This window comes from Stegostoma tigrinum, chromosome 10 (assembly GCF_030684315.1).
Source record: "Stegostoma tigrinum isolate sSteTig4 chromosome 10, sSteTig4.hap1, whole genome shotgun sequence".
In the NCBI taxonomy this organism is placed as follows: Eukaryota; Metazoa; Chordata; class Chondrichthyes; order Orectolobiformes; family Stegostomatidae; genus Stegostoma; species Stegostoma tigrinum.
The window spans coordinates 17,812,766-17,948,659 of NC_081363.1; the positions used below are offsets into that span (position 1 = coordinate 17,812,766).

Consider the following 135,894-nt stretch of genomic DNA (forward strand, 5'->3'; position numbering starts at 1 on the left):
CCAGGAAGGTGAGGGATGTGTTGGAGATGGCCCAGCTGAACCTGAGGTTGGGGTGGAAGGAGTTGCTGAATTGGATGAACTGTTCGAGCTCCTCTGGGGAGCAAGAGGTGGTGCCGATACAGTCATCAATGTAACGGAGGAAGAGGTGGGGTTTGGGGCCTGTGTAGGTGCGGAAGAGGGACTGTTCCACGTAACTTACAAAGAGGCAGGCATAGCTGGGACCCATGTGGGTACCCATGGCCACCCCCTTTGTCTGTAGGAAGTGGGAGGAATCGAAAGAGAAGTTGTTGAGGGTGAGGACAAGTTCGGCTAGGCGGATGAGGGTGTCGGTGGAGGGGGACTGGTCGGGCCTGCGGGACAGGAAGAAACGGAGAGCCTTGAGGCCATCTGCATAAGGAATACAGGTGTATAGGGACTGGCTGTCCAGGGTGAAAATGAGGTGTTGGGGGCCAGGGAATTGGAAGCTCTGGAGGAGGTGGAGGGCGTGGGTGGTGTCTCTCTGATGAAGGCTCTAGGCCCGAAACATCAGCTCCTGAGATGCTGCTTGGCCTGCCGTGTTCATCCAGCTTCACACTTTATTATCTTGGATTCTCCAGCATCTGCAGTTCCCATTATCTCTGATCACAAGTAGAATTTTTAATGTCTTAGCAAAAATTTGTAGCTCGGGTTGTGGATGCAATTGTTTGTTAGCTTACGGAGCTGGTTGTTCTGTGGTGTGCGGACATTTCGTTATCCTTATAGGCAACATCATCAGTGTGACCTCTAATCGAAGCATTGGTGTTCCGCTTCCTTCTGGATTTATATGATCCTGTGGTGTGATGGTCTTGTTGCTTCTGGTTCTGTTGTTTCAGCAGCGGTCTGTATATGGGGTCTGTTTCTATGTGCTTGTTAATGGAGTCCCAAATTGAGAACCAGGCTTCCAGAAATTCCCTTGCATGCCTGGAGTTCACTTGTCCCATTCGAACTGATGGCCCTCATTGTCTGTGTGTATTGAGACAAGTAAATTTTGATCATGTCTTTTTACTGCCAGCTGGTGTTCATGTATCCTGGTCATTTGCTTCCTCTCTGGTTGGTGTTGGTGATCTCTCCTGCATGTTTAAGTTTCCTGAGTGTCTGGGTTCCCCCGCTCCCTCACGGTGGTGTGGGGTCTGCCGCCACCTGTTGGTATATGGTTGCATTGCAAGTGCTGCCAGTGCTTTCTCGATGTAATCTGTTCTGTTCGGAACGTTCATCGTTCATCCTTTGTCTGCTGGTAGGATTGTGATTCTTTTTATCCTTCTTCAGTTGTTCTAGGGCCTTTAACTCTGCTGTGCTGAAAGTTCTGATTTGTGTTTACGGTTAACTGCTGAGATGACCGTTTGTCTGATGGCCTGTTGAATTTCGTCAGTGAGTCCATTGGTTTTCAGTGTTGACTCTAATGCTGCTAAGAAATCCATTTTCCTCACCTCCCTGTGGTTGTAGTTAAATCTGTGTACAGAATACAATGCAGCAGGTGCAATAAACATCATATTGGACAAACAGGGAGAAACCTAATGACCACTATACCCAAACGCCAACTGGCAGTAAAATAAAACACAACCAATATTCAAGATAATAAAGTGTGAAGCTGGATGAACACAGCAGGCCAAGCAGCAGCTCAGGGATTCTCCAGCATCTGCAGTTCCCATTATCTCTGACACAACCAACATTCACTTTTCTCAATACACACAGACAATGAGGGCCATCAGTTTGACTGGGAAAAAGTGACCATATTAGGACAAGCGAAGAACAGATGTGAAAGGGAATTTATGGAACCCTGGTTCTCAACTCCGTACTCCACTAAAAAACACATAGAAATCAATCCCGTTAACGGACCATTGCTAAAACAAGAAACAACAAAACAACTAGAAAAAACAAGACAGTCACACCAGAGGGTCAAATAAATACAGATGGGAGCAGAACACTAATGCTTCGATTAGAGGTTGTGCTGATGATTTTGCCTAGAAGGGTAACGAAACGTCTGCACACCACAGAAAGCCGAGTTGGCAAGCTGACAAATGACTGTATAAAGTAGAATGTTTCCTTTATCTGGTTAAATGGTTTATATTTTCAGTTTAAGCAGATGTTATTTCAAATTCATGATACAAACTGCATAAATAATGATAATTATTTAACATGATGTTATGTTTACTTTTCATCAGATCTATGTTGATGATCCGCCAATGGCATATCCATTCCACTACTTAGTCAGTATGATAACTGCAATTGGTCTGGGAGCACTTATTATGTTTTATTTCATTTTTCAACATTATTGGAGTAATTTTGCCATCAGAAGCCCATGCTGGAAGTTTAAAATAGGTACATTACGAAGGAAAGGCTTGTTTAAAAACAAAAAGGTAGAAGGTGGGCTACATTGATCAGCACCCAAAAGCTGCAACGTTCAATTAATCTACAGTCATTGATTACAAAGTAAGAAGCATACCAACTTCTTGTTGCCTGCTCATTTCCATGATCTCTGTATCTGCTATATTTTAGCCAGTACAAGTCCTGTGATTTGTTGACTATATACATCAATAGGGACTAAAATACTTAAGTAGCTACCACAAGAAATATGTCACATATATGTAAAAGACAGCTTTTTTGTGATTGACTTACGTAGCATATATATGTAGATTTCAGTCAATACTTTGGGATTTTTGTTTGACAACTGGCTGTGCTACCTAGTTGAATTAAATTGCACTTGCACCAGATGGGCTAAAAATTAAAGCTGATTGATTCCTATTTCTGTTTGGATGATTTATACTTAACGTTTAAATGGATTTTATTTTAGATTTACATTGCAAATTGTATAACTACCATAGTAATTTGATATGCCTTTCACATCCAGAGGACAGCACAAAGCATTTCATAATTAATAAAGTGCAATCACTGATGTCGGAATTGCAACTGTCAATTTTCATACAACAAGTTCCTATAAACAATACACTGTTTTTCTTCTTTTGTAATGTTTATTGAAGGATAAATACTTGTCAAGTCAAGGGGGAAAATACTTTTTCACTGAAATAATGCCTGGAAATTATGACTTCTACCTGAGAGGACAGATAGAGCATTACTTTGACATCTCGCCTGAAAAGTAGCATCTCTGACAGTGAAGATCCTCTCTGATGAAGAGTCTAGGCCCGAAACGTCAGCTTTTGTGCTCCTGAGATGCTGCTTGGCCTGCTGTGTTCATCCAGCCTCACATTTTATTATCTCTGACAGTGAAGCACACTTTCAGTACTGCCCTGGAGCATCTCTCTGGATTGTTGTATTCAAGTCCTTAAACAGATCTTCAACCCATAGCCTTCTGGCACTTATAAAGCTGCATTAAAATTACCTGAAAAATAATATCCCCACCAAGCCCTCTCCATGCATTAGTTATATTCATTAATAAAAATTCAATCACAAAACTGTCAAAATAAGTAGCAAAATGAGGTCTAATAAAAGTGTTTGGAGCTTCATTTCTAATAAATGGCATGAACAAAGCCTAAATGATATGAGATTGTAAAACATGTGATCCACTAAAAAAGTAGCATGAATTTGGATGTACTAAAGTAAGAAATAATGGAGTACACTGCAAAACATTTTAGCATAGCTGTAACATACCTTTATCAAACTACATAAAACACTTCCAATATTATAAGCAGAATCCATTGTGCTTAAGATTTCCTTCTGTTCAATGTATACATTTCCAGAAATTTCAAATTAAGCTTATTTTTTAATTTTTCAATCAAGTTAAGGCAATTCACATGAATCATAGAAAGATAAAGCTTACTGGCTTTTCTTATTCTCTGGTCCTGAATCTATTTTCTGAACTGGAAGTCATGTTCTAGGATTTGATGCTCATATTCTCCACTGCTCTCTTTCTCAACTTGGCTCCTGCTGATCAAAACACTGCAAAGTAAGACAAATAACATGTGTCCATGTGATAATGGGAACTGCAGATGCTGGAGAATCCAAGATAACAAAGCGTGGAGCTGGATGAACACAGCAGGCCAAGCAGCATCTCAGGAGCACAAAAGCTGATGTTTCGGGCCTAGACCCCATCAGAGAAACTCTCTGATAAAGGATCTAGGCCCGAAACGTCAGCTTTTGTGCTCCTGAGATGCTGCTTGGCCTGCTGTGTTCATCCAGCTCCACACTTTGTTATCTAACATGTGTCCATAACTGGTTTAATTATTCTTTACACAAACAACTAAACTGGTTATCAATCATGTTGCAATGTAAAACTAAGCTATATTCCCTTAATCCCCAAAATGCCTTTCATATGTAGACACGGCAAATCAGCTCTGTAGAAATATGATAGCTTTGTGAAAAAAAAGGCAAAAAGGAGCAACTCCCCTGTAAGTCAAGGGTACTAGTTCAGAGCTGGGATAGGTGGACTACACACAGCCCTTTCAATTTCCTATCAGTAAGGACTGATTGCTGCAAGTTACAAAATGATGAAAGATATTCAAACCAGATTTCAGAATTAGGTGAGGAGCTGTTAGGAAAACAGATAATTAAACTTTATCAGATTTCACAAATATATTACTGAGGGAGAAGTAGAACTTCTGATTTAGCTTTAGATCCATCTCTTCAAGATACAGAGAGAGCTAATTTCTGCTGAAAACTTCTTTAACAGCTCACATCTCAGATTTGTGAAAATACGTAGAAGTTTGATCCAAGAGGCTGTTGCTAGGCAATGTACAGTACAGGCAATAAATAGTACAGATGCAAGGCTTCATCAAATCTGTTTAGACCACAATTAAGCCATTAAATCCATCTCATAGAACATAGAACATTACAGCACAGTACAGGCCCTTCGGCCCTCGATGTTGTGCTGACCTGTCATACCGATCTCAAGCCCATCTAACCTACACTATTCCATGTACGTCCATATGCTTATCCAATGACAACTCAAATGTACCTAAAGTTGGCGAATCTACTACCGTTGCAGGCAAAGCGTTCCATTCCCTTACTACTCTCTTATTGCTTTTAAAAAGCCTAACCCGTTCTCCCAAAATTATTTGCTGTTTACTTGTTTGCTTTCCCTGTAAACAGCAAATAATCACGGATAAGAGATAATAGGAACTGCAGATGCTGGAGATTTCCAAGCTAACAAGGTGTAGAGCTGCTCGAGCACAGCAGGCCAAGCAGCATCAGAGGAGCAGGAAGGCTGACGTTTCAGGCCTAGACCCTTGGATGAAGGGTCTAGGCCCGAAATGTCAGCCCTCCTGCTCCTCTGATGCTGCTTGGCCTGCTGTGTTCATCCAGCTCTACACCTTGCTGACCTTATGACTTAATTTCCAAGAAATCACGTGATAAAGCCTCTTCAAACAGAAATATACAAATGGTTCCATTGTTCAGTTTCTCACTGTCTAAACTTATTTATGTATTCCCAACACACTACATACAAAAAGATAACTTAAAAGTTTTGTGAAATTAAAATACTTAAACCAGCAACTTCGAGCATCAAGGAAGAAAAATAGTTAACTTAAATTGCTTCACTTACAGTTTTTACCCTGTTTTGTTTCAAAGTTAATGTTCATTTAGTTATAGCATGATAAGCCACTAATTAAAGAGAAATTTGTTTTGAGAATGATTTTTAACAATTCTCATTTCTCTTGGGTTTAATTTTATCCATAGTAAATCAGAAAAAGATCAACTGTATTGGGGATAATAGACTGATGAAAATTCAGAGATTTTCCAAGGAAGCTGTGTATATTTAAGGCTGAGATGGACAGATTTTTGAAATTGCTCTGGGGAATAGATGGGATATTGGAGTTGAGGCCAAAAGCTGCCATGATCTTAATTAATGGGAATAGTGTTGAGGGGCAGATTGGTCCACACCTGCTCCTATTTCTTATGTTCTCAAATGCAAACTTTTTCCCTCAGGCCTACTGGTGGTAATTGTATTAATTGTACCATCAGCAAAGTATAGCTTATGCAATGATATTTTAGCAAGATTAACAGCATAAAAGTAGAAACTATCGTCAGTTCATTTCCCATCAATTGCATTCTGGCATTGCCTTGATGATGCATCCTCTGGAGAATTACAGAATCACTGACAATAGCTTCAATGTTTTTTCTGTCCATATGCTAACTTTACATGTTGTCCCTTTTGTATGGAGAAATGATGGTGAGGGCTGACAGTTTTGAAATAGTTTCACGGTAAAACACTATAGCCAGTAGGATATGGTCTGAGTGTTCCCTATATGCTAGCCCTTGTAACATCTACTACAAAGACTGGATTCTTGTTGAGACAGATGTCTTGAGGTTTATTAACAACATAAGCAGTTCACGCTACTATAACATCTCAGAATTAGACATAGTTTGGATAATGTGCTTGGCACTGTTACTGTGATTACTGCTGCAGCATCAATAATAGTCATGATAGTAGTAATAGTAACAGCAATGGCACTGTAGATAAGCCAGAAGTATACTGTTGTATTTCATCTCATATTATGATATGCAATGTTCGAATCAATATATCATATCTACATATCATAATAAGATAATTTTAATGTAGAAGTACAACACAATCAGATCTAGTCGTTATATAGTCATCACAATGTATCTGTGTAGCTTCCCTCTCTGGTGTGCTGCCTGTCATCATGATTTGATATGACCATTTGATGTAGATGTCTGATTGTTGTCTGACACTAACACAGTGCTTTTGGTATCTGGTTCTTTACCCTATTTGATGAATGACTGATTATATGCTGTTCAGAAACATTGCCTATTTCTTCACAGGATTGGATAATTCGTCTTTACAATGTGATATGATGTAGGCTAAACACAGCAGCGCATTTGTGTGTAGGCAAATAATTTTATGATTTGTGAGGACTGCATGTATTTTAATTTGGAAATATAAAATGCAAAACTAAAGTTTGAATTATTAGTTTTTTTTAACAACCCAAAGGAAGAGTAGAACAGTGCAGCATTCAGATAATGGTTAAACAAGGTAACCTTTGTAAAGCGGAGGCTTGGGGACCGCTTTGCAGAACACCTCCGCTCAGTCCGCAACAAACAACTGCACCTCCCAGTCGCAAACCATTTCCACTCCCCCTCCCATTCTCTAGATGACAAGTCCATCATGGGCCTCCTGCAGTACCACAATGATGCCACCCGAAGGTTGCAGGAACAGCAACTCATATTCCGCCTGGGAACCCTGCAGCCATATGGTATCAATGTGGACTTCACCAGTTTCAAAATCTCCCCTTCTCCTACTGCATCCCTAAACCAGCCCAGTTCGTCCCCTCCCCCCACTGCACCACACAACCAGCCCAGCTCTTCCCCCACACCCCTGCATCCCAAAACCAGTCCAACCTGTCTCTGCCTCCCTAACCGGTTCTTCCTCTCACCCATCCCTTCCTCCCACCCCAAGCTGCACCCCCAGCCACCTACTAACCTCATCCCACCTCCTTGACCTGCCCATCTTCCCTGGACTGACCTATCCCCGCCCTACCTCCCCACCTACACTCTCTCCACCTATCTTCTTTACTCTCCATCTTCGGTCCGCCTCCCCCTCTCTCCCTATTTATTCCAGTTGCCTCCCCCCATCCCCCTCTCTGATGAAGGGTCTAGGCCCGAAACGTCAGCTTTTGTGCTCCTGAGATGCTGCTTGGCCTGCTGTGTTCATCCAGCCTCACATTTTATTAACCTTTGTAAAGAAGCTGGATTTGACACTTTTGTGAGACTAGCTGGCCCCAGGTGCTTTGGGTTAACAATAACAAATGCCCAGCAAAAGCTTTCAGATTGGCTTTTAATTGTAGGATGTCCTAGACTTGACAGACAATTGTACTCAAATAGCAAGCAGGATAGATCACTTTCACGTTCTTCCTCAGTGAATGGTAGAAAACCATAACTAAAAGATTTTAAAAAGAAGAATCTGTATCTGAAGCAAAAGCCTACAAGCACTGACTAGCTCCAAATTGAGGGACATTACAGTTGACAGCAAAACCCTAAAAACAACTTTAAAATGTCTCCTTGTAGCTTGTATTTTGGATCTACAACATGTGTTCCTTTTTGCCTTGTGTTTCCACTCATAATATTTCTGCAGAACTGTCTTGCCCATATATTTGTGAATGAGTATATGTGTGTTTGTATTTAAAGAAAGGTATCGATTAAGCTGCATTTTAAGAACTAATAATCTATTTTTGGCACAGCTAAAGGGTATTTTTGTTATAATAAAGTAAGTTTTGTTTTTCCATTTTCATTGGTGAAACCTGGTGTAAATTTCTTAAATCTTAGATCGAGTTCAAAGTCAGGCAAACGATAATCTTAGTGATAAAATTGGTCATTTTCACATCAGTGACGATTTGCGAAATAGTGGGAAATAATATCCAGTGTATTCTTATAAGTTCATGCCAAAAGTTTGGAGGTTTGGTATGGAATCTTTGGACATGTCCAATGTGAAATCGGATGTGGAGTCAGATTAGTAGAACATAAAAGGATGGATACCGGGTTTCTCAGCATAAAATAAATTGGCAATGGAAACAGCTAAAATTATTCTGCAAATGCAGGGTGTGTTCCTGAATATTTTCCAAGGTTTAACTAAAGACTGGGCTAGAACTGGCAAAGGAGTTAAAGGTGGAATTTCCTATAGAAGATTAGAAGGTAAGCTAACTAAAATATTAATACAGCATTTTGGTCTGGCAAAAATACAAGAGGAACTAAATAGGCAAAAAGGTGAATTATTTTGTTTGGTGCAAATTCACGTACAGTTGAAGCAACTTGAAATGGAAAAGGAAATTAAATAATTGAGAAGGAACTGGTTAAAATACTTAAATGTAAGACAAGGAGAAAGATAAAGAGGCAGAATTTACAAGGCTGGAACTTGAGTTGTGGGGAAAGAAATGAGACATGGGAGAAAGAAAGAGATAAAAGGGATACTTCCTTAGAAGGTTGCAATTTTTAAAAAGAGATCCCAGATGTAGAAAAACGTTCTGATGCAGAAAATCATAATATAACCAGTAAGTAGTTGTTTAAGTCTGTACAGCCCCTACAAAGTTTGGCTTCAAATGAAGATTAGCTAACTGACCTGATCAAGTATCAAATTGGACACCTTGCCATCTGTACGGTCAGAACATTTATCAATTTTTGCTGAGGGTGTGTTGCCAGGTGGATATTTATGGCCTCATGTGTTTAAAATACTACTCATTCTTTTCAGATGCTGATTTTATTTTTGCAATATACAGTCCAGATCATTACAAGGTCAAAGTCAGCAAACGATGGTGACATAGTTTAAAATGAACTTAATACAAAAAGGCAAAAGGTAAAACATACCTAATAAACTTTGGTGTAAACCTGGTGATAACTTTGTGTGACGTTGCTTTTCAATTGCATCAAAAGCTCTCTCCTGTCTATGAAATCAATAAAATGTACCTAAGGTAGCATCCTTATTTAGCTTTTGCACAATCTGTCATTGCTCAGAACACTGAGTCAACTGGAGGCTATGTGTTTGACTTCAGTGGAGTCAATGTCATTGTTACCCAGTGTTTTTCTTTAGATATGCTCAATAAAAATTGTTGAAAAAGTGTTACAATCTGCTGATATTGTTCCTAAATTAGTGTACCTTCATTTTTAACTTGAACTCAAACCGAAGGAAATCAATGTTGGAAGGGATCAATACCACTGTGATGAGAATGAAAGGCCTTAGTAAGACATTAACAGGCAAATGGATGAGTTTCCACCTCATCTAACAATATTGGATAGGACATGCTCCACTGGTAAACCCTTGCTAATATCCTAAACTAATTAGTGCACAACAGGACCGTCAAAATCTCGCTCTTCTACCAACTGCCACACACAGTTAGGTCATGACAGGACATATGAGTAACAATATAGTTGCAACATTATATGACGCTGTATGTTTATGCAATGAGAAATTTATACATGCATTTCTCTGCTCAGTGAAAATGTCTCAATAGTATTTGAGCACAGAGGAGATAGCAATGCCTTGACAAAACTGTTCTGTAAGTCAAAGAATTGTAATTTTGCGCTTCTTGATTTAGAAGGCAGTCACTGGTTTCATATATTGAATGCTGTTCAGTTTATTGATTCATCTATTGGCTGCTGAAATGTTCCCATCCAAAACAGGTTTTTCAATTTCTGATTTAAGGAAAAGGCCTTTCTTACAATTAAAAATTGAAAGAACTGTGGATGCTGCTTCCTACTCTCCAGAATTGGAAAAGTTCATCAGTTTCACTTCCAATTTCCACACTGCCCTCACTGTCACCTGGTCGGTCTCTGACTCCTCTCTTCCCTTCCTTGACATCTCTATTTCCATTTCTGGGGATAGACCGGCCAATAATACCCACTATAAACCCATTGAATAACACATCTACCTGGACTATATGCCCTTGCACCTTGGTTCTTGTTAAGATTCCATTCCACTCTCCCAGTTTCTCTGTCTCTATCCCATATGTTCCAATGAGGTCAACATCAAAAAGGGAGCCTCCAAAATGTCTAACTTCTTCCTCAACCAAGGATTCCCCAGCACTGTTGTCAAAGGGCCCTCAACCAAGTCCAACCATCTCCCGCACTTCTGTCCTCACCCCCGTCTTCCCTCCCACAACAGAGATAGGGTTTTCCTTGCCCTTACTTACCATGCCACCAAGCAGCCACATCCAGAAAATCATGACCTGCCATTTCTGCCATCTCCAGCAAGATGCCGTCATCATGTTCCCCTCCCTTCCCTTGTCCGCCTTCCATAGGGACCATTCCCTCCGGGACACACTGGTCCACTCTTCCTTCACTCCCAATGACCCCCCACAGCCCCACCGCAGCTTCCCCTGCAGCCACCAATGCTCTAACACCAGCTCATTTACCTCGTCCCTCCTCAGTATTCAAGGGCCCAAATATACCTTCTAGGTGAAGCAGCACTTTACCCGCACTTCTCAGAATCTGGTCTACTGCATTTGCTGCTCACAATGTGGTCTCCTCTACATTGAGGAAAAGAAGCATAGACTGGGTGACCGCTTCATTGAACATCTACATTTTCCCTGCAAAAAAGACCCTAAGTCACCTGTTACCTGTCACTTTAACACACCACCCTGTTCCCTGGCCAGCATCTCTGTCTCTGGCCTGCTGCAGTTCTCTGGAAAACCTCAGTGCAAGCTGGAAGAACAACACCTCATTTTCTGCTTGGGCACCCTGCAGCCCTCTGGACTCAATATCGAATTCAATCATTTTAGGACCTGAACTCTCCCATGTCCTAGCCCCCTATACCACACAACAGACCTTGTTATCACAGTCTACCATTACATATTATCTATTGTTAGCCACTAATAATCTCCATTCATCCTCCAATCCAGATTATTATTGGCTCCTTTGTCTGTCCAGCTGTTCTTCTTTTTGTCTGGGCTCTATCCTCGCCTATCATTTACTCCTTCCCCCATCCCCACACTATCTTCTGCATCAAAACCAAGATTTTCCTAGCTACCATCAGTTCTGAGGAAGAGTCATTGAATCCGAAGTGTTAACTCTGATTTCGCTTCACAGATGCTGCCAGATCTATTGACCTTTTCCAGCAATTTCTGTTTTTGTTTCTTACAGTTTTTGGATGGAGAAGAACGGAAAGCTGTGTCTCTCTCCATTGCTAAATTTGGACTTCTGATAAGTCATCCTTGGAATAGCATTCAGTGACATTAGAAAATAATCCTTGCATGAATACTGTCTCATTATTGACAATGTAAGGAGTGGGCCATAAGACCATTCAAATCTCACAAACAAATATTAATCGGAGTGAGAGAGAGAGAGATAATGGGAACTGCAGATGCTGGAGATTCCAAGATAATAAAATGTGAGGCTGGATGAACACAGCAGGCAAAGCAGCATCTCAGGAGCACAAAAGCTGACGCTTCGGGCCTAGACCCTTCATCAGAGAGGGGGATGGGGGGAGGGAACTGGAATAAATAGGGAGAGAGGGGGAGGCGGACCGAAGATGGAGAGTAAAGAAGATAGGTGGAGAGAGTGTAGGTGGGGAGGTAGGGAGGGGATAGGTCAGTCCAGGGAAGACGGACAGGTCAAGGAGGTGGGATGAGGTTAGTAGGTAGCGGGGGGTGCGGCTTGGGGTGGGAGGAAGGGATGGGTGAGAGGAAGAACCGGTTAGGGAGGCAGAGACAGGTTGGACTGGTTTTGGGATGCAGTGGGTGGGGGGGAAGAGCTGGGCTGGTTGTGTGGTGCAGTGGGGGGAGGGGACGAACTGGGCTGGTTGAGGGATGCAGTAGGGGAAGGGGAGATTTTGAAACTGGTGAAGTCCACATTGATACCATATGGCTGCAGGGTTCCCAGGCGGAATATGAGTTGCTGTTCCTGCAACCTTCGGGTGGCATCATTGTGGCAGTGCAGGAGGCCCATGATGGACATGTCATCAAGAGAATGGGAGGGGGAGTGGAAATGGTTTGCGACTGGGAGGTGCAGTTGTTTTTTGCGAACTGAGCGGAGGTGTTCTGCAAAGCGGTCCCCAAGCCTCCGCTTGGTTTCCCCAATGTAGAGGAAGCCGCACCGGGTACAGTGGATGCAGTATACCACATTGGTAGATGTGCAGGTGAACCTCTGCTTGATGTGGAATGTCATCTTGGGGCCTGGGATGGGGGTGAGGGAGGAGGTGTGGGGACAAGTGTAGCACTTCCTGCGGTTGCAGGGGAAGGTGCCGGGTGTGGTGCGGTTGGAGGGCAGTGTGGAGCGAACAAGGGAGTCACGGAGAGAGTGGTCTCTCCGGAAAGCAGACAGGGGAGGGGATGGAAAAATGTCTTGGGTAGTGGGGTCGGATTGTAAATGGCGGAAGTGTCGGAGGATAATGCGTTGTATCCGGAGGTTGGTAGGGTGGTGTGTGAGAACGAGGGGGATCCTCTTGGGGCGGTTGTGGCGGGGGCGGGGTGTGAGGGATGTGTCGCGGGAAATGCGGGAGACGCGGTCAAGGGCGTTCTCGATAACCATGGGGGGAAAGTTGCGGTCCTTAAAGAACTTGGACATCTGGGATGTGCGGGAGTGGAATGTCTTGTCGTGGGAGCAGATGCGGCGGAGGCGGAGGAATTGGGAATAGGGGATGGAATTTTTGCAGGAGGGTGGGTGGGAGGAGGAGTGTACTTGTTTCATTACAATTGATCAAGTCTTTGATACACAGAATGCTTCAACATAATAAATACTTTCAATCCTTTTGATCTATACTCTCTGAACACGAGCCTAAAAGCTTTGTAAATCTCTGGTCACACAAACTGACCTTTGATGATTCATTATATCCTGGTAACTATGAAATATAACAAGGCATTTCACAGGAGTGCAATCAGACAGAAAATACCCAGACAAACAAGTGACAGCAATTGTTCTGAGGAAGACTCATGAACCTGAAATTTTAACAGTTTCTCCACTGAGACTGCTAGACCTTTCTGATCTGCTCAACATTTCCTGCTTTTATCCGCTAGGTAGCTCCGCCTAGATTTTCCAACAACCATAGGAGTTGTGCATGGAGACCCTGCAGAATCTGCACTGTAGCATCCTTAAACGGAATTGCCCAGAGAGTTGAGGATTCTGCTGACAATTCCTATATACCTGGAACCTTCTGAAAGCCTCCATTTAGAGTGAAAGAATTCAGATGTACTACTGCAGCTTCTTAAATAGTTATCAGGAATGTTTATACAGTTAAAAGCAAAGCCTAACTTTTGAGTAACTGTTCAATTGACCCCTTCCAACTTACTATGCACAGCCTGAATTATATCTTCTTTCACCCCTTACATCCTCCAGATCCCGACCCAACATCCACTACCCTGGAACCTAACTCCCTTCCCCACTGAACCCACCCCCACAGCTATGCCATTCCACTCCCCCACCTCACCCCCCCCCCCCCGCCCACAGGATCTTACAGACACCAGGATCCAACACATTCTCCTATTCAAAACCCAAAAAATACCCCACTGCATCCCAGTCCTCCAGAAATCAAACACACCGCCCCAGGCCCAAAATCACACGCCCATATCTACTCTGCCCCTGCTAGACCTGCTATCTCATACTCAATTCCAACCTACCCTACACCTCCATGGCTCTCCCCTCCCACCCTGGCATCCTACTCATACTTACCTGAAATAAATTCAAGCGAGTCGGGGGAATAGCTGGGTATGGTGGCCATCACCAAGGAGAAGGCGCTAGTAAAACTGATTGGCCTGAAGATGGATAAATCACCTGGACCAGATGGACTACACCGCAGAGTTGTAAAGGAGATAGCTGAAGAGATAGTGGAAGCGTTAGTGGTGATATTTCAGGAGGTTAGAGTCAAGGATTGTCCCATAGGACTGGAAAGTGGCTAACGTGGCACCCCTGTTTAAAAAGGGAGTAAGGCAAAAGTTGGAAAATTACAGGCCGATTAACCTAAACACAGTCATGGGTAAGATTTTGGAACCCATTGTAAAAGATGAGTTTTCTGAAGTTTTGCAAGTGTATGATAAACTGGGTAACGTCAGCATGGTTTCATCAAGAGGAGGTCATGCCTGACAAATCTGCTAGAATTGTTTGAGAAAATAACAAGCAGGTTAGACCAAGGAGATCCAATGGATGTTATCTACCTGGACTTTAAGAAGGTTTTTCACAAGCTGCTTCACAAGGGGCTGCTGAGTAAAGTAAGGACCCATGGTGTTAGAGGTAAGGTGCTAGCATGGAAGATTGGCTATCTGTCAGAAAGCAGACAGTGGGGATAAAAAGGTCTTTCTTAGGATGGCGGCTGGTGATAGGTGGTGTTCCACAAGGGCCAGTGTTGAGACCACAACTTTTCACTTTATATACGAATGATCTAGATGAAGGAGCTGCGGGCATTCTGGCTAAGTTTGCAGACAATACAAAGGTAGGTGGAAAGACAGGTAGTACTGAGGATTTGGGGAGTCTGCAGAAGTATTTGGACAGGTTAAGGGAGTTGGCAAAGAAGTGGCAGATGGAGTACAAAATGAGAAAGTGTGAGGTCATGCACTTTGGTAAGAAGAATCAAAGCATGGACTATTTTTTAAATGGGGAGAAAATTCAGAATTCTGAAGTTCAAAGAGACTTGAGAGTTTTAGTCCAGGATTCTCTCGAGGTAAACTTGCAGGTTGAGTCAGTAGTCAGGAAGGAAAATGCAATGTCGGCATTCATTTTGTGAGGACTTGAATATAAAAGCAGGGATGTACTACTGAGGCTTTATCAGGCTCTGATCAGGCCTCATTTGGAGTATTGTGTGCAGTTTTGGGCCCCACGTCTCAGGAAAGATGCACTGGCCCTGAAGCGGGTTCAGAGAAGGTTCACAAGAATGGTCCCAGGAATGAAAAGCTTAACATATGAAGAATGTTTGAGTTTAGAAGATGAGGGGGGATCTAATTGAAACATACAGAATACTGAATGGCCTGGACAGAGTGGATGTCGGGAAGATGCTTCCATTGGTAGGAGAGACGAGGACCCGCGGGCACAGCCTTAGAGTAAAGGGAAGACCTTTTAGAACGGAAATAAGGAGAAACTTCTTCAGCCAGAGAGTGGTGAATTTATGGAATTCACTGCCACAGAAGGCTGTGGAGGTCATGTCATTGAGTGCATCTAAGATTGAGATAGATCGTTTCTTGATTATCAAGGGGACCAAGGGTTCTGGGGAGAAAGCAGGAGAATGGGGGTTCAATCAGCCATGATTGAATGGTAGAGCAGACTTGATGGGCTGAATGACCTAATTGCTGCTCCTATGCCTTATGGTCTTTTAGTCTTATAGAACACCACATTCCTGGCTTTCTAAGCCCTACCAGCCTAACACTCTTGGTAACTTAACACCCTGTACCCTCTCAGCACTTTTCCTTCACACTTACCTTATCATGAATTTAATGTTGCACAGGGTCTGTCAAAGTGGCTGCTTGTGATGTTAGACTTTTATATTTCAGAATATGACAATCAACTGGGCGTGAGAAAGGTGGCATTGTTTTCCTTCGAGCTGACAGTTCTGCATTCCAAGAGAATGGTTAGAATGGAAAAGTGGCTCCATATTTCTGTTGGAGACCTGATCACAATTTCCTGTAAGAAATATGGAGCATTTTCTTTCCATTAAAAAGTGGGGCAGAGTGGCAATCTGTGTTAGACGGTCACTCCTACGTCTTGTTTGATGATAGGAGAATCACCTCCTGATTCTCATAAAGCTATTGAACTTCCATTAATTTTGAGTAGTCAGTCATTTTTCCAAAACTTTCCAGTGCTATATCGGTCAGGAAAATCCAATACTCCATGAGATCCAGATGGCTAACCTCATTACAATCGCTGTATCCTTTCCCCCACCCCCCGTCTGAGTCTGAAGATGTAGGCTGGCCCATTTTCCTGCAGAGAGATCTCTGGGGCATTTTAGCATCGGGCCAAGTCCTTCCGACTTGGCGTCTGATCCAGGGGGTGTGTAATGCACAGGAGCTCACCACTTGTGCCAGGAACGCCTCACTTGAAATTCACTCTCTAGATCCCATGGATTTTGGCAGCTTTTCCAACAGTTCCGAGGAGCAGGATATATTTTGCTCACACACTGTTGAGTTTGGGACTTTCTTATGATCCATGTTGTATGTGGGATGGTCCTATCTTAGATAAGAACTGTGACAGCTTGGTATCTAGCATGGCTGCAGACTGTTTCCTCAGGCCTGCCTTCAACTTTTGGACTGCTATTTCTGCCAGGCCATTGGATGACACATGGTATGGAACTGTCCTTCAATGTCAAATCCCATTCAAACTTAAGGAAAAACCCAATTCCCTGCTGATAAACAATCTGTAACCAACACTTCCGGGAGTCTAAGTATGAAAAAGATGTGTTCAGTTTCTCTATTGTTATCTCCACATTTGTTGAATGTCCATGCATGTCCACCCACTTTGAATTGGCATCTACAAGGCTAAAAACATTGAGCTCATGATTGGATCTGCATAGTTAACGTGTAACAATGTCCAAGATTTACCCAGCCATTCCCAAGGATGTGGGGGTGCTGCTAGCCATAGGCTTTGTCCTTGTTGGCGCTCTGGGCACTGCCCGACCCACATGGTCCTATCTGCATCCCAACTTGGCCACCAGACATTACTTCTAACCAGCATTTTCATTCTGGGGACTCCTGGATGAACTTGGTATCTAAGGAGGCAATCTTTACTCGAGACAATTGCTCTTGCTGCCCAGAAATAACATGCCGTCCCCTACTGTGAGCTGTTATCTCTGGGTCCGGAAAGGTTTCAATTGTGGTTTTGATGAAACTGTGGCTCCCCTGAACACCACCAGTTGTTTCAGCTCTGACAGGGCCAAATCTTTATGTGGCCAAAATCTAGTATTGTCAGTTTTGACTGGAAGTGTGTCCAGAACATTTAAAAGCGTTACAGACCACCGGCTGTGTATCTTTCAGTGGGAGGTGGCTCAATGCATCTGCATTTGCAATTTGACCTCCTAGACAGTGTTCTAACTTGTAATTACAGGCACCTAGTTTTAGAGCCCGCCACTGAATTCAGCCTGAAGCTGTGAGTGGCATTGCCTTGTCCTCATTAAGCAGACCTAGCAGGGGTTTGTAGTCTGCTATTATCACAAATTTTAAGGTATTGGTGGAACTTGCTGACTCCAAAGATGACCATCAATCCTTCCTCTTTCGAAGAATATTAACTCTCTGTATTAGCCAACATTCTGAATGCATACTCTACTGGGTGTTTCTTTCCATTGAGCTGCCTATAAGCTAATATTAGCCTGATGCCATACACGGAAGCGTTGTATGCCAATATCACATCTTGCTTGGGATCATAGAGTGCCAATACCGTAGAGGATTGTAGCCGTTTCTTCACTTCCCTGAAAGCTATGGCTTGGCGACACAACTGTTTCCAAGGATGACACTTTTTTTAGGAGTTGAAGAAAAAGTGCTAGGTTACGTATGAAATTTCTAGAATAAATTTACCACCCGAAAAATACATAGAGTTGGGAGCCCGGACACGTTTGATTGCCCTCATTTTATCCTGATAACGATATAATCCGGTCTTGTTGACTCTGTACCCAAGTACATCACTCGGGGGAAGAAAACAAAGTTGCTGGAAAAGCTCAGCAGGTCAGGCAGCATTCTGTGAAGGCAAAAACAGAGTTAATGTTTTGGGTCCAATGACGCTTCCTCAGAACTGATCCATTCTGCTTTTGTGCTCCTAAGATGCTGTTTGGCCTGCTGTGTTCATCCAGCTCCACACTTTGTTATCCCGAAACATTAACTCTGTTTTTTCCCTTCACAGATGCTGCCAGATCTGCAGAGATTTTCCGGCAATTTTGTTTTTGTTCCTGATTTACAGCATCCGCAGTTCTTTTGGTTTTTATTAGGCCACTTTGGGGTCCTGAGACACATATTTTTCCCTTCTTAGGTATACGCCTGCCTCAGAAAACATCTAAGGGCAATGATCAAGTTCTCTACATACTCTTCGTTGGCTTTCCCTGTTATTAGCAGGTCATCTAAATAAATGGTGACCTGGGGTAGACCTTACGAAATGTTCTCCATCTTCCACTGAAAAATCGACCAAGCTGATGATACCCCAAATGACAGTCTTGTATATCAGTACAAACCCTGATGGGTATTAATTGCAGCATACTTCTGGGAATTTTGTCCAAATGCAATTGCAAGTAAAGGTGGCTTTGTCCAGCTTTGCGAAGGACAGCTGCCCTGCCAGCTTTGTATATAAACCCTCTACGTGAGAGATTGTGTACGTACCCAGTTGTGAAAAGTTGTTTACTGTTTGTTTAGAACACAAAGGCAAACAGAACTGTCAGACTTCAAAATCAATATGACCAATGTTGCCCATTCCACAAAGTGTTTGATTGGATGTTTCCTTCACTTTCCAGCCTTCTGATTTCTACATCTACTTTTGTCCGTAAGGTGGTCGTGGCTCCTTCTAATAGTCCCTGTCAGGAGGTTGAAATCCCAACAGTGATTCCCCTGGTTCTCGATTTGCTGAGTAAAATCAATAGTGTCTCAGAATTAAAGGAGTCATGGAGTCATAATATTCCTTAACTAAATCCATCAAACCTTAAAAGTTCCAAATAATAAGAAAAGCTATGGATCCACAGGCTATCAGGAGAATTACGCGTTGCTTGTCAACTGCATCAGTGTTGTTTGCCCAGAATAAATATGCATTCTTTCCACATATTGGCCCAGTCTTCGATGGCAGGGTTGAATGGGTCAATCTTCCCAAGTAATGGCATGATGCAAAAAATGCTTACCCCAAGTCAATGACAACTTTTGCAAGTGTCTTTCTTCAGGAAAATGCTTTACTCTTGCTGCTGCAGAAATAACACCACAGAGGCTGAATCTTTGACACTCCTCTTTTTATCAGTCAGCTAGGGGTCCCTTAGTGGGCCAGATTATCAGTCCCAATCAGGGAGCTAAATTAAAAACCAGAGATATCCAGCTGGTTAACCTCATTACAATCACTATAGACTGACCCACAAGGAGCCTCTCAGGCTGTTCTTGAGCAGCTCTTTGAACAGACAAGTCAGTCAGTTACTTTGTAAATGAATTTCAGCTTTGTCTTTAGGATATTCTGGAAAATCTGAGCCCATTTTTTGAGTAATCCATTGATGAATGCAATAACCCCAGTACATATACTACTGGACGATACATCAATACTCTGGGTTCCTTTGAATGTGTCAGCTGTTCAGCAGGATACAGAGCAATGAATGGAAGATTCCTAAAATACTTGTGTGCCATTAGCACTTCTCAATAATGAATCACAACTCTGATACCCACATCAAGAAAAGGCAGTGAAATTTATAGCTTTTTAAAGTTGTTGTTTATCTTGTGCTTTGAAGATTAATTTAGGTTGATAGCTTTGTGCCAGTATGAGCCTGTATTTGTTATATTACTTTGTAAGAGATTTGAAGTGTGCACCAACACAGAGGCTATGTTACAGCTGAGCATGATATCAGTCAGGGGAAAAAAAGCAAAGGCAAGAAAAAAACCAAAAGCAGAACTCGCAGAAGACCCCAAAAATGGGTCACTGGACACCTAACATTAACTCTACTTTCTCCACAGATGCTGCCAGGCCTGCTGATTTTTTTTCCAGAAATGTCAGTTTCTGTTTCAGATTTCCATCATCTGCAGTTCTTTGTTTTATTTCACAGAATCATAGAATCCCTACCATGTGGAAAGAGGCCATTCAGCTCCTCTGATCCACAATAGCAATAAAACAGCATCCCACCCAGTCCCTCACCCTAGTCCCATAATACGGCATTTACCATGGCTCATCCACGTAACCTGCACATCTTTGGACTGTGGGAGGAAACCGGAGGACCCAGAGGAAACCCACACAGACACAGGAAGAATGTGCAAACTCTAAACCCAAGGATGGAATTGAACCTGGGTCCCTGTGAGGCAGCAGTGCTTCTTATGTTCAATACATGTTGAGCTGTGGAGAATAGTGTGAGAAAACCTCCAAGAGAAACTCTCCGGCAGAAACTCTTACTCAGCCAATTTCTTGAAAACTCAACACTCTTTTAGTTTTAGAAGGAAAAGTTCTACAACTGAGTAAAACCTCCACTGAAAGGTATGCTTTCAGTAAACCGTCAGGAAATAAGATATAAGTAGCGATTTAATCAAATGTGCACTCATAAGGAGAGGGGTTTACTCTTATTTTTTCTAAGCCTTAACATGTTCCAATAACGTTAATTATCCAAATCATCACAATAGATTCGAATGTTGCCATTGAAATCTATTCATCAGCAATAACTAGTTGAAGAATAATCATGACTTTTAAAAAAGATTCAGAATTAAAGAAGGCACATAACTTCAAACCATATGTAATCCTGTTCAATTTAAAGTGGTAAAAAAGGCCTGATCTGCTGTTTATTGTGGTCAGTGACATCCTGGAAACCACAGTGGGGTGGGATTAATTTAGAGGAGTTCAAAAAAAACATTGTGCAGCTGTTACACTTGAAGCCTTTGAGACTGCAGTGTCAAACTAAGAGGCCCTGACGATACTTCAAAGGTAACAGCTGCCACCAATAGCATCCAGCCATTTCTGGAGCGAAACATTCTTCCTCATGTAATCTCTGAAATAGTTAGGAGATTTCTGCTGTCTGCATTTGTGGCAAAATCACAGAACTGCGTATGGAGAACATCTAAACCTCTTTGAATGGAAAAAAAAGACTTGCATTGATGTAGTTCCTATCCTTACCTCTGGATGTTTGAAAGTGCTCTCCAGCCAACTATGCTCTGTTGAAGTATAATCATTGCTGTAATAAGGGAAAGAAAGCAGCCGTTTGCACATAACAATGTGCTAATGAAAATTTGTAGTGATGTTGGTTGGCCAGGGTCGTAAAATAGAATCGTAACATCACAGAAGAAGGCATTTGACCTCTTGTGACTTTCTTGGCCCTGCGATGGAGTGGTTCTCATCCTGTCATTCTTCCACCCTCTCCTGACTTACCTGGTGCTGTGCTGGCTCAAAGTATCCCCTCACTTCTCTGAAATGAAACATAGGAAAGAGCTCAGGGTTTTTTGGATATGCATGAGTTGTGTTGAATTTAGTGAAATGATTGACCCCACAAGGCCAAATGTGTTGTCTTGGGGTTTCTTACTAAACTCACCGCATTGATTGGTGTTTCAGCCCTGTTAGCGAGTATCATATCTGATTATCATCCCATCTTAATACATGTTATTCATAGAGCAACCCACCTCTCATCAGAGATTCCAGAATTGACTGGTGTCATCTTTAAGAGCCCATTGTGCACCCAGAGAATCCCTGTCAACTGTGGTGCTCTGCACCTTTCCTGAAATTTGCCTCAGGCATGTCAGACAGAGCCTGCTTTGGGGACTGTAGTTCAGGAGCTCCTGTTGGATGGAAAGGTTCATAGACAGGACCTCCTCCTTGCCAAGGGTGAGCAGTGGGGGCCATGCTAGCCTGGTATGAGGTTGCCACCCTTTAGGTTAGAGCAGTTGCAGCTGTGTGGAGGGATGATCAGAATTGCAGGATGGAGGTTAATGTCCTTCTTCACTCAGTGCCACCATCTTCTCTCCAATACCTCACACTCACTCTATCTCTGCTACTGCAACCATCACCCTCTTGCTATTGCCTGCAACACAGAGTCATACAGTAAAACTGCATGGGAACAGATCCTTCAGCCCAAACTGGTCCATGCTCACCATGGTGCCCACTCAGCTTTTTCCAATTGCCCACGTTTGGTCCATATCCCTCTAAACCCTTCTCATTCACGTACCTAACCAAATGTTTTTAAAAATATTTTCCTCACCTGGTGCTACCCAGTCCAACCTGCAGCAACACTAACCTGCATGCCCTGTGAGCTGTCTATCCTCTTGCTCAGAGCCTAGATCGACTTTCCTCTTCGGTAGTACCTGTCTCTCGCTTGATCCAGGAGCAAACAGCCTACAATAGAGCAGAAATAGGCAAGACTGGTGGTGTTCTGCCTGTTATTTAGCCCTTCCCCCCTTATCAGCAGAGAACCTTAACATTAACTGCACTGAACAAGGTCTGGAATGGTATTGGAGGCTGCCCTTGACTGTACTTGGATCCACTGAATGAAGGTTATTATCCTTAACTGGACTGATGCCTGCTGATAGCCATGGCAAGCTCCCCGGCTTTGTGTCTGCTCTAAATAGCACAGCAAGTTAGTAATATGAATCTGATTTCTCTGGCTGAGGGACTAATGTGCAAAATGATAAGGCAAGACAAAACATTGGAAGGAATGCTGTGAGCATCCAGTATGTTTCAGAGCATTTGTACATTTTAACAGTGAGCAACGAGCCCAGAGATGCAAGAAAAGCAAAATACCGTGGATGCTGGAAATCTGTAAAAAGCAGAGTATATTTCAGTTCTGTGGGAGAGTTCATCTGCTGAGTTTCTCCAGCATTCACTGTGTTTGTTAGCCCAAGCATGATGCCTGGTCCAATTCATGAGTTTGGCGCATGTCCTTCAGTGCACAGTGTTCTTAATAAAAACAGAAAGAACTGTGTTTGCAGTAAATCAGGAACAAAAACAGAAGTTGCTGAAAAATGTCAGCAGGTCTGGCAGCACCTGTGAAGAAAAATTAGAGTTAACCTTTCGGGTCTGGTGACCCTTCCTCACTATATTTCCGTTCTGAGGAAGAGTCACCGGTCCCAGAACATTGGACTCTGATTTGTCTTCACATATGCTGCCAGATCTACTGAGCTTTTCCAGCAGCTTCTGTTACAAAGGCAGTTGCCTGTGATATGGTATTGAAGTGCCAAAGCATGCTGTATGTGGATCAGAGATGCGCTATGAACGTTCATAGAGACTGACAAGTGTCAGATGCCAATGTCCAGGGTGCATGCGTTTGGTTCCTGTGGATCTGCACTGAGATGTTGGTACCTCGTGGGCAACAAGAAAGTCTTATGTAGCAAGCGGTAAGTTGAACCTGCCCAGAATCTCTTCTTGTTTCCATTTCAGGTTTTCCCAATGACTAGTTCATATGGTCCTTTTGATAAGATTGCAATGAATTGGGCTGTTAACAATGAATTTAACAAGCAATAATGAGCATTAATTGGGAATTCACTGCTGGCTCATGAGAATACCACCACGCCACTATAGTAAAGCATGCAACATATAATGAGATGATCTTAATATTGAGATAATGTTTGTTGAACATCTCACCTGATTCTACCACATATTTCATCATTGAACGTAGAACATAGATCATAGAAAAGTACAGCACAGTACAGGCCCTTTGGCCCACGATGTTGTGCCATGGAATGATCCTAATCCAAAAATAAAATAACCTAACCTACATTCCCCTCAATTCACTGCTGTCCATGTGCATGTCCAGCAGTCGCTTAATTGTCACTAATGACTCCGCTTCCACGACTACCACTGGTAAACTATTCCATGCGCTCACAACTCTCTGGGTGAAGAACCTCCCTCTGATGTCTCCTCTATACTTTCCTCCTAACACCTTAAAACTATGACCCCTCGTGGCAGTCAATCCTGCCCTGGGGAAAAGTCTCTGGCTATCGACTCTATCCATGCCTCTCATTACCTTGTACACCTTGATCAGGACACCTCTCTTCCTCCTTCTCTCCAGAGAGAAAAGTCTAAGCTCAGTCAACCTCTCCTCGTAAGACAAGCCCTCCAGTCCAGGCAGCATCCTGGTAAACCTCCTTTGCACCCTCTCCAAAGCCTCCACATCTTTCCTATAAAGGGCGACCAGAACTGGACACAATATTCCAAGTGTGGTCTCATCAGGGTTTTGTAGAGCTGCAGCATAACCTCGCGGCTCTTAAACTCGATCCCCCTGTTAATGAAAGCCAAAACACCATATGCTTTCTTAACAACCTTATCCACTTGGGTGGCAACTTTGAGGGAGCTATGCACTTGAACACCAAGATCCCGCTGTTCCTCCACACTGCCGAGAATCCTGCCTTTAATCCTATATTCAGCATTTAAGTTTGACCTTCCAAAATGCATCACCTCGCATTTATCCAGGTTGAACTCCATCTGCCATTTCTCAGCCCAGCTCTACATTCTGTCAATGTCTGGCTGAAGCCTGCAATAGCCCTCGATACTATCAACGGCACCTCCAACCTTTATGTCATCAGCAAACATACTAACCCACCCCTCAGCCTCCTCATCCAAGTCATTTATAAAAACTACAAACAGCAGAGGCCCAAGAACAGAGCCCTGCGGGACACCACTCAGCACTGACCTCCAGGCAGAATACTTACCATCTACAACCACTCTCTGCCTCCTGTCAGCCAACCAATTCTGAATCCAGACAGCCAAATCACCCTGTATCCCATACCTCCTGACTTTATGAATGAGCCTGTCATAGGGAACCTTAACATGTTGCTTATAGACTGATAAGATTTCACCCATAATTTTTTATAGCTAGTATGTATGCTGCACATTGACATTTGAGCTTCAAGTTACAGAAAAAAGTCACCTGGTGCATTTTTTAATCCAACTTCCATTTTCCAATTTATAGTCCAAAAAGAAGAAAAAAACTAAATGGTCCCTTACAATATGAATTGCTAGATTTAAATTTGAGATCTGAAATGTAGTAAATTGGATGGTAACTGCCTGATAAAATCTTCCAGCTCTACGTACTTGTAATGGAATCACATTTGCTGTGACCTCCCTGAAATAATTCTACACAGGCGGGTATCCCATCACCAAGTCGCCTTTTATTTACATGTGGAAAGACCTTCACACTGATCTAGTTTCCTTAGAGCCAGCTCTCAGAATGAATAGAACCTCTGACATTCCTGTTTATAGCTGTCAGCCAGGGCTCACTGATTGGACCAGCTCCAATCAGAGAACTCATATTCCATGAGGTCCACCTGGCTGACCTCAGTACAGTTATTATAATCAGTAATCTGCAGAAGTCATGTTTAGAGTGATAAAAAATGTAATAGTCAGTTACTTTTTAAACAAAAATATTCCTGTTGCCTTGTGTTAATTAAATACTGTGCGAAGTTATTGTTTTTCCTGTATGTTGTGGCTTTAGGTTTCATGGAGAGATCGTGATTTTTTGTCACACGGCCACATCCAAGAGTTTGGTTTCAAGACAGATTGGTTGTAGAGGAGTCAAGGTCAAGAATTGTATCAGAGATAATGGGAACTGCAGATGCTGGAGAATCCAAGATAATAAAATGTGAGGCTGGATGAACACAGCAGGCCAAGCAGCATCTCAGGAGCACAAAAGCTGACGTTTCGGGCCTAGACCCTTCATCAGAGAGGGGGATGGGGAGAGGGAACTGGAATAAATAGGGAGAGAGGGGGAGGTGGACTGAAGATGGAGAGAAAAGAAGATAGGTGGAGAGGAGAGTATAGGTGGGGAGGTAGGGAGGGGATAGGTCAGTCCAGGGAAGATGGACAGGTCAAGGGGGCGGGATGAGGTTAGTAGGTAGGAAATGGGGGTGCGGCTTGGGGTGGGAGGAGAGGATAGGTGAGAGGAAGAACAGGTTAGGGAGGCGGGGACAAGCTGGGCTGGTTTTGGGATGCGGTAGGGGAAGGGGAGATTTTGAAGCTGGTGAAGTCCACATTGATACCATTGGGCTACAGGGTTCCCAAGCGGAATATGAGTTGCTGTTCCTGCAACCTATGGGTGACATCATTATGGCACTGCAGGAGGCCCAGGATGGGCATGTCGTCTAAGGAATGGTAGGGGGAGTTGAAATGGTTCATGACTGGGAGGTGCGGTTGTTTACTGTGAACCAAATGGAGATGTTCTGCAAAGTGGTCCCCAAGCCTCCACTTGGTTTCCCCACGATAGAGGAGGCCACACCGTGTACAGCAGATGCAGTATACCACATTGGCAGATGTGCAGGTGAACATCTGCTTGACATTGAAAGTCATTTTGGGGCCTGGGATGGGGGTAAGGGGGAGGTGTGGGGGCAAGTGTAGCACTTCCTGCGGTTGCAGGGGAAAGTGCCGGGTGTGGTGGGGTTGGAGGGGAGTGTGGAGCAGACAAGGGAGTCACGGGGAGAGTGGTCTCTCCGGAAAGCAGACAAGGGTGGAGTTGAAAATTGTCTTTGGTGGTGGGGTCGGATTGTAGATGGTGGAAGTATCGGAGGGTGATGTGTTGTATCCGGAGGTTGGTGGGGTGGTATGTGAGGACTAGGGGGATTCTCTTGGGGCGGTTATTGTGAGGGTAGGGTGTAAGGGATGAGGTGCAGGAAATGCGGGAGACACTGTCGAGGGCGCTTTCGACAACTGGCGGTTGGGGGGGAGGAGTTGCGGACCTTGAAGAGCGAGGACATCTGGGATGTGCGGGAGTGGAATGCCTCATCCTGGGAGCAGATGCGGCGGAGGTGAAGAAATTGGGAATAGGGGATGGAATTTTTGCAGGAAGGTGTGTGGGATGAGGTGTCTTTCAGGTAGCTTGGAAGTCAGTGGGCTTGAAATGGATATCTGTTTGTAGGTGGTCGCCTGAGATGGAGACAGAGAAGTCCAGGAAGGTGAGGGATGTGTTGGAGATGGTCCAGGTGAACTTGAGGTTGGGGTGGAAGGTGTTGCTGAAATTGATGAACTGTTCGAGCTCCTCTGGGGAGCAAGAGGTGGCGCCGATACAGTCATCAATGCAACGGAGGAAGAGGTGGGGTTTGAGGCCTGTGTAGGTGCGGAAGAGGGACTGTTCCATGTAACCTACAAAGAGGCAGGCGTAGCTTGCTCCCTTGCAGGTACCCATGGCCATCCCCTTCGTCTGTAGGAGTGGAAGGAATTGAAGGAGAAGTTGTTGAGGGTGAGGACGAGTTCGGTTAGGTGGATGAGGGTGTTGGTGGAGGGGTACTGGTCGGGTCTGCGGGACAGGAAGAAGCAGAGGGCCTTAAGGCCATCTGTATGGGGAATGCAGGTGTATAGGGACTGGACGTCGATGGTGAAAATGAGGTGTTGGGGGCCAGGGAATTGGAAGTTCTGGAGGAGGTGGAGGGCGTGGGTGGTGTCACAGTATAGGTAGGGAGTTCCTGGACAAAGGGGGAGAAAATGGAGTCCAGACAGGTGGAGGTGAGTTCGGTGGGGCAGGAGCAGGCGGAGACAATGGGTCGACCAGGGTAGGTGGGTTTGTGGGTTTTGGGAAGGAGATAGAAATGGGTGGGGAATGATAGGTTAGAAGCTGTGGGTGGATGGTCACCTGAGGTGATGACGTCATGGACAGTTTGGGAGATGATGATTTGGTGCTCGGGGGTGGGGTCATGATCAAGGGGACGGTAGGAGGAGGTGTTGGAGAGTTGGCGTCTGTCCTCAGCAATGTAAAGTTCAGTGTGCCATACTACAACTGCGCCTCCCCTTGTCTGCAGGTTTGATGGTGAGGTTGGGGTTGGAGCGGAGGGCTGCCCGTTCTGCCGGGGAGAGGTAGGAGTGGGTGAGAGGGGTGGAGAGGTTGAGGCAGTTAATGTCTCGATGGCAGTTGGAGATGAAGAGGTCGAGGGAGGGTAGGAGGCCTGGGGGTGGTGTCCAGGAGGAGGGCTTGTGTTGGAGGCAGGAGAAGGGGTCAGTAGAGGGAGGGTTAGGCTCCCATTTAAAGAAGTAAGCGTGGAGGTGGAGACGGCGTAAAAACTGCTCGATGTCCATATGTGACTGGTTTTCGTTGATGTGTGGGTGGAGGGGGACAAAGGTGAGCCCCTTGCTGAGGACTGACCATTCGTCTTCCATCAGTGAGAAGTCTGGGGGGATGGTGAAGATTCGGCAGGGCTTAGTGTGGCTGTCTCCTCTGGGGTTGCTGGCTGCGGAAGCTGTGGGCGGAGCGATGTCGGTGTCAGCTGTGGGCGGGGTTGCGTCGACAGTGGTGGAGTGTCACACCAACACATTGACCCCATGAGCCATCTCTATTGAAAGCCTGTAATGAAATCCAACTGATTCCAAAAAAATGTCAGCGCATAGGTATCAGATCTTGTGGTGGGAGAGCATTTTGGTAATAGTGACCATAACTGCCTCACATTCTACATAGCTATGGAGAAGGAGAGGATTAGGCAAAATGGGAGGATATTTAATTGGGGAAGAGGAAACTATGATGCGATTAGACATGAGTTAGGAAGCATGGACTGGGAGCAATTGTTCCATGGTAAGGGCACTATAGACATGTGGAGATTGTTTAAGGAACAGTTGTTGTGAGTGATGAGTAAATATGTCCCTCTGAGACAGGCAAGAAGGGGTAAGATAAAGGAACCTTGGATGACGAGAGCGGTGGAGCTTCTTGTGAAAAGGAAGAAGGTAGCTTACATAAGGTGGAGGAAGCTAGGGTCAAGTTCAGCTAGAGAGGATTACACGCAGGCAAGGAAGGAGCTCAAAAATGGTCTGAGGAGAGCCAGGAGGGGGCACAAGAAAGGCTTGGCAGAAGGAATCCGGGAAAACACAAAGGCATTTTACACTTACGTGAGGAATAAGAGAATGATCAAAGAAAGAGTAGGGCCGATCAGGGATAGCATAGGGAACTTGTGTGTGGAGCCTGAGGAGGTAGGGGAAGCCCTAAATGAGTTTTTTGCTTCTGTCTTTACGAAAGAAACGAACTTTGTAGTGAATGAAACCTTTGAAGAGCAGGTGTGCATGCTGGAATGGATAGAGATAGAGGAAGCTGATGTGCTGAAAATTTTGTCAAACATTAAGATTGACAAGTCGCCAGGCCCGGACCAGATTTGTCCTCGGCTGCTTTGGGAAGCGAGAAATGCAATTGCTTCGCCACTTGCGAAGATCTTTGCATCCTCGCTCTCCACTGGAGTCGTACCTGAGGACTGGAGTGAGGCAAATGTAATTCCTCTCTTCAAGAAAGGAAATAGGGAAATCCCCGGCAATTATAGACCAGTAAGTCTCACGTCTGTCGTCTGCAAGGTGTTAGAAAGGATTCTGAGGGATAAGATTTATGACTATCTGGAAGAGCATGGCTTGATCAAATACAGTCAACACGGCTTTGTGAGGGGTAGGTCATGCCTTACAAACCTTATCGAGTTTTTTGAGGATGTGACTAGAAAAGTTGATGAGGGTCGAGCTGTGGATGTGGTGTATATGGACTTCAGTAAGGCATTTGATAAGGTTCCCCATGGTAGGCTCATTCAGAAGGTCAGGAGGAATGGGATACAGGGGAACTTAGCTGCTTGGATACAGAATTGGCTGGCCAACAGAAGACAGCGAGTGGTAGTAGAAGGAAAATATTCTGCCTGGAAGTCAGTGGTGAGTGGGGTTCCACAGGGCTCTGTCCTTGGGCCTCTACTGTTTGTAATTTTTATTAATGACTTGGATGAGGGGATTGAAGGATGGGTCAGCAAGTTTGCAGACGACACAAAGGTCGGAGGTGTCGTTGACAGTGTAGAGGGCTGTTGTAGGCTGCAGCGGGACATTGACAGGATGCAGAGATGGGCTGAGAGGTGGCAGATGGAGTTCAACCTGGATAAATGCGAGGTGATGCATTTTGGAAGGTCGAATTTGAAAGCTGAGTACAGGATTAAAGATAGGATTCTTGGCAGCATGGAGGAATAGAGGGATCTTGGTGCGCAGATACATAGATCCCTTAAAATGGCCACCCAGGTGGACAGGGTTGTTAAGAAAGCATATGGTGTTTTGGCTTTCATTAACAGGGGGATTGAGTTTAAGAGTCGTGAGATCTTGTTGCAGCTCTATAAAACTTTGGTTAGACCGCACTTGGAATACTGCGTCCAGTTCTGGGCGCCCTATTATAGGAAAGATGTGGATGCTTTGGAGAGGGTTCAGAGGAGGTTTACCAGGATGCTGCCTGGACTGGAGGGCTTATCTTATGAAGAGAGGTTGACTGAGCTCGGTCTCTTTTCATTGGAGAAAAGGAGGAGGAGAGGGGACCTAATTGAGGTATACAAGATAATGAGAGGCATAGATAGAGTTGATAGCCAGAGACTATTTCCCAGGGCAGAAATGGCTAGCACGAGGGGTCATAGTTTTAAGCTGGTTGGAGGAAAGTATAGAGGGGAAGTCAGAGGCAGGTTCTTTACGCAGAGAGTTGTGAGAGCATGGAATGCGTTGCCAGCAGCAGTTGTGGAAGCAAGGTCATTGGGGTCATTTAAGAGACTGCTGGACATGTATATGGTCACAGAAATTTGAGGGTGCATACATGAGGATCAATGGTCGGCACAACATTGTGGGCTGAAGGGCCTGTTCTGTGCTGTACTGTTCTATGTTCTATGTTCTATAACTCCATCAGTTTGCATAGAATCACTTCTGTCATGATTGTAACTTTGCTCACTTCCTCTCTTTCTTCAACTTACTGACAGCTATTTGTGGAAAGTTTTTGTATCCTCTATAGTGAAGTCTGAAACAAATTTCAGTCACCACTTCCTTTGTAATATTAAGTATGAAAGCTCTATTCTCACTCTCTAGAGGATTCTCAAGCCTGTTTCTGAAAAATGTTCTAAACTTACTTATCAAACAAGTTAAATTTTTCATTGTGCAAATAGTCGAAAGCTATCAAATGACTGCCAGAAGACTTAACTCTGTTTCACAGTCCAGATTCTAAGGCTTTTTCCAAATCTGCTTTGTCAGTTTCTTTTCGCAGATGCTTGATCTGGATTTGTCCACTTGACAAATAAAGGGTCTTTTCTTTCCCCTTAAAATCTTATTTTCCTTATAATTGACTGTAAGATACTTTTATTCACTTAAAATTGTCTTGATTTTGGTTTTTCTGCAGGAATTTTCTGTTCAGTGTATTTTCCTTCACACCAATTGTGCAGTTTTGTTACTGTTCTAGGTTGTAGCTGATATTAAAGCTGTACTGAAGATCATTTTTGTTAAAAATGATTTTTAATTTCTTTTCTCTGTCTCTTCTCCAAAAGATTTCATGTCTGTTTTTTGACCTTTCACAGTCGCCATCGTGAGAGGTTGCCATCACCGTCATCATTTTTTCTCGTCTGATTTTATGTCAACCTTCAAGGATTGGCATCAAGGCAGACTCATCTGGAAGAAGGCAAGCTCAGGAACTGTCTTCAAACTTAGGCTTCTTTTGAACTCTGCTTATTGCATAGGAACATTAGATATAACTACATATGGTCACCCGAGAGGTACCAGGATCTAATCTTCCTATTAGGTTATTAAGAATGTTCTTAACATACACTTTTCTGTTCAATTCTAACTTTCTATCTCCAAATCTAATTAACTCCACGCACACTATGCTTTTTATTGCTGGGTGCAAGCAGCTTTGTGACATCATCATAGTGTTGATCCAGAGTCCTAAAGCCTTATAGAACAAATATCATTGTGAATATTGAGGCTTTGTAGCAAATATTACCACTGAGTAGCCTGCAAGGCCATTTCGGAGGGCAGTTGAAAATCAACTACATTGCTATGGTCTGGAGTCACATGTAAGCCAGGCGAGTCGAGGATAGCAGATTCCCATGTCTGAAGGACATTAGTGAACCAGATGGATTTTTCCAACAGTCGATAAAGGTTTCATTGTCATCATAAATTCTTAATTGTTCTTAGAAAGGAATTCAAATTCCTCCATCTGCCGTGGCGAGATTCAAAGAAAAGTCTCCAGGACAGCACTGCACCTACCCAGCAATGTGAAAAATTCCCCAGGCTGGTCCCACACACAAAATGTAGGACGAATCCAACCCGGCCACTTACCACTCTATCAGTTCACTCTCGATCATCAGTAAAGTGATGGAAGGTGACATCAACAGTGCTATCAAGCAGCACCTGCTCAGCAATAACCTGCTCAGAGACGCCCAGGTTGTGTTCTGCCAGTGTCACACAGCTCCTGACCTCATTAGACCCTTGGTTTAACCAAGAGTAGAATTGCAGAGGTAAGGCAGAGAGTTGTGAGAGCATGGAATGCGTTGCCAGCAGCAGTTGTGGAAGCAAGGTCATTGGGGTCATTTAAGAGACTGCTGGACATGTATATGGTCACAGAAATTTGAGGGTGCATACATGAGGATCAATGGTCGGCACAACATTGTGGGATGAAGGGCCTGTTCTGTGCTGTACTGTTCTATGTTCTATGTTCTATGTTCTAAGGCGAAAGGGACAGCCCTTGACATCAAGGCTGCTTTTGAGTAAGTGTGGCATCAAGGAGTTCTATCACAACTGGATTTAATGGGTATCGGGGGCAAACTCTTTGCAGTTTGGGGGCATTCCTGGCAAATAGGAAAGTGGTTGTGGTATAAAAGGCCTGTCATCTCAGCTTCTGGATATCTCTGCAGAAGTTACTCAGGGGAGTGTCCTAGGCGCAATCATCTTCAGCTGCTTCATCAATGACCTTCCCTCCATCATAAAGTTAGAGGTGGGGATGTTCACTGATTATTACACAATGTTCAGCCCCATTCACAAATCATCAGAAACTGCAGCAGCTCATGCTCAGATGCAACAAGATCTGGACAACATTCAGGCTTTGACAGACAAGTGGCAAGTGACATTTGTGCCACAGAAATGCCAAACTATGACCAACACCAATAACGACAATATAACTACTTGACATTCTGTGGTGTTGCCATCACCGAGTCACACCCCCAGCAACCCCCCGACATACACTCACACACACACACACACACACACACACACACACACACACAGACAGAACCCTGGGGATTGCTATTGACCAGGAATTCAACTGGACTCACCATGTAAATACAATAGCTACAAAAGAAAGTCAGATGCAAGGACTCTTGCAATGGCTAACTCACCACCTGATTTCCCAAAGCTTGCCTACCAGGCACAAATGAGGAGTGTGATGGAATATTCTCACTTGTCTGGATGGGTGCAGCTCCAGCAACACTCAAAACACTTGGCAACTGCTTGTTTAGCACCAAATCCATAAGCATTCATTCCCTCCACTGCCATTGCTCAGTAGCAGCAGTGTGAACTGTCTACCAGATGCACTGCAGAAATTCACCAGAGATCTTCAGACAGCACCTTCCAAGCCCACAACCACTTCCACCTAGAAGGACAAGGGCAGCTGATACCTGGGAACACTACCACCTTCAAGTTCTCCTCCAAGCCACTCACCTTTCTGACTTGGAAATATATTGTCACTCCTTCACTGTTGCTGGGTCAAAATCCTGGAATTCCTTCCCTAAAGGCATTGTGGGTCAACTTATAGCACATGGACTGCAGCGGTTCAAGAAGACAGCTCAACACCACTTTCTCAAAGGCGACTAGGGAGGGGCAATAAATGGTAGACAAACAGGGGGCTGGAAGAACACAGACAGCCAGGCAACATCTGGAGGAATAGACAAGTCAATGTTTTGAGTATTACCCATCTGCAGGACTGCATGTAGGGGGCGCTGTAGACAAAGGTCAGGAGGAAGTGGGTAGCAGAATGTGGTGATAGGTAGGTACTGGTAGTAAATGTTGGTGCAGACAACGATGTGCATGTTACATAAATGAAGAAAAGGATAAATTCTTTGAACCCTGCTTCTGTGTGAGTCCAATCATTTTCAAGCCAGAAGAGGTACAGCTGTAATGTTATCACATGATTGCATCACCTGATAAAGGAGTTACTGGGAATAAAAAAGGAACACCTGAAAATCAAAACATAGCCCTCAAAAATCAAAAAGAAGTTCTCCAAAAAAATGTAAGAGCCTGCAAAATAAATTCTGGCCCCTGAACACGTTGTTGTTCACGATACCTGCATATGTACAAACAGCATTTCATTGATTGTGGGGCACCTTAATACATCCTGAGTTCATGAAAGGTATGACTTAATGCAAATTCTTATTTATTTCCCTCATTAAAAGTGCTGTAACCAATATCTTTTGACAGCGCAAGCATTTCAGTGAAGCTGTGAATTTCACACACCCACTTAAGCGATGCTGTAAGAAATAAATTCATTTATTCACATTTGTGTACAACAGCCACCAAATAATAAATCATGGTCAATAAACAAAACTGGTTCTGAAAAGTATCAGTTGTCCTGATTCTGTTATTTCTCTTATTCAATGACTTCAGTTTGAAGTCACACCAAGTCGACATGACAATCTTTGATTTATAGCTCTGTTTCTCAAGGCGCCATACTAAGAGCACAGGACTGCTGAGGTATTTCTTCTGTTTCCTCTCTCTCAGGAAGTGTATCTCAAACTCAGATAACAAACATTGGACCGAGGAGAAATTTGTATGGGACTCTTTAAAAATGAAAACATTCTTAATGATTAATGTTCTTCAGTGAAAGTGTCAATACAGTGTGGAGCTAAAGGAACACGGCAGGTCAATTATATCTAGCTCACTTCTAGCACACATTTTTTGTAGTTGGCAAAAGCATGGCAAGATTCAGCAGCAATTCCTAGTGACACTGGGTTAAAACTCAAATTGCAAACTACATAGAAATTCACGCAACATTCATTTTACAGCAAGTGATCAATGGATTGCCTAACACTTGGTTAATAACCAAACGTTGAGGAAGGAAAATCAGTGTGCATTCATCAGAGAAAAGCACAACAGTATAATTGCCAATTACCTTTCCTCATAATAAAATTAAACATGGCAATGAAAGCAAATGAAAGGCTTTGTGCATCCTAGGCATTAGAGACTGTGGTATTAAGCTGCGCAAACAAGAAAATCTCATTGTGCTTCGAAGTACATATCATATTCTAGTTCAGATCCTGTCTAAGTTAGTGTTAGCCACTCTGGCTCCTCTGTCATTGGTTACAGATGATAGATATGCAGTACAACTGAGATACAAACTCAGCTGCTTCTTATGAATGAGGGAGAACCTCATAGAAACTTGTAAAATTCAAAAAGGATGAGATAGGGTAGATGCAGGGAGGATGTTTCTGATGGTGAGTGTGTCTGGAACCAGGGGTCACAGTCCGAGGATTTGGGGTAGACAGTTTACGATGGAGGTGAGGAGACATTTCTTCACCTGAAGAGTGGTGAGCCCTTGGAATTCATTACCTCAGGAAATAGTTGATTCCAAAACGTTGAATGAATTCAAGAGGCGGCAAGGTATAGCACTTAGAGTGAATGGGATCAAAGGTTATTGGGAGAAAGCAGGATTAAGCTATTGAGTTGGACGATCGGCCATGATCGTGAAGAATGGTGGAGCAGGCTCGAAGGGCTGAATGGCCTCCTCCTGCTCTTTTCTTCTATGTTTCTATGTTTATAGATGGCATTTACTTGTTGTTTCATCACGTTAAGAGGCTGAGTATCTTAAGGCATCACAATCTTCCTTTTTTGGGAAGGGATGACTTTAGGAAGATCTATGATACTGCACAAAGCAACCTTTGAATGGAAAGAAATTGTAGGAATTACAGATGCTGGAGAATCTCAGATAACAAGGTGTAGAGCTGGATGAACACAGCAGGCCGAGCTGCATCAGAGGAGCAGGAAAGCTGACGTTTCGGGGTCTAGGCACGAAACGTCAGCTTCCCTGCTCTTCTGATGCTTCTTGGCTTGCTGTGTTCATCCAGCTCTACACATTGTTATCTTTGAATGGAAAGTTCATTTTCAGTCACTAGGTATTCTGCTGTCCCCAAATCAATTGCTGAACAGCTAATGAAAACTGAATTTGTTAACTAATGAAACCACTCCTTCTGGAAAGGGAATCCATATGTTACAGAACTATAATAGAAAATATAACTATAACATGGGTTGTTGATATAGTCACAAACATTACTCTTAGTTGGGCACTTACACAATATATTTGGAAATAGATTTGTGTTTGAGGTTTTTCAGAATCTGCCAACAAGCCAGTTATATCATTTTAACTATTTGCAAACATTCTTAATGATTAGTTTTCTTCAGTAAAACTGTCAGTACAGAGTGGAGCTAAAGGAACACAGCAGGTCAACCAGCATTGGAGGAACAGGAAAATCAACATTTCAGTTAAGAGACCCAACCCTAAACGTTGACTTTCCTGCTCCTCTGATATTGCCTGACATGCTGTGTTCCTCCAGCTCCACACTGTTGTCTCTGACTCCAGCAGCTGCAGTTCCTGGTATCTTCAGTAAAACTGTGCCAGTTTCAAGAGGTTTGCCAATTTAAAGTAATTGTAACACATTACATTTCAGTGTTGACTCTGATCCCAGGGCAGTGACTATGACTTTGGCCTGTTTCAAAAAATTATCTTCACTGAATCCTCTCTATGACCATACAAATGTATATTTTTAGCTATTTCCCCAGGCCTGAATCCACCCAGAGGGAAAAGAAAGCAATGAAAAAAGCAAAGTAATGATTGGAAATGAACATACTGGCCGCACTATATCACCATTCTAAAGTATGCAAGGTCAGTTGGACCAGTATATATCATCGAATCCCTACAGAGTGGAAGCAGGCCATTCAGCCCACCGAGTCTACACCACCCCTCCAAACAGCACCCTACCTAGACCCACACACGCCACCCTATTGCCCTGCATTTCCCATGGCTAGCCCACACATCTATGGATGCAATGAGCAATTTAGCATGGCCACCCCACCTAACTTGCACATCTTTGGGCTGTGCGAGGAAACCAGAGCACCCAGAGAAAATCTCTGCAGTCAGGGGAAGAATGTGCAAACTCCACACAGACAGTCACCTGAGGTTGGAGTCAAACATCCATCTGTTTTATTTTTTCACTTAGTGGCTTCTTTTCATCTTTCTTTCTTCACTTGGCCCATCTCGGGTTCCTTTTATTGCATTTAGTTTCTCCGATGGCAGGGTGGTTGCACTCTCAATCTCTATTCCATCAATATTCCTTGACCTCCTACATTTCTGTCACTCTCTTGGACTTGAATCCCTCCAGAATATGAAGTAACTCCTTTACATTCTCTGAAGATCCATCCCCTGCAGCAGAATTCATGTTGTTTGGTTAAATTGGGAAGACATTGTTTATTATTGAGCAACGAATATCCATAAAAATATTTCATTATTCTGGCTTTTTATTCCTTCTCTCTGTCCCTCAATGAATATTGCTTGGGAATATAGGACTCAGGTATTTCTAAAAAAAAATGACAAACTTGTTGAAACATTTTGTCTTACACATATCAGACTTGGGAACGAATAAATCAATCTCAGAAAGGAAATATCAAATGGTACAGGATGAAAAGAGGGTGCCTGTTGGTTGGGTCATAGGGATGCAGAAGAAATTATTAACTGTCAATCTTAGTTTGCTGATGAAACTCAGACTAGGCAGCACCACCCTATAAAGCACCATTGACTTTGCTTTGGTTTCCTTCCAACTCATTCATCAACATTGTGAAGATTAAATTCTATTTAATGACTTTGTGATGGCATAGTACAATGTGACCCAGTTCATGCATACTTTTATGACACCCACAAAAGCCCACAATCAAATCTATAACTTCGTATGTTCAACAATCTTTGTTGACTTTTCACTATAATTAGTCAGGCTGCTGCATTGCATAACAAGGATGTCAAACTAAAGCTTTCCTTTATCTCAGTAAATACTGCAAAGAATATTGTTTGCAAAGTTATCACAGTTAATTAAAGTGTGGGGTTTGCAGCAAGAGTAGTGAAAGATTGGGAATAGGTGATCAGGCAAATTCGATGACATTGTAAATGACCCCAGAACTGGTGCCTTGTGGAAGATCAATAGTAACTGTTGCTGGGACAGTAAAAATAGTCTCTCAACAGCTTCTCATGGTGGGAGGGGGGGATAAAAAAAGGATTGTTTGAAGTCATTCCCAAATCATTTAAGAATCTAAAAGCCTCCCTCTTGCAGCATGTGCACAGTTACACACTAATCTGCACTGTCCTCCTACTTCTGTACTGTGTCGAAACAATATATTTAAAGTACTTATCTTGGCCTCACTCATGACAAATTCAGCCAGATGTCAGCAATTTAGTGCAATGATGACGAAAATGCCTGAGGACAAATTTAGAGATATCCTTGGGTCCTCTGCTTTCAAGCCCACTTTGGGTACGAACCATTCAGATCCTGCCTGATCTCAGGGACTAATGAATTTGTGCAACTATCCTTTAGGAATCAACTAAAAACTATTTAAATTTGGATTCGTTAGTAATGAATAGTTTACATGTGAGCAATATTTCAAGATTCTTGCCTTTTATTCCTTCCCCCCACCTCCCATAATGTTTGTTTTGCTTTTCTTCCAACTCACTTGGGCAGCATTGAGAAAATGAAATGGTATTAAACTACTTTGTGAGGGTTGTTTATAAAAGATCTTGAGTTCAGGCAATCCTTTATTATATCCATAAAAGCCTATGTTTAATGATTTCTGTTGGATAAACAGAACACTTTCACTGTTTAAGCAGGACATCCTTCAATTCAGTGTTTTTACTGTCAAACATTTTGTCTGCTTCACAGACGAAGTTGGGAATGTTTTATTGCGCAGAACCTTTCTATGCTCCTTGGGACCCCACTGTGAAAAGAACAAATGAAGATCCTGAGCGCCCACACTCGGGAGTACATGCTTTTACTTTCACTTTTAGCAACGAAGCAAATGTTGTAACGTGGCATCAAGGCTCATTCAAAATTTAGCATGTTTTATTTGAAATGAAGAAACTTAATTGAGGGCTCCAAATAAATACTTTGCTTCATGATAAGTATCTCACAACTCGCACTTATATATTGCCCCAAGACGTTTCACAGAAACTTTATGGCATTGGGTCACATTGGGCTGGATTTTACATTCACCCAACAGCTGTTTTGCAGCCAGGGATCGCTTGCAACGCAATGCCTTGGCCTTCCCATGCCCCTAACCTTCCTGTCTCCCATTATACGGGGAGAAATGGAGCTGTTTACCTTTGGGTTGTGTTAAGATTCTTTATCTCATCCTGGTCAAACCACCAGTGAACCCATGGAATGGGGAGACCTATCCCAGACATATCACCTGGAGCTTTTACTAAGTAAGGAGAGGGGACACATCCTTTGAAGGTCCCTTATGCCAATCAGAGGCACACTTCAGCCATTAGCCTTTCAAATCCAGCCACCACTGTCACCTCCTGTGCTAGGGCCTGAAAGCTAAGTTTTACAAATAATTTGGGTTTAACTTCAGTGTGCCCTCTGTAACCTCCTCTTCTTCAGAGACTCATTGTAGTGCCAGCAATAACCACCAACGAAGCCTGACATGGTTGGCATTATAGGTCTGCCAGCTAATGGGGCTGGCAGCAACTTTCTCAGGCAGAGTGCCTTCCCCAGATGGGGGCAGAATTCTCGCCCTGAATTAATTAGCCCTCTGTTATGTTAGTCTGGGGTGGGTCCGTCACACATCATACATTGATTAACTCTGTGGCTAAGTTTGTTTAAAGCAGCAAAACACACGACCTGGATTTTCCAAACAGTGGCAAATTCCTGCAGATTACAACTCCACTCTGTTTTAAACCCCAGGAACAAGCTCTGCATTTTTGACAGGAGATTCTGATCATAGCTCTTTTGGAAATGCAGAGCTGATCTTCTATTTTGACAGTTCCCTGGGAGTGCAGGAGAAGTTAATCCATGCCCCAGATTCTGCAGTAGGATAGCTGACTGCTGCCGTAGCACAGGCAGCCTCTTTGGCAGCTTCTGTCTAATTACACAAGGTGACTATGGGGTTAGCATGTTGGGAGGAAGGTGCATGGAAGGGGTAAGCTATCAGGTGCGTAGTATGCCAATTGGCAGGGGTAAGCGAGCAGGGGATATGGTGTTAGGCCACAAAGTGGCCAAGAGTGTGCTGGTGTTTCAGCTGGGTCATGGTTTGTGCGTGATAAAAGGCCTAGTGAGGAGAAGTCAGGGGCATATGGGGCTCAGGGACAATGCGAGGGCTTGGAGCATGAGACATTGGATCCTTGGGAGGATGTCAAATCCAGATTTGGGCATCATGTGCTGAGTAGGGGAAATAGTTGGAGATATTTCCTATTTAGCCAATGTCAATACGCATCCCTCTAAAGCATTTAGGACTGACTTCTGGCCTCCTGGATCAGAGGCAGGCATGCTGCAACTGTACCACAAAGACTGCTAAGGGCATGTGGTTGGAAGCCTAGCTTAGGGTCAGATATGATGTCCGCTTTTGGAACAGTCCTTTTAGCCTCAGATACTTGCAAGTGACAATGATAGAATCGGTGACTAGAGATCATTGTTTGTGGTGTGGACCAAAGCCCAGCTTTCCCAATATTTTATTGGGAGAAATTTCTATCCATCTAGTACTGGGTGCTGAGAAAGCAGTCTGACAATTAAGAGATGCTGGAGGAGTTGAGAATGGCGACACTGCGGTCAAGCAGTGTAAATGTGACAACTGATGCTGTAGTTTTGGACGATAGCACCCAAGGAGCCACATGTATTTAAGAACTGGAGAAAGGTTGATGGACAGATCCAGCCCCACACCACATTTTTGTTTTATTTAATCAACCAGTTCAGCGATGCCATTACGCACTTCTGAAACAGGTAGGACTTGAACCCTGCTCTCCTGGCCCAGAGGTAGAGTCATTATTGGTAACCTTAACTTTCCATCCTTCTTTTTTCTATTTTGTTTTATTTACTCCTTAATGAAGAATTCAGTCACGGGGATAGCATCGCCAGTAGTGGTGAGTGGGCCAAGCAGCCTGGACTCATGTAGGCCCAACAGCCTGGACTCATGGGGTAGAGTCAAAGGCGAGCTTGGTTTCCTGGCAGCCTCTGTCTCCAGCGCAGACTCATGGAGGCAGTGGTGGAGGTGAGTTTGGGCCCAGTGCAAGACCCAATGGCATCATCAGCAGCTGCATTGGTGAGGTATGCCCAGAGCAGACTCATGGAGGCGGCAGAGCCGAGTTTGGTACCCTGTAGATTGGTAGTGTCTGCGTTGGCAAGGTCTAGCAAGGACTTACAGTGGTGAGGCAGTCAGTGGGGGGGGGGGGGGGGTTGTTGGTTGGTGCTGAAGAGTGGCGAACATTAATGCCATGGCAGGCGTGGCAAAGGGGAATTGTGCCTGGCCACCAGGCCCACGGCTGACAATGGAACACTTAACGAGAAGGCCTGTCAAGTTGGACACTGTCTATATTTATGTTTCATTTTTCTGCCTTCATATTCTATGCCTTTTTTCGTTGTATTTTAAGGTGCTGCTGGACCATTTTGTAGCAAGATATTATGTGATAATAAATTAATCAAATAAATCAAACCTTACCACTGCACCACAAATTCGCCCAGCGCATCAGGTTCCTAAAATTACAAAACACTGCTGTATGTTATTTGGCAGAGTGAATTGCTTCATGAGCCAAGCAGGTCTCATCACAGAATTTAATTAAACCTGTCTTAATGTTTAGTGCAATAAAATGCCGTGGATTGAGTTTCCTCCATTTTACCTCAGCACACAAACAGGTCTATGTTAGTAGAGCAGGAGGATTCCACAGGGTCGCTCACTTAGATCCAGTGTGATCTGAGATTCCTTGTCACACTCTGACATTGCAGGTTTTTCACATCCTTTGCAAATTCCATAGCACGTGTACTAAAGCGTGGCTGTCATTGACACAAATCTCAAGAGTGCAGACCTGCAAGAAGTGAGGCCTAACACTGTTTGTGGTCGAAGATCAGTGCAGTAAAATGCTTCCCATCAGATAAAATGTCACAACATTTTCTCCTTAGATATTAATGCTCAACAAAATTAGTCAATTTTTGGAAGCGTCACACCGTCCCTCCCCCCATCCCCCCAACCCGGAACTCAGTGATTCTCATTATTGTTCAGTTGTGGTCGTAATAGAATAGCAGAACCAAAGTGGCAAAGTGACCATTCGATCAGAATGAGTTGGACAGGCACTGCTTGACTTTAGTAACCAGGCTAGATGAAAGAATGTGGCCTGGTACAGAGAGTGTATCCATTTGGCAGTAAAAGACCACAAGACATGGTGGGGCAGCTCAGTGGTTAGCACTGCTTCCTCACAGCGCCAGGGACCCAAGCTTGATTCCACCCTCGTGCGACTGTCTTCATGGAGTTTGTACATTCTCTCCGTGTCCAGGTGCTCAGGTTTCCTCCCACAGTTCAAAGATGTGCAGGCTAAGTGGAATGGCTATGCTAAATTGCCCATAGTGTTCAAGGATATGTAAATTAGGTGGGTTATAGGGAGATGGTCTGGGTAGGATGCTCTGAGGATCAGTGTGGATTTGTTTGGGCCAAAGGGCCTGCTCCCACACAGTAGGAATTTTATGGTATCACAGCTCTAATGGGTAGTGTGTGCTGACCATGGAGCTCTACTATTCTTCAAGTCATCATAAATATTTAACTCCCCAATTACAAACATTTATAACCTTTATTGTAAGCTTCTAGTTTGACAAATGGCAAAAATGAATGATTAATGATCACTGCGCAATTTAAACTTTGCCGCTTCAAAATCCAAACTTCACAAAGACGCATTCATTCATGAGCATGACAGGCAGAAAAACATATACGGTTTAACACCAACACCGAAATTAGAAAAAACAGTCAGGGAAAAATGTCTCTAGATCAACAATCAATACCACAAGTTGAGGATAAGTTACTTATCATAATTCTTTTGACTTTTAGTGATGGTGGCACAATATTGTCAGCAGAGCAGTAGCATTGTGAGACAACTTGCTTGACCTGCTGTTCAAATGTTGAGACTCCTTCCCTGTCTAAAGTAATCTCAGGAAGACTGAGAGCCATGCAGGGTTACAAGTGCAAGATGTCAGCCATTTCATGTGCTCTTTCAGTATACAACAAGTAATAATTTGATCAGATTGAACTCCCAAGCCAACTCTAGGTGTAAGTGAGCTGGCAAATAGTGAAAGCTTTGTGAGTGCATTCTCATGAAGGTTGAGTGCTTCTTCCTCAGTGGAGAGGGCTGAGCTAAATGTAGATGGTTCTAGCCTCCTTCTCCGTTGCTTGCTTGGTTGCACTAATATCTGCAAAGGAGAGCTATGAAAAAGAATCAGGAACAGAACAAGCTAGCGCTGGTGTTAATGGGACAGCCAAACAGCACAGCACACTACAGAGAAGCTCCTGTGGCATTCTGGAAGAAATAATCCTCAACTTCATCCCATCCAACCAGAACTCCAGATCCCTGTCTGTGAAACAGGTTGCTAACACCCCTTTATCTGTGGGCCGTGTCGCCTGCAATGACATTCAGACATCACTCTGTGGGAGGCAGATTCGGGCTTGCAGCAAATCATAGAATCGGGAAACAGGTCCTTCAACCCAACAAGTGCACATTGGATCACAGACATCCCACCCAGTCCCAACTAATCTACACATCCCTGAACACTACGGGCAATTTAGAACAAAGAACAAAGAAAATTACAGTTCAGGAACGGGCCCTTCGGCCCACCAAGCCTGTGCTGATCCAAATCCTCTATCTAAACCTGTTGCCTATTTTCCAAGGATCTGTATCCCTTTGCTCCCTGCCCATTCATGTATCTGTCCAGATACATCTTAAATGACACTATCATGCCCGCCTCTAACACCTCCGCTGGCAACGCGTTCCAGGCACCCACCACCCTCTGCATAAAAAACTTTCTACGCATATCTCCTTTAAAACTTTCCCCTCTCACCTTGAAATCATGACCCCTCTTAACTGAGTCCCCCACTCTGAGGAAAAGCTTCTTGCTATCCGCCCTGTCTATATCTCTCATGAATTTGTAGACCTCACTCAGGTCCCCCCTCAACCTTTGTCTTTCTAACATAAATAATCCTAATCAACTCAACCTTTCTTCACAGCTAGCACCCTCCATACCAGGCAACGTCCTGGTGAACCTCCTCTGCACCTTCTCCAAAGCATCCACATCCTTTTGGTAATGTGGTGACCAGAACTGTATGCAGTATTCCAAATGTGGTTGAACCTAAGTCCCATACTACTGCAACATGACCTGCCAAATTTTGTACTCCGATGAATGAAAGCATACCATATGCCTTCTTGACCACTCTATCGACATGCACTGCCACCTTCAGAGTCAAATGGACCTTAACACCCAGATCTCTCTGTGCATCAATTTTCCCCAGGGCTTTTCCACATAGTTCGCTCTTGAATTGGATCTTCCAAAACGCATCTCTTCGCATCTGCCTGGATTGAACTCCATCTGCCATTACTCTGCCCAACTCTCCAATCTATCTATATTCTGCTGCATTCTCCAACAGTCCCCTTCACTATCTGCTACTCCAGCAATCTTAGTGTCATCTGCAAACTTGCTAATCAGACCATCTTTACCAACTCCAGATCATTTATGTATATCACAAACAATAGTGGTCCTGACACGGATCCCTGTGGAACACGACTGGTCACAGTTCTCCATTTTGAGAAACTCCCTTTCACTATAACTCTCTGTCTCCTGTTATGCAGCTTGTTCTCCATCCATCTAGGTAGTACATCCTGGGCCCCATGCGACTTCACTTTCTCCATCAGCCTACCATGGGGAACCTTATCAAATACCTTACTGAAGTCCGTGTATATTACATCTACAGCCCTTCCCTCATCTATCAACTTCGTCACTTCCTCCACAAATTCTATCAAGTTGGTAAGGCATGACCTTCCCTGCACAAAACCATGCTGCCTATCACTAATAAGCCCAGTTTCTTCCAAATGTAAATAGATCCTATTCCTCACTAACTTCTCCAGCAGCTTCCCCACCACTAACATCAGGCTCACCGGCCTATAATTATCTGGATTATCCTTGCTACCCTTCTTAAATAAGGGGACAACATTAGCAATTCCCCAGTCCTCCGGGACCTTGCCCGTGGCCAAGGATGCTGCAAAGATATCTGTTAAGGCCCCAGATATTTCCTCTCTCACTTACCTCAATTTAGCAAGGCCAATCCACTTAGCCTGCACATCTTTGGACAGTGAGAGGAAACTGGAGCACCCAGAAGAAACTCACGCAGACATGGGGAGAACGTGCAAACTCCCCACTGACAGTCACCCAAGAGTTGAATTGAACCCAGGTCCCTGGTGCTGTGAGGCAGCAGTGCTAACCTCTGAGCCACCGTGCTGCTGTGGAGCTGGGGTTAATATACAAACATAGAAGATAGGAGCAGGAGTGGGCCATTCAATCAATAGACAATAGACAATAGGTGCTGGAGTAGGCCATTCAGCCCTTCGAGCCAGCACCACCATTCATTATGATCATGGTTGATCATCCACAATCAGTATCCTGTTCCTGCCTTATCCCCATAACCCTTGATTCCACTATCTTTAAGAGTTCTATCCATCTCTTTCTTGAAAGTATCCAGAGACTTGGCCTCCACTGCCTTCTGGGGCAGAGCATTCCACATATCCACCACTCTCTTGGTGAAGAAGTTTCTCCTTAACTCAGTTCTAAATGGCCTACCCCTTATTTTTAAACTGTGCCCTCTGGTTCTGGACTGCCCCATCAACGGAAACATGCTTCCTGCCTCCAGAGTGGTCAATCCTTTAATTATCTTATACATCTCAATCAGATCTCCTCTCGTCCTTCTGCACTCCAATGTATACAAGCCCAGTCGCTCCAATCTTTCAACATATGATAGTCCCACCATTCCGGGAATTGACCTTGTGAATCCTTCAAGTCCTCTCTGCTATTCAATAGGAGTGTGGCTGAACATCAAGCTCAATACAATAGTTTCACCCTCCCCCAAATCCTTTCATCTTTTTAGCCACGAGAGCTATGTCCACCTCCTTCTTGAAAACTCAATGTTTTGACCTCAACCACTTTCTGTGGCAGAGAGTTTCACAGACTCACCACTCTCGAGGTGAAGACATGTCTTCTCATCTCAATCCTAAAAGATCTCCTGCTTTCCTTAAACCAAGAGCCCTGGTTCTGGACTCCTCCACCATCAAGAACATCCTTCCTACATCTAACCTCTGATGAAGGGTCTAGGCCTGAAACATCGGCTTTTGTGCTCCTGAGATGCTGCTTGGCCTGCTGTGTTCATCCAGCTCCACACTTTGTTATCTTGCATCTAACCTGTGTAGTCCTGTTAGAATTTAATAGGCTTCTATAAAACTCCCCTATTATTCTTCTAAATTCTAGTGAATTGAATCACTGATTCAATCTTCCTCATATCAGTTCTGCCATCACAGGAATCAGTTTGGTAAACTTTTGCTGTACTCCCTCCATAGCAAGGACATCCTTCCTCAGGTAAGGAAACCAGAGCTACTCACAATATTCCAACTGTAGCCTCACCATTGCCCTATGTAATCGCAGCAAGACATCCCAAAGATAGCACCAAAGGCATGAACATCACAAAATCCCGGCAGCAGCGAGAGCTTCATTCTAAGCCGATGATTGCATGAGCAGGGCACTATAAAGCGGAATATAGCCAGAGAAACATTGACGCGTGCCACTGTGGACAGGCCACCACGAATCTAACCAAAAAAATGCATTTTGCCAAAATTCCTGAAATTCAGCCGAGAGCTCTAACCCTGATCAGACAAAAAAAATTACATTTAGATGTCTTCTAACCTTGATAGGAACCCCTCCTGCGATAAATCACCAGAGACCCCTGTCAAGAAAATATCACAATGGCACCTCATTGAAATGACATGATGTTTTACAGCAGTGAGTGCCGTATTCTGTAGTTTAAGTGAGAGTGTAGTTTAACCGCTTTGGCAAAATGTAGTGGGTAAGAGCTTAGGTCAGGTTGGGGGTTGGGTTGTAGGCTGGGGTGATGGATGGTCAGATGATGGAGGGGTGGGGTGGCATTGTTGTATTCAGTAGGGTTTCGTGTCCAGTGGGACAGGTGTGTAGATTCTAGTTGGATCGAGGTCAGGAAGAAATCAGGAGGTGTTTTGGGTCTGAGGGAGTCAGATGATCCCGTCCAGGGCTGGATGGGGTTGGGTGGCGGGGGGAATGGTTGGAGAGAGTATTGTAAAGTGAGGGGTGTTGTTGGAGGGATCTGATTTCTCAGGCACTCATTTTAATAGTTATCCTCTAACATTTCCTGGGCAGCAGATCTTCAAAGTCTTTGACTTTAAAGGGATTTTTTTTTTAAAAAAGAGGATTTTAAGTCCAGCATAATTACCAACGTAAATTTTCAATTTCCCGGCCAATTCCCTGGGGATTTCCACATGCCCCCAGTGTGTAATTCCAGACTAAGCTGCTGCTATAACCATCTGACTGTTGAAATTTCTGGTCTAATATTGTTCATTTCTAGGCGTGAGTCTAACTATAATATGGAAGCTTAGATGACAAAATAATATTGTAGCAATAATTATGGTTCGATAGATAAATAGACAGACAATTAAAGTTAATCCTCATTCCTTCTGATGCAAAATTCAAAAGACATTGTCAAGCAATAATGAAATTAGCAGCAGCCACTTTTAGAGAATCAGTTCTCTGCACTTTATTATTATTGCAAATATTAAACAGATTTTCTATATTTTAAAACAAGGTTGTGCAGTAAATATACATTTTTAAATACTATTTTTAACGATAAATTTGAGTTTCTTCACTTTGGGCGTAAATGTGAAACTGAATAATGCTTTAAATTGGTCCTTTATTAGCAAAAGTCAAAGAGACTTTGTTCAGATCTCTCTCTCTCGCTGTCTGTCGCTCTCTCGCGCACACGCATGCAACACAAAATGCACAGTTTGAAATGGCTACAGAAGCTGTTCATTGTTGCAGCTGGGTGTGCATCAAAATGGGTACAGAACATGAATAAACACAATTATAGATTTATCTACCTTTAAATAATTCAACACGGATGTTTTCACGGGGAAAGGTCAATGTAGATTGTTTCCGCACCCACCTGTACTGTTTAAAGTGCTGCAAGTTGGAGTTTTAGAGTTCACATGTCACCCAAAGTCAATCAGCCATAACCCAAATGAAATTCAGCTAAAGTCAAAGCACCATCAGTCAATCTATAATTGTTACCCAGACTAGTAATATAGGTTTCCACTGCTCTCCACATAACCCAAGTGAAATAAACAACTCTCCTACTTGTATGTCAAATGAATTGTGAAACTGATATTACACCGAGACCAGAGTATTATTCTGAGGGAATGTTGCACTGTTAGAAGAGGCAAATTTCAGATGTAAAATTAAAACAGGATCCTTCTGCTTTCTCACAAGGACATAAATGATTGCATGGTGCTACTTTTAAGAGGGGGAGTTTCTCCTCAAACCTTGGCTAATATTAATTCAGCAATCACTGAAAAGTACTCTAAGTTGACGGTCATGTTTCCCACGACAGTGACTGTATTTCAGATGTCCATTGGCTGGAAGTTGCTTTGTGTGGACTGAGGTTCTGGGAAGTACTGTGGGGAAGGCTATACACCTGCATGGGGCTATACACACTGCTCAACACAATATCATGTGTGTTTTCTTCACTGTTTTTCAAACATTAGTATTGATACATGGGAAATAGTAAAGTTTAGTTTTTGAATAAGTTACCATTCCAGCATTAGAGCAGGAGTCCCGAGTTAGCTCAGAAAGCTGGTGACAGCATAGTGAGCACTTTCTAGACAGAGATCACCCATCCTCGACCATACCCAACTCACATCAGTATGTACCCTGTCTAGACACAGCATAATCAAAAATTGGAAACAGTAAGAACTGCCAATGCTGGAGTCAGAAGGTACCAACCCGAAACATCAGTTTTCCTGCTCCTCTGATGTTGCCTGGCCTGCTGTGTTCATTCCGCTCTACACTGTTCCGTCATAATCAAAAATTGGCCTCCTTAGATGGGAAGGTTTAGTGGCACTGTGAGACATGGTGTCGAGACAATAAAGTGAATCAAACAGCAGTGATTCCAGCTACCAACACTTGGAATCACAGAAACACCATGGTGCATTAACACATCTCCATCAATACTCAATCCAAAATGAGGCAACTATTCAAGCTGGAGATCTCATTATATAAAAGATCATGGAGAGGGATGACAGCATCATAAAGTGAAAAGTTTCCCATCATTTTCCATTGAATGAATATAGGCAAAGTTTTATGGGGATGAAATATACTTTGTATTTAATGGAGCTTGCCAAGTTGCCTGGTAACATGACTCTCTAAGGCAACCACATGACCCCCTGGAATATTTACACATAATACTTGGTTCCTTGTTCTTTTCCACTTCTTATTTTCTAATCAACCATCTTCAGTGTTGGTATCATACACCACTAGAGCAGGTGGGATTTGAAGTTGGGACTCCTGATCCAGGGAACAGTGAAAATACCACTGCACCACAAGTGTCCTTAGTTTTTTTTTAATATTTCAGATGCTAATGTTCAGAACCAGAATGCAAATTTTATTTTGCTAACCAAACTTGTCCCCTTAATCAACTCCTTCATAGATATTATTAAACAGCTCTGGAACGGATAGGACTTGAACTTGGTCTCCCAGAACAGGGGAATGGATACTACCACTATGCCTCAAGAACTCTTAGTTTACAAATAATACCGTGTAGCAGCTGCACAAGGTTACAGAACTAAAGGGAACAAATATAACACCATCAATTCCGAACAGCCTCCCCTTCAAAGCCATTATCACCCAAATCCTTTAAAACATTTGGATGACTAAACATTTACAAGGAAAGGGCAGAGTGCAGAAGTGCAAAAATAGTTAAAGAATAAAGTTTTGAAGCATAATTTTTTTGGAGCAAGGACCCCACATACAGCTGAGTAGTGTAGGCCATGCTAGGAATCCAGTATCCTGGAAAAATGCAGGATTAGATTAAATCGTTAACAAAATCTTTTATCTTCGTTAGATAATAAAATGTGAGGCTGGATGAACACAGCAGGCCAAGCAGCATCTCAGGAGCACAAAAGCTGACGTTTCGGGCCTAGACCCTTCATCAGAATCTCCAGCATCTGCAGTTCCCATTATCTCTTTTATCTTCGTGTTTTTTTTTTACTCATTACTAGTCATTATACTCAGAAAAATTGCATTTGTACCAAATGGTACCTGTTTGGTGCAAAGGCCAACTTAATTAGTAAGATACAATAGAACGGTGGCTCACAGTGCCAGGGGCCTGGGTTCAATTCCCCATGGGTGACTGTCTGTGTGGGTTTCCTACTACAGTCCAAAGGTATGCAGGCTAGGTGGATTGGCCACGCTAAATTGCCCCAGTGTTCAGGGATATGTAGATTAGGTAGATTTGGGGAATGAGGTTGGGTGGGATTCTCTGAGGGTAGGTGTGGACTTGTTGGGCCTATGGGCCTGTTTCCACACTGTAGGGATTCTATGAATATGTTTGAAACATTTTTTTAATAAAAACATATTACATTTGAAAATAAAATGAATTTAAGTTATGTACCATATACTGGACACACACACACACACACACACACACACACACACACACACACACAAACTGAAAGTTTACAATTTTCACAAATTTAGATGTAACCTGTCAGTAACTTATGGTGGATTATGAGAAGAATTAAACACAATTGTCACCTTTATTGTACATTCCACACACCACCCAATATCTAATTAGAGAGTAAGGAGCATTCCACTTTAATTTCAGAATGGGACCATTTCTTCTTTCTTACTCATGAAAACACACCCCAGCATTTAATTAACTCTACACATGAACAAGAAGCTCCTTGAGCCTGCTCCATGATTTAATAAGATCACAGGTCCACATTCCAGGCTTCTCTCAATGACCTTTCACCTTCTTGCTTAAAAAGAATCTAACCAATTCCAAATTAAAAATATTCAAGGACTCTACTTCCGCCATCTTTTCTGGATCAGAGTTCCAAAGACTTACAACCCTCAGAGGAAATAATCTTAACTTTATTTTATCTTAACTTTAAATAAGGACTCTTAGTTCTAGATTCTCCCATAAGAAAAAAAACATCCTGTCTACATTTAGCCCCTCCAGGACTCCTTACAATCCCGTACGTTTTGATAAAGTCATCTCTTTTTCAAATTCCAGAGGCTACAAGCATAACCTGCCCAACCCTTCCTATAAGGCATATAGCCCATTCCAGTTAATAGTCTGGTAAACCTTCTCTGACCTACTTCCAACACGTGTACATCTCTCCTCAAATAAAGTGACCAGTACTGCACACTGTAGGTTCATCCTAAAGTGTGCATTTAGGACTGGGCAGGTCTCAGAAACGGAATCTGGTGCACGAATAACAAGAGTAACTTGTAGTTATACTAGGACTTTTAGCTTAACAAAACCTCAGGCAATTCACATGACCATTGTCAAAATGCATTTGACATTGAAACACTCAGGAGATAACGATGGGAAAAGGTAGGAAACTGGAATTGAAGATTATCAGATCGAATATGATCTAATTGAATGCCAGCGCAGACTGAAAAGCTGCCTACTTCTGCTCCTATATCTTACAGTCTTATAATGGGTAAAAGCTTAGTCAAACAGTTAGGTTTTAAGGAAAGCCTTACAAGATGACAAAGCCAAAGGGAGGTGCGAAGGTTTGGGGAGGGAGTACCAATGCTTGACATTGTAGTGGCTGAAGGTAAACCGTTCATGGCAGAGTGACTAAAATTAGGATACAAACACCAGAATTAGAGAAGCATAGATACATCAAGAGTCGTGGGGCTGGAGTAAATTACAGAGATAGTGACGGGTAAAGCAATGGAGAGAGCTGAAAACTAGAATGGAAGTTTTAAAACTGAGGCATGGCTGGACCAGGATCCAAACCCAGTTAGTGAGCACAGTGATGATGGGTGAACAGAACTTTCAGCAGGTTAGGAAATGGGGAGTAGAATACTGTTTCCCCACCATCCCCCCAGCTCCCACCATCACCCACCATATTAGGACACTGCACAAAGATACAGCCAGATTCCAAGAACATACATCTTGCCCAAGTTATACAGGTATACAGGGGGAAAAGCCTATGTGGAAAAGTGCAGACATTTACATCCTCAAGCTGCTTTATCTTGAGTAATACTTAGGCAAGCACAATATCAGTGTGTAGATAGCAGCTTGAACTTAAAAACAAAGAAGATATAAGGCAAAAGGTCCAGTTAAACAATTAAACAAAATTAAAAATAAACATACATCACACATTCACATTGATTCCAGAAATTAACCATCACTTCAGATGGACAAATTCTGACCTGCCAAGTATATTTAATAGGAAAAAACAGCTAGCAGCAAATAAACCCATCTTCCTAACAAGATTATTTGTTTTCAGAGAAAGTGTCTATTTTATAAGAAAGTTCAATCATGTGATGAAGAGCATAGAGCGTTACTCAGATTAAATACTTCATTTTCCATTTGGAGTCTTTATCTAGATACCACTACACACAGATAACAGCACTTCAGTGTGAAATTCATCACCTGTGACTAACTTGGGATTCCTTTAATTCTTTATTAAAAACTTACTTTGAAGTTTTGATCTGTAGACTATCTGGGTCATGCAATTTGCGCCCAAGTTGTACCTAAAGCTGAAGTAACAAATTGAGGGCGTCTAACTTATCTAAATTTCTGTGTTTTTGAAATGGTTATTTATAAAACCAAAAGCCAAAAAAACTCTGGATGCTGTAAATCAGGAACAAAAAGAAAGTTGCTGGAAAAGCTCAGCAGGTCTGGCAGCATCTGTGAAGAGAAAAAACAGAGTTAACGTTTCGGGTCCAGCGACCCTTCCTCAGAATTGAAAAAGGGTGACCGGACCCGAAACATTAACTCTGTTTCTTTTCCTCACAGATACTGCCAGACTTGCTGAGCTTTTCCAGCAACTTTGTTTTTGCTCCTGTCTTTACAATATGTAGGTATATAATACACAATTAGAAGCTATGGAAGTTCCCTATTATATACACTGAAGTGCATCCTACTATTGCTGTGGTCTATTATTATTATTAAAGTGGAGTGATGAATGAAGAAAGATAACATTGACGAAAATTACAATGAAGACAATGCTAAGTACTAGGTTTTGTACAGTACACAGTCTGGCACACATCACAAGGCAGGAAGACTGTTCCACAGGCTATGCTTTCCAAACACCCTGCCCCATAATGCCCTCCAACAAGTTTCAACTTCCAGTAGTGTTCAGTGGCCGATAATGTCCAGAGCTTTACAGTCAAGAATGCAACATTATGCTAATATTCCCAGTGAATCTCTTTATAAAACACATGATATGAAGACACAGTTCATTGTTGAGTCCCACTTTTTTGCAATTTGAGTCTGGTTGGGATGTGCTCAGCTCAGCAAAATGCTGAGACCTCAGGAGAGGTTCAGGTTGTGCCACTTGATAACAAGCTTCTCTGGATTTGCACTCATGTCCTGCCACTGTTCCAAAGCCTCTCCCGTGCTGTCCCATCCAATCACCACCTGAAAGTTAAAGGCATCCAGATCAGTGTCAGATGTGGGTAACACCTCTTTAAAACACCATCAATTTTCCTCTTAAAAAACCACAATATTGTTAGACAGTGAGGAACTTCTTAAGTATAATTGCTGTTGTAAAGCAGGAAATGAGGCAGTCAATTTTATGCACAGCAAGCTCTCAACATCTTAACGAGCTGATGATCTGTTTTAGTGTTATGATGAGAGAGGACGTTTTCAAATGAGGCCATCCGAGTCAAACTCGAATGAAAAGAAAGGGCTGATTATCTTGCTGGGATTATACTACAGGCCTCTCAATGGTCAGAGGGACTTAGAGGAGCAGGTATGTTGGCAAATCACAGAAAGGCGTGAGAGAAACAGGAAAAAAAAATGAGTTGAATCCAAAGCATCTGGTCCATTTTAAAAATTTTTTTGATGCTTTGTTTCTTAAAATATAACTATGTGGCTAGGAAAGTGCAGCTGATAAATGCAGGTTTCAGAGCTGGGTGAAAAGAACTTCATCCACTTGGCCAGTTCCATTTCACAGGATTCTGTCTAGCACTGCCCCATCTCTAGTAACACTATTTATGCACTGGCACAAAAAGCTACCCTGATGCATGTTAAAAATTCCACCCTGTTTAATCCTTACACACTCTCAGGTGTTCCCATTTAATGTTAGCAAAGATGAAGTCGCCTACAACTGTTGCCCTGTTTATCTCACACTTTTCTGTGATTTGCCAAATATCTCCTCCTCCATCTTTCTCCCATTGCAGAGAGGCCTGTAGTTCAATCCCAGCAAGGTAATCACCCTTTTTCTTTATATTTCTGAGCATTACCCAGGGGGCCTCATTTAAAGACCCTTCTAGGACATTCTTCCTCAAAAATACTAAAACAGGTCATCTGCTTATTATGACATTAACGTATTTGGGAGTTGCTTTGCACAAAATTGACTGCCTCATTTCTCGCCTTACAACAGGGATTACATTTCAGAAGTTCCTCATTGTCTGTAAATCACTTTGAGGTATCTGGCAGTTTTGGAAGTGCTATATAAATGGGAATTGTTCCTTTCACTTAACTGGAATTCTATAACTTGGATTTTCTCTCCTTTACTTGTAGGACCAAACATTGTTGGCCATGCCTTCAACTTCCGTGACCCAAGTTCTAGAATGCCTACCTTAAACCTCTCGGTCTCTCTCCTCCCTTATGACACTCTTGAAAACCTATGTCTCTGGCCAAGTGCTTGGTCAAATGACTTAGTGGAGTAGTGAGTGGTGAATGAACCTTTAATAAATCACTTACGTGGGCATGGACTTTTTAATGCAATAGTTGCAGTAATAAGAAATGTCAAACATTGTGAAATCCTCTCTAAGAGATCCGGAACCTGAGGAAACATCCACAATGAGAACATTTAAAAGGCATCTGTGTGGGTAACTGAATAGGAAGAAGGTAGAAGAATATGGGCTAAATTCTGCAATATGGGGCTCGGTCAGATTGGGATGTCTGGTCGCCGTGGACAAGTTGGACTGAAGGGTCTGTTTCTGTTTCCATGCTGTATAACTGTATCTCTCCATCTCCCTTACCGCAGAATCCCTGCTGAACATTGCAGCATCTGAACCAGCAAGTTAGAATATTTGATTTAGTGCATTTGTACCTTAATGCCTAATCATGTGCTACAGAACACAAAGTAAAAGAGGGATTTAAACAGGCGGGTTTACGCAGATAAATTACACTTTTAATTTTTCTATGAAAATCTCAAACAGTAATTAATATCTGCTGTCAGAAATCTACTATACCAAGCGGACAGTCTTTACATCATTTTGCATATTTAAATATTGAGTGTGCGTAATTTTCTGGAACAGTATGTAATGAAACCGACGAGGGAGCAAGCTAACCTAGATCTGGTCCTGTGTAATGAGACAGGAATAATTAATGACCTCATAGTTAGGGATCCTCTTAGAAGGAGTGATCACAGTATGGTTGAATTTAAAATACAGATGGAGAGTGTGAAGATAAAATCCAATACCTGGGTCCTATGCTTGAACAAGGGGGGCTACAATAGAACGAGGGAGGACTTGGCTAAAGTAGACTGGAAGCAAAGACTTTACGGTGGGACAGTTGACAAGCAGAGGAGGACTTTCAAAGCAATTTTTCGAAGCGTTCGGCAAAAGTATATTCCAATGAAAAGGAAGGACTGTAAGAAAAGGGGTAATCTGCCATGGGTGGCTAAGGAAATAAGGGAGTCTATCATATTGAAAGAGAAGGCATACAAAGTGGCCAAAAACAGCATGAAACTAGAAGATTGGGAAAACTTTAAACATCAACAGAAAGCCACAAAAAGAGCTATAAAGAAAAGCAATGTAGAACATGAGAAAAAACTAGCACATAATATAAAGAAAGATAGCAAAAGTTTCCATAAATATATAAAGCAAATAAGAGTGGCTAAAGTAAATGTTGGCCCTTTAGAGAATGACAAAATGAATTTATTTATAGGATATGATGAAATGGCTGAGGCATTAAACAGGTATTTTGTATCAGTCTTCATAATGGAGGATACTAATAACATGCCAGTAACTGACAAAGAGACCAAGACAGGTGAGGACCCAGAAACAATCACTTGGTAGTGTTGGGCAAGCTAATGGAGCTAAGGATTGATAAGTCTCCTGGGCCTGATGGAATGCACCTCAGGGTACTAAAAGAGATGGCAGGAGAAATAGCAGGTGCACTGGCAGTAATTTTCCAAAACTCGCTGGACTCTGGGGCAGTCCCAGCAGATTGGAAAACAGCAAATGTGACGCCTCTGTTTAAAAAGGGAGGTAGACAAAAGACAGGGAATTACAGATCAGTTAGCTTAACCTCTGTAGTGGGAAAGATGCTGGAGTCTATTATCAAGGAAGAAATAGCAAGGCATCTCGATAGAAATTGTCTCATTGGATAGACGCAGCATGGGTTCACGAAGGACAGGTCAAGCTTGACAAATCTTTTGGAATTCTATGAAGACATTACGAGCCAGGCAGACAATGGGGACCCAGTGGATGTGGTGTACCTAGATTTCCAAAAGGCCTTTGACAAGGTGCCGCACAAGAGGTTGCTGCATAAGATAAGGATGCATGGCATTAGGGGTAAAGTATTAGTATGGATAGAGGATTGGTTGATGAACAGGAAGCAAACAGTGGGGATAAATGAGTGCTATTCTGGCTGGCGAAACAGTGACTAGTGATATGCCTCAGGGATCAGTATTGGGACTGCAATTATTTACAATTTATATAGATGATTTGGAGTTGGGGACCACATGTAGGGTGTCAAAGCTTGCAGGTGACACTAACGTGAGTGGCAGAGCAAAGTGTGCAGAGGACTGTGAAACTTTGCAGAGGAACATAGATACATTGAGTGAGTGGGCAAAGGTCTGGCAGATGGAATACAATGTAAATAAATGTGAAGTCATACATTTTGGTAGGAGTAATAGTAAAAGGGATTATTACTTGAATGGTAAAAAGTTGCAGCATGCTGCTATGCAGAGGGACCTGGGTGTCCTTGCCCATGAATCACAGAAGGTTGGTCTGCAGGTACAACAAGTAATTAGGAAGGCAAATGGAATTTTGTCCTTCATTGCTAAAGGGATTGAGTTTAAAAGCAGAGAGGTTATGTTGCAACTGTATAAGGTGCTGGTGAGGCCACACCTGGAGAACTGTGTGCCGTTTTGGTCTCCTTACTTGAGGAAGGATGTACTGGAACTGGAGGGGGTGCAGAGGAGGCTCACTAGGTTGATTCCAGAGTTGAGGGTGTTGGCTTATGAGGAGAGACTGAGTAAATTGGAATTATATTCATTGGAATTCAGAAGATTGAGGGGGGATCTTATAGAAACATATAAAATTATGAAGGGAATAGATAAGATAGAAGTAGAGAGGATGTTCCCACTGGCAGGTGAAACTAGGGCAAGACAGCACCCCCTCAAGATTAGAGGGAGCAGATTTAGGACTGAATTGAGAAGGAATGTCTTCACCCAGAGGGTTGTTAATCTATGGAATTCCTTGCCCAGTGCAGTAGTTGACGCTACTTCAGCAAATGTTTTTAAAGCTAAGGTATTTTTTTTGAACAATAAAGGAATTAAGGGATACGGAAAGAACTCAGGTAATTGGATCTGAGTCATGAAAAGAACAGCCAATACTTTGTTGAATGGCGGAGCAGGCTCAAAGGGCCGAATGGCCTACTCCTGCTCCTAGTTCTTATGTTCTTATGTGTATGCATGTGTTTGTGTGTGTATATGTGGGACAAAAAAGATGGTGTTTAATTTGTGAGGGATAGATTGAAAGCCTATTAGACTTGTTTAAGTGTGTTCTAATCTGGATTCTTTGATTGCTCATACTAGCTAAGGCTAGACTTTTCAACTATGTTTATTAAGATAGCACATGAGGGCAAGACTACAGAGCAGCAGCACGGAGCTCAACAGGATCCAATCTCTTTGCAGCATACTAACACATGACTACTGAGGTCACAGTGGCATCACAGATGACCTCATAGGCTTATCTACATATTCCATAAACCGCATCCCTACAGCTCTGCTGTTATTTCTGTCACAAGGTTCTTTGCATCTTCTCCTTACACTTGCTGTGAAGCACCTCTGTACATCTTTTAGACATCCAATTGTTGTGAACTGCCGGAGCAGGTTATGATCTAACACTTTTACTGAACAAAGAGAGACAACATAGCTTAGAGATGGATGACACAGCAGGCCAAACAGCATCAGAGGAGCAGAAAAACTGATGTTTCGGGCCTAGGCCCTTCTTCAGAAATGGGGGAGGGGAAGGGGATTCTGAAATAAACAGGGAGAGAGGGGGAGGTGAAAAGAAGATGGATAAAGGAGAAGATATTTGGAGAGGAGACAGACAGGTCAAAGAGGTGGGGGTGGAGCCAGTAAAGGTGAGTGTAGCTGGGGAGTTAGGAAGGGGATAGTTCAGTCCAGGGAGGATGGGCAGGTCAAGGGGGCAGGATGAGGCAAGTAGGTAGGAGATAGAGGTGTGGCTTGAGGTGGGATGAGGGGATAGGTGGGCGGAAGGACAGGTTAGGGAGGCGGGGCCGAGCTGGGATGGTTTTGGGTTGCGGTTGGGGCAGGGGTGATTTTGAAGCTTGTGAAGTCTACATTGATACCATAGGGCTGCAGGGTTCCCAAGCAAAATATGAGGTGCTGTTCCTGTAGCCTTCGGGTGGCATCATTGTGGCACTGCAGGAGGCCCATGATGAACAGGTCGGTTAAGGAATGGGAGGGGGAGTTAAAATGGTTCGCGACTGGCAGGCGCAGTTGTTTGTTGCAAACTGAGCGTAGGTGTTCTGCAAAGCGATCCCCAAGCCTCTGCTTCATTTCCTCGATGTAGAAGAGGCCACAAAGGGTACAGTGGATACAGTATACCACATTGGCAGATGTGCAGGTGAACATCTGCTTGACGTGGAAGGTCTTCTTGGGGCCTGGAATGGGGGTGAGGGGTGAGGTGTAGGGGCAGGTGTAGCACCTCCTGCGGTTGCAGGAAGAAGTGCCGGGGGCGGGTGGGGCTGGAGGGGAGCGTGGAGTGGACAAGGGAGTCAAACAGAGAGTGGTCTCTCCGGAAGGCAGATAAGGGTGGGGAAGGAAAAATGTCTTTGGTGATGGGGTTGGATTGCAGATGGCAGAAGTGTTGGAGGATGATGTGTTGGATCCGGAGGTTGGTGGAGTGGTACGTGAGGACGAGGGGGTTCTGTTTTGGTTGTTATTGCAGGGACAGGGTGTGAGGGATGAGTCGTGGAAAATGCGGGAGACACGGTCAAGGGGGTTCTCGACCACTGAGCAGGGGGACGTTGCGATCCTTGAAAAAACGAGGACATCTGAGATGTTTGGGAGTGGAATGCTTCTTTTTGGGAGCAGATGTGGCGGAGGCAAAAGGAACTGGGACTACAGAATGGCATTTTTGCAGGAAGGTGGGTGGGAGAAGGTGTATTCTAGGAGGTGTATTCACTTTTACTGGACAGTTTGGGTGGGGGAGTTCATAACCACGGGGCGTATTTTTAAGGTGAGAGGACAAAGTTAAAAATGGATGAGGGACAAATTTTTTTGCACAGTGGTTCATGTGTGGGATGAACACCCAAAGAAAGTGGTGGATGCAGTTTTGGTTACAACGTTTAAAAGATATTTGGATAAGTTTATGAATAGAAAGATCTAGAGGGACATGGGCCAAGCGCAGACTAGTTTAGTTTGGAAGATGGTAGGCATGGACTGGTACCAAAGGGTCTGTTTCCATGCTGTGTGACTCTGAGTATCTGCTCATCAATCTGATTAGATAGCAAACATCAGGCTGCTAATTAATCAGCTCAGGGATAATCACTGCTGGGTGTTTGTTCCTCACAAGTATTGGGTTGTGAACTTCATTTATCCAGAGCATCAGAGTCCCAACTTGAAAGCAACTCTTGAATACAATTTCTTAAAACCTGGGAGCACACACAGAGAGGTTGATGCAATTTTGAGAGCCCCGAATGCATACACTTTCAAGATACAAGTTTATTTGTGCAGTAACCTGCAAAGTGTTAGCCTAAAAACATACACAAGCGGAACACGAGCTTTAGAAACACTAGGCAAAACATGATTAAAGTAAGGCAGTGAAAAATGATATGGTTGACATTTGCCACCATCCACTGAGTGAAGATTCTACCTGCAGGATAGTAACGGATAGTGTGTTAAAGTGAGAGCCACCTACTCAAGTGAAGCTGTAATAATGTTCCCTTTGTTGGTAAACAAAGAACTGGGGAGAAACTTGAAAGATACTGTGTTTCAAACATGACTACAATAGAGCTTAAAAGGGCATCGATCTTGGGTTTACAATGGAAAGCAATCATTCAGGACTCTTATTGAAGTGAATGGAATGGATTCCAGTGTGACAGTGTGATTTAAGAATAATGGGTCTCCCACCCTACAAAATATGTCTTCACACCCTAAACAGTCTTCAGTTGAAGCTGTAAAGAAAGAATTCAATCAGATGCCACCAGGCAAAGAACAGAAACCCTAAATTAAAGGAGCTCCTTTTCTGTTACATAACTATCAAAGGACCTGGTCTGTTTACATACCAGAGGATAGGTTAAAACAAGGGTGAGGTTCAGAGTTACATATACACAGCAAAAGCCAAACCCTGCAGGAAAAAGATCAATGACGTCAGTGAGGGATCAATTTGCCTGCCCTACATAAACGAAGACAGTCAGTCATTAAAATATTTCCTTCTGGAATTAATTATTTGACAGACTGGATTTGCTTCATGAGTTGACACTGGAAGGATTAATGGAGAGTTGTTAGGACAATGTTAGCAGTGAGATTTTCAGTGGTTTAACCTCGAGCACTGCACTAAGGGGAAGCTCCCCATACCGCAAAGAAAATTTTGGGGACAAGCCCATCTCCCCTTGACTTTTTCAGGCAACGGCTGTTTAGTTATGGCAGATGCATCTCGTTGTTGACTGGGAGGAAGTCCACCTTGTGGATTTACCAGTCAATCAGAGGCCAGCTACTCTGCACCACACTGGGATTGATGGCTGCTGCGCACATTGCAGGAGGTCAGGGAGGAAATTTGGGGCCATGGATACTCCCAAACCCAATAAAGTCCGGGATCTTGTTGTGACAACATTGACAAACTCTGGCAAGGAAAGCAGCGGGGACAGGTAGGACAAGATATAGTGGGAGGGTGGATGGGAGGTGTTGGGAGGAGAACCCAATGAGGAAGTACAACCTTTCCACAACAGCTCCCTCTCACTGACCTGCAGACTGCAAGGTCAAACCTGACCAACAAGTTGGTCACAGGCCACCATTTGAATTGGAGCTACAGTGGGATGGGGCTCTTAATTGGGTATTAGTTGCCTATTGAAGGGCCTTCATTGGGCCACGGGTAGGCACCCATTCTGGAGTACAATGCCCGATTCAGAATTTCATCCTGTAAGACTGTGTCAAGGAGTAAGTGGTTGGGGGTGGGGATTGGTCATGGGCACAATGCAGTGCCATCCTCCTGTTTTCTTTTATGTGAGTGGCCAGTAGCTTTCAGCCACTGGCTACCACATAGGAAATGGTAATGTCATTGAATGTCATGGGAGATATAGTTAGCTTTTCTCTTGTTAGCATGCCCAAGTAGGAATGTTATCACTGTCCTGCTGCATTTCAGCATAGATTCTTCCAGCATCTGAGGAGTTGCGACAGCTGCTGAACATTGTGCAATTATCAGTAAACATCCCCATTCCTGACCTTATGATAGCCATTGAAGCAGCAACTGAAAATTATAAGGCTGAGGACACCCTCCCAAGTGATGTCTTGTGGCCGAGATGACTCAGCGCCAGCAACTGTAACTAATTTTCCTCCTGACTCCCATTGGCTCCTATTTAACCTTTGACTCTAGTCCATTTGAGGACAGTGGAAGGCTCTTAATGCTGGAAGGGCAACTGTACGCCCTTAAGCTTAGGAGGAATAGCAGGATGTATTTAGAAGTAGCTAAGGAAGAATGTACCCCAAGAATTTTAGAATAGATTAGATTCCCTACGGTGTGGAAACAGGCCCTTTGGCCCAACAAATCCATACTGCCCCTTGAAGCATCCCACCCAGACCCATTCCCCATTTAACTCACACACCCCTGAACACTACGGGCAATTTAGCATGGCCAATCCACCGAGCCTGCACATCTTTGGACTGTGGGAGGAAACTGGAACACCTGGAGGAAACCCACACAGACACGGGGAGAATGTGCAAACTCCATACAGACAGTCACCCGAGGCTGGAATCGAACCCAGGTCCTTGGCGCTGTGAGGATGCAGTGCTAACCACTGAGCCACCGTGCCACCCCAAAGCTTTTTTAAGCTTGAAAAAAACAACCTAAGCATTGACCTGACCAGTATTGTTGACGTGGGTGGAAGCCCTTAGAGACCAGATTGCAACTGTAGCACCTACAGGTAAGGGACCAGAAATCCATGTTGCAGATTTCCGACTGAACAAAAGATACACTCGCATATATGTAGCACTGTTCACAATTGCCAGATGTCTTAAAGTTAGCCATTGGAGGTGCTTCAGAATTGTAATCAAGACAATAAAGCAGGAAATGAGACACAGTCAACTTTGTGCTCCCATATGCATCAATGTAATAATTGATAGATAATCTATTATAGTGATATGATTATGATGATTGAGGGATAAATAATGAGCAGAATGCTCCTGTTCTTCTTGTAAGTATTGATAAGAAATATTTTCTATCCATCCAGACAAGCAGTAGGGTCTTATCAACATCCTATCCAAGGATAATGAATAGCAGTATACTTATATTTTAGGCAGCACGGTGGCTCAGTGGTTAGCACTGCTCCCTCAGAGTATCAGGGATCTGGGTTCGATTCCACCCTCAGGCGACTGTCTGTGTCAAGTTTATGCTTTCTCCCATGATGCCAAGAGGTGTGGGCAGTCTGGCAGTCATTTCCGAGATGTCTTTGATGTAGGGGAGAGTGGTTATGGTTTCTGACTACACTATCAGAAGAACCAAAGACACATACACCAGACACCACCAACCTCTTCAGCAAGGACAACATCATCAAGCTAGTGGACCTATGCCTTACCACCCACTTCACTTTCAATAACAAAACCTACAGACAAACCAACGGTACACCCATGGGATCTCCGATATCAGGGTTCTTAGCAGAGGCAGTAATGCAGAGACTCGAACAAACAGCTCTGCCAATCATCCAACACAAACTTTGGGTCCACTGCGTGGATGACACCTTTGTCATCACTAAACAAAACAAATTAGAGGAAACCTTCAAGACCATCAATAATACCCTTTACTGGCACAACATTCACAAAAGAGGAGGAAAACAGCAACAAACTGCCATTCCTAGATGTCACAGTAGAGCAAACAGTCAATGGGGAACTTCAAACCAGCGTCTACAGGAAAACAACACATACGGACCAAATACTGAACTACAGGAGCAACCATCCCAACACCCACAAACGAAGCTGCATTAGAACATTATTCCAATGAGCCACCACACACTGCAGCACAAAGGAACTACGCAGAGCAGAGGAAAATCACCTATACAGTGCATTCAAAAAGAACAGGTACCCAATGAACACAGTCCGCCGATTCCTCAGCAACAAACCCAAACAAATAGACAAAACGTGCCCAGAAACCATAACCATTCTCCCCTACATCAAAGACATTTCCGAAATGACTGCCAGACTACTCAGACCTCTTGGCATCAGGGTAGCCCACAAACCCACCAACACACTAAAACAGCAGCTAATGAACTTAAAAGACCCTATACAGACAACAAGCAAAACGAACATCATTTACAAAATACCTTGCAAGAACTGTGACAAACACTACATTGGACAAACTGGCAGAAAGCTAGCCACCAGGATACATGAACATCAACTAGCCACAAAACGACATGACCCACTATCACTAGTATCCTTACATACAGATGAGGAAGGATACCACTTTGATTGGGACAACACATCCATCCTAGGACAAGCCAAACAGAGACACGTACGGGAATTGCTAGAAGCATGGCATTCCAACCGGAACTCCATCAACAAACAGATTGATTTGGAGCCCATCTACCATCCCCTGAGAAAAAGAACAGGAAATGACATCAACACAGGAAATGACAACACTAACCCAAGGAAACCTATACACATAAATAGAAAGCGGAACATAACACCAGAGGCTCACTGATGATGTTACCTAGAATGGTGATGAAACGTCTGAAAACGAACCTTCCAGCTCAGCGAGCAAACACACATCCATTGCCCATGGTGTTCTGGGATGTGTAGATTAGGTGAATTATAGGGGGATGGGTTTGGGTGGGTGCTCTGAGGGTCAGTGTAGACTTGTTGGGCCAAAGGGCCTGTTTCCACACTGTACAGATTCTATGATTTATGATCTTATTAACTGCAGTAGCAGATGTACAGAGAACAATTTCAAGATTGCAGACATTAGACTTGGAAGAGCTGTAAACCAACAGCAGTGTGGAACTCAGAAAGAACATTGACAAGTTGATGCATCTGTGGCAGCTCAGGCTCAATGCAGAGAAGTGTGGCAAGATGCAATGTGGTTCAGAAGAACATTGAAAAATCAATATAAAATAGGGGCGTGCAAGAGAAGAGAGACCTGGGTATATATGTGCATAGGTCAGGACAGATGCTGAGATCAGTTAACAAAACACACAGCGCTCTTGGCTTTATTCATAGCAGCGTTGAGTAAAAGAGCAAGGAGATCATACTGAAATAGTACAAGACTCTGGTTAGACGTCAGCTGGAATGTTGGATACAATTCTGGGTGCCATGCTTCGGAAAGGATGTGAACACTTTGGAAAGGAAAGTGTAGAAGAGATTCACAAACTTTGAAGTGGTCAGGATTTTGGAGAGGAGAAGATGAAATCATTTGATAGCAGTTCCCAAATCATGAGGGGACTGGACAAAGTGGATCCACTCGTAAAAGGATTTTTAAGCAAAAACAGAAGGCACAGATAAAGAGCGATTTTCAAAGGTAGAAGATGTAACGTCAGAAAAATATTTTCACACAGAGAGAAGTTAGGATATGGAATGCACTGCCTAGAAGTGAAATGGAGGCACATTCAGCTAATCCATTCAAGATGGTATTGATGATGATTTGAATAGAAACAATTTGCAGGTACACAGGGAAAAGACAGGAGATTGGCAATAAGTCATAATGCACAGAACGCCAAGTGCCCTTCTTCTGCACTATAAAAATTCTGTGATTCTTTGATATTATCCACTTTTATTTAGAGATATGGATTTGTTGGCTCATTCCGGTATACCTACAAATGGGCTTCCTTTATCTTAGTCAAAAGATCACAAGGATCACTGGAGTGGCCTTAGAAAGGATCTGTCTGTGAATGTTTTCTATCAGCTCTTCCCTCAGCTCCTCAAAGAATAGAACGCGTAAAAATGGAAGAAAAGGCTTAAAGGTCAGTAGGTAAGTTGCAAGCTGGATAATTAAATGTTTTGTTGGAAACTGAGTTTGTCACAATGTCTCAAAATAGACTCACTTCCCACTTATATAATATTACCAATGGGAGCAAATCAGCTGGCATTACCTGCCCCAAGAAGTGTTTTCTTCTTACGGAACTGCGACTGTAAAGCTTCAAGTAGTAAGTGACTCTCTGGAGATGGAGCTCATTCTGAATAACAGGAAATAGGAACGTTTCTCCCCATTTCACATGGCCATTCACAGCTTTCAGAGGCCGAGTCTTCTTCTTATCAAACAGCCCATCTCTGGTTTCCATTATTGCCTTCACAAAGAAGTCTAGATGAGTGGGGCAGGATGGAGAGAGTAGGGGTAGTAATCACATAATTAGAAACATCACAGAATTAATCTGGCCAGTCTGACCTCTTTCAACTTGTCATGATTTCCTGGAAGCATTATATTTGGAATGTCCCCTTAAGTGACTCCATGTTGAGAACATAGTCATTCACCAAGAAAAGTAGGGAATTCAGTGTCTGATTCAGAATTTCATTCCCAGAGGTACACAAATACAATTTTGGCCCCCACTCTGCTTGGATTCCATCCAATATGCTTATGTTTACCATGCTCCAAAGTTTGGGGTTGGAAATGTAAAGATCAAAATATCTACAAACTTAAGGAATGCCAAAAAAAAACACATTTTGTCAAAGCTTTTCTTTTTGTTCTTCTAACTGGCAACATCTTTACCAATCAAAGTCCATTTGCCAACCAATCAACGATCATCTCTCAGATTTTAAATGTCAGTTTCACTTTACTTTGGTATTCTTGCAAATCATCTTGATTGGTGCAAGATGAATAGGCTTCAACAGAAGTATCATTTTCCAATAATACTCAATTTCTGTCCTATTACAGCCATTTGTATACACACAAACATCAAAACAGGGCACTTTCTAGTCAAGTAAGTGGGTTGAAAATTTCACCTTTTGATTAAATCGGTTTCAACTTATTACTGGGCCCTAACTAGATGTAAAGCTCATAGTTATACGACAGTTGCCAATTTGGTTAGGCCATGCTTAAGCTCTACATTCTTTTCTACTCACAATTTTTAAAAATAAGATATAGAGCTATTGTAGAGGAAGCAGAGAAGAGTTTCAAAGCTGAAACCAGAAAACAATGCTATAGGCCTAAGAAGATCTTTAAAACTATGAAAGGTTTTGATTGAGTGGATATAGAAAGAACAGGCTAGAGTTTCATAGTGGAGACAGGTGGACTGTCACCTCCAGAGGTAGGTCTGGGGCAGCAATGAATGTGGGTGGATGATCAAGCCAGCTCAAATGTCCAACTCAGTTTACCAGGATAATCAGCACAGTTTTATTAGTGTCGGAGCAAATCAAGTGCTCTGATGAAGGGTAATCTAGTCTCTCTCTCTCTTTCTCTCTCTCCACAGATGCAGTCTGACCTGCTGTCATCTCCAGCATTTGTTGTTTTCAGTTTCATTAATGAATGTCAGACCCTCAACCTCAATATCCCATGATGTTATTCCTGCCCACTGCCCCATGCATGCCTTAATTCCCCCATTTACCCCATGCTTCCTCATAATGCCCATGTGTCATATCACCTCCGTACTTCTTCCATGGACTCATGTATCCTCCAAATCCATTCACCCACTAGCCACTATGGCCCGACTCTCAGGAGCCATGTCTTTGAAATGGAGATAAAAGAATTATGTATAACTTTTTATTATAGCTCTCACTCATACTCAGAAAAACCCATTTGTAAAACACATTCAAAAAGGGCAAAACCCATCAAGTTGTCACCTGCTATAAAATAAAATCCCTTTAACTACATGATCTTTAATGGCCTCTTAAAACAGTCAGTCAAAACATGCACATAACTCCCTGCTAAGTGGTTCTAGACCTTTTGAAACTCACTCAAGGATTCGTTTTGGGATCAATTATAACAAGCCCTAAGAAAAGAATCTACCAAGACTGAAAAATAGGCTCATTTGCTTTCTAAGCTACACCAAATATCCTGTGAATCATAACAATGCAGCAGTATCCCTGGACTCTCTAATATATACTGGGGGAGAGACACTAAAAAAACTTTTTATAATGCTTTGCAATTCTTCCTGCCAATGGGTCAAGTCTGCTCAATGATTCAAATTCTAGATGGACAGGCAGAGTCCATACCCTAAACAGCACATGGACCTCAATATCTTCTTCAATCTGATCAAGGTCTCTGAAACAGTGGGTTAGCCCTGAGGGCTTTTGGAAGGTACTTGATAAATTTGTTCTGAAGAAGGGTCACTGGGCTCAATATAATAACTCAGCTTTCTCTTCACAGATGCTGCCAGACCTGCTGAGTTTCTCTGGAAATTTCTGTTTTTAAATCATTAAATTTGACTATCCTGAGGTATTCATCATTCTGAATTGATGGTGTAGCAGAGCACGCTCTCATGCTCTAAAGATCAATCATTTTCATGCTTTCTTCCCCATAAGGGTCCAAAGATGAGATGCTCAGGACAAAATGCTAAGTACTGAGGAACTCGCTTGAGCTGGCCTGCCAGACATCCACAGGACATCAGGAAAGCCACAACTGAGTTGGACCAGTCATCCAGCCAGAATGACTCACACTGGCTTATCAAAACCAATCTCAGATGTAGGGTGCACTCTCTCAATGGTCAAAGGAACCTGTACATAGAAAGCCTGAGGACTTCACTTAGATATGGACATCAAGTCCTGGAGAGGCCTATCCAAGATCACTGCTCCTGCATAGACAAGAAATAAAATGTCGTGGCCTCCTCAAAAGTGAGTGCATATCAGAAGCAGAGGGATAATGCAAGGAGAGGGTACCAAGAAGCAGCAAATCATCTAAAAAGCTGTTGCCTGTGACATTCTGTCCTATTTGTAGCAGAAGCATCTGGACACTGATCAGTCTAAACAGGCGCACACGCGCGCACACACACAACCCTATTCACCATCTCAGATGATAAACATAGATGACGATATCTCAAAGGGCAGATAAGGAAAGGAAGAACATGAACATAAATCAACAACACCACACCTCAGAATGAACATCTAATGTGGAATGACCATTTAAGAATAGCCTTTGAGAATATGAAAAAGGAGTTATGTAAGTTATTTTTATTCATTCGGAGTCACTGGCTCCACCAGCAGTTATTGCCCATATCAAGTTGCCCAGAGGGCAGTGAAGAGTCACATACGCATCTCAAGCTACATGTAGACCAGACCAAGTGCTTTCTTTCCCTAAAGGACATTAGTGAACCAGACAGGTTTTTCCAACAATCAACAACAGTTTCCTGATCATTTGTTCCAGAACTTTAAATTCAATTTAATTCAAATTGCACCATCTGCCACGATGGGGTTCAAACATAAGTCCCGACAACATTAACTGGGATTCTGGATTAATAATCTAGCAATAATACTCCATGATATCATCTCCCTCGATCAAGGTAATGTAGGAATACATGGTGCTGAAATTTAAATCTTTAAGACTCCTGTAGATTATAGAAATGTGGAAAATATGAGCAGGAATATGCCATTCAATATGATCACAGCTTATCATCCAACTCAATACCCTGTTCCCACATCCTTTGGCTGTCTTACCTTTTGTTCTGTAAGTAGTTATGTTTAATAAAGACTGTTATAATTTGTACAATTGAGAGTTGGCTTCACCTTGCTACATTCTGCAAATCGCTGAAGATTTCTCCAGCCCCAAATCTTAGAATCTCTACTGTGTGGAAACAAGCCACTGGGCTGAATGTGTCCACACAGACTCTCTGAACAGCACCTCATCCCAACTCCCACTATTCCTGAAATCCTGCATTCCCCATGGCTAATCCATCTAACCTACAAATCCCTGGACACCATGGGCAATTTAACGTGGCCAATCCCCCAAGCCTGCACATCTTTGGGCTACGGGAGGAAACTGGAGCACCTGGAGGAAACCCACACGGAGACAGGGAGAACACGCCAACTCCACATAGACAGTTATCCAAGGCTGGAATCGAACCTGGATCCCTGGTGCTGAGAGGCAGCAGTGCTAACCACTGAGCCACCGCGTCACCCTTTGGGCCACTCGGCTGCTCAAACTCTGGTCCTCTCCAGCTCTCATTCACTTGAGGGCCACTGCAACCCTAGGCAGCAGGGTCAATCCTTACCGACTCTATGAGCCATGCTGGCCTGATATTCATGATGCCTCAGGCTTAACTTCAGGTCCCTAGGGCCTTGCCATTGGGAGTTGTACTCTGTCACTCTAATACAAAGATGACCATGTCCAAAGTTCTAGACCAATTCTGTGATCCCCACCCCAAGCCCCTCCAACCCATGATTTTTAAACTTTATTGCTCCAAAATGCTATAAATATCAACTATTGTCTGTCTCATTACTTGACGAGCGACAAAGTCTGTATTAACACCTACTCAATGTCAGGGGAGTGGAAGAACTTGGCAGATTCTGTGCTTCCAGGATTTGCAGCTGGATCCGATTGCTGATGGCTTGGAAACATGTCCCTACTCGCAGAAGTGCGTGGCAGTTCTGAGTGAAAATAGAAAGAGAAAAAGATTCATACTGAGCAGGGTTTTGGAAAAAATGGAAAAACAAGTGAAATTAGAAAGAAAATAAAAAGTGATGATTCAAGTTCCTCCTTTCTATTGTACACAATAACTTTGAAATGAATTTCTAAGTGGGTTTTTAAAAAATCAGAAACTTTAAAAAAATGTACTGACTTCACCCTGACTGTTCCTAGGACACACAATAATGTCAAAATTGAGTTGATTGACAGTGTTTACCAGCTCTCTCTGGTTGAAATGAGCCCGTGTCCCATGTGAATCTTAAGCAGGACCTGCAATGGACCCAAAACATCAATATTCCTGCTCCTCTGATGCTGCCTGACCTGCTGTGCTCCTCCAGCTCCACACTGTATTGACTATTTTACTTAAATGAGCTTCCTGGGAGTCCAGATAACTTCTAAATATAATTCACAAGTTAACTGCAGAAAAATGCAACAAATGATAACATATTAATCAGGAGCTGGCTCACACATGCCAATTTGAAGACAAATATCAAATACCTTTTAAATTAAGAACAGTTTCTCTCTGGGTCAACCGGTTTTGTAGCTATGTATTAAAACCAATTTACAGGAACACTGAAAATATCAATGTGATGTAATTCAACACCTACAATACCAGGAAGGCCACTTCTGTATTACTAACTTTGATGCTAGTATCACAATTTTACGTTAAACAAAAAACTCAGACATTTGGCTTATTCTCACTGTTCCTCTACTACGTCTCTTTTACTTTAATTACATTACATCTTCTCTAAACTATGATCCTCATTCTTTCTAAATCTCATTTTGTATGGGTGTGTTGTGTTGATACAAGTCTATTGTTTTATTAATGGCAACATAAAAATAAAGAACTGCGGGTGCTGGAAACCTGAAATAGAAACAGATAGTGCTAGAGAAAGCAGTTCTGGCAGTATCAGTGTAGTGAGTCAAAGAGGGATGACGTTGAGTACAGTGATAGCAATTTTTTTTAAACTAAATTTGTTTTTATTTGTGTTTGAAACCAGCAACAACTGGTCTCTAAAAGTAAGGTCAAAAATCACATGACACCAGGTTGTAGTCCAACAAGTTTATTTGAAGTAAGAGGAAAATAAGGTGTAGAGGTGGATAAACACAGCAGGCCAAGTAGCATCAGAGGAGCAGGAAAGCTGACGTTTCGGGCCTAGACCCCTCTTCAGAAAAGAAGGGTCTAGGCCCGAAACATCAGCCCTCCTGCTCCTCTGATGCTGCTTGGCCTGCTGTGTTCATCCAGCTCTACACCTTGTTATCTCAGATTCTCCAGCATCTGCAGTTCCTACTATCTCTGAAACAAAGGTTTATTTGAAGACAAGCTTTTGGAGTCTCAGTCCTTCTTCAGGTGTCAGTGAGAGAGGTGACATCGGGCACAGAATTTATAAGCAAAAGATCAAAGGATCATAGAACTGACATGGTGTTGAACAAACCTAAGTTGGTTGTTAAATCTTTAATCATTTGGAAAGGATTAATATGCAAATTCCCAAATTTCTTTCAAGCAGTCAAGGACATTTGGCCTTTGGGTAAACCTTCTCTAAGGCGGACTTTGGGGTACACAACAATGCAGAGTCACCAAGCAGAGGCTGGTAGCCAAGTTTGGTACTCGTGAGGACAGCCTTAACTGGGGTCTTAGGCTCATGTCACACTACAGGTGATCTCTCACACACACAAATCTATGGGGTGATTTTGCATTTGCAGATTTGTCATTGCAGATACATTCCATATTGTTCAAAAAGCACATAATTTGTAGACAGTTAATATGGCATTTTATAAATTACTACTTTGGAAATTAAACCAGTCTGACTCCAAGTTGATACACAGCCAGATTCTAAACAAGGCCTCACACCTAAAATGCATTGTCTGACCTGAGATGTCATCTCTGGTATACTGATGGAGCTCATAAAACTCTTTAATTATCTCAGGGCAGTGTCTTTAAAGAAATCTGTGAATTTGCATATTAATCCTCTCTAAGTGATTAAAGATTTAACAAACCAACTTAGGTTTGTTCAACATTGTGTCAGTTCTATGACCCTTTGATCTTTGGCTTATAAATTCTGTGTCTGATGTCACCTCTCTCACTGACACCTGAAGGACTGAGACTCCAAAAGCTTGTGTCTTCAAATAAATCTGTTGAACTGTAACTTGGTGTTGTGTGATTTCTGACCTTGTGCATCCCAGTCCAACACCAGCACTTCCACATCTCTGAAAGTAAATTGCAGAAGAGAAGATCGAAGTTGTTAGAAATACTCAGCAGGTCTGGCAGTGACTTTGGACAGAACAGCATTCAGACGCAGGGTCAAGAACTGCTTCATTAATTCTGGTTCTCCCTCTATTGACACTATCATATCTGCTGAATATTTCCATTTCAGTTTCGCTTTCAGCGACTGCTTGTTCCTGGCTTCAAACTTCATTAATAAAATGGTTAGCACACTTCCATGTGTACTCTATGACTTTACAATGATATTCTGTGAAGCACAAAGGTATTAGAGAATGAAGAACAATTACATTTGGAAGATATAAGCACTGAGTACAGACACAGTCTTACACCATTCTGGTGGATACTGCCAAATATTTAATATTTATGCTTTATGCATTTTCTCACTGCACCCTCACACAGAATCTTTTGCCTTCGCTGGTGGTGAGTTTGGAAATGCAAACAGTTAGGTGAAAGAAGATAATGCCAGGTGGCAGCATATCCGATGCCCACTGCTTACCCACCTCCACCAGAATTATGATCTGGGAGGGATTGCCCATCATTAACCTTCCCACACCACTACCCACTGAGGTCCTTATACATAGCCAATTAATCACCACTTATAGCCTAACCCAACACCAATGGGATTAACTGAACGGCAGGCCTATTGCCATGCAGTGCGTAAGGCAGCTAAAGATGTTTTGTCAGCTTGTCACCTAGCTGTGGGAGGGGTGTGGTGGTCCCTCAATATCCATTAAGGGACTGAATATCAGGAAGGGGTTGTCTACAGATAGCCGCTGCCTCTCGCTCTGCTGCTCTTTCTTCCTGCAACATTCAACGGTCCCTGCCACTCAAAAGGAAAACAGCTCCCATTTCATACAAATGTACAAACAAGAGTAAGCCACTCAGCCCTTCAGGCCTGCTCTGTCATTCAATAAAGATCATGGCTAATCTGATTATACCTGTGGCCTAGGTCCCATCATGATCTTGGGTCTCTGGTGGGTCTTCTTCCAGCTGCGGCCACACCACCCTCAGCCCAACAGCAGCCGGCCACTGAATGGCCATCAGCTGTCACTGGGGGAGACCACAACCCCAGGGTCTTGATTCCAGGTGAAAGATCATTGGTGGCCTTGCCATTGCCCAATTGGTGAGTGGGTCAGTGGGTCTTCCCATTAAAAAGAGATTCAGCACGGGTCCCTTAATGGCTCTCCAGTCAGGAGACAATGACCCCCACCCTAATCCTTTGATAAAGGTATCAGCCCAAGATGCAGCAAAACACATCGTGGGCATATTCCTGCTGAAAAACCTTACCCTGCAATAAGCATATGCTGGGAAATAATGGATATGCTTCTCCCACAACTTTCCATACAGTCCTTTAAAGTAGATTGTGGAGGCCATACAAATTATACAGTCGCCTCGCTCCCAGTGGGAAGGTTCTCCAAATATACAGGGTTGGACTAACTCCCAGATGCTCCCATCCCTCCCAGCTCCCCTAAACTGATCCTAAACTTCAATATAAACCATCATTGATAGGAAAAACCCTGTAAAATCTCAACGCAAAACCAACGATCACTAACTAATCGCCAAGAACTCACCGGTGTTCTTGAAGGTGGAGTAATATCAAGCCAGAGGTTTGATTCCACATCGCTTAACTCTCTAAGTGACATTGAGCATTCACCAATAATTCTCTTCCGTGGATTCTGAGTCATAACATTGATAACCAGGCCATGTGTTTTGAGACTAGGCAGTGAAATATTAAACACAAACGTTTCCATAAATAGCAAATCCTGAAAAGAAGGACAGAAAAGACAGAGTGCGTTAATCTTTGAACCAACAGGGCTGTAGAAGCACCCAAGTTTCCTCAATATTAACAATTTCTCTCCCGATGCTGGTATCTTCCAGAACTACCATAGCATGTCTTGCACACCTCAAAGCCCTGATTCCACTCCTCGTCTGCCATGTCGGCCTATCTCTGAACTGATCACACTCCTCTCAACCCCCTCCAAACTCTCTATTCACTCTGAATATCTCATGTTCATGCCCTCATTTCTTACACTCCTGACAGCGGAACCTTATTTCCACTCTTCTGAGTCTTGACCTCTCGCTTGTTCCCTTTTGATAAGGCCTCTGTCCCTCAGAAACTGACATTGTACTTAACTGCCTGTCCCAAGAACCCCTTCTGGTTACAATATCCTGTTTCCAATCGTCCCGTCCAGATGCTGGCTTTTCTATCAATTTGCTCAGGCTACCAGGAAGGTAATAAAAAGGTCCTGCTGGTTCATTCAATAGGTTCTCAATACTGCAAATTATTCCACCAATCCACACAGGGATTCAAGGGTTTGAATTCCTGTACAACTCAAGATTTCAGTTCAGTGAATGAACCCAAATGACTATTATGGTTGTCCCAAAAAAAAAGTACATTACAGTCAAAAACCAGAGCAACAGCAGACATGATTATGACTAGGAATTTGAGAAAAAGTGAACTTTACCTCCTACATTATACATGGATTATGAAGCACTTGGATGCATTGTGAGCAAATGATACAAAGCTATAAAAGTAAATGCCGATATTCAGCAATCTGTGTGGAGAATGTCATATGTTCTTTTACAATCAAAGTACAGCCAATATCTCTGGTCCACTCGTCTTTCCATCCATGAAAATCGACTTTGGTCTGCCACTCACCGTCCTTATGTGCAGCTCTGCACAGAGGCAGGTAATTGTTAAATTTACCTTTGTTAGGTAGTGGCAGTGTGGAGGAACAGAGGGATCTTGGTGTGCAGATACATAGATCCCTTAAAATGGCCACCCAAGTGGACAGGGTTGTTAAGAAAGCATATGGTGTTTTGGCTTCCATTAACAGGGGGATTGAGTTTAAGAGTCGTGAGATCTTGTTGCAGCTCTATAAAACTTTGGTTAGACCGCACTTGGAATACTGCGTCCAGTTCTGGTTGCCCTATTATAGGAAAGATGTGGATGCTTTGGAGAGGGTTCAGAGGAGGTTTACCAGGATGCTGCCTGGACTAGAGGGCTTATCTTATGAAGAGAGGTTGACTGAGCTCGGTCTCTTTTCATTGGAGAAAAGGAGGAGGAGAGGGGACCTAATTGAGGTATACAAGATAATGAGAGGCATAGATAGAGTTGATAGCCAGAGGCTATTTCCCAGGGCAGAAATGGCTAGCACGAGGGGTCATAGTTTTAAGCTGGTTGGAGGAAAGTATAGAGGGGATGTCAGAGGCGGGTTCTTTACACAGAGAGTTGAGAGAGCATGGAATGCGTTGCCAGCAGCAGTTGTGGAAGCAAGGTCATTGGGGTCATTTAAGAGACTGCTGGACATGCATATGGTCACAGAAATTTGAGGGTGCATACGTGAGGATCAATGGTCGGCACAACATTGTGGGCTGAAGGGCCTGTTCTGTGCTGTACTGTTCTATGTTCTATGTTCTATGTTCTATGTTCTATGTTCTATGTTCTATGTTCTATGTTAAATTTACTTCAACTTCTCAGCTCACAAAAATCACCTAAATCAACACTCAACTCATTCATTTGGAAGGAGCTTTTCACTTATTTGAAAGAATTGTCCAAAAAAGGTTGACAAGGAAGTATCACCGAACCCGAAACATTAACTCGGTTTCTTCCCTCACAGATGCTGCCAGGCCAGCTGAGCTTTTACAGCAATTTCAATTTTTGTTTCTGATTTACAGCATCCGCAGTTCTTTCGGTTTTTAATGATATCTCAGTTCGGGTTAATATTTACCATACGTAAAATGCATGGAACATTACAGCAGACTTTGACCCACAGTATCAGTCATTCAGTAACACTCTTCATATCACAATGTTCCAAACTCTGTCAGCATGGAGAGTCAATATTTATACAAATAATGGATAACCCCTCATACAGTCTTACCAGTTTCAGCACTAATTCCCACCACCATGCCCGGGGGAATCAAGGTTACTCAGAAATTTGGCTAAATTCAACCCTGCAGATCCAGGTTCATATTCTCAGTGTTAAAGTCATCACCAAGTGATACCCTGGCTGGGGTAGATCGCTACCATCAGTCCTCCTTTCTCTGTGCTTAGTCTAGGGCCTAATTGTTAGTTAATAGAGGTTATTCCCCTGGTAAGTCTTAGCAGAAGAGGCACTTGTCTTACAAAATAAGATTGTTCATTTCACGGTCATAAGTCACCATAATCCTATCAGGCCACACAGCTGCTCTCTCATTAGAGAGAGCACTGGAAGTGGTTAAACCTAAGGGTCATCACACCTCAGGCAAGGGGCCAGGTTAAAAAAGGCAAGTCTTCATGTTAACCTCAGAAGATGCAGGAATTGAGTCCATGGTGTTGGCATCACTCTGCATCACAAATTAGCTAACCAGCCAACTGAACTACCTTAGATAACAGGGTGTAGAGCTGGATGAACACAGCAGGCCACGCAGCAGAGGAGCAGGAAAGCTGATGTTTCGGGCCTAGACCAACTGAACTACCTCTGCATGATAGCAGTAGGCACCTGTTAGGCATGACAAGTAAGGACTTGAAGAAACTGTATAGGATAAATCTGTTCCTTTTGGATACTGAGATTAACTGTCTGCATCCAAAGGCTGTGAGACTGTGATTTGGTTGATCTTAATGTCAGATGAATGTTACTCCTTCAGAACCTCTGCCACAACCGTAGCACTTTTCCTTAAAGAGCTTGGGTTCTCCACAATGTATGTAAATGTTAAAATCCAAGAGAACTGTGGATGCTGGAAATCAGAAACAAAATCCGAAATTGCTGGAAAAGCTCAGCAGGTCTGGCAGCATCCGTGGAGACAAAGCAGAGTTAATGTTTCAGGTTCTGAAGAAGGGTCACCAGACCTAAAACTTTAACTGGACCCGAAACATGAAGCCTGCTTTTTCTTCACCAATGCCACCAGACCTACTGAGTTTTGCCAGCAATTTCTGTTTTTGTATTTAAATGATAATATTTACACATACTTCAATATTTGTGATGGAGAAATGGTGGATTGGTTTGGAATTTTACTATAATTTTAATTAAACACTACCCCTTTTTAAACTAAGGCAGTCCTTGAAATCTAAAACTTTGAACAATCTTTAAGGTCACCATCCTTGTATCTCACATAGTTCATTGTCTCACTTTGCTTTATGATGCACCCATGAATCACCTTGGAATGCTTAGATAAAAAAGCACTGTATTAATATTAGTTGTCAATTACAATTTTATTTTAAATTAATTCACAGGATGTGGGCATTGGCAGCATTTATTGCCCATCTCTAATTGCTCAGAGGGCAGGTCAGAGTCAGAGTCAGAGTCAATCACATTGCTGTGGGTCTGGAGTTGTGTGTAGACCAGACCAGCTAAAGATGGTAGTTTCCTTCCCTAAAGCCCATTACTGAAGGTCTAGAGATTATATGGTCACTTTTGGTACTGATACAATCACAGTTCTGATTGTTCTAATGCAGGAACAGCATGGAACATGGAAGTAAAAATACACAGTTAGAGCAGATGGTTAGATGGTAACAGCAATAACTTCATGAAGACGTTCAGACTTTGCTGAACAATACTTACACTGGCACCATCTTTCATGGAAGATTTGAAGTGCACAGGCTTTTCTAACGTTATTGTTCCTTTCAGATAAACAATAACCTTTTCTGCAGGTTTACTGCGCAGGTACAAGTCTCTAATCTGTTCAAGGATGAGAATATAATTATTTACAACTCATTAATTCACAGAATGGCACTTTAATAGCACAAATGCATCTTAATTCAAATAATCTAGTAAGAAGGTTTTAACACTTGTTTCATTAATGCTGCTTTCTTTTTAGTGCAAAAGTCAAGTGAGTTATTAGGAGGGGAGTTTATCATTTGTTGCATATTGCATCAAATGGAAAATGATGCACATTAACACTTTTTTCAGAGAAGGAAGGATGTGAAGTCTTCATTCCCTAATCAGGACAGAAGGAGGGAATAGCTTCAAGACCAAAAGAGTACAAAACATATTCCAGCTAATAAATGTTGTTGTTACATAGATGCTGCTGTTGTGACCTATTTCTATTTATATATTTTATCATATAAATACAGCAAACTTTTTATTAACTGGCAGCTACGAGACCAAAAGCGTACCAGTTGATCAAATAATCTGCTTGATCAAAAAGTTCACATGATCAATCACACACTAAGTAACATAAATGTAACGCAGTGGGTATGTACATCACTGCAAAACTTTGCTTACAGCATAAGTCACTTAAATAATAATGCAACTTTGCCTTGAATAAAACTTACCAGTACACAATTTTGTCACTCGCACCCCCAACTGATTACTTGGGCATTGCAGAGATCACAATAATACAGTAAACTTCATGGTATTTGAAGCATATATTTTTGACGGTTTATTAAGTCTGCCGGTTCATTAAAGAGCCAGTTAAAACAAAGTTTGTTATAAAAATTTAATACATGATTTACACTAGAGGTACACAACACCAGCCCATGGCTCAATTCTAGACCAATTCTGATCCAGTCCAACTTCAGAGACACTGTCAAATACCCTGTTTTCTAGACTATGCGTTGGGTTTTATGGGAAGGCAGATTCTCACTTCTCCCATTCCTGGAAGGAAGAAAACTGGGCATTAACAAAAACGGCCTTAACTAACCGTGGGTCAAACTACAAGCAGATCTGCAAAGCAGTGTCATGGTTGCCAGAGACAAGTATGTCCTGGGTTTTGGGCCGGGGTGGGGCGGGGGGGAAATCAGGTACCCAAAACAAGAGAGCGGGTGTGTCCAAGTGTGACCGTGGGTGTCAGTGGCCAGGCACAGAGACAAGCACAGCTCCATACCATCCTGGGGAGCTGTATGTCCCCAATCTGCACTGGGCATATGCCACATGTTGTACCCTCCCCTCTTTTTGCTTGTCACCACATTTGGTGATAAATGGCCTTTTTTATCTCATCCCACCTTCATCTGCCCACTGTATTATCGCAGTGGAGGTAGATTGAGGGCCTTAAGGGAGTGATAATTTGGCCACTTGGGCCTCAGTGGGCTATCAAACAGGCATGAGTAGACACCATACCCTCCCTCTCCCCCTCTCCCTCCCCCGTTAACCTCACCTTCCCGACTCCACCCCGTATTGTATTACGGACACAATATTTGGGGTAGTTGTAACAATGTTGGTTGAGTCACCAAACACACTCAGTTCAAGGGAGCGGAGTTTGGGACATAAAACTCTTCAGTTTCTTGCAGGTTCCTCAAGTTGAGAAATATAGAATACTTACATAAAGTTGAAAGAGCAGCTAGCAGAGGAATAGGCTTACAGATTATTTGTTGCAACAGCAATAGAAACACCAGCAAATTTGATACCAAGGTTTAGGTGGTGGATTGCAAAGTGAATGGAAAATAAAACAATAGTAACACTACATCACAGCTTCCCCAGTGCATAAACAACGTAAGGAACTGATAATGCTGGAAAACTGAAATAAAAACAGAACTTGCTGGAGAACCTCAGCAGAGTTAATGTTTCAACTCCAGTAACCTTTCTTCAGACCCGAGAAATGGTTACTGGACTCAAAACATTCACACTGCTTTCTCTCCAAAGATGCGTTTTTCCAGCCAATTCTGTTTTTGTAATCTTGTACATAGTTAGGCCTCACCTGTACTATGTTGATCCAGATTTGTTCCACGTTTGGTCTGTAACTCAGTTTCAGATTGAGTTTTCCAAAGTCATCTGCAAGTGTGTCTGGAAAACATCATACACTTGTAAATACTTATACATTTGGTCACTCCACGTGCCATGTTTCCTGCTCCATAACATTCCCCAGGTACTTCTGATATCCACATAATTCCCATTATAAAAGGAGGCCAGGCTGAGAGATTTTCATTTGTAATAATCCTTTGATCAACCTGGTCACTACCATTTGGTTAAAACAAATATTCTTGTGCACAATGGGTAGATGGATGGAATTACGGAACAGATCAGCCACGATACAACCAAATGGAGTAACATTGAGGAGCTGAATGGCCTACTACTGCTGTCATAAAAGTAAGTGGTCAGGTAACTATTGGAGAAAATTCTGAACAAGTAAATTAATCTCCACTCAGAGTCAAATTTTGATCAGGGCTAGTCAACTTGGTTTTGTCAAAAGGGGATCTTGTCGAACAAATTTGGTGACGAGAAGATGGCCAGATGAGTATATGAAGGTAGTTCAATTGATGTAGTAAATAGATTTCAGCAAGACCCACAAAGGAGCTTGATAACTAAGGTAAAAGCACAAAGGATGCAGAATAATGGTTGGCTTGTCGAGCTGGTTTGTTGTTCCGCAAACATTTCGTTACCATGCTGGGTAACATCATCAGTGCAGCCTCTGATGAAGCATCAGTGTGTCTTCTCACCTGGTTTTTAAACTCTGGGGTTCATTGAGCTAGACTACCTCACTTCCAGTTTTCCTTCGTAGTGGAATGTATATGGGGTCGAGTTCTGTGTGTTTATTAATTACTTTCTTCGTGGAGTGCCAGGCTTCTAGGAATTCCCATGCCAGTCTCTGCTGAGCTTGTCCCAGGATTTTGGTGTTATCCCAGCCAAATTGGTGGTTCTCCTTATCCATGTGGATTGAGATGAGTGAGTATTGGCCACGTCCTTTTGTAGCCAGTTGCTGTTTGGGTACCCTTGTTGTTAGTTCCCTTCCTGTTTGTCCGACGTAGTGTTTCTCACAGTCTCTGCAGGGGATCTTGTAGATGACATTGGTTCTGTCCATGGCGGGGAGTGGGTCTTTAGTTCGGGTGAGCACTTGTCGTAGTGTTGATGTGGGTTTGTGTGCCATGCTGATACCCAGCGGTCATAGGAGTCTTGTGGTTAGCTCCGATGTGTTCCCGATGTAAGGGACTGTGAGAAGAGCGTCAGGACGTGTATAATCTTGCTGATGTTGTTCATGTAGGCATGTTCTGACCCAGTTTTTTGGATATCCATTATCCTCGAAAACCTGGAAGAGGTATTCTTCTTCCTCTTGGTGTAGTTCCATGTTGCTGCAGTGTATTGTTGCTCTTTTAAATAGCGTTCGCACACAGCTTCGTTTGTGTGTGTTGGAATGGTTACTCTAGAAGTTCAGTACCTAGCCTGCGTGTGTGGCTTTTCTGTGTACTTTTGTTTGGAGTTCCCCATTTATCTTGCACTCTAAGGTGGCATATGGAACACTTGCCTTTATAGTCGTGGCAAAAACAATAAGGGCAGTGAGGTTACATTGAAGCTGCATAGAACTTTGGTTAAGCCACAGCTGTGTGCAGTTCTGGTCACTGCACTATAGGATGTGATTGCACTGCAGGAGATACAGAAGAGATTCATCCGGGGCGTTACCTGGGACGGAGAAATTTTGATCTGAAGAGAGACTGGATCAGCTTGGGTTGCCTTCTTAAGAACAGAGAAGGCCAAGAGAGGATTTGATCGAGGTGTCTAAGTTTATAGAATCCCTACAGTGTGGAAACAGGCCCTTTGGCCCAACAAGTCCACACCGAACCTCAGAGCATCTCACCCAGATCTATCCCTCTATAACCCAGCTAATCTACACATCCCTGAACACTCCAGGCAATTTAGCATGTTTATAAGAGAGTTTATAAGAGAAACCTTGACAGACTGGTAGAAAGCAATTGATCCCTTTGGTTGAAGGGTCAATAACAAGGGGCATCATTTTAAAGTGAAAGACCTTAAGGTTTGGAGGGGATAGGAAGCAAAATATTTTTACTCAGAGTGACAGAAATTTGGAATGCACTGCATAGGAAGGTGAAAAACCTTAGATCCTTTAAAAAGTACTTGGATGAATGCTTGAAATGTCATCACTTTCAAGGCTTTTGGCCAAGAGCTGGAAATTGGAACTAGTGTGGATTTGGACTGGCATTTTTTATTGATGCAGATTTGATGGGCTGAAGGGCCTCTTCTGTACTATAAGATTGTATGAAAAAAAGACCAAGAACTAGCTAGCTAAAAGAATCTTGTTAGAACCAATATTCTTCACAGGAGGTCAAGTAAGCTTTATTCTTGTTGTTGCATGAATAAATCACAAAAGGAATGGGGGGGCAGGAGAGAAAAATTGAACAATAGGAACCATCTGAAATAAGTGATCACTGCAATATCTTTAGTTCATGGTTGCTAAGCAGAAAATAGCTCTTCTATGCATTATCATTGCTTGTGCACCTTTTATTGGAAGGTTGCAGTTTTATAACCTCTTCACCAGCAAATGCTCCCTGCAGCCAACAGAATAAGTAAGATACAAGCTCCAACTTTAACGCTGCCCAGCCAACGGTAATGGCTGGGCTGGAACAGAGTTGAGCACTACTGTCGCTAGTCCAATAATGGTGATCTTGTCATATTAAAGAGTAACCACAACATGTTCTTCCCCAGTTTTCATCTACAAGCAAATAACAGTGTGTCATTGATTATATGCTTGTCATAGCTCCGCAGTCTCAGGAAAATTAAAATCTTCCAGTAACTCAAGTTCAGCCTATGGGCGCAGGGTACAAAACAGCCTCCTGCAGGGCTCTATTTTGTAAAATTAGTGTTTTTGCTAGAGCCGGTTGTTTGGTGTTTACGGATAATGGATATTGTGTCTCTGGGAGTGTCTCTGAGTGTGTGCGGAGCTGCAAGAGAAGCCTGCAATGCACTGCAAAGTATTGCAGAGGGAGCTGCAGGGAGAGAGAGAAAGAGGGAGGGAGAGAAAAAGAGAGGGGGGGGGTGGTCGGAGAGAGAGGCTGAGACAGATGGAGAAAAATATTAACTAGTTCAAGGTCAGGCATGCCAGCAAACCTTTTGTGCAGAAAATGAAGGAACTGCATTCCTCAAAACAAGCTGCCCTGCTGAACAGTTAGAGTCTATTAAAAACACACTGTGAAGTAGACTGAGGTGACATTGAGTTTTAAAACTCACCTACGCTTCGAGAGCTTCCCTGGGAATCCATCAAAGAAGATATTGTGCTGTTTATACTGGACGTTGAACTAAACCTCTGCAGTTGTAAAGAGAAAAAAAAGTTTTAATTCTTGAATAGGAAAACACCATTCTGCCCCTTGAGCATGGAACAGAGGAACATGGAATTCAACCTCAAACCATTCTTCACAGAATCACATAACTGTTACCGCACTGAAAGAGGCCATTCAGTTCCTGCACTGTTCTATTCCCTTGTGCCAATCTCATGCCTTATTCCCACATCCCTGCACTCTGTCTATCCAAATAGTCATGCAATGCCTCAGTTGAACTTGCCCCCATTTCATTTCCAGGTGCGTCTTCATATTGTGAATTAATATTTTACTTTCTATTAAACTTCAGTCAACTGCTTTAAAGATGACTGCTGAGTTCCAGTTCCTCTTTGTGTACGGGACGGTAAAGTTAGGAGGCATCTAAGAGAACAAAACTAGTTAAAGAAATACTGGAAAGGGGTATACAAATATGCAGTAACTGATCCAAGTTGTGAACTGAACTGTTGTGGTATCATTAGTTTTGACATTCTAATTTACCTGAAACTCTTCATTAGCCTCACTGATACGCTGGAGATTTTCTTCTCATATTGCTGGCTACGATTGCACAGGAAATTAATCTTATTTTAATCTTATTTTTGAGTGACTTCAGGATAATTCTGGAGTGTTGGCAACTCGAATTCGGTGTGTGAGGATAGAGTGTGGATGGGTATCTCATTATTGCTAACTTGGCTAAGTTTCTCTTGGGGCTGAAGAAGAATCTACTACGCAAACAGAGCTCGGAGAAACCGTGGCTCTACTATTCTGAACAGCGGTTGCTCTTTTTGTGGAGAAGTGGTTTCTGAACCACAAATGACAGCTTGCTGTATCATCACACTGTACAAAGGAAAGGACACCTCCCTTCCCTTGAAGGGATCTTTCCAAAGAGTATTGCTGTCCATTGAAATCTCATTAAGGTTTGGCATTTAAAAATATGTTAATATATACCTGCAGAAAGTTAATTAAAGCTACAGTGAATGAACAGTGACACTGATTTATTTCGAGAAACTGAGGTAGCATTGTTGAAAGGCAAAGATAGTTAGATTTTTGAACAATAGAGGTATTAAGGGTTATGGTGAGTGGGTGAGTAGGTGGAGCTGAGTCCACAAAAAGATCAGCCATGATCTTATTGAATTGTGGATAAGCTTGAGGGGTCAGATGGCCTACTCCTGCTCCTACTTCTTATGTTCTTATGTAACCCTCTTTTAAGAAAAGCCCTCATGCAGAAAATGTTAACCAAGTATGCAAGATGCACAAGTTTCTGCTGAATGTCATGGTTCAGTTACAAACCCTGACGTCAATACTCCGAGGCAAGATGCAAAGCACAATTTTTGTAAAACGCAATCTGGTAAATGAGAGTTATAAAAATAACCAGTGAGGTCTTCCAGCTTGTTGCAACGTCTCTGGTTTTCAGTGCATATGTAGTCCAATGAGGTAGTCTAGCAAGTTATTCCACTGCAAGAGAAATATCCACTCAACCCAACACCATTATGGGAGGTCCCTCACCACAAAAACAGTGGTGTTTTACAAAGAAGACCAACACTGCTGTCAGAGAAACTGTTTTTGGAATCAGCGTTGCTTGAAACAGCTAACATAACATTCTTAGCTGAAAGGGACCTCAGCAGCTAATATTCAATGAATTCCCACTTGGACTTTAGAGTAATGCCACTCAGGATTTACACTGTAGCACTGGATTTCAATGCTTTGAACAGGGAGGCCATGAATTTTCAGAGGCTTATGGAATGATTAAAGCACCAAAGGAGGCAATTTGTTCCACCATTCCATTTTACATCTCTGCAAAAGAAACTGAGTTCACACACCACTACTCCAGTCTTTCATTGCTAGCCTTGCCAATGCTGTGACTTCTGGCACTTTTCCAATTCCCTGTTGAGAGTTATGATTGAATCTGCAAGGGCGCATAAGGTCTTTGGAGGCAGCGGAGGGTGGTGTCAAAGTGTGTGGTTGTGGAGTTGGGGGAGAGGTGCGGAGAAAGAAGGAAAAAAAAACAGTCTGATCGGGGAGGGGTTGGGCAGTTGGTAGGGTCAGGAGTCTGGGGCTGTAATTGGTGCAGGAATGGGGGAGGTGGGTGAGCCAGGCATTCAGTTTCATTGTTTCATTGGAATTACAGGAGGCTTTTAATCCTTTTAAGTTTCCTGATTAAATTCCTGCTGCATCTGGAAATCCTCATGATCCTTATACACACAGTGTGTTTTGCTCCAACAATTCCCTAGCCATTGGCATAACCAGATCACTAATTCTCCAGCGGTTCAGTCAGTCAATCATTTGCCTGCTCCATGTATAGTTCAAGTGAGGGGAGGGTAGAATCCTATTAGCTTGGGAGAGTAGTTTTTTTAAAAAATTCATTCACAGGACAAAAGCATCACCCACTTATCACCCACCCTTAATTTCCCAGAGGGCACTTAAGAGTCAGCCACATTGCTGTGGGTTTGGAGTCACTTGCAGGCCAGTGTAAACGCATGCAAGCTCCAAAAGCATTTGGGAACCAAAGCCCCTCTGGCATTTTCCCCCGTAACGTCTGACTTCATCCCTTCTTTTAATCACACCTCTTGCAATATATTCACCACACCCTTTGAAGCTTCCTTCTCTTTCAATATCTGTTCCACTTTTTCATCTTCCCTCTCTGTCAAAGCATAAAATAACACAATTTTTCAGTCCATTTCAGTTCTGAACAGTCACATGAGAATCAAAATGGTGACTGTCTCAGTGACAATGGGAACTGCAGATGCTGGAGAATCCAAGATAACAAAGTGTGAGGCTGGATGAACACAGCAGGCCCAGCAGCATCTCAGGAGGACAAAGGCTGATGTTTCGGGCCTAGACACTTCATCAGAGAGGGGGATGGGGTGAGGGTTCTGGAATAAGTAGGGAAAGGGGGGAGGCGGACCAAAGATGGAGAGAAAAGAAGATAGGCGGAGAGGAGAGTATAGGTGGGGAGGTAGGGAGGGGAAAGGTCAGTCCAGGGAAGACGGACAGGTCAAGGAGGTGGGATGAGGTTAGTAGGTAGGAGATGGAGGTGTGGCCTGGGGTGGGAGGAAGGGATGGGTGAGAGGAAGAACAGGTTAGGGAGGCAGAGACGGGCTGGACTGGTTTTGGGATGCAGTGGATGGAGGGGAAGAGCTGGGCTCATTGTGTGGTGCAGTGGGGTGAGGGGACGAACTGGGCTGGTTTTGGGATGTGGTGGGGGAAGGGGAGATTTTGAAGCTGGTGAAGTCCACATTGATACCATTGGGCTGCAGGGTTCCCAAGCGGAATATGAGTTGCTGTTCCTGCAACCTTCGGGTGGCATCATTGTGGCACTGCAGGAGGCCCATGATGGACATGTCATCTAAAGAATGGGAGGGGGAGTTGAAATGGTTCGCGACTGGGAGGTGCAGTTGTTTATTGCGAACCGAGCGGAGGTGTTCTGCAAAGTGGTCCCCAAGCCTCCACCTGGTTTCCCCAATGTAGAGGAAGCCACACCAGGTACAGTGGATGCAGTATACCACATTGGCAGATGTGCAGGTGAACCTCTGCTTAATATGGAAAGTCATCTTGGGGCCTGGGATAGGGGTGAGGGAGGAGGTGTGGGGGCAAGTGTAGCATTTGCTGCGGTTGCAGGGGAAGGTGCCAGGTGTGGTGGGGTTGGAGGGGAGTGTGGAGCGAACAAGGGAGTCACGGAGAGAGTGGTCTCTCTGGAAGGCAGACAAGGGTGGGGATGGAAAAATGAAAAATGGGGATTGGTCTGTGAGGCGGGAGGAGTGGGCAGATGGTAGAGGAGACAGACAGGTCAAGGAGGCAGGGATGAGAGGAAGCATTGGTCATGGGATAAGGCTGGGGTGGGGAGATTTCAAAGCTAGTTAAGTCCACATTGAGACCATTGGGTTGTAGGCTCCTGAGGTGGAATATGAGGTGCTGCTCCTCCAGTTTCCGGGTGGCATCATTGTGACACTGGAGAAGACCCAGATGGACGTGTCACTCAGAGAGTGGGAGGAGGAGTTGAAGTGGTTCGTGACTGGAGGTTGTTGTCGTTTGTCGTGAACCAAGCGCAGGTGCTCTACAAAGCGGTCTCCGAGTCTCCGCTTGGTCTCCCCGATGTGAAGGAGGCCACATTGGGAGCAGCAGACGGTGACTCGGAGTCTGGTGTTCAGCCATGTTCTTCTGTTAACCCACATATACCTGACGTTAATTCTGGATGTTAGTGGTGTGTGTTTATGTGTGCATGACACTGTTGTACTTCTATCTTTGCTCAGTTTACTTTGTTTGATTAAACATACTGTAGAACCTTGGGCTTTTGTTTTCTTAGCCACTGCCTGAGATTTTAAACTTCATCTACTTTAAACAATAAAGTTCTGAGCCAGATTGTAACATAAATTTATAGCCTTGTCTGGGATTGTAACACAATTTAACAGTTTCATCAGGGATTATGTAAGAAGATACATACCTCTTCTAACAATATCAATACGTTCGTCAGGGTTAGTTCCAGAACTCAAAATTAAATGAAAACTTACTTGCATGCGTTGTGGATTTGAAAGATCAAACATGGAACTGCTTAAGCCTTGTGCATTACTCGTTTTTGGGCTCCTCAATTCCCAAGCTGAAAGATAAAGAGCACCTTGAGCATTTTACGAAACAATAATAATTCAAGAATAATTATGGACTTTGATGACTATGTGTGTCTAACCTTTGCCATACATTTGGTTCCCAAATTCACGGTGGGGCGGGGGCGGGGGTGCGGTGTTGCTGGATCAGAAAGCTGAACCCAGAATACATCTTTGCCCTGCATGCAGCTGAACTTTTGAGAGTGTGTGACAGAGTGTGTATGTGTGTGTGCATGCATGCGTACCTCTGTGTGTGTGTACTTCTGTGAGTATGTGTGTGTACCTCTGAGGGAGAGAGAGTGTGTGTGTGTGCGTGTGCGTGTGCGTGTGCGTGTGCGTGTGTGTGTTTTATGTCACCAAATCAGTTCCCCACCAACTGATAGCTTGTAGTTAGACGGGGAACAGGTCAGTGATGATTATTAGGTTCGCTGAGCCTGTATCATAGGTACAGAAGTGCAGTTGGTATATTTAAAGTGATTATATCGCAGGGTACTGTGAATGGAACAGTGTTGCCAGGTTTCCATCAAGGTTAAAAGATCATATTCCTCCAGCCCTAATACTGCCTGTGGTTAACTGGCAACTAATTCTCATCACCTATGCATTCATTAATAAAACCGGCATCGTTGACCATTTCATTCTTCTACATACACTGTGCTCCTTCAGCTTTGTTTATTCCTTCTTTCCATTATCTGCACTTAAGTTGTGTTTTTGCATGATTTTAACTTGCCTATTTTCCCAATCACTGTCCTTTCTCTTAAGTCAATCAACTCAAGGACATTTCATACCTGACCCGGACAGGGTGCCCGGGTTCCCTGGAGGTAGCATGTGTTGGCCTCCTCCTTGTGTAACTTGCTTCATCATAAAACTAGGATTGTAGATTTCATCAAACTGTACTCTGTGTTGATTGGATAGCTCCTGTTTTCTTTCAGTATATTCAGCTCTTGAGAACCCTGCCAGTAAAAGTGGACATGTTCAACATGTTGTCTCAGCTGAATGGTTACGTAAAGTATTCATCTGCAAATGATTAGTTCCAATCTGCATCAAGAGTTGTGTTCAGAATTAAGGATGTCATACTACAGTTACACAGGGCTTTGGTGGCACTGAACCTGGTGTATGGAGTGCAGTTTTGGTCTCCCTGCCTAAAAGAAGATATACAGAGACAGTGCAGCACACGTTCATTCAGGTATCATGGCAGGACTGTCTTAGGAGGACAGATTGGATTGACCAGGCCTATATTCACTAGAATTTAGAAGAATGAGTAGCCAATGTTGTTTCTTAGTCCAAGAAGGGAAATGGGGCAACCCGGGAAATTAAAACTGGTGAGTCTCACATCAGTGGTTGGGAAGCTACTGGACAGAATTCTTCGGGAGAGGACTAAAATGCATTTGGGAAAGCAAGGAATAATTAGGGACATCTCAGGAGCACAAAAGCTGACGTTTCGGGCCTAGACCCTTCATCAGAGATGAAGCTCTCTGATGAAGGGTCTAGGCCCGAAACGTCAGCTTTTGTGCTCCTGAGATGCTGCTTGGCCTGCTGTGTTCATCCAGCCTCACATTTTATTATCTTGGAATCTCCAGCATCTGCAGTTCCCATTATCTCTAATAATTAGGGACAGTCAGCATGGCTTTGTGCAGGGAAGGTCATATCTTACCAACATGATTGAATTTTGAGGAGGTGACAAAGGTCATTGATGACAATAGAGCATTGAATGGTATCTACAGGGATTTCAGTTAGGCTTTTGACAAGGTCCCTATGGTAGGCTCTTCTAGAAGATTAAGACGCATGGGATCCATGTGACTTGGATGTGTGGATTCAGAATTGGCTTGCCCATAGAAGGGTAGGGGTGGAAAGGTGTTTTTCAGGCTGGAGGCCCATGGCTAGTGGATCCACAGGGATCCATATTGGGACCTTTGCAGTTTGTGATGTATATATATATGACTCGGATGAAAATGTACATGGTTGAGTTCGTAGATTTGCAGACGATATAAAGGTCAGCAGACTTGTGGATAGTATAGAAGGCTGTCAAAGAATACAGTGGGATATAGACCAGTTGCAGATCTGAGCAGAGAAATGGTAAATGGAATTTAATCTGGGTAAGTGTGAGGGGCTGCACTTTGGAGATCAAATGGCAAGGAAACGTATATGGTTAATGGTAGGACCCTGAAACAACAGTGATGCGCAGAAGGATCTTAGAGTTCAAGTCCATAGCTCCTTGAAAGTGCCCATGCAAGTAGTTAGGGTAGTAAAGGCGGCATATAGCATGCTTACCTTAAATGGTCAGGGAATGGGGTACATATTGCAGCTTTATATGACTTTGGTTAGTCTACACTTAGGGTATTGCGTTCAATTCTGGTTGCCACATTGCAGGAAGGGTGTGGAGGCTTTGGAGAGGGTGAAGAACAGGTTTACCAGGATGCTGCCTGGATTAGAGGGCATGTGCTATAAGGAGAGGCTAGAAAATCTCAGGTTGCTTTCTCTGGAGCAGCAGAGGCTAAGGGGAGACTTGATAGAAAACTACAAAATTATGAGATGCAAAGATAAAGGTTGATGGTCAGAATCTTTTTCCAAGAATTGAAATGTTTAAAACTAGTGGGGCGGAGGGACATGCATTTAAGATGAGAGAGGAAAAATTCAATTGAAATGTGAAGGGCAAGCTTCTTTACAGAGAGTGGTAAGAGTCTTGAACACACTGCCAGGGATGGTGGTAGAGGCAGATAATATAGGGACATTTAAGGGACTTTTGGATTAGCACACAGACATGCAAGGAATGGAGCGATATGGGCTAAGGGTAGGCAGAAGGGATTAGTTTAATTTGGCATCATGTTCAGCACAGCATCGTGGACTGAGGGGCCCGTTCCTGTGCTGCACTGTTTTATGCTCGATGTTCGAGGAGAGCTGATCGAAATGTATAAAATTCTAGACAGAATAGACAATGCTTCTCCTGCTTGGGGAAAACTAAGGATCAGAGTGTCAAGGTAGGCCACTTCAGAGTGAGATGAGGAAACCTCTCTTCACACAAAAGGCAGTCAACCTGTGGAATTCTCTTCTACAGAAGGCACTGGAGGTGAGGTCACCGAGTATATCTCAAGGCAGAAATCGATGAATTTTTAAAGACATGAAAGGCATCAAAGGGTATGAAGAGAAAGTAGGAATATGGCGTTGAGATAGAAAACCAGCCATGATCATACTGAATGCTGCAGTAGATTCCAAGAGCCAAAAGACCTAGTAGTGCTCCCACTTTCCATGTCGGAGTTTTTCAAAACCAGGACCGCAACTTTCCCCCCACGGTGATCGAGAACGCCCTTGACCGCGTCTCCCGCATTTCCCGCGACACATCCCTCACACCCTGCCCCCGCCACAACCGCCCCAAGAGGATCCCCCTCGTTCTCACACACCACCCTACCAACCTCCGGATACAACGCATTATCCTCCGACACTTCCGCCATTCACAATCCGACCCCACCACCCAAGACATTTTTCCATCCCCTCCCCTGTCTGCTTTCCGGAGAGACCACTCTCTCCGTGACTCCCTTGTTCGCTCCACACTGCCCTCCAACCCCACCACACCCGGCACCTTCCCCTGCAACCGCAGGAAATGCTACACTTGTCCCCACACCTCCTCCCTCACCCCCATCCCAGGCCCCAAGATGACATTCCACATTAAGCAGAGGTTCACCTGCACATCTGCCAATGTGGTATACTGCATCCACTGTACCCGGTGCGGCTTCCTCTACATTGGGGAAACCAAGCGGAGGCTTGGGGACCGCTTTGCAGAACACCTCCGCTCAGTTCGCAACAAACAACTGCACCTCCCAGTCGCAAACCATTTCCACTCCCCCTCCCATTCTCTTGATGACATGTCCATCATGGGCCTCCTGCACTGCCACAATGATGCCACCCGAAGGTTGCAGGAACAGCAACTCATATTCCGCCTGGGAACCCTGCAGCCATATGGTATCAATGTGGACTTCACCAGTTTCAAAATCTCCCCTTCCCCTACTGCATCCCTAAACCAGCCCAGTTCATCCCCTCCCCCCACTGCACCACACAACCAGCCCAGCTCTTCCCCCCCACCCACTGCATCCCAAAACCAGTCCAACCTGTCTCTGCCTCCCTAACCGGTTCTTCCTCTCACCCATCCCTTCCTCCCACCCCAAGCCGCACCCCCAGCTACCTACTAACCTCATCCCACCTCCTTGACCTGTCCGTCTTCCCTGGACTGACCTATCCCCTCCCTACCTCCCCACCTACACCCTCTCCACCTATCTTCTTTACTCTCCATCTTCGGTCCGCCTCCCCCTCTCTCCCTATTTATTCCAGTTCCCTCCCCCATCCCCCTCTCTGATGAAGGGTCTAGGCCCGAAACGTCAGCTTTTGTGCTCCTGAGATGCTGCTTGGCCTGCTGTGTTCATCCAGCCTCACATTTTATTGTCTTGGAATCTCCAGCATCTGCAGTTCCCATTATCTCTGGTCATTACCATGTACCACTGATATACAGTGGATTCTAATTCTCCAAAGTCTTTTGACATTTTTCATCCCCATTTGCATTCATTCACTTTGAGGAAGACTAGTACTTTAAACTTAAATAAGGATATCAGTAGAAGCATGAAAGCAGAACTAACTAAACTGTATTGGCAAATTAGGTTAAGGGGAGGGTAAATAGAGATACAGTGGTAAACAATAAGGGGAAGATTTCAAAATGAGCAGTATAATTGCATTTCAATGAGAAAACAAAACTGCACATCATCTGCAGTGACCTAATAACATTAAAGATGGCATTAAGGACAAAAATAAAAATTGCCAGAAAGGTTAGCATGTCAACAACATCTGCGGAGAGAAATCAGAGTTAATATTTTGGGTCAAGTGACCTTCGTCTGTTCTGAAGAAAAGTCACTTAAATCGAAATGTTAACCCTGATTTCTCTCCACAGATGCTGCCAGACCTGCTGAGCTTTTCCAGCAATTTCTACTTTTGTCTCTGGTTTACGGCTCTTTTGGTTTTTGTCAAACGGCATTAAACAGTTTTAAGTAAAGCATATAATTGCATTGGTCTAAAGATTGAGTAAGTTATTAAAACACAGCAAAGAGGGATTAAAAGAGTGGTTAGGAGGGGAAGAAATTACAGGACAAGATAAAGCTAGCTAGAAATATAACAACAAACAGTAAGTGTTTCTATAGATATTGAAGAAAGAAAGGAGTTAACAAAGTGAGTATTGACCCCATGAAAAGCAAGGCTGAGGAATTAGTAAGGTAAAATAAGTAGATGGTGGAAAAATTGAACATAGAAAAGTACAGGACAGTACAGGCCCTTCGGCCCACGATGTTGTGCCGGGGAGTAATCCTAATCCAAAAATAAAATAACCTAACCTACATTCCCCTCAATTCACTGCTGTCCATGTGCATGAACAGCAGTCGCTTAAATTTCACTAATGACTCTGCTTCCACGACTTCCACTGGCAAACTATTCCATGCGCTCACAACTCTTTGGGTGAAGAACCTCCCTCTGACGTCTCCTCTATACCTTCCTCCTAACACCTTAAAACTATGACCCCTCGTGGCAGTCAATCCTGCCCTGGGGAAAAGTCTCTGGCTATCGACTCTATCCATGCCTCTCATTACCTTGTACACTCGATCAGGTCACCTCTCTTCCTCCTTCTGTCCAGAGAGAAAATTCCAAGCTCAGTCAACCTCTCCTCGTAAGACAAGCCCTCCAGTCCAGGCAGCATCCTGGTAAACCTCCTTTGCACCCTCTCCAAAGCCTCCACATCTTTCCTATAATAGGGCGACCAGAACTGGGCACAATATTCCGTGTGTGGACTCACCAGGGTTTTGTAGAGCTGCAGCATAGCCTCGCAGCTCTTAAACTCGATCCCCCTGTTAATGAAAGCCAAAACACCATATGCTTTCTTAACAACTTTATCTACTTGGGTGGCAACTTTGAGGGAGCTATGCACTTGAACACCAAAATCCCGCTGTTCATCCACACTGCCGAGAATCCTGCCTTTAATCCTATATTCAGCATTTAAGTTCGATCTTCCAAAATGCATCACCTCGCATTTATCCAGGTTGAACTCCATCTGCCATTTCTCAGCCCAGCTCTGCATTCTGTCAATGTCTCGCTGAGGCCTGCAACAGCCCTCGATATTATCAACGGCACCTCCAACCTTTGTGTCATCAGCAAACATACTAACCCATCCCTCAACCTCCTCATCCAAGTCATTTATAAAAACTACAAACAGCAGAGGCCCAAGAACAGAGCCCTGCGGGACACCACTCAGCACTGACCTCCAGGCAGAATACTTACCATCTACAACCACTCTCTGCCTCCTGTCAGCCAACCAATTTTGAATCCAGGCAACCAAATCACCCTGTATCCCATACCTCCTGACTTTATGAATGAGCCTGTCATAGGGAACCTTATGAAATGCCTTGCTGAAGTCCACGTACACCACATCCACTGCTCGACCCTCATCAACCTGTCTCGTGACTTCCTCAACGAACTCAATAAGATTTGTGAGGCATGACCTGCCCTTCACAAAGCCATGCTGACTCCCTTTAATCACGCTATGCTTTTCCAAATAGTCACAAATCCTTTCCCTTTGAATTCTTTCCAAAACCTTGCTGACCATAGACGTAAGACTGACTGGTCTGTAATTTCCAGGGATTTCCCTATTCCCTTTCTTGAAAAGAGGAACAACATTTGCCTCCCTCCAATCTTCCGGTACAACTCCCGTGGAGAGCGAGGAAGCAAAGAACTTCGTCAGCGGCTTAGCAAACTGCTTTCTCACTTCCCGGAGCGACCGAGGATAAATCTGGTCTGGCCCTGGCGACTTATCAATGTTAATGTTTGCCAAAATTTCCAGCACATCAGCTTCCTCAATCTCGATCTGTTCAAGCCTGTTTCCCTGCTCATCAAAGCTCTCATTCACAACAAGGTCCCTTTCCTTAGTGAAAACCAAAGCAAATAACTCATTTAGGGCTTCCCCTATCTGCTCAGACTCCACGCACAAGTTCCCTATGCTATCCCTGATCGGCCCTACCTTCTCCCTGATCATTCTCTTATTCCTCACGTATGAGTAAAATGCCTTCGGATTCTCCCTAATCCTTCCTGCCAAGCCTTTTTCGTGCCCCCTCCTGGCCCTCCTCAGTCCACTTTTGAGCTACCTCCGAGCAAGCCTGTAATCCTCTAAAGCTGTGCTAGCCCCTTGCTTCCTCCACCTTACGTAAGCTGCCTTTTTCTTTTCGATGAGAAGCACCTCTGGTTCCGTCATCCAAGGCTCCTTAATCTTACCCCTTCTTACTTGTCTCAGAGGAACAAATTTATGCATCACTCGCAACAACTGCTCCTTAAACAGCCTCCACATGTCTGTTATGCCCTTTCTGTGGAACAATTGCATCCAATCTGTACTTCCCTACTCCTGCCTGATAGCATCATAGTTTCCTTTTCCCCAGTTAAATATCTTCCCCTGGTAACTGCTCCTTTCCCTTTCCATGGCTATGGTAAATGTGAGGCTGTTGTGGTCACTGTCACCAAAGTGTTCTCCCACCACGAGATCTGACACCTGTCCGGGCTCATTGCCGAGCACCAAATCCAAAATGGCCTCCCCCCTCGTCGGCCTGTCCACATACTGAGTAAGGAAACCCCCCTGAACACACCTGACAAAAACGGCTCCATCCAAACCATCTGCACTAAGGAGGTTCCAATCAATATTGGGAAAGTTGAAGTCACCCATAACAACAACCCTGCTACGTTTGCACTTTTCAACAATCTGCCAGCCAATGAGTTCTTCGATCTCCCTACTGCTGTTTGGGGGTCTGTAGAAAACCCCCAGTGAGGTGACTGCTCCCTTGCTGTTCCTAACTTCCACCCATACTGACTCAGTCGACAAACCTTCCTCGTCAACCTCAGTAGACGAGTCCTCATCAAAAGGTATTTTGTCTTGATCTTCAATATAGAGGATGCAAAAACGAACAAACAGCTGTAAATCATGAAAGAGAACAGAAGCAGGAATTCAAGAAATTTAGTTGAGCAAATTGTTGGAGCTGTGGACTGACATTTCCAAGTCTTTGAGATTCCATCCGAGGGTCTAAAAGAAGGGGCTCGTGAAAGAGTTGAAGTGTTGCCTTTGTTGTTCAAAATTCCCCCTTATTCAGGGAAGGTTCTATAAGAGTCAAAAAATAGTGACTGCAACTCCTTCATTTAAAAGGGATAGAGACAGAAAGCAAGAAACTACAGGCCAGTTGACTTAATATCTGTCATAGAGAATAGCAAGAGCTGCAGATGCTAGAGTCAGAGTCAATACAGGGTGGAGCTGGAGGAACACAGTGGGTCAGGCAGTCTCAGAGGAGCAGGAAAGTCAACGTTCTGAGCCTAAACCTTTCAGCAAGACTGGGCAGAGAGACTAATCCTGATGAATGTCTGATGAAGGATCTGTCATACAGAAGATTTTAGGAGCTAATTTTAATGACATCATAACAGGACACATAACAAAATTCAAAATAATCAGGCAGACTCAACTTTTAATGAAAAGGAAATCATGTTTTTCCAAGTTATCACAGTTCTTTGAGGGGGAGTAACATGGATAAGGGGGTTGAGGGGCACTGCATGTAACATAGTTAGATTTCTGGAAGGCATAAAGTGCCACACCAAAGGCTAATTGAGGAAAGCAAAGGCTGTAAGGATTTTTTAAAAATCCATTCACAGGATGACGGCATCACTAGCTAGGTCAGCTTTTATTGCCCATCTCTAATTGCCCAGAGGACAGTTAAGAATCAACCATGGTCCTGTGGGTCTGGAGTCACATGTAAGTCAGACTAGGTAAGGATGGTAGTTTCCCTCCCGAAAGGACATTTGTGAACCAAATGGGTTTTTCTGAAAAACAACAACAGATTCATGGTTATCACTAAATGTTTAATTCCAGATTTTTATTGAATTTAAATTCTGCTTTTGAAATAGCAGGATTGGAACCCAGGTCCCCAGAACATTACTTGTGTCTCTGGATTAACAGACCAGCAATAATAGTACTAGGCTGTCACCTCCCTGTGAGGCCACGAGGTATTAACATGGAAACAAGATTGGCAGGCTAACAGAAGCTGGCAGTAGATATAAATGTGTTTTTTTTTCCTGTTGGTAAGATGTAATGGAAATGATAGGTAGGGAAGTAAGTCATGAGGAAGACATGAGGAGGCTATGAAAAGTAAGTGAGGTTAAGTGAGTAAATAAAGATCTGAAAACTGAAGCATAATGTGGGTAAGTATGTTGGCATGCCCTAAAGAAACATGCTGATGATATCAACACTACATCATAACAGGTGACCTATGGGCACAAATATCTCAAGGTCTATTTTACCTGAGATCATTTGAAGAATCTGACAATTGACTGGAAGCATGTTCCTGTGATGTAACCTAAAAGTTAATATTATCCCAAATATGTCTGTCTGGGGGATGTAATATCTGCAATAAACATCTTTTGAATTCTTCAATATCACGATATACATGCCTAGTTTCTTATGTTATACAAGATGACATAAGCACAGGTGCATAACTATAGCATCATATTTTAGGAAAACTCATACAAGTAAGAAGTGACTTGATTGAAACGTAAGAGACTAGGGGTTTATAGGGTGCATGCAGAAAGGACGTTTTTAAGTTGTTCATAGCACGTTGGCTTTGCTGGCTGAACAAATCAGTGTCTCCTTGAACTGCTCTAGTCTCTCTGGTATAAGTACAACCATTATTCTGTTAAGGCCATAAGACATAGGAGTGGAAGTAAGGCCATTCAGCCCATCGAGTCCACTCCGCCATTTAATCATGGCTGATGGGCATTTCAACTCCACTTCCCTGCGCTCTCCCCGTAGCCCTTGATTTCTTGTGAGATCAAGAATTTATCAATCTCTGCCTTGAAGACATTTTAACGTCCCGGCCTCCACTGTGCTCTGTGGCAATGAATTCCAGAGGCCCACCACGCTCTGGATGAAGAAATGTCTTCTCATTTCCATTTTAAATTTACCCCCTCTAATTCTAAGGCTGTGCCCACGGGTCCTAGTCTCCCTGCCTAATGAAAACAACTTCCCAGCGTCCACCCTTTCTAAGCCATACATTATCTTGTAAGTTTTTATTAGATCTCCCCTCGACCTTCTAAGCTCTAATGGGTACAATCCCAGGATCCTCAGCCGTTCATCATATGCTAAACCTACCATTCCAGGGATCATCCGTGTGAATCTCTGCTGGATACGCTCCAGGGCTATTATGTCCTTCCTGAGGTGTGGGGTCCAAAATTGGACACAGTATTCTAAATGGGGCCTAACTAGAGCTTTATAAAGCCTCAGAAGCACATCACTGCTTTTATATTCCAACCCTCTTGAGATAAACGACAACATTACATTCGCTTTCTTAATCACGGACTCTACCTGCAAGTTAACCTTTAGAGAATCCTGGACCAACACTCCCAGACCCCTTTGTACTTCTGCTTTACGAATTTTTTCACAATTTAGAAAATAGTCCATGCCTGTATTCTTTTTTCCAAAGTGCAAAACCTCACATTTACTCACATTGAATTTCATCAGCCATTTCCTGGACCACTCTCCTAAACTGTCTAAATCTCTCAGCAGCTTCCCCACCTCCTCAGTACTACCTGCCTGTCCACCTATCCTCGTACCATCAGCAAACTTCGCCAGAATGTCCCCGGTCCCTTCATCCAGATCATTAATATATAAAGTGAACAGCTGCAGCCCCAACACTGAACCCTGCAGGACACCACTTATCACTGGTTGCCATTCCGAAACAGAGCCTTTTATCCCAACTCACTGCCTTCTGTCAGACAGCCAATCCGCAATCAAAACCAGTAGCTCACCTCAAACACTATGGGCCCTCACCTTACTCAGTAGCGTCCCGTGAGCGTCCATCAAAGGACCTCTGGAAGTCTAGATAGATAACATCCACTGGGTTTCCCTGGTCTAACATACTTATTACCTCTTCAAAGAATTCTAACAGGTTTGTCAGGCACGACCTCTCCTTACTAAATCCATGCTGACTTGTTCTAATCTGACCCTGCACTTCCAAGAATTTAGAAATCTCATCCTTGACAATGGATTCAAGAATTTTACCAACAACTAATCTGCCTATCATTTTCCATCTTTTGTCTTGGCCCTTTCTTAAACAAGGAGGTTACAAACAGCAATTTTCCAATCATCTGGGACTTGCCCAGACCCCAGTGACTTTTGAAAGATCACAACCAAAGCCTCTGGTATTTCCTCAGCCACCTCCCTCCGAACTCTAGGATGTAGCCCATCGGGGCCAGGAGATTTATCGATTTTTAGACCTTTTAGCTTCTCTAGCACTTTCTCTTTTGTATTGCCTATCGTACTCAACTCTGCCCCCTGGCTCTCTGTAATTGTTGGCATACTGCTCATGTCTTCCACTGTGAAGACTGACGCAAAGTGCTTATTAAGTTCTTCAGCTATTTCCTTATCTCCCGTCACTAGCCTTCCAGCATCAATTTGGAGTGGCCCAATGTCTACTTTTGCCTCTCGTTTATTTATGTATTAAAAGAAACTTGTACTATCATTTCTAATATTACTAGCTAGCCCACCTTCATTTTTGATCCTCCCCTTCCTTATTTCTCTCTTTGTCCTCTATTTGTTTTTGTAGCCTTCCCAATCTTCTGATTTCCCAGTGCTCTTGGCCACTTTATAGACTGTCTCTTTTTCTTTGATATATTTCCTGACTTCCTTTGTCAGCCATGGCTGTCTAATCCCACCCTGGATAATCCTTCTTTTCTTTGAGATGAAACTCTGTATTGTGTCCTCAATTGCACCCAGAAACTCCTGCCATTGTTGCTCTACTGTCTTCCCTGCTAGGCTCTGCTACCAGTCGATTTTTGTCAGTTCCTCTCTCATGCCCCTGTAATTACCTTTATTTAACTGTTATACCGTTATATGCGATTTTGCCTTCTCTCTTTCAAACTGCAGATTGAACCCTACCACATTATGATCGCTGCCTCCTCAGTGTTCCCTTACTTTGGGATCTTTTTTAAAGTCAGGCTCATTACATGTTAGGGACGGAGTTACAGAATTTTGACCCCAAAACAGGAGGAGGTCTGGAACTAGGGTCACTGTTCAAAATTAGGGTTTACCTGTTTAATACAGTGATAGTGCGAATTATATTTTTCCTTCACAGAGGCTCAGAAGTCTTTGGAAATTTCATCCTCAGTAGTGAAAATGTAGTAAAAACAGAGACCTTGAATATTTTTAGTCAGATTCTTGATAAGGAAGGGGGTGTATGCTTATCAGGGGCTAGCTGGGAATGTGAAATAATCAGATTGGCCATGATATTATTGAGTAGTGGAGGAGGTCTGAGGGCCAAGTTGCATACTCCTGCTTCTACTGCATACATTTGCATGTTTCTATTTAAACGTATCCATGTTCTCATCTCTCCATATCTCGGTACTTTCCTCCAAAACTATCACCAGTCCACTCAGAACTCTCAATTTTCCTCCTGGCCTTTCCCCTGCCCTTTGCCTGACCTGAGATGGCCTTGCTTTTTGGGCATCCAGGCCTCAGACTCTGAAATTCCATCCATTAATCCCTCCAAATCTTCACCCAACTTTCTAAATATCTCAGCTGGGTTTGTGTTCAGCTTTCTCTCCTTACACTGAATGAAATGGCTCGGGTCATTCTTCTCAGTTGCACAAAGCAAATGCAAATTCCTGTGTTTGCCATGACTATGATCAGCATAAAGATTACAGTCAGAGCTCAAGTGGAACATCCTCAATAATTAAACAAACAATGCAAATAATCAGAGTAATGTTTATCATGACGGTATTACCTGGCACAGTGTCTTCATAGGTCCAGTTGAAACCTGGTTGTATATAAGTTGGTTTTAAATTTGGTACCACAAAGTGAACCTCCCTACCATCAGGAGGTAGTTTGGACAGCAAAACGTCCTCAGTAAATCTGATCTTCTTCTGGCCAGAACTGGGATCTAGTTTAGAAGGTGGACTTGCAGCCTCCCTAGGAACTGAAAAGATTTTAACTTTGTTTGATTTTTTGTAATAATTCTTGTTCATTTTCAACCTTCTTAATGTTTGAGCCATTTGTTTATCTACTTTTACCAAAGCTCTAAGAACACTTAATGAACAAAGCAACAAGCAGCAATTCACTTCTTGATTATTCAGTGAACCATTTTTTTAAAACAAAAGTTGTCAGTCAAAAATCTCTCTAGTCTCACAGCATGAGCTCGACAAATTTTTAACTCTGAGCGCTCATTTCATGATGCCAACAGCCTCCTATAGGCCCTTGAGTATTCACTCTTCTACTCATTAGTTTAAAATATGTGTCAACCCAGAGGAAAGTCATCATGGTCATTTTAACTGTGCATCAGCTTGGACAGGGCTAAAATTGGAATTTTAAGTCCGTAATTCATTACATTGCTGTTGCTGTACATATCAAGTGATTACCTGGGGAGCAGGAAATCTAACGTTTCGGGTCTGAACCGTTCTTCGGAAAATACATCTTCTGAAGAAGGGTCCAGACCCGAAACATCAGCATTCCTGCTCCTCTGATGCTGCCTGGCCTGCTGTGTTTCTCCAGCACCACACCTTGCTTTCTCTGACTACAGCCTCGGCAGTTCCTACTATCTCAAGTGATTATCTATTTTCTAAGATTACAAATTTCTATCAGGGTTGATGGAATCCTAAACAAGTGCTTTAGAAGTTGCAGCTAGGTCAGTCCAGAAAACAGTTTTCCAAATGCTACAAATGGTCAAATGTCAAATACAGCTTTATTCTGATATTCAACATCAAGCATGGCCTTTTACACCTTCATTTACAATAGTCCCCATTCTTATTATTCAAGTACTCAATTGTTTATTTTTAACAACGATGTTTGTATTTCTGGAGCATTTAACAGAAAGCAATGCTTAATTATTCAAAGTGTGGTTTCTTGAAAACGAAAATGGAATATTATCCATTTACCTGATGAGGTAAACTTTAGTTTATGGGGGCTAAATGCTACAATTCAACAATATTCCTAGATTGGTATTGGATTCACATGGAGTCTTTCAAAGTTGAGTTGTAAGCAGAAGAATGTAACACAGTGTCAAAGTAGTATTCTACGATCTGGTCAATAAAACACTGGACTAATAGTGCAACTAATGGTGTGTACGATTAGGCTGAAATTGGATCTGCCTAATGAATTTGACTGATTCGTACAACCGGTCATGCACGCAAATCACAGGTTGCAAATCTACCACAATCATGGGAACATAGGAATTGGGAGCAGGAGTAAGCAATTCAGCCCTTCAAGCCCATGATGATAAAATGCTAAAGTGGACGGATAAAATGGATGTTGAACTTGTGGGACAGTCTCAAACAAGAGGTCAAAGATATAAAAAGTGAGAGGAGGAGAAACTACTGTCAGAGGGTTGATGAGACCACGTTTAACATTCTCCATTTAACATGATCATAGCTGATCTGATTCATGTCTCAACTCTACTGTCCTGTCTGCTTTCAATAGCCCTTTAACCCATTTTCCATCAGAAACATATCTTATTTCTTTCTTTAATCTGTTGATTGATCTGCCTCCACGGCACTCTGAGGCAGTGAGTCCCACAGATTCACAACCTCTGACAGTAGTTTCTCCTCCTCTCACTTTATATCTTTGACCTCTTGTTCAAGACTGTCCCACAAGATGTGTTCAACATCTACTTTATCAATCCCCTTTAGCATTTTATGTGCCTGTATCAGGTTCCCCCCTCATTCTTCTGAACTCCAGAGAGGACAAGGCCAAGCTATTCAACCTTCCTTGTGTGACAGCCCTTTCATCAACCTGATGAACCTCCTCTGAACTGACTGCAGTGCCGCCACATCCTTCCTCAAGTTAGGAGACCAAAACTGGAAACCAAAGTCCGGGTGTGGTCTCATCAATGCCTTGTATAAATGTAACAACACTTCTTTACCTTTACAATTCAGTCCTTTTGTAATAAATGCCAGGACTCCATTTGCCTTTTTTATTATATGCTGCACCTGCATGCCCACTTTCTGCAGTACATACACAAAGACGCCCAGATCCCTCTGCACTGACACACTTTGAATCTACTGCTCATTTAAATAATTATTTACACTTTTATTTGTCCAGCAAGAATGGACAACCTTGTGCTTATCCACATTAAACTCCATTTGCTAGCTTCTGGCCCATTCTTCCAGCATTATCAATACCCATCTGTAAATTCTTGATTTCTTCATCAGAGCTGCATTCCAAACTATTTTAGGATGATCAACAAATTTTTCTACATTACACTCAATCCCTGCCTACAGGTCATTTATATAGTGTGTAAATAGTTGAGGTTGGAGATATGAACCCTGTGGCACCCCACTAATTACAGTTCACCATCCAGAGAAGGACCAGTTATCCCAACCAATGTCAGTCAGCCAATCCTTTACCCAAGCCAATACTCTACCCTTAACCCACCGGGATCTAAATTTCTGGATCAGCATATTGTAACCACAAAATGAAGTTTAAAGTGAAGAGGAAAAATAAGTCTACCTTTACTTTTGCTGTCATCTCCTTCATTATCCTTTGAAAATGATTTGCAGCAGCTCTTTAGAAAGTCTGCTGTGAGCCCCAGTACGACACTAAGCAACAATCCAATGAAAACTGGAATAAGCAACCAAAGCGATGCTGAAAGAGATTGGGGGATGTTGAGGTTTAACAGAAATGCAGTGCAAGCTATGAGCGTGCATTTTCTCAATGTAGGTTTCCAAACAGAGTAATATTAGCAAGTCTATGGAGAAACAGCAATGAGGAAGCAACTATAGGAATTGGAGTCAATTAAGTAGCTCTTTCAAGGAGTCAACACAGGCATGAAGAATGTGGGTTAACTGTCTGTCTCAAGTTAGTGTTTCCGTGGATTGGATGATGGATAAGCAGTGTAGTGGGAATCTACTTATCTTTTATTTTCTGAAGACACGAAGCCTTTAGTTCAGGTGAAACATCCAAGGACATTATCCATCGATATTCAAAGTGAACTTTCAACTTAAGTATCAATGGAAAGGAAGTATAGTAGGGTACATAAAATGATCATTCTGATTTTATTAGTGGTACACAATGCCAGAATTAAACATTATGCAGAAGGATCAGAATAGATGAGCTGAGAAATATCCAATGGCTTTTTTCAAGTGGATAAATATATTGTTCTGAACAATGAAATGGATAACATCAGGTATGTACACCATCAATAAATGATACTTTGAAATTTCTAATTAGCAAATGAATTAGAAATCCAAACAAGATTTTGCTTGGGTAGTCATCAGAGAAGCAAATCAAATGCTAAGACACACAATTGGTAGTTAATTGAAAATTAATACTAGTTGGTTTCATATCAGTCATCAGTGAATATGCTCTTCCAATATTGTGAAACAATTTTGGCATATACTTCTGAGAGTTAGGGATAAGTAGGGACGGGGTGATGAAACAAAGGGAGAAATCTGCCCCTCCCCCCTCAGAGATAAGTAAATTATTTAACAGTCCAGGATGGGGAGAAAGAATGGCATTGGTGGGTTAATAGCCATTTCCACATTTTATGTTGTTATAATTGCTGTAAGGAACTAGAACATTGTGCTCTTATTCAAATAGAATTCTTGATGGAACAAAATATAGACAACTGGAGTTCTGATATCAACTCTCCTAACATCAATGAAATAGAGAGGAACATGCTGCACTAGGCAAGGAATAATAAGTGATCACCAATTTCCTTAAAATGAAAAGGGTCATAAGATCAGCAAGTGACGGATTCTGCTTTTTAATTAATTACAGAAAGTCTGATATTCAACCTTTCCAACTCTGTGGAATTTGCAATGGTATTAACTCATGGGCTGTTATCATCAAGTCATGTGTACCACATGGAGACTGACCAGCTAATGATTGAAAAAAAACTTGATATGGAGGGTGGTGTAATAACAGTGCACACTTATAAAGCAAATCCATAGGTATATAGATTTGTAATTGTTGTCAATGCAAGAATATTAAGAATATTAAATACTTAATAGAAATATAGTAGTCTATTAAAAAAGTATTTCTGACTGCTTACAGCCACTTTTTCCATTTATACGTGATTATAAATGTACTTCAGTATTAATCAGCATTTCGTGCAAATATAAAGTAAAAGTAAAGCCTTAGTCCCAAAGGACCACAAGGTTGCTCTCTCATTAGAGAGAGAGAGACAGAGACAAAGACAGAGACAGAGAGACAACGAGACAACTGGTGGAGTTTTACCTGAGGGTTACCACACCAAGCTGAGAGGTTGAGAAGGTGGGACATTTGATGTTCAAGTTATCTAATTCTGATATCTGCTTTATAAATAAGTTTAATTTTAATGTCTCAAGAATGAAAATGATACAAGTGCTGAATTTTGTAACTGAGATTATAAAATACAAGAAAAATTATAAATGGTCACAAAGCACTTCATAAGGCACATAGCAACGTGGTTATTACAGGTTATTCTACAGCAGTGCAAAAAGTGAGACACTGATCTGTTAACAAAGATTTCCCTTATTAAAACTGTACTCCTAAATGTTTGCAGAGTCCAGTTTTGATATCAGGCACTTACCCGGTGAAGGTGTAACCAACTGTAGACCAGCCATTCTCCCATTTACTCAGACTTTTTGGAATTATTTTTAAAGTCAAGAGTGGTCTCTACATATCACAAGATACCTGTAGAAATAAAAGCACTGTGTCTAAAAATTAAGGAATAGTTTTGAAAGGCATTGAATATTATATTAGAAAGCCAGAAGAGTAATGTAATCCAATAATTAAAATACAATTGTAAAATATAATAAATGTACATTGTCCAAACTGGAACAGATACCACAGGGGCTAGGTATGAGCTTTTGCCCTGTTTACCAAACAAAAAATTGTTGTGCCCTATTCATATTAAATCAAATTTAGTTGAAGTCAGTGCTACTTATTTCTAGAGTTAAAACTGAGGTAAAGTATCCATTAGAAATTTGCACTTAAAAAGTTCCCTCCAGTCTAATGGTATCAGCTTCACTCAATTGGTATTCATTGTTGGTAGCAGTTCTGAAGAAGCGTCACATCAGACTTGAAATATTAAAACTGTTTCACTCCCCTGCTACATTGCTCCAGCACATTGTGTTTAATTTCAGATTTCCAGAATCTGCAGTAGTTTGCTTTCGTTACAGGAGCTACCTTTGTTGCTTTGCAAGATTTAAGTTCCTTGCCATGCTGGAATCAATCTAGGTTGGAACTCCAATACAATACTGAGTGTAATTCACGGTCAATAGTTTTGCTGTTTAAGTTAGATTTTGAAATGGTGAGATAACAGTTCAGTTTAAGTAGCTGTTAAAATCTGAATACATTATTCAAAAAGAAAAAAATTCTCCCTATCTGCAGGCTACAGTTCTCCCTAAAGCAACACTATCGAAAATCAAGAACAAATAACAATGCTTCTTATTTATCTTTCTGTATTTTCACCAAGTGACTGCCATATTTGGTCTGTGCAACATTATTATGCTACAAAGCATGACTGAAGTGGGGTTGGTGGCGTAGAGCCAGAAGTAAGACATTGATTGATATCTTCACGGGTGGTGGGTTGTCCCACTATGACTTCCTCATAGAGTAGGTTTCAATGCAATGAAATTTGACAGGTTCCACTAAAGGCAGCAAGTTAATTGCCTAAATTAGCACTGAAGCAGTGAGCATAATACTCTACCCGCAAATATGTTTCCTTAAATTAGAGGAAAGAAGGAAATGGTGATGAATGCGACACCTCACTCAGTTTTAGATTAAAGGTGCTGATCCCATCATGCTTCAAATCCCTCATACCATTCCCTCAAAACCCCTCTATGTACAAATTGGATTTATATTGTGCCTTTAATATAGCCAGTATCTGGAAACATTAAAAAAATGGACCTGTGTGCAATGAAAAAAAAGTACTTAATTATGTGTGACACACATTGATGTCGAGAAACAAGAATATGAATTCTCTTCTAATCAACAGGTAACCAGTGGTAGGTAAGTAGAACATTCTTCTCTTCACAAGGTGATTGGAAGAGCCTTGCTGCGGCAAAACAGACTCTGGGATCAGTTTATAAAATAACAAAGTGTGAAGCTGGATGAACACAGCAGGCCAAGCAGCATCTCAAGAGCACAAAAGCTCTCTGATGAAGGGTCTAGACCTGAAATGTCAGCTTTTGTGCTCCTAAGATGCTGCTTGGCCTGCTGTATTCATCCAGCAACACACTTTGTTATCTTGGGTTCTCCAGCATCTGCAGTTCCCATTATCACTGATCAGGTTATAGTCTACATATATGACATATAGCTACCAAGTAACGCGAAGACAGATAAAGACAGGTTAATGCTTCTACTTTGTCTATATTATTACCATTAGCAGAATTTTAGAATGATTATAGATATAAAGTTTTATATGCCTTCAATTAAATATACAATTTAGATATCATCCACAGCTGTTACTTACACAGCATTTGTACATGTTGTTGATAGATCTTTAACTGAAACATAAAGACATAAACACAAGATGTCAACTTCTCATAAAATGAGGACACAAAGTGATTCTTGCTTCCGTGTTTCATGTAAACATAATTTTCCTCTTAACCCCATTTTACAAAGGTCAGAAAATCATTTTGACTTTTGACTAGAGAAAACTCTTACAAGAAATCATGTAATTGAAGTTAAATGAGTCAATCAGCTACCGAGGGAGATAGCAGGAACTGCAGATGCTGGAGAATCTGAGATAACAAGGTGCAGAGCTGAAAATGAAGAAGGTTCTAGGTCCAAAACATCAGCCTTCCTGCTCTTCTGATGTTGCTTGGCCTGCTGTGTTCATCCAGCGCTACACCTTTTTACCCAGGGAGATGGTTGCTGAACAGTTACAAAGCTACAAAGCATGAGGGTGGGGGGAGGTGGGAAGGCAAGTAGTAAGACCTTGATTTACATCTTCATTGGGTGTTGGATTGTCGCATTATCACTTTGAGGTAGAGTAGATTTCAACTGAATGGATTTTGGCAAGTTCATGTTTATGACAGATAAATAGATTGTCATGGGCTACTTGTAGGTTGCATTAAGAAGAAATGAAGTCATCCTAGCTGAAGGGCTTTTTTAAAATTTTATAAGTCTTCAGGCTATGACAGCTTAGTTTGTAACGAATTTCAGTCTGCAAGATTTTATAGAAATCTCGAAGTTGTCAGAACTGAAAACAAATCTTCTGGTGTCACAGCTTGGAAAAAAAATCTTAAAATAAAAATCTTAAATAGTCCAGGAGAAGGACTAAAAAGAATTATTTAAGTAAGAAATCAAAGAGTTACAATAGCATTAATATTTAACTGGGATTGAGTGCCTGTAAAACACATTGCTGAGAAAGGGGCTGAAACTTTCCTTTTGCTGTTTATTTCAAGATCTTTCTATATTGTCATATATATCATATAATTCCCTCCCACTACTTTGTATAATAAACTAGTGTTCAATACTACAAGAACAACGTCATGTGAATATGATCAGTGACGAACAACTATAGTAACTGCAAAAAATGTATGATCTATCAAAAGTGGTTTCAAGGACAACTGACTTATCCAGTATTCCTAGTAAGTGGGATCATAAGAGATAATGGGAACTGCAGATGCTGGAGAATCCAAGATAATAAAGTGTGAAGCTGGATGAACACAGCAGGCTAAGCAGCATCTCAGGAGCACAAAAGCTGACGTTTCGGGCCTAGAGCCTTCATCAGAGAGGGGGATGGGGTGAGGGTTCTGGAATAAATAGGGAGAGAGGGGGAGGCGGACCGAAGATGGAGAGAAAAGAAGATAGGTGGAGAGGAGAGTATAGGTGGGGAGGTAGGGAGGGGATAGGTCAGTCCAGGGAAGATGGACAGGTCAAGGAGGTGGGATGAGGTTAGTAGGTGAGAGATGGAGGTGCGGCTTGGGGTGGGAGGGAGGGATGGTGAGAGGAAGAACAGGTTAGGGAGGCAGAGACAGGTTGGGCTGGTTTTGGGATGCAGTGGGGGGAGGGGATGAGCTGGGCTGGTTGTGTGATGCAGTGGGGGGAGGGGAGGAACTGGGCTGGTTGTGTGATGCAGTGGGGGAAGGGGAGATTTTGAAGCTGGTGAAGTCCACATTGATACCATTGGGCTGCAGGGTTCCCAAGCGGAATATGAGTTGCTGTTCCTGCAACCTTCGGGTGGCATCATTGTGGCACTACAGGAGGCCCATGATGGACCCTCAACAACTTCTCTTTCGATTCGTCCCACTTCCTACAGACAAAGGGGGTAGCCGTGGGCACCCGCATGGGCCCAAGCTATGCCTGCCTCTTTGTAGGTTACATGGAACAATCCCTCTTCCGCACCTACACAGGCCGCAAACCCCACCAATTCCTCCGTTACATTGATGCCTGTATCAGCGCCGCCTCTTGTTCCCCAGAGGAGCTCGAACAGTTCATCCACTTCACCAACACCTTCCACCCCAACCTCAAGTTCACCTGGGCCATCTCCAACACATCCCTCACCTTCCTGGACCTCTCAGTCTCCATCTCAGCTAACCAGCTAGAAACTGATGTCCATTTCAAGCCCACTGACTCCCATAGCTACCTAGAATACACCTCCTCCCACCCACCCTCCTGCAAAAATTCCATCCCCTATTCCCAATTCCTCCGCCTCTGCCGCATCTGCTCCCAGGATGAGGCATTCCACCTCCGCACATCCCAGATATCCAAGTTCTTCAAGGACCGCAACTTTCCCCCCACCGTGGTCAAGAACGCGTGTCTCCCACATTTCCCGCAACACATCCCTCACACCCCACCCCCGCCACAACCGCCCCAAGAGGATCCCCCTCGTTCTCACACACCACCCCACCAACCTCCGGATACAACGCATCATCCACCGACACTTCCGCCATCTACAATCCGACCCCACCACCAAAAACATTTTTCCATCCCCACCCTTGTCTGCCTTCCGGTAGACCACTCTCTCCGTGACTCCCTTGTTCGCTCCACACTCCCCTCCAACCCCACCACACCCGGCACCTTCCCCTGCAACCGCAGGAAGTGCTACACTTGCCCCCACACCTCCTCCCTCACCCCCATCCCAGGCCCCAAGATGACTTTCCATATTAAGCAGAGGTTCACCTGCACATCTGCCAATGTGGCATAGTGTATCCATTGTACCCAGTGTGGCTTTCTCTACATTGGGGAAACCAAGCGGAGGCCTGGGGACCGCTTTGCAGAACACCTCCGCTCGGTTCGCAATAAACAACTGCACCTCCCAGTCGCGAACCGTTTTCATTCCCCCTCCCATTCTTTAGACGACATGTCTATCATGGGCCTCCTGCAGTGCCACAATGATGCCACTCGAAGGTTGCAGGAACAGCAACTCATATTCTGCTCGGGAATCCTGCAGCCCAATGGTATCAATGTGGACTTCACCAGCTTCAAAGTCTCCCCTACCACCACCACATCCCAAAGCCAGCCCAGTTCTTTCCTTCCCCCCACTGCATCCCAAAACCAGCCCAGCCTGTCTCTGCCTCCCTAACCTGTTCTTCCTCTCACCCATCCCTTCCTCCCACCTCAAGCCGCACCTCCATTTCCTACCTACTAAACTCCTTGACCTGTCCGTCTTCCCTGGACTGACCTATGCCCTCCCTACCTCCCCACCTATACACTCCTCTCCACCTATCTTCTTTTCTCTCCATCTTTGGCCTGCCTCCCCCTCTCTCCCTATTTATTCCAGAACCCTCTCCCCATCCCCCTCTCTGATGAAGGGTCTAGGCCCGAAACATCAGCTTTTGTGCTCCTGAGATGCTGCTTGGCCTGCTGTGTCCATCCAGCTCCACACTTTATTAAGTGGGATCAGAAAACCATTTATATCTGGCTTTATATCAAAGATAGATCTTTAATGTGCTGAACAATTAATGTTTTAACAGAGATTTCTTAAGCTGGCAAGTATTAAAACTAAAAATAATTGAGAAAAGTAACAAATGAAAAATAATTTGGTAGTGCAGATGTAATTGAATATTACAGTTGTAGGAAGTAGGAGCATTTCATGGATTCTTGGAGTTACTTCTTAAAATGAGAATCCTGTCTCTGGGTTTTATTTCCACTTTAAGCTTTCACAATGCTTGTGATTTTTGTTAGGGTTTTAAATTTGAGAATGTTTTTTATTAAATAAAACCAGTTTTTCCTGCTAATGACAGAAATACTTGTTTAAAGTTTTGCACAGATGGAGAGGCTCATAGCAAAAATGGTATGGGAGGCTCAAATCCAGAGGTCCTGTTCCCTAAACCGGGTCGCTATCATGTTTGCAGGGTGTGGGTTGAAGTATGCAGGTTGAATGGTAGCAGGTCATAACTTATACATAGCTTATAGAGGCAACTAGGCATGTAAAGTACCGCCTTCAGTAAGATTTTAATGGTAGGGTTCTCAAAATATGACTTGTGCACTTCAGACGTAGTGGGAGAAGTTCTAAACTTACCAGGTTCTTTGGAGAGGCATGGTATCCTTTTGGAAATAGTACCTAGATATTTTTGGAAGAGATTTATAACCTCTGAGAGAGGTAAGATGTCCTTTTTGGATTAATAAAAGTCGACATGAATATATGTTAAAGAGTGGATAAACTTATTGGAAACGCCCAATTCATTGGATCTGATAAGACAGCTTTCAAAGGCGCCATAAGGGCATTCGAGTATCCTGTCGTGCTATTTCACTCTATCTTCTGACAAATGTCTGAAGGCTATCATTACAGTATTAGTGCTGATTTCACAGCCTGTCAACATGTCACTCAGCTGCTTATCAGTTCATGGGCAGCTCCAAATGCTGAAAAGTTTTTGAAGTGCGGCTACAAACGCAAATGCTAATTTTAATCAGGGATTAAACATTTCAAGGAAGATAAACGGTCTGAATGAATTTTTCTTTGAGAGTGCTTTTTTTGGAATAGTGAAGTTATTAATAGGTGTTTACAAAATGTATCTACCACACAGTAATTTGATTTGATTTATTGTTGTAACATATACCCAAGTACAGTGAAAAATGTTGTTTTGTGAGCCCTACAGGCAAATCATAACACACAAGGACATACAGATCGTAGGGTGCTATGAGAGAGTGAGGCTGCACAGGAGGTGCACAAAAGCAAGATCAACATTAGTCTAATAACAGCAAGGAAGCGGTTCTTGAATCTGTTCATACATTGGCTTAAGCTTCTGTATCATCTGCCTGATGGAAGAGGTTGGAAGAGACTATTCCCGGGTTGGGAGGAGTCGATGATGAATTTGCCAACCTTTCTGCAGCAATGAGAAATGTGAACGGAGTTGATGGATGGGAGGTTGGCTTGTGTGATGGTCCAGGCTGTGTACACAACTTAATGCAGTTTGTTACAGTCCTGAGCAGAGCAGTTGCTGTACCAAGTCGTTATGCAATCATATTACTGCCATCTCCCATGTGAGTACTCACTTGTGTGGAACTTGGTTTGTGTACATTGGCTGCCGTGTTTTCTACATCACAACAGTGACTTCACTTCCGAAACACTTCAGTAGCTGTAGAGGTATCACAATGTGGAGCTGGTGGAGCACAGCAGGCCAGGCAGAAGAGTAGCAGAAGAAGGGTCCTGACCTGAAACATCAACATTCCTGCCTCTCTGATGCTGCCTGGCCTGATGTGTTCCTCCAGCTCCATACTGCTTTATCTCTGACTGCAGCATTGGCAGTTCTTACTATCTCTGAATTAGCTATAATGGGCTTGGGATATCTGGAGGTCATTAAATATATCACACGTTCCGAATTTCTTGTGCAAGGCTAAATGGTATTTTTGTGCAATTGCTCAGTCTACTATTGTAGGGAGTGGAGCTTCATCTACTTTCTTTTTCTTTATTCATTCAAGGGTCTCGGCCAGTCAGCATTTATTGCCCATCCCTAATTGCTTAGAGGGCAGTTCAGAGTCAGCCACATTGCTGTGGGTTTGGACTCACATGTAGGCCAGAACAGGGAAGGATGGCAGTTTCCTTCCCTAATGGACATGAGTGAACCAGTTGGGTTTTTCCCGACAATTGACAATAGATTTACGGTCATCATTAGACTCTTAATTCCAGATATTTATTGAATTCAAATTACACCATCTGCCATGGTGGGATTCAAACCTGGGTCCACAGATTAACAGTCCAGCAGTAATATCACTAGGCCATTCCCTCAATTCCACCATTTACTTCTACATATGTCACTTTTCTCTAATTACCTCTAACCTTTCCCACTACAGCAATAAAAGGAGATAAATTCAACTATTATACCTAAGATATAGCATTTTTGTGGGGCTGAGACTTCATTCGATATACTTTTCCAATTATGTTTCCAGTTTGAGAGTCTCGTGAATGCTCTAAATAAGTAAAAAAAAGTAAACTGTGATTGTTACAAATCAGAAATACAAAGATGCTAAATATAAACAGTGGGGCAATCAACAAAAGGCTTAAAGCTTCTGATGTATAAGTTTCAGGATAACAGTTCAGTTCAAGAGCATCATTCTTTCCGTTCACTGAGTTGGATAATTTAATATGTAAATTCCCCAAAATTAAAAGCTGCTTCCTATCTGATTTCCTGTGCAGTGAATGGGAGAGATCCAGGAATAGATCACTCGCAGGATCAGGCAGCGACCAAAGAAATGTCAGCAACATCTCTGACGTACACAAGATTTTTGACTGGAGATGGGGTCATTGCTAATGTGTAAACACCAGTTTAGAGGTTGCTGATTGAACATTCCTGGTTTAACTGTGCACAGATCATATGCTTAGGTTGCAACATGGGAACAAGGATGTTTTCAGCAGAATGAACCAAATGCTAATTAATTACTTAGGATTTACAATGTCGAAACAAGCCTTTGTTTCAACACCTCTATGCTTCTACTTATGCTTCACACGTGTCTCCTCCACTGTTGCTTCCACTCGTCCTATGAATATATTACTACTTCTTTCCCTCTCCTGTGTTTATCTAACTTTTCCCTACTCAGAGTCCTAGAGTAATACAGCATGGAAACAGGCCCCTTGACCCAAACTAGTCCATGCTGACCATCGTGCCAACTCAGCCAGTAATAATTGCCTGCATTTGGTCCATATTCCTCTAAACCCTTCTCATCCACCTATCTATTCTGCAAAGCTGTTGCAATAATTTGCCACCCTTCAATCCACATCCATCTTTCCAGGATATCCATGTTTGAATGCCTCCAGTCAGGTTTCTTCCACTGTCATAGCACTTCACAAAGTCACAAGCAAATCTTATATCACTGATGAAAGTAATCTATCCATTCTTAATCTAACATTTTTCACTAGCAACCAACTGAATGAGATTGCTCTCATCTGGCTCTATTCTTATTCATCAAATTATAGCTACTTAAAAAGGCTTCTCTTGCTTCTCAACAGGGTTACTTCCAGTGTCCTGCAGGGGCTGTCCTTTGACTACTCCTATTTTCTAACTGATATGCTGCCTTTCAAGGACGTCAACCAATGGTACTTAGTTTTAGTTAACAAAGTGTGTTGCTGGCTGAACACAGCAGGCCAAGCAGCATCCCAGGAGCACAAAAGCTGATGTTTCAGGCCTCGACCCTTCAGAGAGTACTTAGTTTTACTGTTCACATCCACATTTACCACACTCAGCTTGACTACATTTCCATCTCTCTCAACTCAGAATCCCTGCAGCAAAGAAAGAGGCTATTCAGCTCATTGAGTCTGTGCCAACGCTCCAATCAGCATCCAACCCAGACTGACACCATTCCCATGCTTACCACTTACCTTGCACACGATGGGTTATTTAGCATGGCCAATCAACCTAACGTGCACATCTTTGTACTGTGGGTGAAAACTGGAGCACCCAGGTGAAATTAATGCAGACAAGGGGAGAATGTGCAAACTCCGTGTAGACAATCATCTGAGGCTGAAAAAGAATCCAGGTCCCTAGTGCCAAGATGTAGCAGTGCTAACCACCGAGCTACCATGTCACTCCAAATCCTCCACTGTTGCTAAACTGAGAGACTATTTACCTGGCACTGAGTACCGGATGTGTAGAAATTTCCTCCAATTAAATAGAGGGAAGACTACAGTCATGTCTCTGGCCCCCACTCCAAATCTCTACCTACTCTAAACTTCTTCCTGGCAATGATCAGAGGCAAAACCAAATGATTCACAATGTCTGTGTTGCACCTGACTCTGAGGTGGGTTTCTGACCACATAGTTCCTCCATCAGTAAGACAATTTATTTCCTTCCCATAAACATCATCCCACTGCTGCTATTCAAACCATCACTCATGTTTTTGTTTCCTCTCAACTTGACCAATCCTATGCACCTGGTCCTGGCTGATCTTTCACATTCCACTTTTCTTTTAACTTGACATCATCAGATCTGTACTGATTATATTCTTACTCACATCGAGTTTTATTCACGAATCAGCCCTGTGCTCACTTGTCAGCACTGGCTTCCAGCCAAGCAACTCCTACAGTTTAAAATTCTCATCCTTCTCTTTGAATTCCTCCCTAGCCTCACCTCTCCCTAATCTCCTGGTGGTCTCCTGAATTCCCTTAACTCTGAAATATCTGCACTTACTCCATTCTGGCCTCTTGGTGCAGCAATTAAATGAGGAGCACCCAGTGGTGGTGTGTGCTTTCAGCTGCCTGGGCACTACCACCCAGAATTTCTTGACTAAAGCTCAGTACTGTCTGCCTCATTTTCTTCCTTTAAGGTTCTCCTTTAAACCTACTCGATTGTTCAAGCAAAATGCAAAGAAACATGCCCTAACAGTATCTTACATTGATTAGTGTATAATTTTACTTTATAGTGAACGTAAGAAATTCCTTGGGATATGGGTTGCTCATTAATTTAAGTTGTTGGCGTTTAAGAATCTAGACCATTCACCTCAGTTGTGCCACGTTCCATATTCCGACCAATCTCTAATTATAAACGCTTCTCTTGAATTCCTTCAGGACTATCTTAGATTTACGATTTTTGGATTTCCACACAACTGGAAATATCTTTTCCGCGCTTAACCTACCCTACCCTTCATAAATTTTAAGTCAGCTCCCGAGCTTCTCATATCAACAGACAAATACAGCCTCTTCCATCTTTATTTATAGTTATAAGATCTCTGTTCTGGAAAAATCCCTCCAATTTTGTTTTGCATCTTTTCCAGTGTTCCTATATAAAAGAGGAGTAGACTTGATTCATTGATTATATTATTCAAAAGTATCAATATTGTTTTGATCAAAAACAAAGACAGAGACATGGAATCTAGACACAATCCTCATCACTGAATTATTTAAAATGCATTTGAGGTACAGACTCAGTATGAATACATTTTACAGTGAGCCTCCACCTGCTCTAAGGAGAACAGTCAGGAATTTACAGGTATTTCTGCTGATTCACTGCCTGTGACATTTATGTTCTGTGACAGTCATTTTTCCCAACCTCAACAGTCCTTGAGAAATTGGTGCACGGTTACTTTCTTGAACTTGGTGTGTATCAACTGCCTGGTTTATTAAGCCATTTGAGAGGGATGTAGGATCAACCAAGCTGTCGTGCATTTACAGCCACATTTAGATCAAACCACTTCCTTTCCTAACAGGCAATAGTGAACTAATTGAAGTTCTGAGACAATATTTTAGCTACAATTACTGATACCTGCTTTGTAATACCAGATTTATTTAATGAATTGAATTTTTCAACTGCTATGACAGAATTTGATTTTGCAAGTTCTACTCCGCACTACTCATTCAGCAGCATAATGAGCAATGATTGTGCTGCTGTATTCATAAGACTGTCAGGCCATATATCCTTGGAGCAGCCAGGTGAACAGAAAATTTTATTCCTGACAACACAATTGTAACTCAGAGTCAAAGGGTGTCTCCTAACTTTCAAATTAACAATGGCCACGATTTGTGTGATGATTAAACATAGATTCAGAGTATTTTGGTCAGCCTCTGATGGTATCGTTCACCATGACACAATGTTAAGTTTGTCAGGAATGTGAAGGAGGGTGTGGAGTTAGCAGTGAAAAAAAATTACACTTACATAGAATTTTTATGTTCTCAGGAGTCTCCAATTTTTTTAAAGCCTTCTAATTTCTGTAGAAGTGTGGTCATTGTAATAGAAATATAGACCAATTTGCACACAGGAAGTTTCCAACTCAAGGTAAATAAAATGTTATCACTAAAAACAGATGATCAAAGTGTGTAGCTGGATGAACACAGCAGGCCAAGGAGCGTCTTAGGAGCATAAAAGCTGACGTTTCGGGCCTAGGACCTAAGGTCTAGGCCTGAAATGTCAGCTTTTGTGCTCCTAAGATGCTGCTTGGCCTGCTGTGTTCATCCAGCTGAACACTTTGTTACCTCGGATTCTCCAGCATCTGCAGTTCCCATTATATCTGTTTTTAGTGACATTGCTTGAGGAGTAAATATTGGCAAGGTCACTAGGGCCTCTTTCAGCCTTTGAATAGTACCATGCAAACTTCCAAATTTTTCCAAGACAGCACATGAGGCTTTGGTATAATGTCTCATCTAAAATATAGGTTGTTAGTGTAGGCATTGACCTAGTGGTATTATTGCTAGGCTATTAATCCATATCCCTCCTAAACTCTCCTATTCATGTACCTATCCAAATGTCTTTTAAAAGTCATAATCTACAATTACCAAGAAAGAAATATAGGAGGAAATAATGACTTGATTCAGATAGAAAAAAGAAACTGGAAGGGAAAAATTAGAATAATTTTAAATTTAAAAGCATCTTCCAGAACTAATTTACGACTTGTAGGAATGAACTTTTAGCTGCTTCAATTATTCTAAGTCAGTATTTAATGCCACAGCAAGAACTGAAATCTCATCGTTAAAAGGAGTGTTTACACCATTGGATAATAGGTTTACATTTCTGCAATAAGTTTAGTTTGTTTTCATGGCAAGCATGTGATACTTTCTTGCAATTCGCAAGGAAGCGTACGTGAATTTGTGACTGTAAACTTAATGGTGCAAATTGTCCAGCAATTTACCGCATTTTGCCAATCACTGAGTAACTCTTGCTTATCATGAATTCCAAATATTAATAAAAACACACTTAACTCATTACTATTTTCCCAGCAGAAGTATGTTTATTCAATATCATGCTCTCCACTATTAGATCCTAATGGCAGTCTTTTTCTTGAATTTTCTGCCTGCATTCAGCTGTAACCCAATTTGCTGTGAGCTCCACCATGGGTAAGGTGAGTAAGTTGGTCTCAAATCAACTCCAGCCAGAACAGTGGTCGAATCCCATGCTGTTGGCACCAGTGTGATTCATGCCAGGCATCCAGCCAACTAAGGCAACCACAACCCCTCCACCCCATCCCCAGCCCAGGATTCCAGAATATTCTGTCAGTGCATTGTCAACTCCAAAGTGCCATCACACAAAAATACATATTTTATGATAGGCAATAGCCTAGGGATATTATTGCTAGACTATTAATCCAGAGACCCATGTAATGTTAGGGGAACCTGGGTTCAAATCCCACCAGGCAGATGGTGGAATTTGAATTTAATAATAATCTGTAAATAGAAGTTAATGAGGACTGTGAAATCATTGCCAGTTCATTGGTGGAAGCAGTGAAAGCAGGCCATTCAGCCCATTGAATTTACACCACCCCTAGGAACAGCACTGCATCCAGGCCCACACCAGCACCCACCCCTCGACATGCCTGTAAACCTGCATTTACCTTGAATAATCCACCTAATCTGCACATCTTTTGACTATGGCAGAAAACCAGTGCGCTTGGAGAACATGAAAACTTCCCGAGGGTGGAATCAAACCCAGGTCCCGGGTGCTGTGAGGCAGCAGTGCTAACCACTATGCCATCATGCTGCCCCTTTTACGACCCAGGAAAAAAAAACTCATCTGGTTCACTAATGTCCTTTAAGGAAGGAAAATGTCATTCTTACCTGGACTGGCCTGCATGCGACTCCAGACCCTCAGCAAAGTAGCTGACTCTCAACTGCCCTCTGGGCAATTAGGGATGGAATTAAATGCTGTTTAATCAATTTTTTAAAAAATACTACACGTCCTCTTTGGCTTTTGGAGAAATTGTTCAAAGTGGATTTACCTGTCACAAATCTCTTTAACTCAGTAATGCAGTAACTCACTGATAGGTGAAGAGAGGAGAGAAGGCTCTAACATTGTACAGAGTACATTGTAACATTGTACATTGTACATTCTGATCACAGACAAAAGATAGAATGAAAGATCAGACAGCTCTTGTGGTACTGTGGGAATGTTCTTATATCTGAGCCAGGAGACCTGAGCTGAAGCCCCACTCACTCCAGAGGAGGCTAACACCATTCCAAAACAGGTTGATTGGAAAAATATTATGAGTAAGAGGTTGTTGAGTTTAAGAAATAATATTTACCATGGTGCAGTCTTTTCTATCATTCATATAATCTCTAATTGCCACACTCTGCTTCATATAATACCTTTTCTCATCTTTTTCTCTGGTCGTATCTCCCCAACCCAATTCCAAAGTCTTCTCATAACTTAACTCTGACCATGCCATCTAGGAGAGCTTCCACTGACCCCTATTCAATGCCAAATACCTCCCTACAGCACCAGCAAATCGATTCACCCAGTTGAAAAGTGAGTGGTCAACATGGTCGGTGCTAATCTTAAAGAACCTCTTCTTTGTCTAACTGAAGGGAATGAATCTTGGCAATGAACTGGTGATATCTCCCAGATAATATGGTATTTCAAATGGAAGTAAACCAGTTACAAGTAGAAGATGTGAATCTCCTCTGTAAAGATCCCTGCCCCTTAATGGAGAGATGAAACACAACCGGGCTGTTAATTTAAGAAAGAAAACATGTCTAAGCACATGCTGGAAACAGAAGGTGTGCTTACAGCACTTTGTAAATCGTTCAAGTACCAATGCTATGCAAATCCAGGTCTGCGTGAAACACACCACTGATGTGACATGGCTAAAATCTTAACCACTTACCCTCTCAAAAGCAGTAACTCAGTTTGTATGCATTTCTAACTGTGTGACAATGGAGTTTCTCCCCAACTAATCCACCAGGCAGAGCTACCCATGCTTGCAAGTTATTTGGTGGCAGTTAACAGCTGGATGAGATTGTTCACCATTTCTCTGGTGTATTCGGTGCTACCGTGCCACCCAAAGTAATGAAACTTATTTCAATAAACCACACAATTCTTGGTGGTATTTAAAGCACAATTGAAGTTGAATGTCAAGTTGAGCCTTCTATTGTTCAGATTACTCTTCCCTTACTCACCTGATCCTGTGACATTTTTTAAGCAGTATACCCGCCTCATTTACATCCAAAGCTCACTAACGAAGGTATTTTGTACAAGACACAGAGAGAGAGAGAGTGGTGTAGAGTCCACAAATAAACTCACGCCTCTACCTCTGGACGCCGATCTCCAGGTTAGTCCTAGAATTCCTCACGTAGCCACGGAGCTCAGTTCAACTCCCTTCTCAAGGATCCTATCACAGTCGGCACCACAAACAGAGGTGGAAACTGGCTCAACTTTAAATTGCTACTGGCCTCTTCTTAAAATTAAATCACAAAGGAATTGTTTTGAGCAGGGTGCATCTTTTTGCTGTTGTTGCTCCTAAAGTCGGAGGTTAAAATTGGGCTTCGGCTGTTCGTTTCAATTATGTCCAGCCCAGCGGACGTCCGGATTGACAAGGTGTGAAGTCAGGAGAGAGAGAAGTAAACTTCTCTCGTAAGTTTCGTCCAAGCCAGCTCTTCAGTGCAGTTCCTGGTTTCTTGTCCCTGTCACAGGTTGCCTCTGTTGCTGTTTCCCAGCTGCTGGCTCTGTCACTAACCCCATCTTCCCTCCCCGGAGCTCAGCAACCTGCACTCACGCCCGTAAGCGAACCTCTCGATTTTATCCAGTGCCACGAAAAGGCGTCCGTCGGGTCCTAGCGGTCCTCAACATACTAAAAAGGCACAGATCCATTAACCCACCCAAGACATGTCGCTTGCCTCTGTTACCTCTCGTTATTTACAGGAAAATCAGCCCTAAGGGTTCGTCTAGTGCAGTGATGTGCACTTATCTGTGAGCTAGGAGGCCTGGATGTCCCACTGCTCAGGACGTGTGCCATGACATCTCACAACAGGTTGATTAGAAAATATGGAAAATGTCCTTGCACGTATTATTTCATTTGAGCTATCAAAAATAAACTCACTTTCAAATTGCACAGTTAGCAGCCTTCAGCCACTATCCTTTTTACAGCTGTCTCGAGAGCTTGCATTTTTTTTAGTTTACTAAAATAATTTGAGGTGGAAAACTAGAACTTTAACAATACTTTGATTATTGGTGCTAAATTATTTTTTAGTATATTTTGATAAAGATTTATCAAAAGTTGAATAGTTTCATTTATTATAGGAAGCAGTTGGTCACTTCAACTCGCCTGCACTGATTCACTGCCACGCTTATTCAAGACAAGAATACATTTCAAAAGTCACCGTTGATTGCTCTATAATAATTTTCTGGACCATTAAAGTTAATTGTTTATATCGTCAATGCAGACACCCAGGTGTTCTCATGTTTTAATTTTACTTTTGCAGATTTACTCTGCACAAGAAATTGAAGGGAAATCTGTGACAGAAAATTAAACCGTAAAATGCCCAGATAAATGCACAGGATGGAGCCGGAAACCAGTTATCTCGAACATCACAAACTCATGAGAACCCAAGAATGTAAAAGACTACAGAAAATTCAATGTGGGCCAAAATAAATCCATTCAAGTTTAATAACAATGCATTCATAGGTATTTACAAAATCAACAGCTACCACTTGTAATGGGGTCTCACTTAACTCCAACATATGTTTTATTTTAATTGGAAATAACAGTGCAGTGCCCAATTCTTATAATTGTAGCACTATTAAATTAGCTGTCTCAGCGATGGTGAGATAGTAAAGATATTTGAGATTATGCACGTAGGAACATTTGTAGCCAATTTTTTGTTTTATTAACATGCCTTGGTGTGTCCTTGACTTTTTTTTTAGGAGATTACTTAGATTGTAACTGTCTGTACACAGCTGGTCTAACTCCTTATAAAGATGAGCATAAAAAGATCCCTAAAAAAAGATGCCTGCACATTATGCCTTTTCAAAAAAAAGCTTAGGGGACAGTCATTCGTTGTACATTTACCTTAACAATGCTTTGTCCAGTTAGATATGGTTTGGGTGCTTTGAGTTTCAAGGAAAACTAAGAGGTTAACTGTTTCCTGCTGCATTTTCCAGGGTAACATCTTCACCAGTCTACTTTCCAAACAATTAGCACCATCTTCTCATGCAGCATAAATTGTTGTTCCCTCTGAAATTTGGTGTTGTTATGATGCTATCCTGATGAATGCAAGCCTTGACCTCATGTCTCTTTTTCAGTATTACTTTAAATCCCCTTTGCTGTACAATGAAGACTGATATTGAATTTACAGGAAAGTATTAGGTAATTCAATCCAACAGATCTTAAGCGCTATGCAGATCTCCTCATACATCACTTACCATGTTACAACCAAGTCCTGGATGAAGTTCCCCAAATTATTACAGTCCCAGACAGAATACCCCAACCTGTCTAGCTCCTGGATGAGGATGAATAAATTAGCTCCCTTCTTTTATTTACCTGACCCCTCATTTGGCCTCAACAAGGTTAATTTACAAAGGCACCCCTTTTTAATTAAGCAGGTTTACTCAAATAAATAAGAGTGAGCTTATTAGTTATTAGAACTAGAGTGCATAGTTACAGAATAGGTAGATGCATAAAAAACTGAACTACAATGGAATTTCTTCTCTCTCTGCCCCTTAGGATTGTGGAGGCTAGACCACTGAAAGTATTTAAAGAGAAGGTGAATAGTTTTGAAATATTGAGGAGTTGAGGAAAATGAAGAGCCATGATATTCTTAAATGGTTGGTCAGGTTTGAAAGTTGAATGTCTCATTCCTGCTCCTATTTCTTATGTTCTAATAATATGAAAACAAGTAAAAATAGAACATGTAAACAGATTAGAAATAAGAAGTCAGTCTAATAAAAGATAACAGTTGTATGGGTCAATTTCTGGCTCAGAAAGAGTAATTAATTTATCATGATAGCTACAATGATAGTTAAGCAAAGAACAAAGAAAATTACAGCACAGGAACAGGCCCTTCGGCCCTCCAAGCCTGTGCCGATCCAGATCCTCTATCTAAACCTGTCGCCTATTTTCCAAGGATCTGTATCTCTCTGCGCCCTGCCCATTCGTGTATCTGTCTAGATACATCTTAAATGATGCTATCATGCCTGCCTCTACCACCTCTGCTGGGAATGCATTCCAGGCACCCACACCGTCTGCGTAAAGAACGTTCCACGCATATCTCCCTGAAACTTTTCCCCTCTCACCTTGAAATCATGACCCCTAGTAATTAAATCCCCCACTCTGGGAAAACGCTTCTTGCTAAGCACCCTGTCTATACCTCCCATGATTTTGCAGACCTTAATCAGGTCCCCGCTCAATCACCATCTTTCTAATGAAAATAATCCTAATCTACTCAACCCCTCTTCATAGCTAGCACCCTCCATACCAGACAACATCCTGGTGAACCTCCTCTGCACCCTCTCCAAAGCATCCACATCCTTTTGGTAATGTGGCGTCCAGCAGTCGATGTTGAGTCTCTTGAATTTGCAATTTAATTGAAATTCTTTTATCCTATTTCCTTCTGATTGATTTGCTGCCTAGCTAGTTCTTAGAACTCAGAATAGAGAGTCCTTCCCATGCCAGGTAGGAGTGGCCAGTGGATAGCTCTTCAACTGTGCCCTTTGAAACATACCAGCACTCAAACTCAGACTAATACAAGCATCTCAGTCCATAGAAACATGCAATATCCTCAGTTCACTAACACACCTACCTCCACCAGCATCACTCAGTCTTGTTGTTTATAGAGAAAAGCCTTCCAGCCTAAGCAGAATGCAGCCCCAATTCAAAGTTATACTCAAACGATTTATGTTCTCCATTAGGAATTATGGACCAGTATCTAACATTAATTCAGAACCTTTCAAAATACAAATTGAATAATATTAATTCTTTTCCTGCAGAAAATGCATGATTTGAGCACTGCATTTGGACTAAGCTTGGGTGTAAGTCATTTGAATTCTTGACACCACATTTCTGGAACAATGAGAGATCTTGAAGGAAGTCTTTCAATTTGGAAGGACTTTTCTTCTCAGAATTCACCCATCAAAATAAAATCAGTAAAAGGTTCAGTGGAATTTGATGAAAGCTCTTTTTAATAGTCTCACATAACATCTGTGTCAATCATACTGAATTCCTTAGAAATCATCTCACTCCAATCTAGAATATGAGCACAGTTTGGTTTCATTTACTCGTTTTTGAGTTCTTTACCCAAACACAGGTCTGACTCACAGTGCTGCATTCGCCAGGAAGAAGGCAAGTTCCAAATCTATGATAGACAGAATGGGAGTCAAACCATATGCTGTTAGCCTTGATATGATCCACAATGTCCATTTTGCCTATATATAAGGTGTTTGGTTCCGAAGAGGTCACAGTTATAGAAGTCTAAGTACCACCCAATATGCTAGTGTCTTAAGGACCTGGAATGGAGAACAGCTTGAGATCTTGAAGGAGACCAAACTTTTTTTTATTCAGTTATGGGATGTGGGCGTTGCTGGCTAGCCAGCAATTATCACCTGTACCTAGCTGCCATTGAGAAATTGGTGGTGTGCTTCCTTCTTGAACTGCTGCAGTCCACCTGTTGTAGGTTACCCCGCAGTTCCATTAGAGAGGGTATTCAAGGCTTTTGACCCAGCAACAGTGAAGGAACAGCGATATATTTCCAAGTCAGGATGTAGGGGAACTTGAAGATGGCAGTGTTCCCATATATCTGCTGCCTTTGTTCTTCTAGATGGAAGTCATCGTGGATTTGGAAGATGCTGTCTGAGGATCTTTGTTGAATTTATGCAGTGGCAATGCAACTTGTAGATAGTTGCAGCAGTGTGTACTAGGCGTCAGTAGTGGAGGGAATAGTTGCTTGTGGCTGTAGTACCAATGAAGCAGGCTGTTTTGTCCCGGATGGAGTCAAGCTTCTTGAGTGTTGTTGGAGCTGCACCTATTCAGGCAAGTGGGGAGTATTCCATCACACTTTCAACTTGTGCCTTGTAAATTGTGGACAGGCTTTTAGGAGTCAGAAGGTGAGTTACCTCTAGCAGTGTTCCTAGCCTCTGACCTGCTCTTGTAGCCGCTGTGTTTATGGGGTGACTCCAATTGAGTTTCTGGTCATTGACAATGTCCAGGATGTGATCATGAGTCCAGTGAGCTCATACAAAATGATGAGCAATGGACAGAATTTAGTTTGCAACATGGCGCATTGCTTTGTCTTACAACACATGCCAACCAGTTCACCAAGGCATCTGAGTTGCAAATGGCAACACAATCTTTTACAGAGATAACAAGGTGTAGAGCTGGATCAACACAGTCGGCCAAGCAGCATCAGATGAGCAGGAAGGCTGACGTTTCGGGCCTAGACCCTTCTTCAGGGTCTAGGTCTCAGATTCTACAGCATCTGCAGTTCCTATTATTTCTGAAGCAATCTTTTACATGTGTGTTCCAAATGGACCCCTGAATAGTGATAATAGAGGCTTCAATTTCTTTCCATCACATTGCTCACCAGGAATCTTTTCCATTGTTACCACCAGCAATTGACATATTATGGATGGATTTACGTGTTGAAACTTCATCTATTTAGCTGTTCCTTGAATTGGCCATCAAAATCCTGAAGTGGAACTTGATTCCTGAGCTCCCTGCTCAGAGATAAGGATACTACCCATTGATTTCTTGGTTTGACGCAATTTGACATGAAATCAGTTGAAGTGAGGGAGGGTGCAATGCTTGGCACAGATTCCAAAGCTAATGGAATCCCTGCGCTGCTCCTCATTGTTTGATCAAATCAAACTGCCACGTCAGTGACTTAGTCCTTTCCTGTCTCTTAGTCACTAGTTTATCCTATTTCAATCACACCTCTCTGAAGTATGAAACAAGATCACAACAAAAATAAACTGGCCAAAGTCCAAAACACTCCTTATGTAAACTAATGTTGTTGGAGAAGGGGAAAGGTGGGGGTGGGTTTAGTGGTGACTAAGTAGGGATAACTAAAGCAGAGTAAGCTGCAGAACTGTCAGGAAAGCTTGGCACAGAATGAGTGGTTCTGGATTGTTCAGGAAAAGACCAAAATAGACACCTTTAGGCCAAAAAGCTCCATTCTATGCAGTAAACCTTAATGGCTTTCACACATCTTGAAAAGGGCTTAAGTCTTCACAAGTTAATCAAATAAGTCAACGTGTCTTTTAAAACAATAAATTTAATGTTCAGAAATTGTCTTAAACCTCTCAGCTGTAATTCTACCAAACCATATCGGTTTGCTTTGAGAATCAATGGCTTTGTTCCCTGTGAAATTCAATAGTTGTAAAAAAAATGCGCCAGAGATATTCAGCTGCATTTTAAAACCAAAATAGGTAGGTTTGGAATGGATTGATGAGGGGTAATGGAGGGCAGTGGGGGCAGTGGGCAGTGTTTGCTAAAGCCAGAAAGCAACTGTATCCTCTTCGAACCATAAAAACCAAAAGAACTGTGGATGCTGTAAGTCAGGAACAAAAACAAACTTGCTGGAAAAGCTCAGTTTCTGAGGAAGTGTCACCGGACCCAAAACATTTACTCTGTTTTCTCCATCATAGATGCTGCCAGACCTGCTGAGCTTTCCCAGCAGCGCTGTTTTTGTTCCTCATCCAACCTTGCCTCTTTTGGCATTAACTAAAGTTAGAACATGGGAGGTGATTGGGTGACTAACCTGCCACAAACAGGTGGGATGCAACTTTAAATATATGACTCTAGCCACCACTCTTTATACGCTAGCAGGTTTTTACATCTGTCCTGACCTCTTTATAACACTTTGCATTTTTAGGCTAGGTTTGCCTGTCATCTGACTGCACTTTTAACATGTTTCTGAATATTGCATGTGTTACTTTGAGTATACAACACAGAAGCAGAATGAAGGAACTGAGAACATTGTCACTAAATTTGCAGATGACATAAAGGTAGGCAGAGGGGCGTCCACAAGGACAGGTGTTAAGGAAGTAAGAGGCTGCAGAAGGACTAGGAGAATGGACAAAGAAGTAGCAGATGGAATACAGTGTGTGAAAGTGTGAGGTAGAAAGAGTAGAGAGGTAGATTATTTTCTAAATGGCGAAAGACTTCAGAAATATGAACCAGAAAGGGACTTGGGAGTCCTAGTTCAGGATTCTCTTCAGGTTAACAAATAGGTTCAGTTGGCAGTTAAGATGGCAAATGCAATATTAGCGTTCACTTCCAGAGGGCTAGAATATAAGAGAAGGGATGTACTGCTGTGGCTGGATAATGCTCTGGTCAGACCCCATTTGGAATATTGTGAGCTTTGAACCGCATATCCAAGGATGGATGTGCTGGCATTGAAGAGGGCCCAGACGAGGTTTACAAGAATGATCCCAGGGATGAAGGTCTTGACACACAAGGAGTGGCTGAAGACTCTGGGTCTGGATTCAATACAGTGTAGATGGATAAAAGAGGAATCCGATTTAAACTTACAGAATGCTGAGGGCTGGATAGAAGGAGCATGGAGAAGATATTTCCACTAGTTGGAGACTAGGACCTGAAGGCACAGCCTCAGAGTTAAGGGATGAGGTTTTAAAACTGAGATGGGGATGAATTTCTTCAGCCAGAGTGTATTTAAGACAGAGATGGATAGGCTCCTGATTAGTAAGAATCAAGGGTTTTTCCTTTTTCATTCACAGGATGAGGACGTCGCTGGCTAGACAACATTTATTGTCCAAGATAATAAAATGTGAGGCTGGATGAACACAGCAGGCCAAGCAGCATCTCAGGAGCACAAAAGCTGACGTTTCGGGCCTAGATCTGATGAAGGGTCTAGGCCCGAAACGTCAGTTTTTGTGCTCCTGAGATGCTGCTTGGCCTGCTGTGTTCATCCAGCCTCACATTTTATTATCTTGGAATTCTCCAGCATCTGCAGTTCCCATTATCTCTAACATTTATTGTCCATCTCTATTTGCCTTGAGGGCAGTTGAGTCAACCCCATTGCTGTGGGTCTGGAGTCACACGTAGGCCAGACCAGATAAGGATGGCAACTTCCTTCCCAAAAGGACATTAATGAACCAGATGGGTTTTTCCAACAATTGACAATGGATTCACAGTCATCATTAGAATCTTAATTCTGGATGTTTATTGAATTCAAATTCCGCCATCTACCATGGTGGGATTTGAACGTGGATCGCCAGCATATTAAGTGCAGCTCTGGGTTAACTGTCCAGCGATAATACCACTAGGCCATTGCCTCCCTTTCAAGGGAGTTATGGGGAGAAGGCAGGAGAATAGGTTTGAGAAACATATCAACTATGATTGAACGGTGGAGCAGATTCAATGTGCCAAATGGCCTAATTCTGCTCCTATACTTATGGTCTTATGGCCTTATTCCCATTACCTTTATGCTGGAGTTTGAGTTTTACACATTTTCCTGAAGGCGCAAACAACAGGGGCACAATGTAAAAATGAGTTACCTGCACAGGAAAAGAGAAGTCATTTTCATTTGCCCTCTTTCACCTATAGGCTCAATGGTTGATGTAAAAGATCAGTGAGAAAGTTCACAACACTCACTAAATGGAATGGCACAGACAACAGATTTAAAGACAATGGAATTCTGAAAGAGTGAACTAATTGGTCAGAATTGTGGAATTGATTTATGAAAAGGGATGGGGTTTTTAGTCCTGATAAAAAGTTTCCTGTTCCTAAAAGTTCAGGCAGTTGGATAACAGCCAAAACAAACAGGAAATACCTATCCCATCCCTACCTCCCCACCTATACTCTCCTCTCTACCTATCTTCTTTTCTCTCCATCTTCGGTCCGCCTCCCCCTCTCTCCCTATTTATTCCAGTTCCCTCACCCCATCCCCCTCTCTGATGAAGGGTCTAGGCCCGAAACGTCAGCTTTTGTGCTCCTGAGATGCTGCTTGGCCTGCTGTGTTCATCCAGCCTCACATTTTATTATCTTGGATTCTCCAGCATCTGCAGTTCCCATTATCACAGTAAAAACTCCAACACAACAACTGAGCCAACTTAATATTGACCTGCTCTGTCAATATAAATTTGGCCCTCATAACCCGTAGACTTTGGCACACATCCAAGAAATACCTTCAGAGAGACAGAATGAAACAAAATAAGATAAAACAAAGATAGACATCATTCTACAAATTGAGAAGAGATCATGAACATGAAAGAACCACAGGATTGACTTCAATATTGCCTCTGTGTGGGTGTTATGGGAATTTACCCTTCTGGGAATGTATGGTATGGTCCATCAGGTGCCCGGTACTGGGAAGGGTACTAGTGTAGGGTTTGCTGTGCAAGGGCTGAGAAGTCTAGACATAGGTAGCTCATGATGTCAGGCTTGTTGCATAGTTTTGAAATTTGTACTATGTGGGTTCATTTAGCACCTGCCCTATGCTAATCGCTCCCAGTGAAGCATGCAAACTAACCTGCACTGGCAACGTTCAACTTTCAGATGCTTTTGACTTACTTCTCCATATGCAATATTTAGCCTGGGTAGAATGCAAAGGTTTTGGAGGTGCAGTGGTGAATTGCAGGATCTGGCAGGGCTGTTGCTGCAGGAAAGAGGTTTTGCAGACCATTCTTCTTTAAGGTTAGAATTTGCTTGGGGACTGCAGTTTCTGAACCCAGAGGGAGGGGAATCTCTACGCAGCAGGAAGAGGTGGAAAAGTCTCCAGAAGGTCCTATTCCCCACAGGGTTGTCCGTCCTCTGCCTCAGCTACAAACAGTGCCTGAGAAACCTCAGATTCACCAGGATCTAGGCATATCTGTGCCAGCTCTTCAACTAGACTTGCAGCCTCTGAGCAGGATGAGGCACATGTCACCATCAATCTCAACTAACAAGCAACTGGGCACTTCAGGCAGGAGTCAATGGTACAATGATCCTATCCTTGCACGCCATCCATTATTACATCCTAGGGATGATAAGAGGCCCTGTCTGGGAGAAGAAGAAAGTTTATTACTATTGCTCTAATCAGAGAGAAGCAGCTTGAGTAGGTGTGTGCCTCCAACATGATAGTGGAATTCTCAGTAATGCATAGAGCTATCGACTGCTGATAGATGTCTTTCCAGATAGCTTAATTCAAAGGGGCTAAATACAAACTTTGCGGACTTTCCACTCTATTAATGTGCATTTGGTACGTGGCAATGCTTAGATCATCATGTCAGTAAATGTCTGATATCCTGGCAGCACACATGATGCCTCCATTCTGAGGAAGTCTACTGTTTCCATCATCATAACAAGATTGAATTTTGCATATACTTTGGAGAAGTAAAGACTGGATCTAAGACTCAGTGTTTTCAACTTAAAATAAGGCAATTATAAGGCAGACCTAGCTAAAGGGGGCTGGGAAATTAAGTTTTGAGATAAGCCAGTTGAGGTGCAGTGGTAGATGATTACGGTAATATTTCAGAATACTGAGAAAAGATTGATTCCTGTAAGGAAGAAATACTCCATGGGACGGACACATAGTCCATGGATAAACAAGGAAACTAAAAATAGTACAAATTGAAAGAAAAGATGTAGAAATCTGTAAAGATGAATGGCAAATTGGAAGATTGTACAGAATATATAGAACAGCAGAGAATAAACAACAGGTTAACAAGGAGGAATAAATTAGGGTATTTGAGAAAGCTGGCTATAAATATAATAACATGTAATAAGAATTCCTACAAGTATTTAGAAAGGAAAAGAGTAAATAAAGTGAGTGTCATAATGAACAATAGGGAAATTTACATTGATTTTCATTGTAGAGGACACAGTAACATCACAAAAATAATAGCGGTTTAGTGGTAAAAGAACAGGAGTAAAAAAAAATTACATTTGCCAAGAGAAGGGTCATAAGAATATTATTATAACTAAAAGCAGATGGATGTCCAGGTCTAGGTAACTTTCATCCTAGTATCATAAAAGAAGTGGTTGATGAAATAATAGATGCATCGGCTTTAATTTTCCAAGATTTCCTAGATTGTGGAAAGGTTGCATTAGATGGGAAAATATTTGTGCCATTACAGACTTCAAAACATTAACAACCGTACATGGACTGAATGAAGCAGCAAAAGATAAACTATTGCACACAGCAATAGTTCTGTCAGGAATAAATTGTTAAGGAACAAAGACAAGCTGTTGCACAGAGACTCAAGCAATTAGCCACGTCTTGGAGAGATTACATAAACAAAACTGCTTTGACAACCATTTGATAAACTGGATGCTTTATCACGACAAAGAATATGGATTGCCATGCAGATAAATTTAGGGAGTTAACCATAAGAAAGCTACATTTTCGAACAGATAATCAATGCCAAATGCAACAAGAAACAAATAGAATACTATTGAAAAGGAAGCCAGCTGCAGCCTTGCAGTAACTCAGATGAAGGACTCCAAAGAAGTCATCAATATATCACTTCAAAGGATGAAAACCTGTATAAGTATTGAACACCAAAACAGCTCAGCAGCAGAACTTCAATGAACAACACTGCACAAGAACTGAGCTCTGGACACGTACATCCCCAGTGACAGATCACTGTTGGTTGAGTCTTGGCCAGATTTCACCATTAATCAAGTAATAGCTGAGTTGGGTTGCAGGCTTATAGTTGCTTACTTGAAGGGTTCTTATATTTGGATGCTCCATGCAAAAAATTTGAAGTAGTGTTTCACTACTTGATTATGCCTGAGATATCTTAATGTGTAACTGAATTAAAGATGGTGATTTACTGACAACATAATGCTTCGTCATTGGAATGAGGTTCCCTATTCAAGATTGGAAGACAGAAAACAATAAATTACAAACCACTTAAGTCAAACATCTGTGATAGGGAAAAAGCCTGAATCTTTCATTAAGGAGGTTATCATTGGGGCTCTGAGATTTCAGTGCAATCAGGCAGATCAATATGGTTTTGTGAAAGAGAAATCATGTTAGACTAATTTAGTGGAATCTTTTGAGGAAGCAACCTACAAGGTGGGTAAAGGAAAGTTAGGAACAGCAAGGGAGCAGTCACTTCATTGGGGGTTTTCTACAGACCTCCAAACAGCAGTCGGGAGATCGAAGAACTCATAGGCCGGCAGATTGTTGAAAAGTGCAAACGTAGCAGGATTGTTGTTATGGGTGACTTCAACTTTCCCAATATTGATTAGAACCTCCTTAGTGCTGATGGTTTGGATGGAGCCGTTTTTGCCAGGTGTGTTCAGGAGGGTTTCCTTACTCAGTATGTGGACAGGCTGACGAGGGGGGAGGCCACTTTGGATTTGGTCCTCGGCAATGAGCCAGGACAGGTGTCAGATCTCGCGGTGGGAGAACACTTTGGCGACAGTGACCACAACAGTCTCACATTTACCATAGCCATGGAAAGGGAAAGGAGCAGTTACCAGGGGAAGATATTTAACTGGGAAAAAGGAAACTATGACACTATCAGGCAGGAGTAGGGAAGTACAGATTGGGAGCAATTGTTCCACAGAAAGGGCATAACAGACATGTGGAGGCTGATAAGGAGCAGTTGTTGCGAGTGATGCATAAATTTGTTCCTCTGAGACAGGTAAGAAGGAGTAAGATTAAGGAGCCTTGGATGATGGAAACAGAGGTGCTTCTCATCAAAAAGAAAAAGGCAGCTTACGTAAGGTGGAGGAAGCAAGGGTCTAGCACAGCTTTAGAGGATTACAGGCTTGCTTGGAGGTAGCTCAAAAGTGGACTGAGGGGGCACGAAAAAGGCATGGCAGTTTGGATTAGGGAGAACCTGAAGGCATTTTACTCATACGTGAGGAATAAGAGAATGATCAGGGAGAAGGTAGGGCCGATCAGGGATAGCATGGGGAACTTGTACGTGGAGTCTGAGCAGATAAGAAGCCCTAAATGAGTTTTTTGCTTTGGTTTTCACTACGGAAAGGGACCTTGTTGTGAATGAAAACTGTGAGGAGCAAGAGAACAGGCTTGAACAGATCGAGATTGAGTAAGTTGATGTGCTGGGAACTGTGGCAAACATTGAGATTGATAAGTCCCCAGGGCCAGACCAGATTTATCCTAGGTTGCTCCGGAAAGCAAGAAAGGAGGTTGCTAAGCTGCTGGCGAAGATCTTTGCTTCCTCACTCTCCATGGGAGTCATACCGGAAGATTGGAGGGAGGCAACTGTTGTTCCTCTTTTCAAGAATGGGAATAGGGAAATCCCTGGAAATTACAGACCAGTCAGTCTTACGTCTGTGGTCAGCAAGGTTTTGGAACGAATTCTGAGGGATAGGATTTATGATTATTTGGAAAAGCATAGTGTGATTAAAGGGAGTTAGCATGGCTTTGTGAGGGGCAGGCCATACCTTACAAATCTTATTGAGTTCTTTGAGGAGGTCAAAAGACAGGTTGATGAGGGTCGAGCAGTGGATGTGGTGTACATGGACTTCAGCAAGGCATTTCATAAGGTTCCCCACCGCAGGCTCATTCATAAAGTCAGGAGGTATGGGATACAGGGTGATTTGGCTTTCTGGATTCAGAATTGGTTGGCTGACAGGAGGCAGAGAGTGGTTGTAGATGATAAGTATTCTGCCTGGAGGTCAGTGCTGAGTGGTGTCCCGCAGGGCTCTGTTCTTGGGCCTCTGCTCTTTGTAGTTTTTATAAATGACTTGGATGAGGAGGTTGGGGGGTGGGTTAGTATGTTTGCTGATGACACAAAGGTTGGAGGTGCCGTCGACAGTATCGAGGGCTGTTGCAGGCTTCAGCGAGACATTGACAGTATGCAGAGCTGGGCTGAGAAATGGCAGATGGAGTTCAACCTGGATAAATGCGAAGTGATACATTTTGGAAGGTCGAACTTAAATGCTGAATATAGGATTAAAGGCAGGGTTCTCGGCAGTGTGGAGGAACAGCGGGATCTTGGTGTTCAAGTGCATAGCTCCCTCAAAGTTGCCACCCAAGTGGATAAGGTTGTTAAGAAAGCATATGGTGTTTTGGCTTTCATTGACAGGGTGATCGAGTTTAAGAGCCACGAGGTTTTGCTGCAGCTCTACAAAACCCTGGTGAGACCACACATGGAATATTGTGCCCAGGTCTGCTCACCCTATTATAGGAAAGATGTGGAGGCTTTGGAGAGGGTGCAAAGGAGGTTTACCAGTATGCTGCCTGGGCTGGAGGGCTTGTCTTACAAGGAGAGATTGACTGAGCTTGGGCTTTTCTCTCTGGAGGGAAGGAGGAAGAGAAGTGACCTGATTGAGGTGTACAAGGTAATGAGAGACATGGATAGAGTCAATAGCCAGAGACTTTTCCCCAGGGCAGGATTGACTGCCACGAGGGGTCATAGTTTTAAGGTGTTAGGAGGAAGGTATAGAGGAGATGTCAGAGGGAGGTTCTTCACCCAGAGAGTTGTGAGCGCATGGAATAGTTTACCAGTGGTAGTCATGGAAGCGGAGTCATTCGTGACATTTAAGCGACTGCTGGACATGCACATGGACAGCAGTGAATTGAGGGGTATGTAGGTTAGGTTATTTTATTTTTGGATTAGGATTATTCCACGGCACAACATCGTGGGCCAAAGGGCCTGTATTGTGCTGTACTTTTCTATGTTCTATGTTCTATGAAACATGTGGACATGCTTTATGACAATTTCCAGAAGGCATTTGACAAGCTGTCATACCAAGGGCTCGTAAGCAAAGTAAGAACTTCCTGAAAGGATGCTCCTTTTGCGGGCGAAATTAAGAAACACAGTTTAAAATCAGGTGCTTTTCATTTAATGCACAAATGAGGAGAATTTCTTTCTCTGATGATTGTGAGTCTGTGAAGCTCTCTCTCACAGGGCATGAAGTTATGGCCATTGAATACCCTTAAGGCAAAAATAGATAAATGGATAAATCAAATCCATCATAATCTTTTCAAGGTGCACCTGGACAAATACATGAACAGGACGGGAATAGAGGGATACGGATCCTATAAGTGAAGTCAGTTTTAATATCGAAGGGCAAAATGTGTCAGCACAGACTTGGAGGGCTGAAGGACTGTTCCTGTGCTGTGTCGTTCTTTGATGGAGCAGGCTTGAAGGGATCCAATCACCTACTCATACTCTTAATTTATATATTTTTATGTTTGTATATTCAGCCCATAAAATACTAAAGGCTGTCTCCTCAAGGACCAATCACAACCTACTCTACATGTGGCGAATGAAATCTCCCTGTCAATCTAGTAGTCATGGATAAACGGTTCTACAACACCCATAAATCAGCCACCAGCAGCAAAACATCAGCAGCTTAAGGAGCAGTTCCATTGCCTGGGCTGCTCAGGCGAATTTACCCAACATTTTCCATGGGATGTGTCTCCAAATTTGTGGTTGCCTACTATGTCCTCCACAATGTTACAGTTATGACAAGTCAAAGTCACGTCTACCAGACATCTAGAAGCCACCTAAGAAATTGGAAGAGGAGGAGGCAGGTATCCAGGGCCATCTAGATGTGTAAGTAATGAACCACATTCTCTTTCCTTATAAATTGTTTCTTCAACAATGGCATCGACAATGAAAGTAACTAACTCCTCCTTCATTGTCTCATTTATTCCTAATTCTGTAATCTTCTCCAGCATTACAATTGTCCAGAAATTATACTTTTCTCTAACTCTGGTCATCTTGTACATCTCCTTCCTTTGGCATCACCATTGGCAGACATACCTTCACTGTTTAACTCTGGCTATCTCTTCCTAAGCATTTCCAACTGTTTCTCTTCGATCATGATCCTCAGAAAAAAAAACAGAATTTGCCAGAAACGCTCAGCAGGTCTGGCAGCATCTGTGAAGAAAACAACAGAATTAATGTTTTGGGTCCAGTGACGCTTCCTCAGAAGTGTTCTGCATCCATAGTTCTTTCAGTTTTCATTCAGATATACAGAAAATTTACTTTTTTAGCCAAGATTTTCATCATTGGCCTCCTTTGGCCCAATGGCAATTTCTGTGTGGCAATGTTCATGGAAGCACCTTGAGA

At 42.8% G+C, this 135,894-nt stretch overlaps 1 protein-coding gene across 8 annotated transcripts; it reads right to left on the reverse strand.

The window, feature by feature from the left end:
* Nucleotides 1-52,852: 52,852 nt before the first annotated feature.
* On the reverse strand, nucleotides 52,853-120,780 carry LOC125455677 (tandem C2 domains nuclear protein). Of its 8 annotated transcripts, XM_048537974.2 has the most exons (15): nucleotides 120,213-120,777; nucleotides 113,091-113,176; nucleotides 107,289-107,322; nucleotides 105,402-105,505; nucleotides 103,340-103,474; nucleotides 100,623-100,814; nucleotides 88,584-88,748; nucleotides 87,709-87,794; nucleotides 83,118-83,193; nucleotides 79,858-79,943; nucleotides 77,784-77,900; nucleotides 73,815-74,006; nucleotides 69,868-69,982; nucleotides 65,560-65,768; nucleotides 53,240-53,475 (listed from the first exon to the last, which is right to left on the reverse strand). In XM_048537974.2, the coding sequence occupies exons 4-15, from the start codon at nucleotides 105,433-105,435 to the stop codon at nucleotides 53,368-53,370; spliced, it is 1,515 nt and encodes a 504-aa protein (XP_048393931.1). In that variant the 5' UTR covers nucleotides 105,436-105,505; nucleotides 107,289-107,322; nucleotides 113,091-113,176; nucleotides 120,213-120,777; the 3' UTR covers nucleotides 53,240-53,367. The 8 variants fall into 8 exon arrangements, with proteins under 8 accessions (XP_059505027.1, XP_048393931.1, XP_048393932.1 ...); XM_048537975.2 differs by lacking the exon at nucleotides 113,091-113,176; XM_048537976.2 differs by lacking the exon at nucleotides 107,289-107,322.
* Between the last annotated feature and the right edge of the window lie 15,114 nt (nucleotides 120,781-135,894).

Excerpts from the sequence above, each read along its gene's own strand:
- LOC125455677 (XM_048537972.2), bottom strand. The coding sequence starts at position 105,435 with ATGGCTGGTCTACAGTTGGTTACACCTTCACCGG. Across the intron at positions 79,944-83,117 it reads GGGAAGCTCTCGAAGCGTAG|ACACACTTGCAGATGACTTT; the intron begins GTGAGTTTTAAA and ends GATGTTTTCCAG. Across the intron at positions 74,007-77,783 it reads CCATGAAAGATGGTGCCAGT|GATTTGCTATTTATGGAAAC; the intron begins GTAAGTATTGTT and ends CCTTCTTTTCAG.